This window comes from Bidens hawaiensis, unplaced genomic scaffold (genome assembly GCF_021521415.1).
Source record: "Bidens hawaiensis isolate Kalapana, Puna unplaced genomic scaffold, B.hawaiensis_p1.1 tig00006990_1, whole genome shotgun sequence".
Lineage (NCBI taxonomy): Eukaryota > Viridiplantae > Streptophyta > Magnoliopsida > Asterales > Asteraceae > Bidens > Bidens hawaiensis.
In genome coordinates, this window is record NW_027491479.1 from 518,856 (window position 1) to 663,034 (window position 144,179).

Sequence of the window (144,179 nt, forward strand, 5' to 3'; positions counted from 1 at the left end):
ACAAGTTGGTGCAGAACTAAGGCGAAAAGAAGAGGTCCCAAGGGTCCCCCTGCTGAACCCCAGTGGTGAACCAAATGTGGTCATCCCCCACATATAGCCTGGACGGCTGCCCATATAAAAAGTTTATCCATAAGGAAATAAACGGGCATCGAGCACGAACCTCATTCAGAAGGGCAGTCCTATCCACCAAGTTGAAAGCATTACAAAAATCACCGGTAAGCATAGCCAACAACCCATCAGAATGAAACCTATTTAAAAACCTGTTCGCACTATGAAGCACAGCCTCCGCACCACTAGAGACTCCCACCCCAAACTGAAAGTCATAAAGGTATTTGGCAATTTCCTTTCCAACACCCCTCATAGCCACCTTAGAGATCAACCTCCTCCAAATGACACCTACGGCAATGGGTCTAATCCCATTGTCCGGTTTGAGCAACGGTGTGAGAAGAGCCGACGCAATGAACTCCGCCAAAACCACCGGGCACCTCCCCCCCAAACATAAATTAACCACTGCGGTAATAGATTTTAGCAACCCAACAGCGATCGTCGACCCCTTCCCACAACAGGCATCCAAAATGTGTTGGGCCCTCAATCCATCTCGCCCGCAAGACGTCCCTTTAGGGAAGGATTTAATGCATCCAAGCACACTATCCTCGTCAACAACAAGAGGAGGCTCAGAAAGCAATGAAACAGGCATAATCGGCGGGGACAAGTTGGGATGCTTAGCCGCTAACGCTTTCAAAGTAACATTGCCGAAAGGTGCAACCCCTGAAGAGCACAATACTTTTATCGCGGCGATGAAATGCCCGTCCGCCACTTTTCGTAAACATTGTTTCACATTAGTGCAAACAGCAGAGTCATCGTGCTTAGCGAGAGGCCCATCATGACTCGAGTCCACCCTCAAAGGTTGGGCAAAAAGGGATAAAATAAGTGCATCAAAACCATCCTTACTGTGAAAGCGTTATAAGAACATTTACGAGCCTAGGAACTAGTCGCAAATCGATACGTTAACTCGTGTTCATTCAATACGTTAAGGATTGATACATTATGATGAAGATACGTTACAAAGAAAATCCGGCATGGTAACGTTATATTAGATAAATATGGCACAGATCTCTATGCACATTTACTAGGGAAGGCCTATTTATAGGCAGTCCTTCTCATTCGTTAACATCACTAACGAATGAGGCTTCCCATAGCCAATGACCTCCCATTCGCTAAACATCCTTAGCGAATGGGCATTACTTTAACGAACGAGCCTCCATTCGTTACACAGTAGTAACGAATGAGCTCTTACATTAACGAATATGTCTAGTCTTTAACGAATGAGGCCCATTCGCTAAACATCCTTAGCGAATGTGCCTTTATACATTAATATAAAGACTAAACAACCCCTATCCTATTTGAATAGCTGCGAACACCAAATCCATGCACTTACAGACTCCCCCTTGTCCGTAGCTGTCAAATGCTTTCCAATACTTTAGCATCCAATACTTTATCCTACAATACTTTAGTCTTCAATACTTTAGCGTCGAAAACTTTAGCGACGAATACATTAGCATAGAATACGTTAACGACGAATACGTTAAAGTCGAATACTTTAACCGCTAATACTTTAACTGCATATCATCAGCAGTACATATTTTTGTGAGTTGAGCAGGGAATCATATTGACTAATAACGTCCTAGACTACACTTCAATTTTGACATTATTATGCACGTAACCCAAAGATGATTGCAGATATAATTGTCCACTTTAAACTTTAGACAGATCCGTCCGTAACTTTACGATACATTTTAAGGTTCAATTAAGCAAAAATCTTATATGGAACCCACCTGTCAGACACAATTTCATATCTCTTATACAGTGAATTTCATATGTACGTTTTTCAGTTTTCTTTGAATTGATTAGCTGTGACTCATACAAAAATAATAAAAATAAAATAAAGCAAAAAGTTAAAATTTTCCCTTAAGATCGGTATTACTACACGCAGATAAGGTTCCATTTTAACAAAAATAAAAAGATAAAAATAAGTTGAAGTTGCATAAAATCTTAACTCCCAATTCGGATAATCCCGTATTATCGCGCGGAGAAAGTCCAAGATTTTATACGAAACACCAAGAAAATAAAGCAGAATATCCAAATCTTAACCCTCAGGTTGGACAATCTTATCGCGCAGGAGATGATCCAAGATTTGAATAAAAATAAAGAAAAAATGAAGTTGAATTTCTTTGCAAAATTAAAGATAAGACAAAGCAGAATTTTCTTCAAAAACGAACGCATGCACATACATCAATCTTTAAACTTTTTGTTTACTTAATACGGATATTAAACATGCATCAAGATGTACCACCACTAGATTTGGCAAGCATTTAAGTTTATATCTTTTCAGCACCTATACGATCTGTTAAGCCTATCATACACATCATGCAATTGATCTTACGACACTTTTTAGTCTAGTTTATTCATGTGCTAGGTCCGCTAAGTCAATGTACTATCATTTTCCCTTTTTGCTTCAAAACTCATTTTTTGAGAAGTATTTTTTTTTCAATGTTTTTGGATTTTTCAATATTTGAATGTTTTTGGAGTTTATAGAATTTTTCTGTACAAATGAAAACACAATATTTTTGTATTTTTCTATTTCTCCCCCTAAAAACAGTAAAAATTGAAATAACATAAAAAAATGATCTAACCAAGCTTTTAAATTTATGTGAAAGATTTTAAACCGTTTATACCAAGCAAGTCTTGAAAACGCGTTTTGTCAAAAGCTTTGGTGTAAAGGTCAGCCTTTTGAAAATCCGTATGAATTTTATCAATTGATATTAATTTCTTTTCATAGCAATCACGTATAAAGTGAGAACGGATTTCAATATGTTTTGTTTTTGAATGTTGAACCGGATTTTTGGTGATAGAGATTGCAGCAGAATTATCAATAAAAATAGGAGTAGTAAGAAACTTCAAAACATAATCACACAAATGCTGCTGGATCCAGAGAACCTGTGAACAGCAACTCGAGGCCGCCACATACTCCGCTTCGGCTGTTGAAGTTGAGACCGTTGTCTGCTTCTTACACTGCCAGGAAACAAGCCGGTTTCCTAAGAATTGACATCCCGCCGTTGTCGATTTGAAATTGATCTTGCAAGCTCCATAGTCCGAGTTAATAAAGGTGGTGAGATCGAACTTATCATCTTTGGGGTACCATAACCCGATGTCTGGAGTTCCCCTCAGATATTGTTAGATACGCCTTACTGCCGCCAGGTGAGTCACTCGGGGACTCGATTGATACAAGCGCACAAACAGACAGCAAACATAATGTCCGATCGAGAAGCAGTCAAATACATGAGTGATCCGATCATAGCTCGATATAGGGTCGGATCTACGGTATCCTCCAATTCATCCGGTGATAAATTGTGACCCACGGGAAGAGGAGTAGAGGGAATTTTGCCATCGGATATCTTGAATCGGCTCAAGACATCGTTCACATATTTTGTCTGATGGATAAAGATCCCGGCGTCAGACTGGTGAACTTGCAAACCCAGAAAGAAACTCATTTCTCCCATCGAACTCATCTCGAATTTTGTCTGCATCGTTTTCTCGAATTCTTTGCATAAACTATCGTTTGTCGAACCAAAAATAATATCGTCCACGTGAATTTGGACGAGGAGCAGATCATCACCCATATTCTTGTAAAATAACGTACAATCCACAGTTCCCCTCTTGAATCCACTTTCAATCAGATAGTCAGCCAACGTGCTGTACCAGGCTCTCGGGGCCTAAAGCAAACCATACAGAGCTTTGTTTAAACGGTAAACACGCTTAGGAAAGTCTGGATCCTCGAAGCCAGGAGGCTGTTTCACGTACACTTCTTCATGAATTGCTCCGTTCAAGAATGCTGATTTCACATCCATTTGATAAATTTTGAAGTTTTTGTAGGCTGCATAGGCAAGAAAGATTCGTATAGCCTCCAGTCGTGCCACCGGAGCATACACTTCTGTATAATCTATGCCTTCCTGTTGATTGTAACCAAGAACGACCAATCGCGCCTTATTTCGCACGATAACCCCACGGTCGTCTTTCTTGCACTTAAAAACCCATTTTGTAGGAATCGCCTTTTTAACGCGATCGGGTTTGTCGATTAAGTCCCATACACCCAGTCTAACAAACTGTTGCAGCTCCTCCTGCATAGCTTCAACCCATGATGGTTCCTTGAGTGCCATTGCGACACTTGTCGGTTCTATCTGTGATAGAAAGTAGGTGTATTGTGCGATAATAAGGATACCCGAAGAGTGCAAATCCGCATAAGCACAAACAATCGAATCCTCAGTAGGAGATACATTATGATCAGATTGATCATCACATATGTTAGCCAATTGGGGCCTTGTGCGAACCCCGTCATTCACATCACCAATTATCTGATCCTGTGGATGTTGTGAATGAATCCGTAAAGTAGGATTCACAGGAACAGATACATTATCACCCAAATTGGTGATATTCTCCTCCGCAGTGTCTAAAAAGACAGATGATGAATCATCACTGATTAGAATAGGTTCGGTAGTCTCTTGAGCTTCATCTACCATTACAGATGATGAATCAACAAACTCAGTATCATCGGAAAATTCAGAAACATCGTTTGACGTTTCAGATACATTAGGAGAGTCACTTGCATCAACCAAGGAAAACCTTGGACTTGGAAGACATGGTCCTCCAAATACGATCTAACGAGATCTTCAGGTATGTCATTAACTGTTGATGTAAATGAATTAAATAATCGATCGTAGTCGAACATCCAATCGGGTCCTATACCAGTTGGTGGAGTCGTATAACTTTGACAATCAACGTGATACCATTCCTCCACGCAACCAGAAGAAAGATTGAAAATCCGCTTCTTCGGAGAGTTATAACCCAAGAAATAACCCTCAAAAGCTTTCTCATCGAACTTTCCAACGTCTTTCTTCAACACAGTACATGGACACCCAAATGGTTCCAAATACATTAAGTTCGGCTTACAATTATGTAGAAGCTCGTAACTAGTCTTCTTGAGCTTCTTTACTGTTAGTACGCGATTCAATTTGTAGCAAGCCGTATTCACAGCTTCGTTCCAGAATTGAACAGGTAGCTTTGAATCAGCCAGCATTATACGTGCAGCTTCAATCAGTGTACGGTTCTTTCGTTCAGACACCCCATTCTGTTGAGGAACCTAAGGTGCACTAAATTCTCGATGAATTCCTTTCTGTATACAGAAGAAATCCAATACATTATTCCTAAACTCAGTTCCATTGTCACTACTAATTCGTCTCACTTTCAGTTTGTAAAGTGATTCGATCTTTGTAATAAGGTTCTGAATTAGCACAGGAGTTTGATCTTTCGATCCCATAAATAACACCCACGAGTAATGAGAGAAATCATCCGTCACAACCAAACAATAAAAATCTCCAGCAATGCTAACACGGTTCACTGGACCAAAGAGATCCATATGAAGTCGTTCCAGAGGAGTAACGATATCGTTTAGTGATTTGGTCGGGTGTGATTTCTTCTTTTGTTTCCCCTTCTTGCATGCGACGCAATGATCATTAAATTTGAAGTTCTTGAGGGACATTCCATTCACTAAATCATTTGTCATCAAAAAGTTCATTTTTCTTAAGTGAATGTGTCCCATGCGTCTATGCCAAAGAATAGAATCTTTCTCCGTTGCTTTAGACACGAAGCAAGTAGATGAGGGCGAAACTTTGACATCGTAACTCATGTCAAGTACATAAATATCATTTGATCAAGGTGATCGCATGACAACCATGTCTTCTGGAATTATGTATCCCGGTTGAAGAATAACACATTCCTTGTGGGTGAATATGGTGGTGAACTTCTTATCGCAAATCTGTGAAACACTCAACAGATTGTGATCCACCTTTTCACAATAATTAACCTTTTCAAACGTTATTCTACCGTTTGAAACTTCCCCTTCTTTTGTAATCATTCCTCCTTGATTACAAACAACGCCACATAACCCCCTTGAATATCTTTAATGTTGCTCAGAAGGTCTAGGTTGCCGGTTATATGCCGAGAACATCCGCTATCCAATATCCATTTTTGACTTGATACGGACCTAGATGTACCCTGCACAAACAAGTAAAATGATTAGTCCAAAAAGGCTGCCCAAGCCTCAGTCTTGGGCTCTCCCTTTGAAACTTTTGGAGAACTTAATAATTTAACACACGTGTTCGGTACTTGAGAATAAGTGGCAGTTTTCTTAGTTTTCTTCTTAAGATAACCATCACGGTTTCTTTCCGAGTCTGTGTTTGAACAGATGGGTTGAGCACGATCAACACATGTGTTCAATACATTAAGTGCATCAACCCAAATTACTTTTCTCGGATTGATGTTTGAATACATTATCATAGAATCATCAACTTGATTTTCCTTTGTGTTTGAAAAAGATTTAGTATTGCAAATTGAATAGTCTTTGATATTGTCGATCTTTGCTTTGCATCGTCTTGAAACGTGACCCGGTTCACCACACTTGAAACACAGTCGAGAGTATAAACTTTGTTGTCAAGATGTACCGGTCGGTTGTGATATCAAAGATTTAAGATCATCAGATTTAGGTGTCTCAAAAGTGGCCTTCTTCGATGACTCATGTTTTAAACCCTTCTTCGTTTTGTAAAATTCAAGATTTGTCAAATTCGATGAATTTTCCAAACCTGACGATTTTATGAATTTTATAGGTTTGAAAACATTTGTTTTTTGTTTTTGAACATTACTAGTTTTTGATTGAAAGAATTTCTTCTCAAGTTTAATCATTTTAGTAGTTTCATCTTGAAATACACTTTCAATCAATTCTGGTTTAAGAAGATTCAATGGAACTTCTTTGTCTGAGAACACTTTTGAGAGACCTTTTAATTTAAATACTTTTCCAGTTGAAGTTTTCAGTGGAGGATTAATGAATCGCATTAATTCCTCATCAGACACTGAAAGCTTGTCTGTGGACGTTACATTAACATGTTCCTTTGGAATTACTTCAGGAATATCCTTAGGAACACGTGAATTGTTTGAAGAAACACTTAAGGATTTTACACTATAAACAGCTTTTTCAAAATCTTCTGGTTCACACAGAATGTGATTGTCAATTGAAATGTCCTTATTTTTAACAATCACATCTATTTCAGTCAGCTCCTCCATTGAACCGTCCATTTCATTTTTGGTAAACACCTTTTTGCTTTCAATATTAACTGGTTCACGAGTTGGTTCAAATGAATCAACATTTTTAGGTTTATCAGTAGGCATATTTAAAGAATTTTCTGCCTTAGGAATGCTACTGTAATCCTGATTAAACGGAGGAGGAATTTTGACGTATCCCAAACTTGCTTTTCCTTTCTTTTTATGTGAATGATTAACCTCGATTATTTCATTCAACAGAAAAGAAGAATCACTGAATTTACTAAGTTTATGATTTAATTCCATTTTTTCTTGTTCGAGATTGGAAATGCAAGTTCGGAGACGAAGAATCTCCTTTAAATGTTGATCCACTTCAATAATTTTACAATGAACCTTTGCTTTAAGATCATGATTTCTATCTGATAATTTCTGAATTTTCATATTAGCTTGCTCAAGCAATTTTGTCTTTTGCTTATAGCATTCCTTGATCGTAAAGTAATCATTAGTAAATGTATTGTTTTGAGTTAATGTTGTTTCAAGTTTGGCTTTTAACACAGTACACTCAGAACAATCCACCATTATTGAGGTAGGTTCATTTACATTAATTTGAGGTGTATGACCTACCTCATCAATCTTAGCCATGCAGGCATAAGATTCAGTTTTCTCAAGAGTTGATTCTGGTTGAGATGACAGAGATTGATCACTGTCAGTCTCCGAGTCAGATGAATCACTACTCTCCAATACATTATCGCTACTGGCATCCTCAAAATTCTTCACAGGCTCAACGATAGCAACGTTTGCCTGATTTTCCAATAAACGCTAAGACCAATCAACTCCGTCATTTACCAATAAAACTTGAGTAACAGGAGATTTGTCTTGATCACCAGAGCCAACAGTGTTAAATTGGTCTCATTCGTTACTACAGTTCTAACGAATGAGCCCAGCCTATAAATAGGCCTTCCATAGTGTTATTGCATAGAGATATGTGCCATAACTTATTCGTATACCGTTACCATGCCGGATTAACTCTAGATCCTTAAAGTATTCATCCTCCATGTAATGTATCAATCTTTTAACGTATTGAATGAACATGAGTAAACGTATCGATTTGCGACTAGGTCTTGGCTCGTAATAACGTATTTACATCCAATGAGGATCGATGAACTCGATATTGATCTACGAAACCAAAAACGCACGGAGTTAGTTTCAGTGCGTTTCGGTGAACGAAAACGACCGAACACGAACACGATATGTAAATAATCACTCGTTGAAGCTCATTATCAATTTTGGCATAGGTCCGTTACAATATGTATCTCGTAAGAATATGAACTGTTCTAGCTCTCTATGTGTGTGTTACTTTTATTTCCTCCAGATGAAGACTTTGTAGAAGAACGGTAAGAATTGCGTGAGCCAGAATAATCTTTCCTCGGCTTGTCACACTTTTTGGCAAAGTGGCCAAATTCATTGCAATTATAACACTTGACTTTTAACTTATCAAACCCAACCCTTTTGTTCAACGTGGGAAGATCTTTTCCCGTTCGTTGCATGAATCTTTTAACCTTTCGAACAATCATGGCCATGTTCCACTTTAAATCCATAAGCTCAAGACCATCTGGGTCGATTTGATCGTAGTCCTCATCTGTGAGATCGCTTGTAGCAATCTTACATCCCACCATTTGTTCATATGAAGTCATGAACGCACATACAAAAGCGAACTGTTGTTCAACTTCTTGTAAATTAACCTTTGGTAAGCTTGATGTATGAGCATTTGAGTTGCCAGTTGCACCACTCGCCATGAAACATACATTATGGGGACTGTTTACGTTAGGATCCTCTTGGAATTGAGCAAAGAATGCATTAATAGGCACTGAGCTTGTCGCATTATTTGCTGGTAATGCACCACCATAAAGTAACGGGTTTTGAGTTGACGACTGCTGATTTTGATTTTCTTTCAAAGTAGATTGACATTTAAGATCGAATTCCCTTTCTTCGATCTTGTTAATGAATTATACAGCAGTCAGTTCAGGTTTCTGAAAGAATCCGTTCTCTTTAAGCACAAACAGGAAAGTCGAATAGTCTGTAGGTAAAGCATTCTTCAAAGTATCAATCTTGTCTTGTTCTGTTGGCTCAAGATCAACAGAAGACATCTCAACAATCAAGTGGCTGAAACGGTTGATCATTTCTTTTACAGTTTCATTTTTCATCAGAATAAAGTTTCTGAATTGGAATTTCACTAAAGTCTTCTTGCTTTCGAGAGTATTGCCCAAACTTCTCGTTTTCAAGGTAGTAAACAGTGAAGCACAGACTTTGATCGTACTATATTGATGAAAAATATGTTCCGGTAAAGCCATAGTGAGTGTAGAATATGCTTTCGTCTCACTTTCAAAGTCCTTCAACTCATGTGTCTCATACTCTTTAAAAGGTTTCGGAGTCCAACTCGTGTTGTCATTACCGATCAGTGGTGCAGCATAAACATCATCAAGAAAACGAACACTGCTAGGATGCACGGATCCCAGATGTGCACGGAATCTTGGTTCCCAACGGGCAAAGTCCGATAGTTTCAACAGCTTGGGACATTTATTATGACTGCCTATCTCGTTATCCATCGTCAGCATCTATTGCAATAAGACGTTCTGTGATGCTAATGCATAATAAGATGAATTCTGAGCAGCCATGATAAACCAACTGATAAACTTCAGGGATTAACAAAGTTTACTGTTCACACGAATGAACCAGTAACAAATGGGTTTTAACGAATGGGATATTCGTTAAAACTGAGATACTTTAACGAATGGGATATTCGTTAAAAGTTGATTACTTTAGTGAATGTCTAAGATATTCGTTAACGAATGAAAGTTAACGAGTATGGCTTAACGAATCAGGCTTAACGAAGAAGGTTGAACGAATAAGGTTTGATCTTAGCGAATAAGGTGACGAATGAGATTGAAATTGTAACGAATGAGCGGTTAGGTCTTAGCGAATGAGTGTAACGAATCAGTCTTCATCCTAACGAATAAGACTTCATCTTAACGAATAAGTCTTCAACGATTCAAACTTCCAATTTCAACTTTGAACTCGTCCGAATCTTACTGAAACTACTTAAAACTTATATCAAAACAATCCAATACCAAATCCGAACCTATCTAGCCATGTCCGAAGTCACAAACATTCTTCAATCAGGTTCAATTTAACGAAAAACCAGTCTCTGGTTTTGAACTTCAATTAACTCACAAAATCAATCAATTCATATTCGAAATTGATCAATTGATTACGGTTTTAACTCGATTATGTATCGAAGATCAGCTCCAAGGCTCTGATACCAATTGTAAAAACGTTATAAGAACGTTTACGAGCCTAGGAACTAGTCGCAAATCGATACGTTAACTCGTGTTCATTCAATACATTAAGGATTGATACATTATGATGAAGATACGTTACAAAGAAAATCCGGCATGGTAACATTACATTAGATAAATATGGCACAAATCTCTATGAACATTCACTAGGGAAGGCCTATTTATAGGTAGTCCTTCTCATTCGTTAACATCACTAACGAATGAGGCTTCCCATAGCGAATGACCTCCCATTCGCTAAACATCCTTAGCGAATGGGCATTACTTTAACGAACGATCCTCCATTCGTTACACAGTATTAACGAATGAGCTCTTACATTAACGAATATGTCTAGTCTTTAACGAATGAGGCCCATTCGCTAAACATCCTTAGCGAATGTGCCTTTATACATTAATATAAAGACTAAACAACCCCTATCCTATTCGAACAGCTGCGGACACCAAATCCGTGCACTTACACTTACCACCCCAAGCCATTAGTGCCCGCTGAATACTATAACATTGCAAAGACTTCCTCATACCCGACTTGCGCTCTTGACGAGTAGAAGGTCTGAAAACTCGCAATGTGCACCGCGGTAACAACAAAAGTCTCACCCATGCCTCAACATACCCTGGCATAGCAACCACCTTTTCCAGAGCCGTAGTTAAGGCCTGAGCAAAAGCCATACGACAACTATGAGGGATGCTCTTAACAGTCGTGATAGGAAAAGAGAAAACGCGGTCATGGAGAACCCCATCCACCACTATTCCAAAGGAGCAACATTCCTCATAACATGCGGTTTATCAATCCCCACAATAAACTCATCTACATCTCCCACGCCTTCCTTGAACTTAGCTACCCCATCAACATGATGACACACCCGTCTAAGAGCATTTACACGCATACAAAACCCACATAACCACTGGTCCGAAGCCTTTTAAGCCTCCCCAACCGAAATAAATAAATCATAATCTTTGGAGATGGCGTCCCGAAGTGCTCCTTTCCGCTCATCCGAGGACAAATGAAGTCGTTTGATATGCACAATCAACCGAGAGAACCCCTTGGACCCTGCCCGTCCGTCCGGGCAACAATGAAACCCCCGAAAAGGACACGACCAAACTCCCCCCAAAGGTCAAACAACCACATCCATTGCAGAACCTACACTATTATCTAGGGTCTTAGACATAGCACCCTCATCAACCAATCCACCACGAGAAATGATGCCGAACCGACAACCAAGTACCAAATGGGCCCCTTAAAGCCGGGCTGGAAAACTAGTTGGTTTCCAAACCCCCAATTACAGCTTCAATCACAATGTCTTTAAGCACAAACCCCATAAAACGGTAAAAAAAAACCAAAGGCATTCTGTCGAACACTTGGTGGGCATAACTGAAAGCTCCCCAAAATGTGCACTCGGCTTGCGCAACGACTGAAGTAGTGCCCGGGTTGTATAATGACGAGTCACCAGGAGAGGTGGAGGGGCAGGGGGCAGTGGCGGGTGGTGATGGAGCGGTGGAGGGGCAGGGGCAGTGGCGGGTGGTGGTGGAGGGGCAGGCTGTTTCAAGTCGCAATTTAGAGGCAGGGGGCAGTGGTGGGTGGTGGTGGAGGTGGGAAAGCGGTGGAGGTGGAGCTGTTTAACAATACCAATAAGGAGCTCGCATTGAGGGTCCCGCAAATGTGGGTCAGATTTGCGGTGGAGGGGCAGGCTGTGAATAAAAAGTAAATGGGTCAGATTTGACGACTTTAGTACTTTATAATAACAAGAGATGAGAACTTATCACCTCTTTGACAATAAACTTCAACACGCTACTCGTATGAAAGGCTTTTCAATGGGCATCCATGATTATGGTGAGAGATTTTTAAATTTTATATAATATAGATAGATTACTTAGAATGTAACTAAGACAAGACATATCCTGCAACTGATACATATATGTCTGTTTCAGCTTCAGTTAGCTCCACAGGGCTGGGGACTGTAAGTTTGTTAAGATTTGAGCCAACATAGAAAAACAGTGTAATGAGCCACAATAAAAGTGGCAAAATGGGCTATGATTACAAATACTGTATTGTTTTAAAATGAATCTGTTGTCTTGAATACACACATAATAAAAATGGAAAGCTATGACAATTTTTGTAGTAGCATTTCTCATGTAGGTTCTGATCACAATTAAAAAGTTGACCGTTTTGACTTTTGACCGATTTTCAGCGGGCCCAACCCATCTATTTGGCCACCTCTATCAAAATGGCTAAACAAGCTAACTCTTGTAAAATAGAAAGTAGTAATTACAGTGTATGATATCCAGAGCTGGTTTCAAAAAAGCTAACCTCATCATCATAAAAGTAACACTTGAATAAAACAAGTATTGAAACTGCAACAAAGTAAATAGGTTCATGCTCGCATTAGTAGCAAAAGTTATATAATGAGTAATTTTGATGTAAGAGAAAAAGCATGTAAGCTAAGTTATCTTCAAAGAATATACAATGAAATTTGATGGATTTAATTTTTTTATAATCGTTTCTCAACTCTCTTCATGCATACAAAAGTTATTCACATTCTACATACATACAAAAGTTTGAACATCAAGATTTCATTAACTTATATGTCTCTCTAAAACATCATAAACTTCAATTCTCCATAAACGTATGCCCTTGCATCTCTCATCCTCATGAGTCTCCCATCAACCCGCTCTCGTATTATAAGTTTAATTTCTTCATTTCTCCCAAGCATATGAAACAACACTACACCTAATCTCGGTCAGGTGATGATATGTTTAGCCATTCCTCTACTATATCTGAAGACAGGAAATTATAGCCTGGTGATGGATGGTAATTCTGCGAATTGGCTGATTCGCCCCTTGGTGTTCTAGAAGACTCTGGGCGAACATGCTTTGAAGAATCAGAAGTGGTTGTCTTTAAGGAATCAATTTCTTCTCTTGGTGCAAAACGACCACCAGTACCCCTAGCTCTTTTCATTGCATGTTGATGGCGCGACTCATGAATATACGGCTGTAAAATAGAACCAACATATGATGTTCTTTACCGTTTTTACACAACCAAATTCATCCTTAAATTATAAAGTTATAATTTACCTCACGTTCTTTGATCCAAACCAAATTGATACCATTATAAAATAGGTTGCTTTGACCCGAACCAAATTGATACCTTTTTAAATGACTCGCTTTAATCAGAACAAAATTGACACCTTTTTAGGTGACCCGTTTGATCCAAACTAAATTTATACATTTTTAAGATGACCTATTTTGACCTAGACCAAATTGACACCTTTTTAAAATGACCAAACCCAATTGATACTTTTTAAAATAACCCATTTTAACCCAAACCCATCCTGGCCAGTTACCCGACCCGCCTGCTTTGTCACTCATAATATATAACCAACGATAAGGTGTAAGAAACTTACAATGTTATGCCGAAAAAATCAAGTTGTGGGACCCGATTTAAAATTCCACGGTTGACTGGAAGCATGATTGGTAGTGCTTGCTGCAATGCTGCTGTTGGTTATTTGTATAGAACTATTGCTGCCTTTATATATCTAACCTCAAAAGATGGAGTTCATAATCAGTATTACTGTCACACCCCGACCAAGACAGAAACGTCGGGGCGCAACCGATTGTTCATCGCACACGACACTATTAAGTGACAATATTTAATCAACTCATTTAAATTCATAAAAACACAAAGAGTCACAAAACTTGTTCATACAATAACCGAATTCAAATCATAGTAAATAATATATTGTTCGTTTTGCTAATATCCTAATAGTCTTGATAACGTTTTTTTTCTTCAAGTCCTCGAGTCAACCTAAAGTCAAACCTGTAACATTGCATAAATAGAATTTGTCAACACAAAAGTTGGTGAGCAATTTCATAGTTTTTGAACAATAGATATATAATATGAAATTCCACAACTTGTATACAAAACAATGAATAATAGCAACAATTTAGATAAATGAAATCGTTAATAAGAATACATTAACGATACCTTTCTATAAGGGGTGCCAAATATACTCGGATTTTGTATGAAATCGTTAATAAGAATACATTAATGACACCTTTCTATAAGAGGATGCCAGATATACTCGGATTTTGTGAATCAACCATCCAAAAGCGGTAAACACATTAGCACTTAAGCATATAAGCATATAATACCAAATCGAGCATTTATTTAAGTAAAGTATACAATAAAGTTTGTGGTTTAAGACTCAAGTATAAATCATTTGGATTTGAATAAGTTTGCAATGTCACCTCCAAAATATAAAAGAGTGAAAACGGGGGATGAAAGTACTCACGTTCAAGTAATAAACTTGAAAGATTTGATGATTTGGAGATTAACCGGATCGATGAGTTTAACGAATGAAGCCTAAAGGAGAAGAAGTCTTGTATTAGAAAATTTGTCTTGGAAGTCTTTAAATGGAAATAAATGATAAGAAATGTAAAAAATTTAAAGTTTAAGGTTTAAAATGTAAATATTTAAGAAATTATAATAATAGTCCTTTAAAAATGTAAGTTTGCTCAAAACCAGGTTAAATTATCTAGCCCTTAATTTTACTCAACCTATGTTAAGTAATAAGGTGGGTAAAAATGCAAGAAAGCAAGTCCCTTTATAATATAGATACTAAAACGGGTTTTAACGAGTGTTCGGGCGGTCGGTTCGGGTCTTGGTGATTTGACCAAACCCAAAGTCAACTTTCCCAAAATAATAAATGTATGAGATAACTCAATAAATCTTAAAGAGACTTAACCTAGTATGTAGTTCTATTGTTTTAGAACTAACAACGTCCGTTAAGCGAGTGTTCGGTTTAATCGGTCCAAACTTTGTTATAAGATCAAGTTGGATTCAACATTCCGAGTACTTTGTGAAAATAATTAAAATCAGTTTATAAAGTATTTTTAAAGAAATATATAAGCTTTAATTGTTAAAAACACACTTGTGTGTCTTAAGCGAGTAAACTTGGTTTAGTTCGGTTTGGTTCGGTTTTTATCTTGGAATAAGGTCAAGAATGGTTACCACATGTCCAAACATCATAGAACTTGTAAAATAAGTTATAAATAATAATACCAAAGTTTTACATACAAAAAGTCAACAACAAAGTCTTTAAACGAAAGTTCAGTTTCCGGTTTAGATCTTGTTTCGGGATAAGACCGAGGTTGGATTCTACAAACCCATAACCATGGAACTAATTAAAATGATTTTAGAAACTCAAATCTTACATAAAACATGTTTATACAACTATTTAAACAAACTAGTAAACAAGAGTTCGGCTTCCGGTTTGGAGCTATTTACGGAATAATCGAGGCTAGTCTCTACAAACCCATAACCATGGAACTCAAAATGTAAAATCGAACTAAGATGAGCAGAAGTTAAACAAGTATAACAAGTTAGATGGTTAGATGCGGAAAATATATAATCAAGGACTACTACGAGTCCTCCATGTAGCTTTATCTTATGGGGACACTAACCGACCGAGACCGGAGAAATGCCCGCCGAAGGTACAAAGGGTGCTATTATATATATGTTGTATAACAATCTTCAAGTATTAATAAGTGTTAACAAGTTGATTATAATGTAAGACTATGGTCAGTTTGACTTTGGAAAGTCAAACTACCAAAAAATATGAAGAACACCTTTGAATGCTTGAGAATTAGGAGAGAAAGAGATGAATGAGCAGGGATTAATGAAGGGGATAGGGGTGTATATATAGGATGGGTTGAAAGGGTCAAGCATGGGGTTAAATATCAAGGTTTGCATGCAAAAGAGGGGTCAAGACAAGTCACAAAATAACAACAAAAAAAAGAGATGAAGCTGCTGGTCTGCTGCTGGTTCGCTGCTGGTCGGTTCGTGTCCGGAAGTTCGTTTTTGATGTATTTTGAGCGTTTTAAGTTCGTTTTTGAATCCGTAAAAGGGGTTTTTCAAATTAGACAAGCGGGAATGTTTTAATAACATAAAGTCCAATATTTTATATATTTGAAATGTTCGGGATATAAATTGGGTCGGTTTACAACATAAAAACAAATACAAAATAAATACAATTTGACCCGAAATCAAGGGATATCACAATTAGAAACAATAAAGACACATGACCATATAAATATATAATGTAGTTAACTAATCCATCCAAACAAATATTAAGTATATATCATAAGTAGCTGAAGGAATAGATGGAACATTTAGTGTGCTTTGGTTTACAACATCATGTTTCTCAACAGAGAGGTGGATCCAGGAATTGTCACTACGTGAAGCACAAAATAAATCCTGTAAAAATTGGGGTGGGTAAAAAAAAACAAGGTCGACCAACCATTACGAAGAACCAAAGCGGAATGAACTATTGAGGTGCATGAGAAGTTAAATTTGTTTTTTTACGCATCACCCTTTTAAAGTTAAAATACATATTATATTAATATTAAACAAAACTTTGATAAATTAGCAAAATATGATAAAACAAAGTTTCACTCTTGATACATTTGAATTGTAGTTACGCAAAAGACAAATAATGTAAAGGAAAAAAAACTAGTGGATAATTACATAACTGCCATCGTTTTCTTCTTCAAACAACTTTGATTCGAGTGCTATTTTAACGCCGCTAGCTAAAAAAGAATCTCAAAGAGCACTCTCTCAACTCAACTCAACTCAACTCAACTCAACTCTTTACTTTAATTAGTGACGAAATCAAAATTCTATAACCATGGGTGCAAAAACCTTATACCCTCTAATACTTCTTAATGCCTAATTTGAAATCAATCAACATGGTGAAAACATGAAAGCGACCGTACAACTTTTATGTTTTTCGATGAAAAGAAAGCGGATATGCTTGATTACCCCTAGATGAACTAAAATTATATATTAATAAACTATCAAATAATATAAAATAAAAATCTTAGATGTTTTTTAAAACTTAAATAATTCAATAATGGACAAAAACAAAAAAACAATGAAAATGAGAACTTAATATATTTTAAAATTTCACTTAAATAATTTCATCTTGTTTGTTATAGGTACTACACTAGCTATATTAAGTCATCATCAAGTTTAAAAAATTAAGTAGTATTAATTCAATTAAAATAAATAAAATATTAGTTTTTATATTCCCGAGAGTATCATTTCCCCCTCCTTTCCATTGTATATTTTAAGCAAGCAGGCTTCTTCACTTCCACTCGCCGGCAAAAATTTCCAAATAAATAGTTAATTTCGGACGGTGGGCACATATCGATTGTTGTCTCATCATACACTAGCGTGTAACCACAAACACAGTCCTCCGGCAGATCGACGGTGGGCACCGGCCCACCCTCCCCAAGCCCTAGATCCGCAATCCTCAATTAGAACACAACCAGCCAGTGATTCCCGGTCTAGCGAATAATCCGGAGAAGAGGAACCGAATAAAGATGGCAACATGTTTGTGAAAGACATGCAGTTTATGTAATAATGCAACAGTAAGTTCTACCTGCAACAATAACCAAATAATCTTTTTTATGTGTGCTCAAGTACAACAATATAATCAAACCAGTTACATTAAAAAAATAATAATAAAATAAAATAAATAATAATACTAATAATTGGACCCAGAAATTTTACAAATAATTCAGCGGGTCATGCATATAATGTTATGACTCCAAGATCTGCAAATATAGTTTTTAAAAGATTGGGTTTTGCGATTCAAAAGGGGTAGCGGCGCAACTTGTTGCCCGCTTGCCTTCTGTTTCGATGTAATCCAATAAACAATTTCTAAGTTATCTTATTATTCGTAAGAAGAGAGTATGGTGAAGACGCTGGATATGGGAGATGAATCATCGGAGCAAATTATTTGCATGTAAATCCAGAGAAAACGCACAAGCAATTTATGGAACCAAGGTTGTTTCCATGTCTACAATGGGTGGGTTATTTTAGTCGGAACGTGTTCTTTCATCTGATTTTATATTTCTGGCCTTAAGGTATCAATTATTAAGTTATTTAATGGGTATTTTTTTTTTATTTTTTTTTGGGCTAAATTTTTTATATTATATTTTATGGTTAGAATCTTTATTTTTTATTTTATGATTATATATTTTTATTTTATGTTTAAATTTTATATTGCTTATTTATGGTTCAATTCAATTGCTTTTATATTGCTGAATTTTTTGTTGCTTATTTTATGGTTAAATTTTCTGTTATGGTTAAATTCTTAATTGCTTAAATATGGTTTTTTATTGCTTATTTTATGGTTAAATTTTTTTATTTCTTATATAAAAATTTCATTTGGTATAAAAAGTATAATTTGATTAGATGTAAAAAGTGGTAGATGTGGAAGTTAAGCATTTGTAAGGATGTTTGTATGAATGAAGAGAAATGAGTGGTTTTGAAAAATTAGCAAAAATCTAATGTGACGGGTAACCGAACAAGTTTGTGAGTGGTTTTAACTCTTAATATTGTGAAGTGAACGATATGAACTATAGTCTTTCACACTTTCCATTACCAATAAATATTATAGAAGATATAGAAAGGCTTAAGATGAGATTCTAATTAACTTCCTATGGGCTAATGAAGATAAAATTAAAGAGAATATAAGAGTTAAATGGAGTGAGGTTTGTTGTGATAAAAGTGTGGGTGGATTAGCAGTTAAGTCTCCAAGAACCATGAACATTGCTTTGATCTCCAAATATTTGGACCATGGGGGTGTGTTCACTTGGGAATAGGTGGAATAAGAAGACTAACCCAAGTTTCCATATCTATTGCGCGTTACTACTTTTAGTTACAACGTGTTCTTCCATCAGATTTTGTAATTCTAGCCCTAAGGTTTTAATTATTAAGCTATTTAATGGGTAATTTTTTTTATGTTTTTACTTTTTGACTAAATTTTTTATAATCTGTTTTATGGTTAGATTTTTTATTTTTATTTTATGGTTATATATTTTTTATTCTTTAATTTTTGGTTAAATTTTGTAATGCTTATTTATGATTTTGGTTAATTTTTTTATTGCTTATTTATGGTTATGATTAATTTTTTTATTGCTTATTTATTGTTCAATTTTATTTCTTATTTTATGGTTGAATTTTTTGTTGCTTATTTTGTGGTTAAATTTTTTGTTGCTTAAGGTTTGTTTTTTTTTTGGTTAGATATTTTAATTGCTTATTTATATAAATATTTTCATTTATTATAAAAAGTATAATTTGATTAGATGTAAAAAGCGGTAGATGTGAAAATTAAGCATAAAGGATGTTTGTACGAACAGAGAGAACATGAGCGTTTTTGAAAAAATAGTGGAATGTGAAGTGAGTGGTTTTAACCCTTAACAATGTGAAGTGAAAAATACGGACTCTAGCCTTTCACATTTTCCATTATCATTAAATATTATAGAAGATTTAGAAAATCTTAAGATGAGATTCTAAGTTCCTATAGCCTATAGGCTAATGAAGATTAAACTAAAGGGAAAATATGAGTCAAACGGAATGATGCTTGTTGTGATCAAAGTGTGGGTGGATTAGGAGTTCGGTCTTTAAGAAGCATGGCATTGCTTTGATCTCCAAACATTGATGGAATATATTAAGCAATAAGCTAAATAAGATTTGGCAGATATTAGGATGTATTGGTCATAACTTTTAGAACTTTTATTACTGATTGCAGTCTTTCTGGCTCATTTGTACCATGAGGGTGGGTTCGCTTGGGAATGGGTGGAATAAGAAGAATAAAATACAGTAAACAAGTAGCCATCTTATATATTTTTGAATCCTATAAATCTGTATTTGTCCTTCAAACTGAAGCTAGGAGATCTCCTGAGTTTGTTATACCCTGTGTTTATTCATTTTTGTTAAATTTTAATGTTACGGAAAACCCAAACTGAGACTGGTATTAAACTAGTTATGAGGGATTGTATGTAATGAGAGATAGGGGCCATGAAATCAGAAAGATCTCCCCAATTTAGGGAGCTGCGGGAAAGAAGCAAAGAAGAAAATGAAGCGGCGTGACCATTTTCTAAAAATATGGCAACGCTCGTGCGGGTGTGTGCGGTATCACCCATACCGAGTAAAATCAACCAGGAGATGGGTTCAACACAAACACATGATAATGATGTTTTATAAATGTAGGTTATCAAAGTTGGCCACACATTTCATCTGGGCAGACCTTAATCTTTGTAATCAACAACAATAAATGTTAGCCAGAAACCTAAACCTAGATCATGAGGATTAAGTTAGGAGAATGAAATGGTTATGTCGAATAATAATAGTTTCAAACTTCGTCATTAATGCGGACCACTTTACAAGTACATCATCATATCATAGGACATAGGCCATTCATTCAATCATTCATGACTCACAGACATACCAGTTTCACTGGAGTCATAACTTAAGTTAAAACACTGTTAATAATGTAAACCTTAATCTCATGATCTCTTTCTTTTTTCCAGATATGGAAGCAGAGAGGATATCAAATGAAATCACATCAAACACTGGAATATCTTTTACCTATATTTTTAATGTTATACTTTATCGTCATGGAACCACCATCTCGTCTCCTTTGGAGATCGCCCATTCCTACAGTTCTTCACGTAGTGTTCGTCATCAGCTGGACGTGTCTGCAACACCAATGCATCCCAAATAAATGTGTTACATTTCTACTTTTTAACAATGCCTCAATTCAAAATCCAAATTGACTGGAACTGTTTTCCTTGTTAAATTTAAATTTGAAGAGTTAAAGCATTGAATAACTGTAGTCGGACAAAAAAGATGAGCATGATGATAACAGTTTTTAAAACACAAACCTTGGAAGGAGAGCTGGACAGCATGGAGAGGATGCTGATGCATACAGAGCTCACAGTCATGGCAGGGGACCATGAATCATACAATATATCTGCACCAGTAGCCAAACACAACAATCAATCAAGTATTATACTCACAGATCTTACTTTAATAGTAGATGACTAGTAGCTCAAATGTTTTTTATTCAGAATAGAATCAATCTTGTAAAGCACAACAGAGCATAAACTAGACTAGAGCCTAACTCCCAATACTTGTAAAGATTACGTATGAAAACCTCCAGCACACGTAAAAAAGTTCTTTTTTTTTCAAAGTCAAAACATAAATTTCTCATTTTACTTACTAAATTCAGAACATAATATGTTAGATTTAGACAATCAAGAGTACAGAGTTTATTACATTAAGGTCCTATCCATTTACGCCACATTAACATACACCATTCCCATTTGCATAATGTGAGAATAAATGAAAATGATATGGTAGGTCCTATTAACTTGATACAATGAGAATGTGTATGGAGCCTACATAATAGACCATAAAGCATCCAACATTTTGACACCTTTTAGTTAAACTATTTAGTTACAACTCGGAGTGATATGTGGTCACCAACACCTTCCCCATAATGGCAGGGGACCATCAATCCATGAGTCATATTTTATGCACAAAATCATTCTACAAACCAGATGTTCAAAACCTATAACAATGGACTTCAAGAAAAGAAAATAATCTTCGATAAAAAGAAATCTCAGCCATGTACAGATTTCACTATTAGATCAAAGCTTAGATCCCCAAAATCCAACAATATTTGAATAAATTTGGTTTAACAATAATAGCTAGCAGTTATGGTCACGCATCACATGAAGCGACAACAATTTGGTGAAATATAAACTACTATCTATTATCAAAATACAACAACAAACTATTATATCACAATGTAATTCGTAAATGTCTAAAGTACCATTATGAAAACATGTGTTATGGTATATAGCCCCTCAATTGGAAACCCTAGTTCAATATAATCAGAATTACACCATCTTGTTTATAAAATGCGCACATTAAGAGTGCATAATGCATGCTCAACCTGCATCGCATGATGCAGCGATATAATCGCATCGCGCGATGTGGTTCCATGCTGCACTGCACGCATCATGTGATGCAATCTTATGTCACAACTTATGTAGCTGGCTAGTATTTAAACAAATTGAACCTTGAAATGCAATGAGTCTGCGTTTCTTAAATCTGATTTAACAAATCTGACCATCGATTGAACAATGAGTTTGAGTATTTGAAAAATTAGACTATTTATTGAACAAATCTTGCAAGAGATATTGAGAAAATCTTATATTTTAGTGCTTAAAAGTTCTATAAAAAAAATTTATTTCACGCATTATGCATCTGCTTTTGGGATCAAAGCGCATTGAATGACAACGTGCATTTTAAAACCATGTACACCATCATTTACACACACCTAAGGCATTTACTTTATGCAACAGATTTTGAACCTATATAAAGAAAACGAAAAGCATAATCAGCTGGTCATGAGACATACCTAAACAAATATGACCATTGCTGTAAATGTGCGGATGAAGCGGAGCAGGAGGAACAAAAATAACCTGTCACGCCAACAGAGTAAAACGAACAAATATTATTACTAGCCGCAGTGGTTACAAACACCCCTAAACTCCCACAATAATAATAACAATAAAACTGATAGTCTTCCACTTTTGCAACACCTTCAACGCACACACCATTAATTACATTCACAAATTTTACAATTCCGCTCACCTTAATTAGGGTTGTAAAATAACCGAATTTTCGGCAGGAAGTTCATTCATTAAATAAATGAACGAACATGAATAGGTAATTTTGTTCGATTTACTAAATAAATGAACGCGAACAGAGGTTGTGAGCATTCAGTAATGTGTTCGTCTACATTTGCTTGTTAGTTTTTGTTTGTTAAAGGTTTTTAATACTTTTTAATAGCGTTTGTATTCTTGCCATATAGATTTAAGCAAAATTATTGACGAATAGAGGTCATGTTCATTCAATTGTGTTCACTTGGGTCCGTTCATTTGTTTTCCTGAACCGTTCACGAACAAATTTAGTTCCTTAATGTACGAACATGAACAAGAAGTTTTGTTCGTTTATGTTCATTTACGTTCGTTTGTTTGTTTTTGGTCATTAAAGATTTTTAGAACTTTTTAATGACTTTTTCAAATCTTATCATATAGATTTAAGCAAAATTATTTACGCATAAAGGCCATGCTCGATCAATTGTGTTCATTTGTGTTCGTGAACCGTTCACACGGTTCACAAACACGTTTATTTCCTTAATGAACGAACACGAACACGAACACGAACAAGAAGTTTGGTTCGGCTAGCTGTTTGTGAACCGTTCGTTTGTTCAATAAATACCATCATCATAACTGATACCTGTGGGGCTTCCATAGGGTAATGTTCAGGGAAATCAACTTGCAATTGAAAGGTTTCATTAGCATACAAAGTCCCCGGTGCACCGTTGACCTCAATTACCCATCTACACGCCATATATCACACAAAATCAAAACACTAAACCCTAATTATCACCAAAATGAACCTAACACGGTAAAAAACATAGATTAACATCTCACCGTTGAAGATTATCGGTGACTTTGTGTTTGAATCCAGCAGGTGGATTCACCTGCCACTCCATTAGCTCCTTCTGAAGCCGATTCGTTGCGATCTTGCTTAAAACCTACAATTCAAATAAACCGTCCGTTGATCGGAAATTAAATATCAATTGAGATGAGTGAATCAAATTAGGGATATATACATATACATGATTAGTGATGTATGTATAGGTATAATAATAATAATATACCTTGCGAGAAGAAGCTGAGGGGCTCGTCATGGCTTTGGCTTCCAGAGAGAGAGAGAGAGGTGTGTGTGTGTGTGTGTGTGTGTGTGTGTGTGTGTGTGGAAAGGACTTTAGTGTTTCGGAAAGAGGAAGTTTTACTCTGTGTCCTGATACTATAACTGAAGTATCAAGTGGACCTGTAACTATGGTCTGTGTGCGAGAATGGCACTGTAAGCTTATAACTTTGCGTGTTTAACTGCTTTTTTAGAAGAATAACGATTGAACTCTTAAGCAGATCTCCAACGCTTGGGTTTAGTTGGTGTCCAGATGAGGTGGAATTGGGGCGGACGAGGAAGACACAAGCTTCACCATTGTGGAGGTGAAGTCCATGGACCAAGTTTGTGGCCGCCAACTACCAAGCGGACTTAAATGGGGACCCACCTCACACACACATGCACAAAATAGTGTTATGAGACGGTTTGTGGACGTTGGTTTCAAAGGATAAACTTTATTAGGGAATGGGGATACCAAATATTCGTTTGGTTCGTAGAAATTAAAGGAGTTATAACTAAAAAATATTTTTTAATTTGTTTGGTTCAAAGAATTAATTTGATTAATTAGAAATTAGAATGTGGTTGGATTGTTAATGTACGTGTTCGGTTGAAAAAATATTCAGCATTCATTTTAAGATGTGAGGTAATTCAACCAAAGGGTGATTATGGGGTAGCACCGGCGCGAAAGGTGGGGCAGATCAGGGTTGTTAGTCATAACTCATAGTGATAGTATGATAGATTCAAACCATATATGAAGAAACACTAAGTGACCCCGGGCAGATTACGGATAATCTGGGGGTTAAATAGATGTTTCCCACGAGGGTTAGTTCCGGCGAAGATGGTTATTCTTCAGATGACCTGCAAAACAGACACCGTGAGCTCGTCACTGAGAAGGGGGGTTCCTCCTTGTGACCACCCTCCGGCGTGAGAATCAGACTAGATTGCTCTGAATATAAGTGTATATTAAGAGAAATAGCTAGTGAAGATAAGATACAAGATAATGATACCGTTCCAAGGTGTTGGAGTATTTATAGCCGAAGGTAGGTTTCCAAGCAGGTACAGCCAGCTGTATAATATTCCTTTTCTACCAACTGTGGGCTACGCACGTGCCATGCTTGTGGTTGGTGGGTAGGCAGCGGCTGATAGTGACATGGCCGGCTGTGTACTATTCCTTTTCCGCCGGCTGTGTACTATTCCTTTTCCGCCGGCTGTGTACTATTCCTTTTCCACCAACTGCAGGCTATGTACGTGCCACGACAAGGGTTAGTGAGTAGGCAGCGGCTGATAGTGACATTTTGTACTAGAGCGTGCTCCTCGTACTGTTGTCGGTGAGCTGTCACCCTGTGATTGGTTTATGGGCTGCTTTGGTCAGATCTTGTCTATTTTGTTCATACCTTGGCAGGTATAGTACAAAAGATCTTCCAGAAGCGTACGGACTGGCTCATTTGGGCGGGAGTATTCCCGCCTTGCTCATTCCTTCTTCAGGTGACACTGAATTATTGAGAGTTAGTGCCTTGTGCGTGTAGCCTTGCCATTAGTGCGGGTAGCCTTCCCTGATGGCTTGTATCCGCAACTGCGGGAACAGGCGGGGTACTTCACCATTGGGAGGCTTTTCCTGCGGGAACAGCTGGCGTACTGCGCGTAAGGTCTTCATCTCTGAGCATTGTTGGTCCTGCGGAACCAGTTGGTTCTTGCGCAGACGTCCCTCTTCAAGGTGAGTCTTGCGGGTCCAACTGGGCTCTGCTGGGACCTACCTCTTCAAGTCCCCCCAGTCCAATGTTCTTCTCATGAATTGTTAATAAGTGAGGTGAACTTTTGGACTTAAGCAAGGGGTTTTGGAAAGGCTTTTTAGTTTTAAGGTTTTCCGAGGGGATTCTTCCCGCGATTTTCCTAATGTCACTCGCAGAAATTCCCGACTTTTCTGCCTGATCTTTGGTTGTGATGCGGGTAGGTGTTTAACCCCTTCGCACATCGGGAGCGTTAAGTTTCACTTGTATAGATTCTTCACTAGGTTTTGGTAGTTTCGGACATAGTGATCAGTTATGTTAAACCACCAACTCCGCCTTGAAGTTTCAAACAAGCTAGTTCTCAACTTTCCCGCTATGCGGAGGTGCTATTTCTCTTTCCGCAAGCACGGTCCAGAAGATCCTTCTTGGTTTCAATTCCCTGCAAGTGCTAAGTATGTGAAGGGTTTCGCCTTGACACTGTACCCGCACTCGTCTTATAGTTTCTTTACTTTCAAGGTATTCTTGGCTTCCATTCCCTGCAGGTGCTAGGTATGTGAAGGGTTTCGCCATAACACTGTACCCGCACTTGTCTTACGGTTTCTTGGGCACCAAGGTAAGGGGGTATATTCCCTCTTATTTTTGAATCTTTGAATCTTTTTGAATTTTTTTTTTTTTGAAATTCGAAGAGTTGGTGAAAGGATAAGAACAGTCCAAACTGTTGAAGGGACGTTAGTGTCGTCCGACGGTTTCTTTTGACAGTTTCAGAACGTGCAGGAAGTTATGGCGACGTGACAGTATATGGTCGTTCCAGACGCTTTTTCAGGCACGTGGGCGCGAGTTTTCGGGCGCGTGGGTGCGAAGTTTACGGCGCGCGTCCTGTCAACAGCTGTTGCCAGCTTGCTTTTTCCACGTGTCATAGTTTCATTGCACTTGCGATTTCCTCTCTCTTCCGCATTAAATTCATCGCATTCATTGCGATGAGTATATAAAGGGGGAGAGGGTTCATCTTAATCCACACTTTCATTTCTCTCTTCTTCTTCTAAACGATTTCCGCGAATACTCTAACTTTCCGTCGAGCATTCTCCTGAAATCGTTCTTTACATCTAAAACATGTCTTCTACTCATGATCCAGAAGTCACCGCCGAAGAGTCCGACGTGTATATCGAGAACCCATCGTCCACTTCTGACAAGGACGATAAGAGTACTGCTGGCGAGTGCCAGTGTGCTCTTCCCGTCGACCTCTATCAGTACATCGTCAGGAAGTTCATGCTCGAGCCTTTCGAGCCTGAGTTTCCTGCGTCTCATCAGACGGTGTACGATGCCCCCAAAGGCAAGATAGGGGTATATGCTGCATTCTTCGTTTATGGGAATCTCAGGTTCCCATTGCCGAAGTTTGTATACCGTGTTTTGGAGAGACACGGTGTGCACCTGACGGAGGTACACCCAATGGCGATCGCCAAGATCCGCCATTTTGAATGGGTGTGCCTCATTCTTGGTGTGGAGCCCCATGTCGACCGCCTGATGACCTTCTACTCCTGGAGGTGCATCCAAGGCTGGTACACCTTGGTCACCCGGATCAAGGGTTTGAAGATCTGTGCTACCGAGCGCAGTCTTCGGTCTTGGAAGCGGGAGTTCTTCTACATCTCTGCCCGTGTCGTCCCTATTGCGATGACATTTAAGAACGGGAGAGCACTCCCCAGCCTTCACGCCTCCAACTACCAGGAGGCGGAATGGTTTTCCAAGATCTCCCGGATCCAGACTCCGGTTTACCGCTTTACGGAGTCTGGGATGGTGATGCTCGGCATGAGCCGGGTGTGGAAAGATGCTGAGGCAGAGGCGCCACAGATTCCCATCGTCCTCGAATACGGTTTGAACTCTATCCCTTACGGTATGCTTCATAGTATCCGCTAATTTAAGGTTTTTGTTCTAACCATTTCTTTCTTTTTATTTTCAGAGGGAAACAACTTGCAGTCTCTTCTGCAGCCGCGGGAGAGCGGTGGTCCCGCTCGGTTGGGTACTCGTGCTCTTGACGAGAACGAGTTGCCCATCCTTGAGCAAACGGCGGATCAGTTTGTGGAGGCCTACCCGCCAGGCCACGAAATTCTGAGCGCCACTCGGCCAGGTAAGGGATTATTTAACCCTCGCCCTCTCAATGCTCAAACCTCTGCTGGAATTCCTCTAATTTTGTCATCTTCTGATGAGGAATCCGCAGATGGTCCTTTCTTCGCAAGGAAGAAGGCTGCTGGCGGGAAGGGCAAGGCGAAGGTTGCCTCCACTGCCGATCAGGGGAACTGGTTTGACTCGGAGACTGAAAGCGAGGAGGCGGCGGGGAACCCTGGTGGTGGTGAGACCACTGTTCCGGAGGTTGAGATTGCTGTCACCTCCGGGCAGCCTAGTACGACGACGGTGACCGGCGTGAAGAGGCCAGCTCCATCGGGTTCGTCCCTGCCTATCTGATCCTTCAAGCTCAAGAGAACTCGTAAGTATAAATTTCATTTGCTTTAACTGCATATCTTTCCGCCATTATACTTATATATCTTGTCTTCGTGCAGGCGTGGATGCTACCGCATTCCAGAGTGGAGCGGGGAGGAGCGTTTCTGGACCCATGACGGTAGGTTTGGTCAACCTACCCGAGGCGATGACCCAGGCGGCTACGCCTGTTTGCAGTATTGGTTCAGTTGCTCATCCCGTTGAGGCAACTGTTCCAACTGTAACATCATCCCCGCCGGCTGTCAGTGCCATCTTCACGGAATCCTTCACTGAGCCGGCGGTGGTTTCTTCTGCGGGTTCTTCCGCGGCGACTGCCACGGTTGTGAGTTCACCTCCGGTGAGTTCACCTCCGTTGGTTTCTACCGCGGCGGCCTTCACCATGCCTCCTCCGGCGCCGGCGACCGCGGCCGGTCCTTCAGGTATGTTCGGGGTTGGGGCGTCTAGCCAATCTTTGCCTCCTTCCCGTCTCCTTGACGTTTTGGATGGATATCCCTTAGGTTCAGGTGATGGGTTTGGTGGCTATCGGCCTGTTGTCGACCCTACAGGTGCGTGGGGTTATCTTGGCCTTATATCCCTTTTATCATTTTTTTCTCTAACTGTTTTTTGTTTTATTGTAGTTCGTGATTCCAACGAGGTGTACGCTCCTCGGTGGAGTATCCGCCGGGGAACGACCCTCCGGACTGCTGCGGATTGCGTCGAATGGGCGCGCCACGCCGCCCCAAGCGGTGCGTTGGGGGAGGCAATGGCTAGCTACCAGGAGGGTAGGCTAACCAATGAGCTTAGAATTCTCCTTGCCCGGATGCAGCCGCGCGTCGAGCTGCTTTGTCGTGAAAACGACAAGTTAAAGACGGCGCGTAGCTTGGAAGTGGCTCAGGCGCGGGCTATCCGGGAGGAGAATAAGAGGCTCGCCGCCGTTGCTGCGGAAAAGGAGAAGGCCTTCAAGGCCCTCGAGGTTGAAGTTCAGGCCCGGCTGGAGGCCCGTTCCAAGGCTACCCAAGCTGTTAACGAACAGCTTCGGTTGGCTAAGGAAACTGCACGGAACGCAACTGAGAGGGCCACCAAGGCTGAAGCTGTTACTGAGCCTCTACGCACCGAGAATGAGGAACTTAAAGCCAAACTCGAGAGGCTCCAGCAGGCTCATGATGCCTTGGCCATGGAAGAGGCCAAGAAGCTCCAAGAGATCTTGGACCAGAGGGGCATGCTTGACCACACTGAGAGTAAGCTGAAGGGCGTTGAATAGGCTGCAGCTAAAGATGTGTTGCTTGCCAACCTTACTAAAAACGAAGCCGAACGCGCCCGTGATGAAGCTCAAGCTGCCCTCCGGGAGGCTCTGGTTACCAAGGAATGGCTTCTACGAGAAGCGTTGTCGCAGGTATGTGCAGCTTCATAACTTCTTTACGCTTTTCCTTACACTTAGAAGAGTTTGATATACTTCTGTTTTGTAGGTTTTACGAACACATCTTATGACGATGCCATGAGCGCAGCCCTCAACGCTTCTCATGAGGATGGGGAAAAGGTTGGCTTCCTGCTTGGTCTAGGGTTTGTTGAGAAGGGCATCCCGCCTTCCAACTTCCCTCTATATGACGTAGATACTGAAGCTGCTTATGACCAAGCAGTGAACCAGTATGCTGTTTTCCCGCATCCGGTGGTGGAGAAGGTGAACGAGATTACTGCTGCTGATGATGGGCTAGCTATTCTCAAGGCTTTTCTTGAACCGCCACACTCAACTGATGGTGCGGGTTCAAGTGGGAGTGGTCCTGAAGCTTGAGCCTTTAGATCCCTCTCCACCGTTGGAATAGATTTTTATTTTTGTATAGATTTATATTCTTGTATGCGGGTATGTGCCCGGCCATTCTTGTAATACTTAAATTTTTATGGAATATAAATCTTTTGTTAATGCCTTGCCTTGTAAACCTTATATGTTTTTGCTCATGCATATTCTAGTTTAACTTAGCAATTTCTTAAGTACTTTGGATAAGTTAACCTTTCAACGTGGCAGAGGATAGGTTAAAGTTTTGCTTCTTCTTTCGTGATTGTGCGGGTAAGACCGTCACTTTCACTTAGTAGGATGGCTAAACTTTACCTATATCTGACCTGCGTGGAGATTTTCCTCATCTTTTCCTTAGAAATTTTCTAAGTGTTTTAAATAAGTTAACCTTTCGACGCGCGGTTGTCAATAGGTTAATGTTCAGTTTCCTCTATCATGATTGTGCGGGTAAGACCGTCACTTTCATTTAGTGGGATGACCAAACTTCACCTATAACTGACCTGCGTGAAGGTTTTCCTCATCTTTTCCGTAGAAATTTTTTCCGTTTTTTGTGTTTATGCGGGTTTTACCGCCTTCCACACGCAACGACTTACTTCTTCCCATACTTATTATGCGGTGAATACCGGCATATCAGTGTGGGAAGTTCATAAGTATAAAGGTAAGGCTATCAACACAATGTGATAAAGGAGAATCATTTCCATTAGAAGTGGCTCTAGGCCTTTTCTTTACAAGTTTGGAATTGATCTACATGTAACATTTGCGTAATTGAGCTCCATTCCATGTTCTTGGGATGGGAGTGCCATTGAGCCTTTCGAGCCGGTATGCGCCCTTTCCCAAAACTTCTTTGATAATGTATGGTCCTTCCCAGACCGGGGCCAGCTTTCCTGGGCGCTCTTGGTTCGAAGCCTCGTTGTTACGCAATATGTAGTCTCCTATATTGAAGTTGCAGAGTTTTACCCGCGTGTTGTAGTATTTTTGCATTTATCGCTTGTAGTTTTCTTCACGCGCTCCGACTAAGTCTCTGCGTTCCTAGGTTAACATAAGGTCTAACCGTCTTTCCGCATCATTGTCTTCTGGCTGAATCAAGACCCTTGGTGAGGGTAAACCAATTTCGACCGGGACCATGGCTTCAGTACCATAAGTGAGGCTGAACGGGGTTTCTCCCGTACTGGCCTTTTTCAGCGTTCTGTTTGCCCAAAGGACGTGTGGAACTTCGTCCACCCAACCGGATCTGTGTTCCAAGAGTCTTTTCTTTATGCCGTCGACGATGCTCTTATTTGCTCTTTCCACCTCACCATTACCCTGCGGGTGCGCCACTGAGGTAAAGGTGTGGGTGATTTGAAGTTCTTCCAGCCACTTTTGTAGCTTCTTGTCAGCAAAGTTGGTGCCGTTATCGCTCACCAAAGTCTGTGGAAGTCCAAAACGAAAAATAATAAATTCCCAAATAAAATTTTTAATATATTTTGCGGTTGTTTGGGCTAAGGGTTTTGCTTCTATCCACTTGGTGAAGTAGTCAATGGCTACCACTAGAAACTGAACGTTTCCTGCTGCTGTGGGAAATGGGCCTGTCACATCGATGGCCCACTTCTGAAATGGCCATGAAGAGGTGACTGGAACAAGTTCATTCTTCGGGCGATGCGTGTTGGGTGCGTAGAGTTGGCAAGACCTACACTTTCTGATGTATGCCAGTGCATCCGTATGCATCCCCGGCCAAAAGTATCCCGCGTTGTTTAGCTTAGCTACAACAGCGCGTGGACATGCGTGTACTCCACAGATGCCCTCGTGCACTTCCCTTAGGAGGTAACCAGCATCTTGGTTGTCTACGCATCTTAGGAGTGGGCCAAGAAAGTTACGTCTGTAAAGGATGTCATCGATGAGTTGATAGTTCAGTGCTTTACAACGTATTTTTCTTGCCTGTGTTTTTGACTCTGGTAGTATACCCGCCGCAAGGTAATTTATTATTGGTGTCATCCATGTTTCTGTGCCGGTTTGGATGACACAGATTTCCTTGTGCGGGACTGATGGTGCTCCAAGGAGTTCAATGCGGATGTTCTTTCCCAAGTGGGTGAAGGCTAATGATGCAAGCTTGCTTAACGCATCCGCAGATTTGTTTTCGCTACGCTTGACGTGTATGACTTTACAATCGTTAAAATCGCGCATAAGGGTTTTTGCTTGTGCGAGGTACAGGGCCACTGTGTCGTTCACGGCCGTGTACGTCCCGTTTATTTGGTTGGCTACTAACATGGAATCCACGGGGCTTCCAAGTTCTTCACTCCCATCTTACGCGCAATTCTCAGCCCGGCCAAGAATGCTTCATACTCCGCTTCGTTATTCGTACTTGGAAAATCCAGTCGAATAGCGTAAGTGTATTCTTGGCCTGCTGGGTTGGTTAGTTTCAAGTCTGCGCCTGAACCCTCGTTGCCGGCTGCTCCATCAGTGTAGAGTCGCCAGACATCATCGATGTCCTGTGCTGGGGAGGGTTGAGCCTCCTCCTGGCACTCTTTCTCCCGCGAAGCGGGGACTTCTGCAATAAAGTCGGCCAGGACCTGGCCTTTTATGGCTGGTCTCGGCTTGTACTTTATCGAGTATTCTCCCAATTCTATTGCCCATTTGACTTTGCGTCCCGACAATTCGGGTTTGCCCAGAACGTTTGCAAGTTTGAAGTTGGTGAGAACGGTGATTGGGTGACCTTGGAAATATCGTCTTAGCCTGCGTGAAGCCTGTACAAGTGCTAGGGTAGAGTACCGGGTTTCTACGTCTGTTAGGACACGGTTAACATAGTAGATTGGCATCTGAATGCCTTTTCGCTCTACTAGCAGGACTGCCCCGGTTGCTCTATCTGTGGCGGAGAGGTATAAGATTAATTCCTCCCCCGTTTCTGGTGTTGTGAGCGTTGGGAGTTCGATCAAGCGTGACCGAATTTCCTGAAAAGCTGCTTCCGCTTCTGGTGTCCAGCGGAAGTGCGTTTTCTTTAAACAGTTTCTCAATGTGGACACGAATGGGAACGACCTATCCGCATGGTTTGCCAAAAAGCGGTTAAGTGCAACTAGTCGTCCATTCAGTGTCTGAGCTTGCTTGATGGTAGTAGGTGATTCCATTTTGATAATGGCTTCGACCTTTTCAGGGTTCGCTCTGAAGCCATCTTTAGTAACGATGACTCCTAAGAACTTCCCTTCTTCCATCCCAAAGGAACACTTGCTCGGATTGAGCTTCATGTTTATCTTTCTGAGTGTGTTGAAAGTTTCTTCGATGTCTTTCAACATCGCTTCTGGCTCAGGGCTTTTGACGACCAAGTCATCCATGTAGACTTCCAAGTTCCTCCCAATTTGGGCATGAAACTCTTTGTCCATCAGGCGTTGGTATGTGGACCCTGCATTCTTAAGTCCAAATGGCATTATTTGATAACAAAATGTGCCATCGGGCATCTGAAATGCGGTTTTGTCCTGGTCGTCTATGGCCATGTGGATTTGATGGTACCCCTTATACGCATCAAGGAAGCATTTAAGGCGAAACGGTGCTAACGAATCTACCTTAAGATCAATTTCGGGTAACGGATAACAATCTTTGGGGCATGCTTTGTTTAAGTCTTTGAAATCTTTGCACATGCGCCATTGTTTGTTAGTCTTCGGTACCATAACGGGATTTGCAACCCATGTTTGATATTTGCTAACGCGTACGATGCCCGCGTCAAGGAGTTCCTTGACTTGGGTTCTACACGCGTTAGCTTGTTCCGCCCCCATTACTCTGCGCTTTTGAATGACTGGCGTAAAAGCCGGGTCACACTTGAGCTTATGCTCTGCCTTACTTCGAGGTACACCAGTCATGTCAGCTGGTGTCCACGCGAAGATGTCAGCGTTTTTCTGTAGTAAGCGTTTGAGTAAGGTGCGCGTAGGATCAATGATTGTTGGGCCAATGGTAACAGCCTGGTCAGGGTATTTGCCATTGAGGGCCCATTTTTCTGGTTCGGTGATGGTTGGTTTAGCCATCTTTGGTTTGGGTTTAGATGAGACAGATGCGATGCATACCTGGGGAATACCGGTGATCATCGCTACACCCTCAGCTGTTGGCCATCCCATCATGCCGTGGACTGAAGATACCACGGCATTGAATCTTGCCATCCCGTCTCTCCCGAAGAGAATGTCGTATGTGTGGTGTGGCTTCCTCATCACGACGAAGTCCACGTCTTCTGTGCGGGAGTGTTTCCCGTCCGTGAGAATGACGGGGAAAGATAGGATACCCTGGGGGGTGTTCGTGCTGCCGTCGAACCCTTCCATCAAGGCGTAGACCGTTTCCAGGCGTTCCTTGTCTTCGTCGTCTAGCTTGTCGAAAAACTGCCTGTACATAACCGTTGACGAGGCGCCGTTGTCAGCAAGAGTGCGGGAAGTGATGTAGTGCCCCAGCTGGCTTTTGATGACGATTGGGCCTTCTTTGCTGGGTCCTCCTGGCACTTGCGGGAAGCGCACCTCAGCTTCCTTCCACGCGCATGGTTTTGTCATTCATCTTTTTCTTCCTCTGATGTTACTATGAACCATGTGGATGCTGATGTCAACGGGTTTTCGTCTGTTGCCTTTGTATCGGTTATCATTCCTCCCTCCATTCTTGATTGATGCCACAAGGTGTGTAAGTCTTCCATCCTTGACGAATGTTTCAACAATATCCTTCAAGGATGTACACTCCTTAGTGTTGTGACCCTTTGTCCCGTGGAAGTCACAGGATTTGCTCTGATCCGCATTAGGTCGCTGCCGGATCATTGGAGCTTTTGGCCATGGGAGTTTTTCGGCGGCAAATATCTCCGTGACGCTTTTGGTGAGTGGCGTCCACCGGTGTTTTCGGCTTGATGGGTGCGTGTTATCCCTTCCGCCTACTAGAGGGCGAGAGCTGGATGAGGTGTCAAAGTTTACCCTTGACTGCCAAATACCTAGCTTCCTCTTTTTGTTTTGCCGGGCGGTCCGAACGTTGTTTTCTCTAGTGCTCTGCGTGTAGAGGTGTGTATTCTGGGGAAGATCCCTACCCAGTTGCTTCTCCGTTTCGGCAAAGCGCTTGGCCGCCGTCATGATGGCATCCCATGTGGATGGCATGCCGTCCTTACCCGTCAACGTGCGGATAAGCTCTGGGTATTCGGCGCCCTGGATGAAAGCGGCGCGAACAAGATCTTCGCTTATTGTGCCCAGACTCAGCTTTTTTGAGTTGAAGCGAGTGATGAAGTCTAGTAAGGATTCATCCTCCTCTCTAACGCAGTTGAGGATCGTCCACTGCTCTTCAGTATATTTCCTCTGTTGACTGAAGTGTTGGCTGAACTTGTGTTGAAAGTCCACCCAATCATAGATGTGATGGACCGGTAAACGATCAAACCATGCCCTGGCCGCTCCAACCAGCGTCATCTGGAACATATAACACCACGTGGGTTCCGTCCAGTTGCTGACGGTTGCCCCCGCTATGAATCTGTTCAAGTGATCGTCTGGGTCGGATATACCATCATAAGTGCCGATGTTGGACATCTGTTTGGCGCTCTTCGGGGCGATTGCTTCCGCAATGTCCCTTGCAAATTTGGACGTTCCCGCATTTGCAACAGTTGGTCTAAAGGTTTTGGAGAAGTCACGTGGGTTTCCCCCCGCGTTCCTTTGTTTAAAGGTTTCTCCAAAATTCCTTGGTTGGAAGTATGTTTCCTTGCGCTTCCCTTTCACCCTATGGCGAGGGTTTGCGTCACTGTCGGACTCCTCCCAATCATCGTCCAAGTACTCGCACTCATTGCTCATGTTGAGCTGTTGTCGAGTGCTTCCGAATTCGTCAGCCTGCTGGAGTGAACGTAAGCGTTCATCCAACTCAGCATGGAATTCCTTCTGACGTGCTTCCACCCACGCTTTAACTTGATCAAGTGTTTGGCGGGGGAGCCTCGTCTGTTGTCTTTCCACCTGGGTATCAATGAATCCCGGGGGATGATTATTTACTGCACTTGCCCCGGCTTGGGTAACCGGGGTAGTGTTCGTAAAATTTGTGTACTCGCCGGTGTTCCCCTCAGTAGCTGGGGTTGTGGTTACCGGGGTTTCTTGGTCACTCGCAAGCCTTGGCACCGGAGTAACCTTAACCATCTTTCCAGAGGTTTTGAAAAAACTGAGAAAATTAGTTCTAGCTTTTATGCACGGATGGCGCCAATGAAGAAACACTAAGTGACCCCGGGTAGATTACGGATAATCTGGGGGTTAAATAGATGTTTCCCACGAGGGTTAGTTCCGGCGAAGATGGTTATTCTTCAGATGACCTGCAAAACAGACACCGTGAGCTCGTCACTGAGAAGGGGGGGTTCCTCCTTGTGACCACCCTCCGGCGTGAGAATCAGACTAGATTGCTCTGAATATAAGTGTATATTAAGAGAAATAGCTAGTGAAGATAAGATACAAGATAATGATACCGTTCCAAGGTGTTGGAGTATTTATAGCCGAAGGTAGGTTTCCAAGCAGGTACATCCAGCTGTATAATATTCCTTTTCTACCAACTGTGGGCTACGCACGTGCCATGCTGGTGATTGGTGGGTAGGCAGCGGCTGATAGTGACATGGCCGGCTGTGTACTATTCCTTTTCCACCAACTGCAGGCTATGTACGTGCCACGACAAGGGTTGGTGAGTAGGCAGCGGCTGATAGTGACATTTTGTACTAGAGCGTGCTCCTCGTACTGTTGTCGGTGAGCTGTCACCCTGTGATTGGTTCATGGGCTGCTTTGGTCAGATCTTGTCTATTTTGTCCATACCTTGGCAGGTATAGTACAAAAGATCCTCCAGAAGCGTACGGACTGGCTCATTTGGGCGGGAGTATTACCGCCTTGCTCATTCCTTCTTCAGGTGACACTGAATTATTGAGAGTTAGTGCCTTGTGCGTGTAGCCTTGCCATTAGTGCGGGTAGCCTTTCCTGATGGCTTGTATCCGCAACTGCGGAAACAGGCGGGGTACTTCACCATTGGGAGGCTTTTCCTGCGGGAACAGCTGGCGTACTGCGCGTAAGGTCTTCATCTCTGAGCATGGTTTGTCCTGCGGAACCAGTTGGTCCTTGCGCAGACGTCCCTCTTCAAGGTGAGTCTTGCGGGTCCAACTGGGCTCTGCTGGGACCTACCTCTTCAATATACAAATGCAATTCCATATACAAATTCAAACCAAAGTCACCTTAAATTACTTGGTGCATATTTTGCAAATAACGGATAATTTAGGGACCATAAGGCAAAAGTCACTTTTGTTAAAAGGGGAACTCGTGATTGAGTGTGCAGTCAAAAGGTTGGTCTTGATCGGACGGTCGGAGTGGATCTGATGCAAATAGACTGCGTGCATTCTACGGGGTTATTATTTGCCACGTGTCATTGTCATGGAATACATTATGTTCCATTTTGCCCCTTTTATTCGAGAAGAATCTAGTTGTACCCCAAATATCTCAAAAGCTTCAACAAAGCAAATTATTATTCTTTGTGATTTAATAGTTGTTAAAGCTTTTATTTTCGTGCATAGGCAGAGCATATAACGTAGGGGGGCACCGCCACCATTTACGTCAGCCACCTCCTCTACCCCTTCCAATGTTAGCCAATTACTGCCTCGCCGACATGGTGTTTAACACCCACATCTTTGCGTCCATGTCGATAGCCTACAATGATTGGCCTTAATATAAAAAGACTATTTAGAATTCCATCTTAGAAAATAATAGGCAACAAAAAATTTCCTTTTTAAAAGGCATACTACTTAGACACGTTTATCTTAATGTCCAAGAAAAAATTTCAAAGCAATATGAATGCTCGAGCCTGCGCCTTTCAAAACTTAATCTCAAAACGATTAATGGTAAAAGTAAACCGATAAACTAAACATATCAATATACATTAAAGACCAACCGCTACTAGCGTTTGTCAATTCGTTACAAGAAAAAAAAATGAAATGAAGTAGCCCTCATTTGAACAAAAGAATACAAAGCATCGTATTTGTAAGACATGTCAATTATATTGGAAATTATTGTAAGCCTTAGATAGCCGTGCTAACTACTAATAATAGGAAACCTTAGATAACCAAATTACCATAAAAGTTTATTTCCTTTGTTTTGTATCACAAAAATAGTCATCTAGGTAATAAAAAGTTATGTATTGAGTCCCTAATCTTCACTAATTAAATTATAGTTCCTTTCTTTTCACTTTTGTTACAATTTTCACTCATGATATATGTGAGATCAACCTCATATGTTCTGTTGCATTAGGGGTGTGTTTTTTAACCGTACCCGAATCGAAGCGACCCGAGACCCAAATAACCCAAACCGAATTCACCCGAACCGATTAAACTCCTAACCCGAACCCGAGATAAAATATTCGGGTCGGTATTTGGGTTGAAATACCCAGATTTGGGTTGATCCGAATAACCCGAAGTATAATACATCGATGCATGTATCCCTAATTTTATAGGGTAGTTTAGCGGTGAAGTAGCACATTGACCTTATGTATTCTTGTTCGGTTGTTCTCAATACTCCAATTAATATTGGATCTATTTACATCCCAATGTATTAATGCCAATAAAGCATGCGGAGAATGTATCTTTAATTCAAAAACTTAAATAGTATAATATTTAAACCAATATTTATTAAGCATGTTTCTTCAATCTTTACAGGTATTAATCCACAGGCTAAAACACTCCATCTCATCTAATGCATTTTTGTATGATAAATTTCATGTTTTGCTAAATAATATATGATATTGTTGAATATGGCTGTATATTATGGTTTTATAATGAAACACCCACAAAGTTTTGGTCCAAATTTGACAAGTCTATAAAAATAAATGACCAAAAAAAAATAATTATGCGAAAGGTAATGGGAAAAAGTATGATAAAGAAAAGAAAGTATATTATGTTAAAGGAATAAGTAAGGAAACTTCATCCCACATAGAAGGTGGGAAAGAAATAAAAGCACTTTATAAGGAAGGAATTTTCCATGGTAATGTTCTTATGGGGCTAACCACCCTCACTAGTCCTAGCGAAGGGTGCGAAGCACCTGACGCGCACGGACACGGACACGGATTCGGGCGATGGGCGTAATGTGGCGTTTTGATGGCGCACTTGGCACTTCACACGCTCGCATCACCGCAAGCCGCAGGGCCGCTTTGGTATTTTTAACCTATAGAAGATCGACCAAGAAGTGACAAGATACAAAAGTTCAAAGACTAAAAATAAATATTCTGATTTCCAGACCCATCACGCTACGCGACGGGTATACAGACTAGATCATCGCGCTACGTGTGACATTTGTCAATTTCGGGTTATTTTATACTTGTATTCTTAATGTAAACCCGACCCGTTTTGTATCCCGAACCTTTCGATATTATCAAAATGATGAATTGTATGTTAAATATTTGTTTTATAGTTGTTGGATAAAAAAAACACCCTTTTCGGTTCTTAAAAATCCCCGAAAACGCTCAAAACGAACTCCAGGGACTAAAACTACCAAAATGGAGACTTAAAGGACCCATTTGTAGTTTGTGCTTTCTTGGGTCTATAACCAACCCATTTTCATGAAACACCCTTTATGAAAGATCCATTCAACATATCCTATATATACACACCCATCTTCTTCATTTGTGCTAGCTCATTTCTTCATTTCTCTCTCAAATTCTTGAATTTTAAGGTTGTTCTTCATAAGCTAATCTTTCATTTTAACTAACTTCTCAACACTTAAAGCTTGATGTTACAACATATATATAATATACACTCCTTGTTTACCTTCGGTCTTTCATTTCTCCGGTCTCGACCGGTTGAAATATTGGGCTAGTAAGGCAAGGTTACATGGAGGATTTTGTAGTCATTGTTTATATATTTAACAAATCTAACCATATAACTTGTTATACTTGCTTAACTTTACATATTTTAGTTTATTGTTCATATTTGTCAAGTTCCATGGTATTGGGTATGTGGTGACTAGCCTCGGGATCGGTTTCATCCCGAGTTGAGAACCAAACCAAAAACCGAACTTTTGTTTAAAAGCATTATTGTTAACTTTTTGAATGTAAAACTTGAGTATTATTATTTATAAGTTATTTTACAAGTTCCATGGTATTGGGTATGTGGTGACTAGCCTCGGTTTCATCCCGAGTTGAGAACCGAACCAAAAACCGAACTTTTATTTAAAAGCATTATTGTTAACTTTTTGAATGTAAAACTTGAGTATTATTATTTATAAGTTATTTTACAAGTTCCATGGTAATTGGGTATGTGGTAACCATCCTCGGTCTTATTCCGAGTCAAGGACCGAACCAAAAACCGAACTTTTGTTTAAAAGCTTTATTGTTAACTTTTTGAATGTAAAACTTGAGTATTATTATTTATAAGTTATTTTACAAGTTCCATGGTAATTGGGTATGTGGTAACCATCCTCGGTCTTATTCCGAGTCAAGGACCGAACCAAAAACCAAACTAAACCGAGTTCACTCGCTTAAGACACACAAGTGTGTTTTTAGCCACCAAAACTCATATTTTTCTTCAAGATTATATTTTAAATCAATTTTAGTTAATTTTTAAACATACTTGGCATGTCGGTAACCAACTTGATCTTATAACAAGTTCGAACCGATAAGGTCGTATACTCGCTTAAGGAACGTTAAGGTTCTTCACAATAGAACTACATTCTTGGTTAAGTCTATTTTGATTTTATTGAGTTATCTCATAACATTTATTATTTTGGGAAGTTAACTGTGAGCTTGGTCAATTATCAAGTCTCGAACCGACAAACCCGAACACTCGTTTAAACCTCGTTTTGGTATTCTTATAACCAAGGGTTTTGCAATATCGCATTTTAACCCACATTATTACTTAACATAGGTTGAGTAAAAAAAAAGCAAAAAACTAATGAATAGAATACCGAGACCCGGTTTCGAGTAAACTTATTTTACAAAACTCGTTTCTTTAATTTCTCAAATATTTACATTTTAAATCCTAAACTTTATTTATTTACTTTATTTGTCATGTATTTTATTTTAAACCCTTCCAAGACTACTTACTAACACAAGACCCGTTTAATATAGGTCTTGCCGTTAAACCGATCTCTCCGATTATTCACGACACTATCTTTCAAGTTACTTGTTAATGTGAGTACTTTTTCATTCCCCGTTTTCCATCTTTCGTTTTGTGGGTGGCATTGCATACTTATTCAAATTCAAATGATTTATACTTGAGTCTTAAACCACAACACGTATTGTATATGTTTACTTAAGTAAATGCTCGATTTGGTGTTATATGTTTTACATGATTATGTGCAAATTCTTGAATGCTAAGGCGGGTAGCCTCTTGAATGCTAAGACGGGTAGCCTCATCAAAGTATGATCATACGTTAATTCCGAGTATATATGGTATCCCCATATAGAAAGGTGTCGTCAATGTATTCTTATTGACGATTTCATTATTGTCGTCAATGTATTCTTATTGACGGTTCGTCAATGTATTTTTATTGACGGTTTTATTATCTAAATTGTTGCTATTATTTATTGTTTTCATATACTAGTTGTGGATTTCATACTATATACTTATTGTCTAAAACTATGAAAATTGCTCACCAACCTTCGTGTTGACAAACTCTATTTTATGCAATATTACAGGTTTGATGTTAGCTTGATTGGATTACTTGAAGAAACTTATTATCTTGGCTTTAGGATATTAGAAAATAAAAGAACAAGTTATTTGTTTATCTATCTATTTGGCATTTTGTATGAACAATTGTTGTGTTATTTATGATTATATGGATTTAAATGAGTTGTTTAAATATTGTAACTTTATAGTGTCATTGTGCAATGAGCAATCATGTCGCGCCTCGACGTTTCCGCCTTCATTGGTCGGGGTGTGACACTACGCGATGCAGTTTCCCATGAGTTTAGAAAAAGGGGCGTCGCGCTACATGATGGTCCAGAAGGAAGGGGGTATCTTGCTACACGATGACCCGGTTAAGTAACCGGATCAACCACGTGTCAACACGTGGCAAGACCTTGTGAATTGCGGCATTGCACTACGCGACGGCCCAAGGAAAATGGCGTCGCGCTACGCGACGGTCCCCAAAACTTTGCCTATAAAAGGGGGCTAAGGGTTTGAAGCATTCTCATTCCAAAAACACCTTTCTTTACACACACATAACCTAGGGAAGCGTTCACGACGATCGTGAGGTTTCGAGACTCTGATTTCTCGTAAAACGTGCATGAATTGAAGTTCTGATGCTCCGTCGAATGGTTAAGCGAGTTCGAAACAAGGTTCTAACGGTTTAACTAGAAGTGCTACTTGTACAAGGCTTAGGCAAATCAAAATACCCGCGTAAGGTAGGAATTATGCTTAAGTTATTATTTTATTATTATTTTATATAGCTTAGACCCTAGTCAAGGGTATAGTCTATACCTTGATTAGGTAAGTAAGTGAAATATAAACTTTCATAAGATAAGATTATTGATGAAATGTTACTCTTTATTTTTATAAAGATATTACTTATAAAAGAAGAAACTTGATATATACGTTTCTTTATGATGAAGAAACGTAGCATATAAATGTTTTACAAAAGGAAATGAATATCAAGGTAAAGGTTATGCAAATAGACTTAAGGTCTATAGCTAGATTGTAGATCTAGTTATTTATAGAATGTTATTCTCGTACTATAGGTCCGAGATAAAGATCATACATCGGTTGGTGAGAAATCTTGAAATCAACAAGAGGTGAATACGTCCAAACCTTTTTATAGTGTGAAATGTTTTATGACGTGAATACGTCTATGTATTATATATTTTGAGAAGATATTTACTCTTTGAAATTATGGACTGTTATCCATATGTAAAAGAGTTATGGAAATATTTGCATGAGGGTTGGTTCAAATTCTCTAAAACGTTTTGATACAAGGTAGTACTAAACACTCAGACTAAAATACACATGTGTCTGGATCCTTACATATATGTACTGTAGTGGGCACACTACAGACATACTGACCATGAGGTAAGTGACTGTCTCTAGGGCGAGTGAAGTCCGATTATGTGGTTTGTGCGTATGTTTAGTTCCGATGAGATGGGATTGAGACCCACTGAGTCGTTGAACACTATTGGTGTTGTGTCATTACGAATTGTGAAAATGTTTTATTGAGTCAGCGTATTCACCAGCATATAGCTGACGTATTTTGAAACTGTTTTCAGGTAATCAGGAGTAAGGAATAGTGATGGATATGCCAGTGAAGATAGAAGAACACTAGGCATAGTTTACAGCTGGTGGCTCAGCAAATTTTGTATTGAGGCATATATATATTAAACTTGTTCTTAAACAAGTAATTTTGTAAAATAATCAAGGGTGTTTAAATCCCTTTTGTTATGAAATTAAATATTTTAAATTAACATTTTTCGCTGCAAACTTTGATAAATTGACAAAAGTGGTACCAACTGTGAGTCACACGCCTAGGCCCGAAGGCGGGGCGTGACATATAACGGCTTGGAATATGGTTTTTTAATTTATGATATTGTTAAAGGTGGATTTTTTTTTAATTTGTTAAAACCGAAACCCAACTCGAATTTACCCGAACCGTATAACCCGAAACCCGAACAAACCGAACTTATTTGGGTCGGCTCTTGGGTCAATTTGTTTTGAGCTCAAACCCAAACAACCCGACTCAAACAACCCGAAACCCGAATAAATAACCCGAAGAACACCCCTATGTTGCATGATGATTGGTATTCGAGAAATCGTGAAACTAGTTGTTTTTTAGTATATTACGCATATATTTGGAAGTAACATGATATTGTGGTTGCATATCCAATTTAATCATTTATCGTTATATATCATATCAAAAGTGTAACACCCTATTAAATCTCAAATCAATCATAAATAATGAGCGCTAAAAAGATGTATGAAAGAAGAGCTCAATAAAAAAATGACCTTATGTATCACTAATACATCTTACGGGTATGGCTATGGATGAAAGAAGAGCTCAATAACTAAACATACTTGAGTAGACTCACCTAATGAGTAACTTCCTAGGAAGTTCTTTTTACGGTAATAAAGGCAAAGTCTTGATACCCTAGTAAAAAAAATATGTAATATTGATTGGTATGAACAATCGGATGTTAGCCTAGGACTGTCACTTTTACCCGAAACCCGAAACTTAACCCGAGAAAACCCGTACCCGTACCTGAACTACCCGACCCGAGAGAACCCGAACCCGAGAAAGGGCTAACCCGAACCCGAACCAAAGTAATTCGGGTTGGTTTTTGGGTCCAAATTTTTTGTTTCGGGTCAACCCGAAAAACCCAAATAAACTTTTATTTTTAAAACCATATATATTCTTATGTGTTATAGGCTAAACTTTAGCCGCTAACGTTATCAAAATTTAGTTTGAATAGATTGTTGTCATTCCACCTATTATGAATCGATTGTTTATTGTTTATTAATGTTTCAATTTATGAATAAAAGTAACTATAATTCAACACCTAATCACGACATACTGAAGATGATTATGACGGTCTAGTTTTTTATGATTGAACTTCGTTAAATTTTACTGTTTTTAGGATGCTTTATTGGTTTTTTTACATTACGAGTAAAGAAGAACATGTAACATTTAAATTTAGCAATGTAGTTTTTTTTCGACAAAATGGCAAAAGACGTCATTTACGTTTGACCTGATTTTCATTAGACGTCCTTTAATGAAAGAAATAGCAAAAGGCATAACTCATGTTTCAAATTTGTTTCACGTTACGTCCTTTGTCACTAACCTAGTTAATTTTTTTTGTTAAATCTGGTCATGTGCCTTGCACATGAGGGCAGTGTGGTCATTTTACCCCTTTAAGGACTGTTTGTGTAATTAAACTATACATTTGACCTTTTGAAAAAATACATTTATTTTTCAATAAAATAAAATATATATAAAGTGGGTTATCTTCATCATCACCATCCCCTCCCCAGATTCATCACCAGTCACCACCATTCAACCCATCACCACCAAAACCGGTTTTCCGGCGAGGGGTCCCATAAGCCCCACATCATCCTCCAGCCGTCCATCAATTCTCCTCCACCATATTGATCGGTTTTCCGGTCACCATCGTCCTCTACTTTCCGCTATACCGTCTCACTGGAAAAACGAAGTAGCTGAAATATAAAAAAGGCTTTGGATGTTCACCACCACATCTTCACCATCGCCGTCCTCACCTGCCACCCACTCCACCACTGTCCACCACCAACGCATCCACTTTAAGTAACCACTGCCAGATTTGTAACTTGACCCGAGAACCCAAATTCACCAAACCACAAAACCTAATTAACCTACAACAACAATTCAACATAATCGAAGCAACCACTTGCACACCACACCACCAAACAACCATAATAACACCATCGCACTTAATATCTAAAATTAGTGTTCTAAATAGCTTATTAGGTATGAAATTAGGGTTTCCGACGGACAATAACCACATCGCCGTTAAGATCTAAAATAAGGGTTTCCGGCGGAACACTAAGCGAGGTCTTGGTACACTTACCGTCCCTTTATTCATTTGGTCACTAGTCCGATTGGACTTCTAATCATCGTCTAATGCTTCAATCACCACCAATCGCTACAAAGAGAGCTTCTTTTGGTCGCCGGAAAACGAGAAGGCTTGTACCCTCTACTGTCGTCGCAAACAAGCAACCTCGTGATGCCCAAACCATGTTAGTATACACCGGTTTTGTGGCTGCCCTGATGGTGGTGATGTTAGTAACGGTGGCAGGTGGAGGTCATGGTGGCTAGGAGAGAGAGAGATGAGAGAAAGAGATGGGGATAAAGAGTGTGTAATTGTTCTATATAATTTATAAAATGTGAAGTTACAAATATGCCCTCATGTGCTTTGCACATGGCCAGATTTAACGAAAAAATTTAACTGGTTTAGTGACAAAGGACGTAACGTGAAACAAATTTGAAACATGAGTTATGCCTTTTGCTATTTCTTTCATTAAAGGACGTCTAATGAAAATCAGGTCAAACGTAAATGACGTCTTTTGCCATTTTTTCTTTTTTTTCCCTAGTATACTCAAAACCCGATTAACCCAACCTGAAAAACCCGAAACCGAAGAAACTGTGAGAGATTTGGGTTGGGTTTCAGGTCTGGATTTAAAATTTGGAAACCCGAAGAACTCGACCCAAAAAACCAGAAACCCGAAAAACTAACCCGAAGAATACCCCCTAGATGTTACAAATGGTATAAGGCACGCTCGTTTTCCGTTCGGGATTGTGGGCACAACCTCTTCAAGGACGATGAGTCACCCAAGGTATTTGAAACACCTTAGTTGAACACATCCCTAGTCAAGATTTTGGGGACAAGCTTCATTGAAGATTGTAAGTCCATAAGGGGGTGTTTGCTAACACTCGAGAAAATCTTATATCGTTAAAGGATATGAGAGATACTCAACCTCATAAAAAATATCTTAACTCAAAGAACTAACCCGTTTTGGGCTCGTCAGTTATGGATGATAGTAGAACTCCATAAATAAACATTTTTCGGTGTTTGTAATCCACGGATTGGTGACCTTAGGAGAAGTCTGCATCTAGTAACCAAACATAAAGTCTCAAGCTTTTAGTAGGCAAAGTAGTCAATATTGAGTATAATGAGGGGCGGATGTTACAAAACGCCATTTTAAAATTTCATTTTACACAAAACTTTACAAGTGTGCAACCTTTTCGGTATGCATCAACAATAAAACATACATTTTTAATTGATTTTAACAATATAGCGTAGCGTTGGTAGCCTATCGTGCTTGTTTGTTATGCACGCTTTTCCAATAAACAAATAACGTTGGGGAGAAGAGCGTAAATACCCATGAAGAGGTAGGTCCCAGTAGAGCCCAGTTGGACCCGCAAGACTCGCCTCAAAGAGGGACGTCTGCGCAGTTGAACCCGCAAGACTCACCTTCAACAGGGACGTCTGCGCAAAGGCTAAACTCGCAAGACTCACCTTGAAGAGACGTCTGAGCAGAAACCAACTGGATCCGCAGGACCCACCATGCTCAGAGACGTGACGTCCTTACGCGCAGTACGCAAGCTGTTCTCGCAGGAAAAGCCTCCCAATGGTCGACGTACTCCGCCTGTTCCCGCAGCAACGGATACTAGCCATCAGGGAAGGCTACCCGCGCAACAAGGCTACACGCAGAAGGCACTTAACTCTTAAATAATTCAGTAATGTCACCTGAAGGAGTGAGCAAGCCGGGAACACTCCCGCACAAAGCCGGGAACACTCCCGCACAAATGAGCCAGTCCGTACGATACTGGAGGATCTTTTGTACTGTACCTGACGAGGTATGGACAAAAGATCTGACCAAAGATACGACAGCTCACTGACAACAGTATGACGAGTAGCACGCTCTTGTACTGTATGTCACTATCAGCCACTGCCTACTCACCAACCTGTCGGAGGACGTGCATAGCCTGCAGTTGGTGGAACAGGAATAGTACACAGCCGGCCTGGTCACTATCAGCCGCTGCCTACCCACCAACCACCAGCATGGCACGTGCATAGCCCACAGTTGGCATAACAGGAATACTATTCAGCCGGCTGTACCTGCTTGGAAACCTACCTTCGGCTATAAATACTCAAACACCTTGAAATGGTATGGACACATCACATTACATTACATTACCTTATCACATCTTATCTTTTCTAGCAATCTATTAATATACACTTATATTCAAGAGCAATCTAGTCTGATTCTCACGCCGGAGGGTGGTCACAAGGAGGTACCCCCCCCCTTCTAAGTGACGAGCTCACGGTGTCTGTTTTGCAGGTCACCAGAAGAACCATCTTTGCCGGACATAACCCCTCGTGGGAAACATCTATTTAACCCCCAGATTATCTGTAATCTGCCCGGGGTCGATTAGTGTTTCTTCATTGGCGCCATCCGTGCATAAAAGCTAGAACTAATTCTCAGTTTTTTCAAAACCTCCGAAAAGATGGTTAACGTTACTCCGGTCCCAAGGCCAGGGAGTAACCAAGAAACCCCGGTAACCACAACCCCAGCTACTGGGGGGAACACCGGCGAATACACACATTTTACGAACACTACCCCGGTTACCCAAGCCGGGGCAAGTGCAGTAAATTTTACGAACACTACCCCGGTTACCTGAGCCGGGGCAAGTGCAGTAAACAATCCTCCCCTGGGATTCATTGATACCCAGGTGGAAAGACAACAGACGAGGCCCCCCGCCAAACACTTGAACAAGTTAAAGCGTGGGCGGAAAAACGTCAAAGGGAATTCCAAGCTGAGTTGGATGAACGCTTACGTTCACTCCAACAGGCTGACGAATTCGGAAGCACTCGACAACAGCTCAACATGAGCAATGAGTGCGAGTACTTGGACGATGATTCGGAGGAATCCGACACCGACGTAAACCCTCGCCATAAGGCGAAAGGGAAGCGTAAGGAAACGGACTTCCAACCAAGAAGGAATTTTGGAGAAACCTTCAAACCAAAAAACGCGGGTGGAAACCCACGTGATTTCTCTAAAACCTTCAGACCAACCGCTGCAAATGCGGGAACCTCCAAGTTTGCAAGGGACATTGCGGAAGCAATCGCCCCAAGAAGTGCCAAACAGATGTCCAACATCGGCACCTATGATGGTATATCCGACCCAGACGATCATTTGAACAGATTCATAGCGGGGGCAATCGTCAGCAACTGGACGGAACCCACGTGGTGTTATATGTTCTAGATGACGTTGGTTGGAGCAGCTAGAGCGTGGTTTGACCGTTTACCGGTCCACCACATCTATGATTGGGCAGACTTCCAACAGAAGTTTAGCCAACACTTCAGCCAACAAAAAAGTATACCGAAGAGCAATGGACAATCCTCAATTGCCTTCGAGAGGAAGATGAATCTTTGCTAGACTTCATCACTCACTTCAACTCAAAGAAGCTAAGTCTGGGTAATATTAGCGAAGATCTTGTTCGCGCTGCTTTCATCCAGGGCACAAAAGACCCAGAGCTCATCCGCACCTTAATGGGTAAACATGGCATGCCATCCACATGGGATGCCATCATGACAGCAGCTAAACGCTTCGCGGAAACGGAAAAGCAACTGGGTAGAGATCTTCCCCAGAGCACAAATCTCTACACCCAGAAAACAAGAGAAAACAATGTCCTTACCGCCCGACTAAGCAAAAAGAGGAAGCTAGGCATTTGGCAATCAAGGGTAAACTTTGACACCTCATCCGGCTCGCACCCTCGGTTAGGCGGAAAGGATAACATGCCGTCGTCAAACTGGAACTCCAGATGGACGCCACTCACCAAAAGCGTCACCGAGATATTCGACACCGAGAGACTCCCATGGCCAAAGGCTCCAATAATCCGAGAGGCCTCCAAATTCTGTGACTTCCACAGGACAAGAGGCCACAACACCGACGAATGCATAGACTTGAAAGACATCATCGAGACATTCGTCAGAGATGGAGAACTCGCACACCTCGTGGCGTAAAGGATGCTGAGCAGGCCAACGCGTGTAGAACCCCAGTTGGGAAAAACACGAAACTACAGCTTCAATGTCGGAGACTAAATACTGCGTAAACAACGAGATTCCGAACCAAGTGCATATCGGCTCGAAAGGCTCGATGACACTCCCAAGAACATGGAAGGGAGCTCAATTACACAGTTGCATGTAGATCAATTCCAAACTTGTAAAAGAAAAGGCCCAGAGCCACTTCTAATGGAAATGATTCTCCTTATCACATTGACGCTGATGATCTTACATTTATACTTAATGAACTTTCCACACTGATATGCCGGTCTTCACCGCATACATAAGTGGGAAAACAAGTCGTTGCATGTGGAAGGCGGCAAAACCCGCATAAACACAGAACGACAAATTTCTAAAGAAAATATAAGGAAAGCCTTCACGCAGGTCAGTCATAGGTAAAGTTGGGTCATCCCACTAAATGAAATTGCCGGTCCTACCCGCACAAATCATGATAGAGGAAACCGAACTAACCTATTGACAACCGCGCGTCGAACGGTTAATTATTCAAAACACTGATGCCGGTTTTCACCGCATAAATAAGTGTGAAGAAAAGTCGTTGCGTGTGGAAGGCGGCAAAACCCGCATAAACACAAAAAACGGCAACAATTTCTAAGGAAAAGATGAGGAAAACCTTCACGCAGGTCAGTCATAGGTAAAGTTTGGTCATCCTACTAAATGCAAGTGACGGTCTTACCCGCACAATCATGATAGAGGAAACGGAACATTAACCTATTGACAACCGCGCGTCGAAAGGTTAACTTATTCAGAACACTTAGAAAATCTCTTTAAGGAATAAATGAGGAAAACCTCCACGCAGGTCAGATAGAGGTAAAGTTTAGCCATCCTACTAAGTGAAAGTGACGGTCTTACCCGCACAATCACGAAAGAGGAAGCAAAACTTTATCCTATTATCTGCCACGTTGAAAGGTTAACTTATCCAAAGTACTTAAGAAATTGCTAAGTTAAACTAAAGTATGCACAAGCGAATCATATATTGTTTATGCGGCAAAACAAGTGCCAAATTAAACTATAATATGCATGAGCAAGTCGTATAATGTTTATAAAGCAAGAGTGACGGTCCTACCCGCACAAAAGATTTACATTCCATAAAAATTCAAGTATTACAAGAATGGCCAGGTATCTACCCGCCTACAAGAGTAAATCTATACAAAAACAAACATATCCTAACAGTGGGAAGGGATCTAAAGGTTCAAGCTTCAGGACCACTCCCTCCAAACCCACTTGTACCCGCACCATCAGTTGGCTGTGGCGGTTCAAGGAAGGTTTTGAGAATGGTTAACCCATCATCAGCAGCAGCAACTTCGTTCACCTTCTCCACCACTGGATGCGGGAAGGCAGCATACTGGTTCACTGCTTGGTCATAAGCATATAAAGGGAAGTTGGAAGGCGGGATGCCCTTCTCAACGAACCCTAGACCAAGCAGGAAGCCAGCCTTTTCCCCATCCTCATGAGAAGCGTTGAGGCTGCGCTCATGGCATCGTCATATGATGTGTCCGTGAAGACCTGATGCACAACCTACAGAACAAAAATACAAGTATCAAAACCTTTTCTAAGTATAAAGAAAAGCGTGAAGACATTATGAAGCTAAGCTTACCTGCGACAACGCTTCTCGTAGAAGCCATTCCTTGGTAACCAGAGCCTCCTGGAGGGCAGCTTGAGCTTGGTTACGGGCGCGTTCGGCTTCACTTTTGTTAAGGTTGGCAAGCAACACTTCCTTAGCAGCAGCCTCTTCAACGCCCTTTAGCTTACGCTCAGTATGGTCAAGCATACCCCTCTGGTCCAAGATTTCTTGAAGCTTCCTGGCGTCTTCCATGGCCAAGGCGTCATGAGCCTGCTGGAGCCTCTCTAATTTGGCTTTGAGCTCCTCATTCTCGGTGCGTAGAGGCTCAGCAACAGCTTCAGCCCTGGTGGCCCTTTCAGTTGTGTTCCGAGCGGTTTCCTTAGCTAACCGAAGCTGTTCGTTAACAGCTTGGGCAGCCTTGGAACGGGCCTCGAGACGGGCCTGAACTTCAACCTCAAGGGCCTTGAAGGCCTTCTCCTTCTCCGCAGCAACGACGGAGAGCCTCCTGTTCTCCTCCCGGACAGCCCGCGCTTGAGCTACTTCTTGGATACGAGCTGCTTTTAACTTGTCGTTTTCACGACAAGGCAGCTCGACGCGCGGCTGCATCCGGGCAAGGAGAATTCGAAGCTCGTTTGTCAGCCTACCCTCCTGGTAGCTTGACATAGCTTCTCCCAGTGACTCGACGCAGTCCACAGTCGTCCGAATGGAGGTTCCCCGGCGGATGTTCCACCGCGGAACAAACACCTCATTCGAATCCGACACTGCAAAAACAAAAAGCAGTTAGGAAAAGATGATAAAAAAAACATAACAGGCCAAAATAACCCTACGCACCTGTAGGGTCGACAACAGGCCTGTAGCCGCCAAACTCATCACCCGAACCTAACGGATATCCATCCAAGAGGTCAGGCAGATGGGAAGGAGGCAGAGATTGGCTAGACGCCGCAACCCGGACATACCTGAAGGACCGGCCGTAGTCGTCGGCGCCGGAGGAGGCATGGCGGAGGCCGCCGTGGTAGAGACCAACGGAGATGAACTCACCGGAGGTGAACTCACAACCGCGGTCGTTGCTGCGGAAGAGACCACAGAAAAACTCACCGCCGGCTCAGTGAAAGAATCAGTGAATATGGCACTGACAACCGGCGGAGACGTCGTCACAGTTGGAGCAGTTGCCTCAACCGAGTGAGCAACTGAACCAACTGAAGCAGGCGCAGCCGCCTGGGTCATCGCCTCAGGTAGGTTGACCAAACCTACCATCATGGGTCCGGAGGTGCTCCTCCCCGCTCCACCCTGGAATGCGGTAGCATCCACGCCTACATGAAGACAAGATATATAAGTATAATGGCGGAAAGATATGAAGTTAAAAGTAAAGGAAGTTTGTACTTACGAGTCCTCTTGAGCTTGAAGGTACGAACATGCGGGGACGAACCCGATGGAACCGGCCTCTTTACGCCGGTCACCATCGCTGTACTGGGCTGCCCGGAGGTGACAGCCGTCTCAACCTCCGGAGCAGTGATCTCAACACCACCAGGGTTCCCCGCCACCTCCTCGCTTTCGGTCTCTAAGTCAGACCGATTCACCGGATCGGCAGTGGAGGCAACATTCGCCTTCCCCTTCCCGCCAGCAGCCTTCTTCTTCCTCACGAAGAATGGACCATCTGCGGATTCCTCATCAGAAGATGACAAGATTAGAGGAATTCCAGCAGAGGTTTGAGCATTGACAGGTCGAGGGTTAAACAACTCCTTACCTGGCCGCGTGGCGCTTAGAATCGGGTGGCCCGGCGGGTAGACCTCCACGAACCGATCCGCCGTTTGCTCAAGGATGGGCAACTCGTTCTCATCTAGAGCATGAGTACCCATCCGACCGGGACCATCACTCTCCCGCGGCTGCAGGAGAGACTGCAAGTCGTTTCCCTCTGAAAAAAAAAAGAAAAAACGGTTAGAACAAAAACCCTAAATTAACGGATAATATGAAGCATACCGTAAGGGACAGAGTTCAAACCGTATTCGAGGACGATGGGAATCTGTGACGCCTCCTTCCACCCCCGGCTCATCCCGAGCATCACCATCCCGGACTCCGCAAAGCGGTAAACCGGAGACTGGATCCGGGAAACCTTGGAGAACCATTCCGCCTCCTGGTAGTTGGAGGCGTGAAGGTTCGGGAGAGCTCTCCCGTTCTTGAACGTCATCGCTATGGGGACGACGCGAGTGGAGATATAGAAGAACTCCCGCTTCCAAGATCGAAGACTGCGCTCGGTAGCGCAGATCTTCAAACCCTTGATCCGATTGACCAAGGTATACCACCCCTGGATGCACCTCCAGGAATAGAAGGTCATCAGGCGGTCAACATGGGGCTCCACACCCAGAATGAGACACACCCACTCGAAATGGCGGATCTTGGCGATCGCCATTGGGTGTACCTTAGTCAGATGCACACCGTCTCTCCAGAACACGGTATACGAACTTCGTCAATGGGAACCTGAGATTCCCATAGACGAAGAATGCAGCGTACACCCCTATCTTGCCCTTGGGGGCATCGTACACCGTCTGATGAGGTGCAGGAAACTCAGGCTCGAAAGGCTCGAGCATGAACTTCCTGACGACGTACTGATAGAGGTCGACCGGAAGAGCACACTGGCACTCGCCAGCACTACTCTTGTCATCCTTGTCCGACGTGGACGACGGATTCTCGAGGTATACATCGGACTCCTCGACGGTAACCTCAGGATCATGAGAAGACATGTTTTGGATGTAAAGAAGAACGATTTCAGGAGAATGCTCGACAGAAAAGTTAGAGTATTAGCCGGAAATCGCTTAGAAGAATAAGAGAGGTGAAACTGTGAGTTGAGATGCAACCTCTCCTCCCTTTATATACTCATCGCAATGAATGTGATGAATTTAATGCGGAAGAGAGAGGAAAACACTGGTGCAATGAAACTATGACACGTGGAAAAAGCAAGCTGGCAACAGCTGTTGACAGGACGCGTGCCGTAAACTTCGCGGCCACGCGCCCGAAAACTCGCGTCCACGCGCCTGAAAAAGCGTCTGGAATGACCATATACTGTCACGTCGCCATAACTTCCTGCACGTCCTGACACTGCCAGAAGAAACCGTCGGACGACGTTTCAACAGTTTGGACTGTTCTTATCCTTTCACCAACTCTTCGAATTTCAAAAAGATTCAAAAAGATTCAAAAGTAAGCGGGACTATACCCCTTACCTTGGCAACCAAGTAACTATAAGACAGGTGCGAGTACAGTGTTAAGGCAAAACCCTTCACATACTTAGCACCTGCAGGGAATTGAAGCCAAGAATACCTCGGCGACCAAGTAACTATAAGACAGGTGCGGGTACAGTGTCAAGGCAAAACCCTTCACATACTTAGCACCCGCAGGGAATTGAAGCTAGAAATACCTTGGAAGTAAAGTAACTATAAGACGAGTGCGGGTACAGTGTCAAGGCGAAACCCTTCACATACCTAGCACTCCGCAGGGAATTGAAACCAAAAAGGATCTTATGGGCCATGCTTGCGGAAACGGAAATAACATCCCCGCATAACGGGAACGTCGAGAACTAGATTGTTTGAAGCTCCAAGATGGAATTGGTTGTTTTAACATAATTGATCACTATGTTCAAAACTACCAAAACCTCATGGAGAATCTATACAAGTGGAACTCAACGCTCCTGACTTGCGAGGAGGTTACAGACCTACCCGCATCATACCCAAAGATCAAGCAGAAAAGTCGGGAATTTCTGCACGTGACATTAGGACTTCCGCGGGAAGAATCCCCATGGAAAACCTTAAAACTAAACCCTTTTCAAAACCCTTTGCTTAAGTCCAAAAGTTCACCTCACTTATTAACAATTCATGAGAAGAACATTGGACTGGGGGGACTTGAAGAGGTAGGTCCCAGTAGAGCCCAGTTGGACCCGCAAGACTCACCTCAAAGAGGGACGTCTGCGCAGTTGAACCCGCAATACTCACCTTCAACAGGGACGTCTGCGCAAAGGCTAAACTCGCAAGACTCACCTTGAAGAGACGTCTGCGCAGAAACCAACTGGATCCGCAGGACCCACCATGCTCAGAGACGTGACGTCCTTACGCGCAGTACGCAAGCTGTTCCCGCAGAAAAAGCCTCCCAATGGTCGACGTACTCCGCCTGTTCCCGCAGCAACGGATACTAGCCATCAGGGAAGGCTACCCGCGCAGCAAGGCTACACGCACAAGGCACTTAACTCTTAAATAATTCAGTAATGTCACCTGAAGGAGTGAGCAAGCCGGGAACACTCCCGCACAAAGCCGGGAACACTCCCGCACAAATGAGCCAGTCCGTACGATACTGGAGGATCTTTTGTACTGTACCTGACGAGGTATGGACAAAAGATCTGACCAAAGATACGACAGCTCACTGACAACAGTATGACGAGCAGCACGCTCTTGTACTGTATGTCACTATCAGCCGCTGCCTACTCACCAACCTGTCGGAGGACGTGCATAGCCTGCAGTTTGTGGAACAGGAATAGTACACAGCCGGCCTGGTCACTATCAGCCGCTGCCTACCCACCAACCACCAGCATGGCACGTGCATAGCCCACAGTTGGCATAACAGGAATACTATTCAGCCGGCTGTACCTGCTTGGAAACCTACCTTCGGCTATAAATACTCCAACACCTTAAAATGGTATGGACACATCACATTACATTACATTACCTTATCACATCTTATCTTTTCTAGCAATCTCTTAATATACACTTATATTCAAGAGCAATCTAGTCTGATTCTCACGCCGGAGGGTGGTCACAAGGAGGTACCCCCCCTTCTAAGTGACGAGCTCACGGTGTCTGTTTTGCAGGTCACCAGAAGAACCATCTTTGCCGGATATAACCCCTCGTGGGAAACATCTATTTAACCCCCAGATTATCTGTAATCTGCCCGGGGTCAATTAGTGTTTCTTTAAACCACTAAACTAGGGCTTGTATGTTGTCTTAATACAGACAACTGCTAAAGAGCTTAGTTGTCTTTTCTTGACAGTTTTTTCTTTCATATAACCTGTGATACATTTGAGTCGTTGTGCTACCAAGGATGAATTATTATTATTATTATTATTATTATTATTATTATTATTATTATTATTATTATTATTATTATTATTATTATTTTCTCAATTCAATTGCTTCATTTGCTATTTTTTGTTTCCCAGGCTGTGTATATTTTGTGCCTTAGTGGTAACTATAAATTTTTTCATTTACAATTGGTTGAACTTTTAATGGTGTGAATTGAGTAGGCGGTTGAAAGACCCACCTCTGAATAAAGTTTAGATTGGGAGGTCTTAAAGGAAAACCTCGCTTAGCTTATCAGTCCCTGTATTATTCAACTCATCTGTCCACTTATCTTGTCCAAAGCAGAAGGAATTTTTCAATCCTTTGTTTCGAAGGTAATCCGTCAGTCTCTAGACTGGAAAAAGATAGAGTTTGTTTTTACTAAAAAAAAGTTAACTTTAAAATAAATCATTAATGAGCAAATTCATTAGACAAACCGTAGTGGGGTGACAAATGTGAACATTTTGGGCAATATTTGGTGGCAACACCCCCTCCCACTGGGCGATATGGCGACAAGGTGGGGAGGGGGACATGGACTTGTCGCCTGGATGTTGTTTGGAAATCTTATTATTTTATTATTATGTGTGATATATGTGTGTGTGTGTGTGTGTGTGTGTGTGTGTGTTTGGGCTACAACACCACTAAAATAAAAATCGTCCATCTACTGACGTGACGCCACGTGTCGAAAATCACCCCCATTTTGTAGCACTCTACTACACATAGCCTTGCAACTAATCATTCAATAATAAATGTAACTTTTTATCTAATAATAAATGTATTTGATTTCCATCTTATCAATATGTTACATCACGTTATATTCACATGAAATAAACACGTATCTAATTACGGCATGATATCACCATCATATCGAAATATCTTATAATTTATCACACGTAATATACATATATCTAATTACAATATTATCATCACATCGTAACATCTAAGATACTAGTTTTTAACCCGTGTATTACACGGGGTTTGTCAAATGATAAAGATAAATAAGGCCGTGATTCTCAAAATACCTATGAATTAATTTAATGTAGACATAATGGAAAAAACAAACAGGGTTAACGAAAAATACTAAAATAGCATGATTTTGAAAACACCAGGTATTGATTTGCAAGAAATTTAAAAAAAGGTAATAAAGTTGTGTAGTTTGTCAAACCTTAGGTTTGAAAATGACAATGGATTCAATAATGGATATAATCCACACTATGTTATAACCCATTTGACAAAATGGTTTTGACCCATGAATAGTTAGAATGAATGAGATGAGATATTAGAAATTAGATGAGATGTAGGCTTGACACCTAAGCTTCAACATTTTCTTTTATTAGTATTGTAAGATAAGATGTAAGATTGTAAGATGTAAGATAAGATGTTCACATGATTGTGGGTAACAATGTAAAAATAAGAGATTTTTATGTTTCTATAGTTACGTGATTATACAATTACGATATTTTATTCTCCCATGGATTTGATTGAGTCGAGCAACAAATTGTTCACAGGCTTCGAGCTCTTACACCTATATCGGGTTTTATGCAATCACAATTTCTATTTAACTCATTAAGAGAAGATTAATTGCACCAGGATTGAAACAAAAAGTATCTTCTACCGGACAAGCCATCAATAATAGTCGCCCGTGATTCTGGCTCTATAATGACAATCATCTATACACATCAAAATTAAGCATAAATTATAACCTTTTTTTGGTTATTTCCTTTCAAGTATTGTGACCTTTTTTCTTCTCATTTTGAAACTCAACAATATCTCTTTGGTCTTAAAGGGTCAGGATGCTAATATTCTTCCATTTAATGGTCTACTAAATATTCCTTATAATATTAATATTAAATAAATAATAAACAAATTCTATCCAATTATGATAAACACAAAAAAAGAAAAAAAAAATTGTAAACCACAAACTTCAGCAACTTTAATTTATGCATAGACCAAATCACAATCACCAAACAGGTTACAAAGACCTAAAGTTCATCATCATCATCCATTACAAAACAAAAATTCAAACAAGTTGCTGAAACATCATCATAAACATATCTAAGCAGTTGCAGCAGCTGCGGAATGCTTGACGATGCAGGCATGGAGATCATCTTTCTTAGCACCCACAACCTTGTCAATCACTTCACCATTCTTGAAGAACAAGAAAGTCGGCATTGCTTCAATCGAATACTCCTGAGCAACACTCTGTAGACAAACAAACAAACACCAATCGGTTCATCATTCCCAAGTTCAAAAGATCCAAATTTAAAACATTACCACCATTAAGATTTTAAGGGTGCAAACAGCTAGGCCGTTAGTTACTCATGATTGGCTCGTTAAACCCAAATAATCAAGCTAAGCTTAATCAAGCTCAAGCCTAAAAAGCGCGAGCTTCACTTGTCAAGCTCAAGTCGGCTCCTGAGGTTATTATTTATATAGTTGTTATTTAATATGTTTTAAATATTTAATGTTTCAAATATATAATTTATAAGAATAATTATTATATATAAAACTATGAAAAACAAGTAAATAATAGTATATGTTATGTTATATCTAAAAGATATAATTAAAACATATAAAAAAATAAGTATAAATATAACTAAAATAATAATATTAATAAATAATAAATGAGCCGTGTCTGTGTGGAACTCAAGCAAAAAAGCTATTAACGAGCCGAGCTTGGGTTTTAACCATAGAGTTCAAAACGAGCCAAACTCGAGCCTAGACAACTCTGGCTCGACTCGGCTCATTTACACCCGTAAACGACATAAACATCAATGAATTTCAGACATTTACCTCCACTTCATCAATGTCCACTTTGAGAAAGGCAACATGCGGCATCTTCTTGGCGAAATCAGCAAGGATCGGTGCAATCACACGGCACGGACCGCACCACGACGCCGTGAAATCCACCACCACCTGTCAATCAATGCATTCAAAATCAATCACATAACATAAAAAACCCTAATTGGTCCATCAAATAGCAAATTTGACAAAAACCCGAAAAGGGTATGTCATAATTCAATCGATAGGATAAATCAATTATACGAAAATAAATCCAAATAAATAATAATAATATAATTTTAGGGATGTAGTTATACCAATTTCTGAGTACTCTTGTGCTTCTCAAGCTGCTCTTTCCACTGATCAGGGTTGTGGACTCCAAACACAATTCCTTCATCGGCCATTTTCCCCAAATTGATCTTCCAAAAAAACCCTAATTTCAATTTCAAGCTCACAAATGTGATTTGTGTTGTGTATGAAGATGGTGAAGCACACAGGCCCTCAATTTATAGGGCCACGCTCATTCATCGGTGAATATGTTTACGTAAATGCCCTTTAATTTGTAGATTATTACGGAAATGCCATTTAAATGTGAAACGCGTAATTTGTAAACGTCTATTCTAGAATATCTTTTTATTTAATATTCGGGTGCTTGTGTTTTCTTTTTCTAATCTTTTTTGGGTTTTAAATTGTTGGAGTCACCTTTATGTTGGTGTTATTTTTGTTACTAATCAAGTTAGGAAAAGATGGTTTTTGTTAGTTTAAGCTGGTCATAATGTTTAATTTTGATCTTGATTAGTCAATATTTTAAAGTTAACAAAGCTTTTATTTGATATAGCTGACGATATATGTTTGTAACCGAACTAATCTTAAAATGATTATGGTTAGTGGTAACCTTTGTGTTGAGCGTATAGTCGAAGGAAAATATGATTGGAATGATGGGCAATGCGGTTGCGTCATTGAAGGAAGGAGACAGGAGTGATAATTTTCACAATGACTTTTCAGTGTGGTTATAACTAACCCTTTATTTGGACTTGGGGCCAACACCGATCTTGATGAAATGGACGATTTAGTCGAACCAACGTTGTTCTCAATGCTAAATTGTTTTTTGTTCAGACGAGCGTTGTTTGGAAAATTAAGTGGTATAGAGATATGCAAAATTGACAAATTAAGTATTCATCAATGGTTTATCGTCTAAAAAACTGAGATTTGATACCCTAATCGACAATTGATATGAAAAGTTATTGGAAGTCCTTATTAATCTACCTAATTAGGGGATTGATAAATGTGAAAAACAATGTAAACATAGAAATATCCCTAACCTAATTAGGTAATGATTTACGAAGGAGCAAATCACTCATAAGTTCACCCCACAATTATAAGAAGAGAAAATATCAAGGAATGTATCATATTTTAAGTTATTTGGATCAAACTTTATGTTGATTAATATATCGTATTAATTTTTTTTATTATATTTAGTTTAGAGTAAATTATTGTTTTCATCCCCATGGGTCGCAGGCAGTGACGAAGCTTGAGAAAAATTATCGTGGGGGGAAGGGGGGTGTGGTTATGGATCCAAAAATTTTTGGGTTAGCGGTTCGGTTTGAGTCGGGTCAAAGTCAAATAATATAAAAATTTTCGACTCAGTGGTTCGGGTCGAGTCATGATATACCTATTACCTAATAAAAAAGCAACAGCACGATTCGGTTAAATTACAATATAATTAAGTAATTCTGAGTTCATACAAGCAGGCTCTGAGTTCATACAAATCGAGTTCTAAGCTCAAAAAAGCAACAGTACTATTAGTGGCGCAGGTTAGTTGATTCGAACCTAATTTCGTAATTGTAACCCAATTCGACTCTGAGTTCATACAAAATCGACCATATTTTAACCCAATTTAACTCTAATTTCAACCCAAATTAAGTATTACCGGTTACGAAGGTCGGGCTCTGGTATTCTGGTCGGTGTTGGTGGCGAGAAGAGGTGGTACTTCGGCTGGGGGCTGGGCGCTGGCGGCTGTGGACAATGGCTGCAGGCTGCAGCTATTGCCGTTTCACCTTTTGACGGACGTTTGGAATGCCGCTGGAGTTTGGAGACCTGTGCGTAGGCGCGAAGGCATAACCCTAATTCAAACCGTCATTTGTTATTTGATATATTTTATTGATTTAACAACTTTAACATATTTACAATACAAACCCTTAAAGTTTGGGATTTCTTTTAAAAAAAGTAAATTATAATAATAAACAGACTTTATATAAAATAAAATCAAATGTCGGGTTTTTATAAAATAAAATCAGTGAGAACCGGGATTATTCCTGACCTCTGTTATAAATTTTTCTGGATCCGCCACTGCACGTGAAAAGAAAATTGACCGATAATTTCGTCAAAACCCTAGGTGACGGAAACAGTATTTGATTTTATATCTAGTTAAATTTTCTATGTTGAACGAAAATTATGAATAAAAGTTAAAATCGTATATGGTTTTGACTTTGATACGTGTGAACACATTTTAGCATCCAACCGACTAAGGTTACACGTTTGGTTCTAGAGAATCAAGAACAAATCCATAAAGACGTACAAGTTCAAACTAGTCGAGACAGATAAAATTTGGTTTTTTTAATTACGAAAACCGGTTTTTTTAATAACCGGTTCGTTAACCGGTTTTGGCTCTAAAACGTGTAACCGAAATACGAACCGGCGGTTTGTAAACCGGTCAAACCGGTTTTTAAAAAACCGGTTTTCGTAAAAACCGGTTTCTGGTTTAAACCGGCAAACCGGTTCCTGGACCGGTTTTTTTGACCATCTCTAGTTGATACTGTCAAACTGTTCCTGCCAAATTCGCATCAGCTCGCGATCGCAACCTAAGGTTTTTTTATCCACGAGTTTTTTTTTTGTCCATCAATTCTAGAGGAATTCGCGTCAGGTCACGGTCACAACGCGCATATGTTTTTGGTTTTCGCCACGGTCTTTTTTATGTCGTAAAATACGGGATTTTTTTACCGTTGATACTGTCAAATTGTTCCTGCCAAATTCGCGTCAGCTAGCGATCGCAACCTAAGGTTTTTTACCCATGAGTTTTTTTTGTCCATCAATTCTAGACGAATTAGCGTCAGGTCACGGCCACAACGCGCATATGTTTTTAGTTTTCGCCACAGTCTTTTTTATGCCCCAAAAATACGAGATTTTTTTACCGTTGATACAGTCAAATTATTCCTACCAAATTCGCGTTAGCTCGCGATTGCAGCCTAAGGTTTTTTTACCCAACAAGTTTTTTTTGTCCATCAATTCTAGACGAATTCGCGTCAGGTCACGGCCACAACGTGCATATGTTTTTGGTTTTCGCCACGATCTTTTTTATGTAAACGTTGTCTCACGTGGTTTGTCGGCCTTTTTATTTGTTTTTTGATTTTAAATTCGTGTCGATTCGCTGCCGTAAAATACGGGATTTTTTACCGTTGATACTGTCAAATTGTTCCTGCCAATTTCGCGTCAGCTCGCGATCGCAACTTAAGGTTTTTTACCCACGAGTTTTTTTTGTCCATCAATTCTAGAGGAATTCGCGTCAGGTCACGGCCACAACGCGCATATGTTTTTGATTTTCACCACGGTCTTTTTTATGTCGTAAAATACGGGATTTTTTTTGTGACATCTGCCCCGATCCGACCCGACCCAGGTACCCGTTTCTCTGACCCGATCTCTTTCTTTTATGATTTAATATTTATTTATACTTATATTTTACTTTTAATAATAATAATAATAATATATTTTCCTTCCCGCCTCTTTCTCTCTCTTTCTTTCCGCCGTCCCGTCCCTCTTCCTTCTCTCTTTCCGCCTTCTTTTCCCTCTTGTCGCCGTCCCGCCCTTACGCCTTGTTTCCCTCTTTTTCTTCTAACTCTTTGCTTGTCCTTTGTTCCTTCCCGCCTAAGGTTGTCTGCGCAGCTCCACGCGCCAGACTCCCTTACAAGGAATCCTGCGTGAAGACCACCTGTTACAGCGATACGCGAGACGAACTCTTCTCGCAGCGCGCTAAGAAATGTGATTCTTCCCACGGCGCGCTTAGAAATGTAGTTCTTTCCGCGACGCGTTAAGGTTGGTTCTGTCTGCCTTCGCGCTCGCGCTCTCTTGACCTTCTGTGTCAGCCTTCTCGCGCTAAACCCTTTGAGTTTTCTTCTGTTTAATCTAGCCATTTGCTTTTGTGTTGTCTTATCTTTTGAGCTGTTGACCTAATCTGCTTTATGTCTGAAAAGTTACTTTCAGCGCAGCATGCGCACCAACCCCATTGGTTGGCAGATAAAGTGACTGACATAATCTTTTGAGTATCTGCTTTTGCCATGCTTGACCAGCAACTTTATCTGTCCTCTCCCATGCCTTTTTCTGAATCCTGTCAGCCTTTCTCTTTTTCCCTGCTACCATATCTTTTGATATCTTTACTTTTCAGAACTTTTTACTGTTGATATCTTTTCTTTTACTTTTGGAGATCTTTTCTAGGGTTTGTGTCCCCTAGGGTTTGCCTATATATAGTACTATTTTCTTAACACTTCACACACTACACTTATTATCTCTTCCTCCCTTTTTGCTCTCTGCCGTTGTTCTTCAGCCGCCTCCCTCCTCTCTTGCCTCCGTTTTCTCCTCTCCTCTGCCCTGTTTTCCGGTAATATATTATATATAATAGTTTACTTATTAATTATGCTAACTTATAATCAAGACTTAAAACAAATCATTAAAACAATAATCTTATTTATAGGTTAACTTGTGCTTGTTTAAAGTTGGTTCTTGCTTTATCTTACACCGCATCGTTTATCAAGTGAGTAATCTCGTACCTAATCCCTTTTTGCTTTTAATGTTTTGGGATGTTCATGTGTTCATACAAACTTAGAGTCTTAAACTTGTTTATGAGCTTTAGTCGCGCAGTATCCCATGTGTTGAGGACGTTTACTTGGCTGTTTATTTGTATGTGTGTATCATTAACCGCTTTGTTCGGCCTATTCCGCAGTTTTCATGGATCCATTAGATGAACACGGGAGACCTATCGTTTACGGTTTTCTTTGTTTACACTTGCACAGATGTTTTCTCGTTTTTGTGCTCAATTGGGAGCACGGATTGAACTATGAACTATGAGCTATGATCTATCTAGGCTTGATCACAATCTGATTGCACCCTTGTTAAACACCAGACATACACGTGTTGCGCGCAGATTTATTGTTATCTATGTATTGTATTAAACTTGATTTCTCACCAACACGCAAGTGTTTGACGTTTATTTTAACACATGTTCAGGTTTGCAGTAGCCGTTTTGGAGCTTGTGGACACATAGGACGTTTTTACTTTTGGACCTAGATTAAAATGTATCAAGACAAGTTATTGCTGTTCGAATATTTTGATTTATAATATATTGATTTATGTTGATTTATATTATGTGTTTGCTTTGCGCGTGCGCGAATGAATGTATTTATTAAATATTGACACCCAATAGTGTCACGAGTAATGAAACAATATGTGGCGCCCCGATGTATAATCCGCCTTTGGTCGGGGTGTTACATTTTTTACCGTTGATACTGTCAAATTGTTCCTGCCAAATTCGCGTTAGCTAGCGATCGCAACCTAAGGTTTTTTACCCACGAGTTTTTTTTTGTCCATCAATTCTAGACGAATTCGCGTCAGGTCACGGCCATAACGCGTATATGTTTTTGGTTTTCGCCACAATCTTTTTTATGCGTAAAATACGGGATTTTTTTACCGTTGATACCGTCAAATCGTTCCTGCCAAATTCGCGTCAGCTCGCGATCGCAGCCTAAGGTTTTTTTACCCACGAGTTTTTTTTTGTCCAACAATTCTAGACTAATTCGTGTCAGGTCACGACCACAACGTGCATATGTTTTTGGTTTTCGCCACGGTCTTTTTTATGTAAATATGCTAATTTGATGTATTTTGAGTGTTGATGAATTAACTTATTGCTTTAATTTCGGTGTCATAACCTGATACCATCCGAACTCGTGTCGGTTCACCACCACAACACATGGTTCTCTGCGTACGATTTAGTGCCGACAACTTCAATTCTGACTGAATTTGCGTTAGTTCGCAAACACAACGTGCATGTTTTTTTATCACTTTTTTTGTCCCTCGATTCCAGAATCAACGAATTTGTATCAGTTCGCAACTACAACGCTCGTGTTTTTTTGTTCGCCACATTTTTAATATATTTAAAATATGTTAAATTGTTGTATTTTGATGTGGACGTATTTATGTTTTGCTTTATTTTTGGGCTTTGTAACTAGATACCAACCAAAGTGTTAACGGTTCATAACCGCAACGCATGTTTTGTTTTGTTATGTTAATTTGTTGGTTTTTTGCGTTAACAAAGTTAAATTTTTAATTTTTTTTTGGGTGGGGCGGGGGGTTATTACTGGTTTCGTAACCCGACAACGATCGAATTCACCTCGACTCATAGACACATTGCACGATTTGATAAGTTTTACGAGTACGACTGTCAATACATCAACCCGGCGCAACGCGCCGGGAATCTTCCTAGTTTTTATAACAATTAACATCCTTTTTTTTTCCTTTTCATTTTGTCTAACATTATGTTATTCCGCCGCCTAAAAAACTATTTCTAAAACGTAACTTTAAGGGCGGTAGGGGGAACTCAGGTTCCCTTTCCGGGTAGACTTTTACGAGGAGGTACATCACCGTCAGATATGCAGGTACCCACCGAAACATGGTTAATCAGATTATAATAGCTGAGGATAGGGGGGGGTAGGCTGTACACCGCCACCCGACCGCCCGTTGACGGATGCTTATCACAGGTTCCTTTGATTTGCCATGTGTCAACGAGCGATTATATCTTCGCTGGGTACAGGTGGCGAGTGCCCCTATTTATACTTCAATTAATTATAGTTTAATTTAATATAACAAAAATTACTTACCAACTATTGTTAAACTGGTATACTTTAATCATTTGAAAGTATTGAATCATGATTAAAATCTTCCTTTGTACTATGCGTATAAGTTATAGCTAGGTGTTTCCCATGCGTGTTGCGCAGGGAACTCGCAAAGGTAGATCCAAAACTCCACCAATTCTTAAAGAACAATGGCACAACAAAAGTACTTTTGCGTCTTCGGTCTATGTATCAACAACAGTATACAATTTGCTAGCTAAGTTGTTACCATACACTAATTACAACCTGCAGTAACACTCTGCAATGCAATCAAGGAAATGAATCCTGCAGTATGGCCCATTAAGTTGGAAAAAATGAACCATATCCCCCCAAATTTCACCCCCGCAAATCTACATCAATATATTTTAAATCTTTTAGTTTCCTCCTTTTCATTTAAAAGAAGATAACGGACATATATATAACTATAATTTAATACCAGCAAGAATCTTTGTGCATTTGGGTAAACTAATGATGATTCTTTACTTAAAACGATAGAGTTACGTAACCAAGGTAAGAAGCAAATTACCAAATTAGCGTAACCAAGGTAAGAAGCAAATTACCAAATTAGCATTATCTTAAAGCCACTCATAGCCAATACTAAATACATTAAAGACATCAATTAATTAAGAATAATATACTTGCTAAGTACCTAAATTACAGTGACCTTTTGCAACAACCAATCATCGCTATCCAAAATCTCTGCTACAGCAACTATATAACATCATGTGCATATAACCGAACGATAAACAAAACCGAGAAATCTGATTTTAAATTAGACAATTTTGAACCCTAATTTGGCTTCCTCTTTTAAGTCTTTACATGTGTCGAAACCCATGGCTGGTTGCGCAAATGGCGTGTGCAGAAGGCCCACAAAAATTAGCACATCAATCGTCGGAGGACATGAACTCTAATCGATGAAATTGCAAAACCAAATCAAAAGGCTGAATCGCCGGAAGAGATGAACTCCCATCTTAATTCATCTGATGATTCTTTTATTTCTCACCTCTTTTTACTTCTATAGATTATCGGTGCCCACGCACACGTTATTCTCTGAAGCACGTAGAAAGCAAAAAAAAAAAAAAAACCTTTGAAATTACAATCTTGCCAACTGCTGTGAAATTACCAACACGTCCCTGGTACAGTAGAATGCTAATGTGCTACAGCACCACCGCCCCTTTGCTTTAATATATAGCTAGGTGTCCCCATGGCGCGTTGCGCTGCTTTGTACTCTAGTCAACCAGTTTTAGTTATGCATAATTTATTTTGAATTCGAGGGATCTATATTAGCATGATTAAACAGCTTACCCTTATACTTCATGCGCATCAACCCGCTTTAGTTTATCAAACTCTTGGCTTGTTTTCCCTTCATGGTAAATGCTGATTATAAAATCAAAGTATCCTAAATCTACATCTAAAATCAGGGTGTACCTCAACTTACGCATGTCATAAAGTTCCGTATAATTACATAAAGTAATAAGTATGCTCGTTTTCACATGAAACTTACAGTCGGACAACATATTTTGTTTTCCCTTCAGCATCTTCTCCCAAAGGAGCTCTACAAACCAAGAATAAACCACATGATGTTTATTTTCAAAACCATATAGTAAATTTTAAGTTGCTAATGCTATAAATTTGATTTCACAAAGGTGTTAACAAACTTGCCTTGTAATGAGGCATGACGCAACACGGAGTCCCAATAATTTGATTTCTAGAACATATAATTTGATTACAGTGACTCTTACTTCAACCCTTCATAAAATTCTAACACCACAAAATTTAATAACACTTTCGTAATGCACATATACAAAGAAAAAGGATTTTGATTTCATTATATGAAAGCCGAAAGCCAGGGCTGGTACTCACTTCCACTTGAAAGGTATTCTCCACAAACACTCCATAGATCTAATTACAAATCTATGGTTGGATTGGTCAATGATTATAATCTGGCAATTTACAAGTGGGATCTTACAATTTCTTCAGCTTTTACAGGTATTCCTTCTGCAATGAAGATATTGAGCTATCTGATTTATTGCACGGATCAGCCGCCTATATCAAGTATCATCGTCGAAGCTACGTTCAGTCTCGGATCGTTTCAAGTGCAGATTGATCCTATCCATGAACACTATTAAATGATATATAAAAATGTTCATACAAAAAAAAACCTAGATTAGAAGTCTATCATTAAGATTTAAGGGGGCTTCACATCATCTGTTTGAAGAACATTTAACCAAAGATTAACACACTTTTAGGCTTTATCATAAAGCATATCTCAGTTTTACTAATATTCGCTAGTTCAAACAGAAGTCAGTAATATCTAAGCTCGGAATCAATTTTTACTCAAAGAACAACAAAATAATATTAATAAAGGCTTACAGCTACTCGTCATAATTGATTACCGAGACAACAGATCCCGTCGCTTATTCTTATCCAAGGGTAACGTTGGCGGCAAGGTGTGACATCTTTGACCTCTTCCGTGGAAAGCTTAATTCCGGTTTCGTCTTAAAACCCTATTATTTCTACGCACACCGATTACTTTAATAAGAAAATTAGGGGTGTCAATGCATGAAGCACTTACTTGGAGATTGTTGGTTGTCTGAACATGAATCAGAACCACGTGAGTTCATCTTCTACCTCATGGTCCTTCTTCGACGGCCACGGAGGTGATGTCGTCTGACCGGAATTTCATTGTGAACCTTCATCCAGGTTTTGGCGTGGTGTTCAGAGTTGGAGCCGAGCTATGCTTTGAAAACAACCAAAATGTATTTTATTCAAATATGAAGGGAAATAGGGACTAGCATTTGTTATTTGATACCGGTACTGCAATTCGTATCGATTTGGTACCGTCGGTATCGAATCGGTACCAAAGTTTTGAGTTTCGAGATCGGTACGGTACCGGCATTTCCCGAATTTTTACCTTCAATACCGGTAGATACCGTACCGGTATCAAACCGAATATTTCGGTACCGGTATCAGTACCAAGATTCGGCGATTTTCGGGGTTGGTATTTTCGTACCGGTACAGTACCGAACTCATCCCTAGACCAAAGATTCGCAACTTAAAACTCCACTGTAGCAGTTAGTTTTTCTTTAATATATAGTATATAATAATTATCTGATCTAAATATATAACAACTTCAATGTGTATTTAAGTTGTCTCTTGACTAATTAACTTAGTGCAAAGTTGTACACAATTGTAGTGTCTTCCAAAAGAAATTAAGAGTTGTACACAATAGTATCATGTTATAGTGCGAAGCCTGGGCTTAGTCACAGGGGTGACTGAAATCACGGACTTAAAAATTTCCGGTTGGCGATTCGGTTCGTGTCAGTGATTCGATTCGGGTCGGGTCAGATGTTCTTTGCTTTCAAAACCGCTAGGTCGGTTCATTAAAATTACATGATCGAGCTCGTCGTAAAGGAATGCGTTATTGACATCCATTTGTGTCAACGCCACCGTTTACTTACCACAACAGCTAATAATGCTCGAACAATTGTTAGCTTGGTCGCGGGGCTTAACGTATCTTCAAAGTTAACACCATATGTTTTGGTCAAAAAATACACAAGGATAATCTAGTAACCAAACTTTGAATGTAAGGTAGGATGTTTGAGTATGTAATCAAAATAATAAGTGAATGGTACGAGCGACACAACGATTTAGCAAGGAAAAACCGTTGATCCTTAGAGGATCTCCATCAAAAAACCTCGGGAGGATCTTGGGACCGTTACTGATTGTATATATTTGTCTTAATGATGTTATAACAGCCTCCAACGTCTCTAATCTTCAATGTTTGACCAAGTCTTTAGCTGAGCATTAATTACCAGTCGTTGCCTGCAAGACCAATCCAAAGGTGAAAGGATAATGACGATTATTAATGATACTGTCTTCTGTCTGTGATCCTGATGCACTGTGAGGATTCTGCTTGTAAGGATCCTTGAAATTTCTACACACAACACCATATTCCTGTGAAAAACCACGAGCTACAAGTCTTGCTTTGAATCGCTCCACAAACCCATCTGGTTTCTGTTTCAATTTATGAACCCATTTACAACTCATCGGTTTAACAACACCGGGCTTTGGAACTAATTCCCATGTTTCATTTTAGTTTAGAGGATCTATCTCTTCCTCCATTGCTTGCCACCATTCTTTTTTTACCCGAGCTCCTTCAAACGAACTTGGTTCTGCCCAAACATCCTCAACAATGGCTACATTAGCAAATTTAGCATTAGGTTTACGTACCCATTGTGATCGCTTTATAGTCGGTTCTGATTGCTCATTCACTTCACCTTCTGCATTAGTTTGAACTTAACAATTTTGACTCAAATCCTTCTCTTCATCTTGTATTTAATCATCATCAGTGAAGTCAAAACTATCTTGGAGTTTTTGAGATCTTCCTTGAGTTGATCACTATCTGACATCACTTTCTTTTCAGGCGACCACCACGAAGACTGCTCATCAAAGATTACAATTCTTGAAACATAAATCTTGCCACAACAACGCTAACCTTTCCTTTGTGAATCATACCCTACAAACACAAATTGAAAAGCCTTCTTGTCCATCTTATGAAGAAGGTAATTCGGTATAAACGAATAACAAATACAACTGAAAACACGAAAATAACTCACGTTCCGTTTAGAACCTGCTAGTTTTTCATAGGGAGAAACATAATTTGAGCGTTTGAGATGGTAGTCTATTAATTATATACCCAACTGTATTCGTCGCCTCCGCTAGAAATCAGCCTGACATATTTTTATAAGCTTTTCGACACCTCTCCAACATGCATGTTCTTACGTTCTAAAATGCCATTTTGCTATGGCGTATTAGGGCACGTTAATGGCCTCTTAATTAGCTTATTTCACAAGTAATTTGCTGAAATCACTTGCCAAATATTCACCCATGTTGTTTGATCGCAAGCAATAAACTTTGCAACCGTCATCACTTCAGCATCAATTTTGAATTCTTTGAACCTAGAGAACACCTCTGATTTGTCACACCCCAACCTAAGGCGAAAATGTCGAGGCGTGATCCGATTGCTCACAGCTCGAAGATATTATCATAATATAAATGTGACAATATCTAATTAATTATTTTATTTCAATTATACATACAATATCTAAATACAATAAACAACTTAAATATACAATTATAAGCTCAAAATAAAGGTTAACTTGATTATATCCTAAGGTCTTGTCTACATGTCCAAACTTCAATCTTCAATACAAGCAACCTGCATATGCGTATAAAATGGAGTTTTGTCAACATAAAGTTGAGTGAGAATATCACCAGTTTTGACACAACAATTTAAATAAGCATGACGTGATAAGTGCGGTAAATATAATCAAACCATAAACAAGTATGTATACCGTTGCCAAGCGAATCGAGCGTTGGTCACCAGCATGAACACCCACTATATGATTGATTGAATAGTAATCTCAATATACGATTGATTGAATGGTAACACAAGTAAGCAAGTAGCACGTATGTTTGATTAAATCACTCACAATAACACGTATGCATTTGTTTGAATATATATATATATATATAGTATCAAATACGAATACGTACGCATATGTCCCCAAAACGTTTAGAAAAGTTGTAAAATAGGGGAATGATAAACTCACCTTAAGCGATTACTAAATGCGATTAAACGAGCTAACGAATAAGCGAGTTGTCCAACTACATGCAAACGATATATATAATTCATAATTTGAGATTTTAGGATATGATAATATAAATAAAAACGAACTCGTGGCCGCTAGAATCAATCCAAACGGAAGATTTACTCGTTTAAGTAACTAAATACGATATTAATGACCAAATCAATGAAATAAGTTGTAGATTTCGTGCATGATGAGTAATTTATGAATACGGACTTGTATTTTAGTTATAATTCTTTTCTTGGACCTTAATTTACTCGATTTATGCCAAATATAAGCGATTTGGATGCTAAAAACAAATTAGGAAATAAAATAAGCTATTTAATGAGAAAATCTAGTACAATAACTAACAAAATTTGGCTTGGACACCAAAAAAACGAAATTGACCAGCTATAACATTTCTTGAAGTTTAAGTTTCGTTAATTTAATCGAAAATAGGTTTCTAAGGATTATTTGGCATGATTGAAAGTTATGGAATTATAAAATAAGTTAAACCAAGTTAAATACAAGTTTTAATCAGTTCAAAAAATCCAAATTACATTCTCGAATTAGTTTAAATAAATATGAAAAATCCGAGATGCTACATGATTTCTCTTTCATAAAATAATACAGCCAACAAATCTTGTATAATCACCAATAAAGATAACCATAAACTTCACACCTTGCATTGGTAGATGTAGACTGAGAGAACATCTGAATGAACGAGCTCGAGCGATTCGATTGCCCGGTGATCAGATTTCTTGAATGGTTGTTATTTGGCCTTGCCAAATTGGCACCCTAAACATACAATAATATTTTTCACGTTTTATTTGCGCAACCCAACAACTAGCTCTTTATTTTCCATGAGACCCAATTTGCCAAGACCTACATGGCCCAAACTTGGTGCCACATATCCGCCTTTTGCTTCCCCTTTGTATTCTCTACGTAAACAGATTATGCATTAAGAACATACATAGTCTCTGTCTTACGTCCTTGTAGAATCGGTACCAATGGTGTCTCAAATTCTTTAAATACCTTCACATCCTTAGGCCCAAATAAGACATAGTACCCATCATCAGTCAGTTGTGGTACAAATATCAAATTTTTCTTTACCCCCGGCAAATGGTAAACTTCTTTTTAGAGCCAACTCTCTTTTGTTGCTTCCCGTAAAAAACGCATCATCCCTGGTATGGGCAATGGGGTGTTTAGAATTGTCAGCAATCACCACTACCCTGTTGCCACCACACATGGACAAATGTTGCATCTGTTCCTTGTCTTTGGAAAGATGATTTAAGGCACCCGAGTCGACAATCCATTCATATAAACGGTTCTCGGAAGTTGATGTGAACGCTACAACATCTTCTGTTTGAGCTACATAGGCTTCCATATCCCGGCCATCTTCATTTTCAACAGTGGCTGCATTCCCTTCGTCATTTTGCTCTACCCGGCAACTCCTTGCAAAATGACCCTTTTGCCCACATTTGATAACATTTAAACTAAGACTTCTTTATGTTATATTGTTGTTTACGATCGGCTTCTCCTCTATCCTAACCAACTGTCTTCTTCTCACCATGATTATGATACTTATTCTTGTAACCATACCGGTTTGCACCTCTTTGATTGTTGCCTGACTTGGATTTGCTTTTGCCTCTTTCAACATACAGAGATTCATCTTCTGTATTTGTTGTTGATGTAGAGCTAATCAAAAGACCACTCAATTGCTTGGCTAGGGCTTCTTGGCTTTCCAAGAGATTCTCTAATTCACCCGATGACGGTTGGGTTGGCTTGCCTTGTACCGCGACTACGAAGTTCCTGTATTCAACCCTCAACCCATGAATAATGATGTGTTTCATTCGAGCATCATCAATCAAAGATTGCTGGTCAAGTTTAGCTATCTCCCTACTAAGAGTCTTGACCCGGTGAAAATATTGTGCAATCGATAGGTCTTTTTTTGAAATTGACAGCAATTCGTTCTCTAACAATTGGAGATGAGCATCAATTTCTTGGACAGAACTTCTGCTAGCGTCTCCCATGCAACTTTCGGGCTCATAGCGTTCTTGATATGATCAAAGATTTTTTCCTCTACCATTGTCTTGAGAAAAAATATAGCTTTGCCAGCTTTGACTCGCCATTTTATAGCTCCATCTGTCGTTTCACAAGGGGGGGGGGGGGGTTGAGCAGATCACTTCCTTGTACCACTTCCCAAAGATCGTAGCCAAGGTCTTGTAATTCTGGTTATTTAGTTTCTTCATGCCACCAATTAGTTGCAGGTCTGACATTTTGAATGGAGACTCTAATACCACTTGATAACCAAAGTGGATTGAATTAAAGAGTTGGTTTTGAGGTAACTTCCATAATAGGGAAGGAGTGAACTCGAGAGAAGAGAAAGTTATATGCTTAACACACGCGGTAGCAAACACACAAATTATGAAGAAGATGAATTGAGAACTAATTTATTTTGTTGTTGTTTATTCAATGTAAACAGAATGCATAAACTGAACGATTTAAAAGGAAAAAAGCTAAAGATCAGGACCCACCAGCATTCTAATTCTTGGTTAATAGGTAAACTATGACCAACTGCCTCCAATATACTTAGAGAATAAAAACAATTACAATAAAACCAAAATAGTGATAATAATAAAAATAAAGAAATCACATGCAGATAACTCAAAATTAGAGATTGCAACTTTAACAGTTTATATATGATGGAAACTTCACAAAAAAATCAACCAATCGACTGATCTTGCTGGATTTGATCACACCATGATCGTATTACAAGATTCCACCACTTGTTTAATCACCACCTAAAGTGATTATTTGTCTTCTGCTTCAACAAGACTGATTTCTTACTCACCAATTGCTATCCCACCAGTCTCCTCTTCTCGATTCACTCAATAAAAACTCTTTACCACAGTTAATTTATTAACTTATGTTGAAATCGCTACTTGAATTCTTTTTTTTCCTCTTTATAAGCTGCTTGTCACGGAGTTATATTCTCAGACTCTATGTGACGCCCAAAGTCAGCCAATCGGTTCGCTTCTGATTAGGGTCTGTTGGTTTCTTCATGCCTTGGACTCATCAGGCGAGCGGAAACAATTTGTTACCAGTAGTGTATTCATCATGTAAGCATGACTAAGCGTGTACACCCCCTTTCCCACTGAGGTTGTACCCGGTGAAGTCCGAGACAAGTGTGACATTTGAGCCAAAACCAGGTACACCTCAGTACATATTTACCGGTTTAACAAATAAACGCTTATTACGTAACGATCGAACAATTAATCGAACGGGTCTGGTTATGACCCAGATATCCGGGGGGGGCATCTATAAGTGATATACGTTTAATATAAGCCAATATATTAATATTATGGACTTAGTTCGATAGCAAATCAGTTAAACGAAAACATGCTCGTTTAACTACCTGCTATAGATTTAAACGCGAAAGATAGTTACAAACCAAGCATTGTATCACCCTTTAAGCCAAAAAAGACTTACCAAACACTTATTTGACATGTTTTAAGTGATCCGTGAAAATACTTTTGATTTTTACAAACGTATAGTATGTTTTTATAAATTTACACAAAAATAGCCGAAAGTCACTCATTTTCGCACTGTTTGAGGAACCCGATATATTTTTCGCGCCAAAAACAGAACCCGAAATAAATTTGGATTGGCTTTTCACGTACGGGCTTGTAAAATTAGTTGTTTGGGCCAAAATGGGCCCAAATGTATTCCGTACGTAAAAGGGGTAAACCCCCCCCCCCCCCCACTTGGTTTTCCTTTTTTTTATACATACTTTGAAAGATATTTCACATCCAAAAAAATTCCAGAAACTGAGTTGTTGCATCTGCTTTCAAACCAAGATCATAAACTCTAAGGTATTTGCATCACTTTTGGTCATTTTTAACTTGTTTAATCAAGTTTAATACCATATAAACATAGCATGATTACCAAAAATCATTCCTAACCATGTAAAAATCCTAAAAATGGTCCATATGCATGTTTTGATCATAGACATGGTTAGGAACCTGGTTTGATAGTTTTTTTTTGCCATAAACACGGATTAGAGGGTTTAAACAGCGTTTTTACGGTTCAAAAGTTCGGTTTAATACCCTAACCGAAACCCTAGGTTAAGGGGTTGTTTTGTTGATGAAACTTTCTTGGTTTGTGATATAGGACTTGTATCTAGCCTTTATAGATGCACAAGAGCTTGAAAACTTGATTAGAAAGGCCAAAACGAACCAAAACCGCTAAGGTAATGCCGAATCACTCGTTTACGGACTGTTTAGGTTAAGGTTGTTATGTGCATATTTTTAGGTCTTGAAATTTTTCAGGGACATCAGGGACCATATCATTGAGTCCCTGTTAAAATTTAGTAATTTTTCGACCATCCGAGAATATTTGGCACATTTATTACCGAATTGGGACGTTTATTTGGGAAAAATAGTTAACATGCTTGAAAAATTATTAAATTTTGTGGGGAACTCAGATTTGTAATATTTTGATCACATATGAAATTTGGAATCATTTGGAAAAGTTTACATGTGTTTTGCGCATATACGTTCATATGAGTTTTTATAGCCGAATCTGGCCCGAAAAGAATATTGAACAAGGTTGTTACATTCTGGAACTGATACAGATGATTTTGGGATATAATTTGAGAATCCATGAATTTTTTTTGAATTTTTGAAAATCATTCAGGATAAATGGACGATTTTCAAGCTAAATATAGCAGGTAAAATGAATTTTTATAAATTAATAAACCAGTAAATAATTCCAGAAATATTTTTATAAAAATCTACATATTTTTAAGTGGATAAATTTTCATAATTTAATGATTAACTGTTAATTAATTATGCTAATTTGAAAATTAAACAAATTCAATTTTAATAAAAACCGGCAAGTTCGTGAATAACGAACCTGCGGGAATATCAAAACACCAAGAGTGTTCAAAATTCATAATTTTGGATTAATTAAGTAAAAGCGAACTTTTTTATGAAAAACCCGGACACTTTGGATAAATTGTGCTCGTTTTCCTTCAAAACAAGCTGAATAAACGGTAACGAGCCCCGTAGCGAATCCGGAACCCCAATGTGTGATATTTCTTTATAACTTAATCATTTTATCGATCAACACATTTACCCAAGCTTACTTCCCCGTAACTGTTTTCTAAACGCATAAGCGAACAACTTGGCCCAGTTGAGAAAACGGGAAAACTGAGCCAAGTTCGGTTTTTAATATTAGACATTGAACAACATCACAACCTAAACCTATTGACACTTTCTGGGCGTTCCAGCTATACCCAGATTAGATATACAGCCCAGTTTAGTATTGAGATTATAATAATATTAATTTATTAATATTATTATAATATTGATTATTGGAACTAGTGATAGCGAATCAAGCAAACCATGAGCTGATTCAGTACTGATTATCTACTAAACAGTGAGTTTCATGACCCCACTCTTTAAACAGTTTTACGAACTTTTGGGGTGGAAAGCATGTTTGATTACGTATACATATTTGAAACTTGTAATGATGTGAATTATCTAAGTGCTAACACACGAAAGTCCCCATGATCACAGTGATTAACTTCGAGCCGGTGGCTTGTGAATAGTACTATTGGTTTGACAAACCCAAATGGAGTCGGCCTGGTTTCCGTGTCACATAGCGCCGTTTACACATGACCATACTTATACAAACTGGCTATGTAGTGTTAGACATAGCTACCGGGGCATGTTGTGGGCAGAAGGGGAGCCACAATGGTTCATTGGGCGTGGGAAATGGATGCACGCAGCACAGACAGTCAAGGCTTCACTGTAGCTTAGTATAATTACATCATTTACATACATATATACTTATATCATAATTACAAGTGTTACTCGTGATTACTCATAACTGTTTTCTCGAAACGCGTGAAACTCACCAACTCTAGTAGTTGACCCGTTTTAAACTGCTTTTAGGTATACCAAAGTTGGAATAATTTGGTGACTAGCTACGTGAAACAAGGTGTGGTTGATGCTATGTGAATAGAAGCAAAGATGCTAGTAGTAATATTAATTAGTTTAACGAACTAGTTCTGTTTGTATCGCCTAGAATGTAAAACGATAATAGAACAATGTAATGTAATATATTGTAAATTAGTTTGTAATGTTTCTTTATAAACAATGTGGTTGATACCAGAGGTGTCTGTTACATTCCCGTTTTACGCTTCCGCATTATGCTAGTTGGGGTGTGACAACAAGCCAACAAACCCAAGCATTACAACACAAATCAAGAATCTCGATCTTCAAATATTTGGTTCATGACACTCTCTCACCATCATAACAATGCACGTCCATGTGCATCACATGTCGTCCTATACAGATGTGCAAGACTTAGACGATGTGATCTTCCCCTATGCCATGCATGTCTGAAGGGAAAGCTCGCCATCCCATATTAGCTCGCAAGTCGAAGCTATGCGCTTTGAGAATGATTCACTCTAATAAATGGGACGCCTGGTAGTTCAGCAAAAATGTGAGTTAACCGTGTCGGTTAATTATGCCTTCGGATTATGTGACGTTGACTTTCTCCAAGTTAGCAGGCTTCATAACAGGTTACGGCTCTGCTACACCGTAAAACTTTCAACACAAACACGGTTCCTTCACTGACATTGGACTCGAGGCGGCGCTCACGATCCCATAATTGCGGCGTACAAAAACCATTTGATCTTCTCCCACCACCATTGCATAACTCATCCTTGACATTTTGAAGCTCTTTTTGGTTGAGTGCACACGTTCCAACGTATCCGAGGTTCAACCTGATCTGATACCACTAGTCAAGAATCTATTTTCTCAGACTCCGTGTAGCGCCCGAAGGCCAGCCAATCGGTCCGCTTATGATTAGGGTTTGCTGGTTTCGTTGGCCTTGGGCTTATCAGGCGAGCGGCAACAGCTCGCTACCAACGATGCATTCGTCGTGCAAGCATGACTAGGTATGTACGTCTCCTTTCCCGCTGAGGCCATGCCCGATTAAGTTCAGAACGAACCAACAAATCCAAGCATTACAACACAAATCAAGCATCCTGACCTTCAAATATATGGTCCGTGACATACTGCCAAAAATAACAACCTCTTTTTTCCTTTTTTTTTCTCTAATGTTCTTGAAGGAAATAATATATATAATTTTTCTTGTCATCTTGTGTCACACAAGATCTCGATTAGTTCTTTTCAGGTTTGTATCTGCTTCCTCGTGATCTTGTTCCTCAAATCTTCATGCTCGATATTCTTTACCATTGTTCTTCATTGATAGCCTAGCCCCACTTTGATATCAATTGTTAAAAATCAGGCCACAAACTCAAACGCAAAACACACATCTGAACAACTCGTATGACTCTTTTCAGCATTATTACAAAAAAATGATAACTACACAAAATACAATGGCCGCACACCTCTGTTTATACTAACCTTAACTTGTTTCCTACTCCAACTTAAATTCCTAATACTCAAAACACATACTAAAATAAACTTTATACTTTATCTCTAATTCTAACAATTATCTTCAAACTCTTTATTTGATTCACCCCATGTGTTTCTCGGTTGTTCATACTTAACCTTCGCCTCTATATGTGAAATGAAGATCATATCTTTGACGAACTGCATCAGTACATAAGTGGCGCTTTATTTATTTTGAGAAGGAAACTAGTAGTTTTAAAGGTTATATTCACTAGTTATGTATTTATCAGTTAGGTAAAGAGATTTTGAGCAGAGCGTTTCGTATAATTTCAAGCTCTAGCCGAACCAAGTCGAATTCGGTCAGTTTGTACTCTATTGAGAGGTCAGGAATATCCCCAACTAATTATCTTTTATTTAAACGAATATTTACATGTAAAAATGAAATATTCTGTTTATGAAAATGAGAGGTGGAAATTGGAACTTGTTTAAAACCAAGAGCCCAGTATGATAACCTTCTTAATTATGGGCCTGAACTGGGTCTAAGAAGCCCAAAATGGTCATGTGTAAACAATTAGTTTGGACCTATACGGTCGCAGCTCGCACCAAACTGGTATTATCAACTTGATTTTTAGATCAATTGAGGTTCGGGCTGGGTTGGGTCAACTAGAATCATTTTGTGACTTGTCTTATATTAAGTCTACATATTTTAAGTGCTCTACTACAAACATTATTATTTATAATAATATGCAGCAAAAAGTTACCTGCTTTATTCTAGTTACCAAGTACTTCAACAAGACTAAACATATAAACAAGGAAACAAAGAAACAAGATTAAACCAAAAGGACAGTAAAAATTAAAAATAAATAAATAAATCATGATTTAACAATAACAACTTTGCAGCTTAAACCAAAATATAAAAATATTAAAAGAATAATATTTTTCAGCATGTGTATGTATTACAAAAGATTAAACATCCAAACCAAACATAAAAAATAATAAACGAAAATTAAACACTAATAATTTTCTGGCAAGTAATTAGAAAGACCAAAAAAGAAAAATAACATGAAGAAGACAAGTAGTTACATGCAGGATGCTTGGGATGGACTTTACATTTTACGCACATAAAATAGTGGTTCATTGAAAAATGAATGCGGTGTTATAGGGCTAGGGTGCTCGTGATATCCCTCAACCGGTGAAGTGCAATTTTATGTATTGTATACATCAAAACTTTAACACTGCATTCTCGGGTTTAAAATACAAAGAAAAGAAATGATAAGACTGGATAGGGGAAGAAATGAAAAGAAATTATATATTTAAAAGACATTCTCGAGTTAAAATAAAAAAAATAGAAAAGAAAGTATTAATTACATTCTTGAGTTAGATAGGAAGGAAAAAATAGGGAAAAAAATTGTAACTTTACAATTATGTCCTCATTATTAAGTTAGATAGGAAGGAAAATATAGGGTAAATTAGTAATATTGTACATGGCTGTAAACTTTCTTTCCGAATCAGGCCATATTTGACTGGAAAGTTTTGGAGGAAAAAAGCCATAACTTTTCTTTCCATTCTCTTTATTTTCCTTTAATGAAAAAACTCAAGAATGAGAAAAAAAAATTTTCTTATCTTTTCTTTTACAAACCCTTAAATAAAAAACTCGCAGAGTAAGATCCTTCATCTTCATATAACAAAACTCATTTTTAATATGCTAAACAAAATTTTTGGGTTACCCATGAATTTTTCTTTTAAATTTGTCACTCGGAGAAGAATAAAACCAGAAATCGTAAGTTGTTGGATTGGTAAGGCATTGAATTATGGTGTTGGATGTCTTATATTCAAATCTTGCCTTCACGTAAATTAGTTTTTGATTTTTATTTTCTATTATCTTTTTTTCATTCTTTAATTAACTTGCATAATTAACTAACCATTTAACTGCACAAGTTATAATATATGGGTCTTATTTTTCGTTTAGTGTCCGACGCAATGCTGGCTTGGGCATCACACAATTCCAAAAAAAAAACAAAGACAACGAACCAAACACGTTTCGATACTCTTTCGTTGGGTGTTATCACGAGAAAGAAAGTTCTTCGCCTAGTTATTATTTAGTTTTGAACTTTGATTTATTTTAGTTGAGTTTCGAATAAGTCTCTAGATTGATATTATAAAATTCCAATATAAGTTTTCGTTGCGGTTAATAAAGTTATGTTTTAAGAAAAGAATCGTGTAAATCCAACGATAAATAACAAATTAGGGTTCTAGTTTGCAATTATAAAATTCCTATATAAGTTTTCGTTACGGTTAATAAAGTTATGTGTTAAGAAAAGAATCGTGTATAAATCTAACGATAAATAACTAGTTGGGGTTCTAGTTTGCAATTATAAAATTCCTATATAAGGTTTTGTTGCGGTTAATAAAGTTATGTTTTAAGAAAAGAATCGTGTAAATCTAACGATAAATAACTAGTTAGGGTTCCAGTTTGCAATTATAAAATTCCTAGAAATAAGTTTTCGTTGTGGTTGATAAAGTTATATTTTAAGAAAAAAATCTTGTAAATCCAACGATAAATAACTAACACCCTAATGATAAATAACTTAATTTATAACATCAAAACGATCAAAATCAATACAAAATACAACTTCAAAAGCAAAATACACAAGAATAATGTAGAGTTACAACACCACCCTTCATGTGATAAATAGATATTAAAAAGCATTTTCTTGGCTGATCGATCATGACATAAATAATAATCATCACACTTTAGGCATGTCTCCACCTCTCCTTTTAAAAGCAAAAAAGAAAAAAATCTCGACTAGAATGACACACCATGCACGCTTTGCTTTCCCCTTTTAACATACATAGTACCTTCCACTTTCAAACATTCCCATTTGATTGAGACAACAAAGGTTGCACAATCGACGACCTTGGCAGATCGTTGTCGGCATTCAGTTGCGGCTTCTCTAGCAACATAAACTTCCTCTCTTCGCTCTTTCCCCACAACACCATGTACAATCCGGTTATAATCAACACTGCCCCAATAATCCTGCACCGTCAATATTTCATATCACTTTTCATTCGTGTTTTTTCTTATATGGCACATATATAGAGAGACGAGTTTTTTTCATTAAAACTAGACGAATACCATTAATATTAACATACCCTCCCAAGTAGAACTCTTCGCCTAGAGCAACCGAAGCCATGAGAGCAACAACAAGAGTCTGGACCGGTTGATACAAGGCTACGAAAACCGGACCGCCTTTTTGTATGCACCATATTTGTACCGCAAAGGCTATCCCTGATGCGACTACTCCCTGCACTCAAAAGATGTAAATTTAACCACCCGTATACGTATATGAAGTAATTTTTTATAGGGGTAAAAATCGGGTTGGTAAAATTTGGGGCTAGGATTTGAGTCGGGTCAGAAATTGAACCTTTCTTAAAAATTATCTAGTAGAAGAATTATTAGCATGAACAAGCAAAAATAAACAAGATATATAATCAAGTAAAAGAAAAGAAAAAAAACTTTAAAAACCAAGTATATAAATATTTTGAATATTGTAAGGTTGTAATATTTAATTTTTATGTCTATTACTCTCCTACCTGGGTGGCTGCACTCTCCTACCTGGGTGGCTGCGCTTTGTTGATACTTGATAGTTCAAAAAGTAATAATAATAATAATAATAATAAAAAATTAGAGATCCACTTACAGCGTAAAACACGCTAAAGAGCTCGGAGCCGGTATGAATGAGCCAAGCATTGAGGTCTCGCTCCATAAACGCTGCTAATACAATAAACTGCAGTATTCCAAAGAAACACTGGTATGATGTGAAGGAAAGACGTGCAGGGTACTTTTTCAACACGGGGGCCTGCAAGACAAGCCACCCTGACCATGACAAACAATGGCCGATCAAGTACAAGCACCCAAGTGTCCAGCTCTTTCCATTGGCATCTCCCAATGACTTCAACACTGGAGACATCTCCCTGATACTGTTTAGAGACGGTGACGGGCTGTATATTGTTGGTCCCTTGTATAGAGTGATTACTGACGCTCCCGAGATGCAAAATAGGGTTCCGAAGACTTTTGATAAGCCGTCTTTTCTGTCCAGTCTCACTTTCTCTATCCTGAGATTATGAAATGTTAAACTATGTGTACTGGTTTAACTAAAAAATAAAAACGTGACTGCCAAGTTAGTGTCATGCCACATAGCCATCGAGGCTTTGATTAGTAACTTTTCCATACAAAAACTTGTAATGGTTTAACTTAAAATACAATTATTATTTGATTTTTTTTTAAATTTTTTTATATTGAAATGTGGGCTTATGGATGAGATTGGGAGCTTGCCGGAGGATCGCTGCCATGAGAAAGGTTATGGCGGGGACGGAGTTTTGTATGGCGGAGGCAAACGTTGGCGAAGTGTTGTCTAGACCCAACAAGTAGAAACCTTGGTTTGCAGTGATCCTGTAGAAGAATTAGACACAGAAAGTTAAAAGTTATTGCAAAAACTTGAATGGAATAAGCTTTCATGTCACGATGTGAGAACACACAAACAAAATTAACAATTAATTCAAATTTTAAATTTCAAAGTAAGATTGATATAATATAATGATGTAATTCATCTCTTTTAAACTAAATAACTAAAAAGAAGAAAACTCTTTTGATTGATCCTTTACATATATATAATATAGTATGTTACCATAAACATATACTATATATAAATATCTAGGTTGCATTTAGGTTATACTATATATGTACACAAAATTAGAAATGGTTTGTGAACACAATAGTTTAATGGTTTTATTTATATAAAAGTTATATAATTTAAAATATTATATATTGATAAAAAAGTTAAGCCATTGGGATTTAAATCTCGGAATAATATATGTTTATTATTTCTTGAAGCAGCCAAACGCCTTCCTGCCCAACTACGCTTTATGCAGGCGGATTATTTTCGTATAGTTTAATAATAAGTAATTATTACGATTTAATTACACATAAAAATCATTTTCTAGCTTTTATCTCATTTATATTTAGGGACTTATTTATATTTAATAGTCTTGAAATCATACTTGCAACATCCACTAGCTTTGTCTAGTGATAAAGGTGTATGACTTTCAACCAAATGATTGTGGGTTCTAGTCTTATTTGATGTATTAAGATAAAATAAGGTGAAAAAAAGTTAGTTGTTTAAAAAAAAAGGAATCATACCCGACGATTGCAAGGAGGAAGAACTGGATCAGAAAATTAAGATTAATCGGTGGGCGCTCCTTCCTGATCATTAAAACATAATTTCAATTTAATTCAGATCATACGACTTGAAAATATTATTCGTTAAGAAAATTAAAGGCACCAACTTTTCAAGAAAATAAGCGAATGGGACGAGGAGGATGAAGGCAAGGATGTTGCGGTAAACGGGGAAAACAATCTTAGAGATGCCCATATTAAGGGCAGCTCTAGATACGACATGAAAACCAGCATAACCAAACTGTAACGCTAGCATGGCCAGGTGCAATTGCACCCTCTCCGGAAACCATCCAAGAATTTTTTGCGTGGCGGTGACGCCACCAATTCCACCGCCAACATCCGCCATTGATCGAGTATTGAGTTATGTAAAACACTACAAGAGGGGAAGGGAGCAAGTGATGGTGATCGAGTGAAGAGAGTAGGGTGTTAAGGGGAGTTATATAGTGTATGGACCAAAGCCTATGTCCTTGTTGGAACAACACATGTGGGTCCATAAGCTAAGCATGCACACTGAAATTATTAAATCGACCAGATATTAACAATTTATAAAATTAGTTATTATAAGCTATGGTGTATAGTTGTATACTTTGCTTGTAGAGTTAATGAGTATATTATAGAATTCTGTCATAATCATAGTTGAGAAATACCACCATTTGGTCCATTTCATTATCAAATCAGTTTTGAGTTTGTAACTTTGAAAGTAGCATAAGCTTTTGTACATCTACTTAACGGCGGAGATTTGTATTAATTTAACTGATTACGTCGTCAAGAGATAACAACGTGATTAATTGGTTTTAGTTATGATATATCAGACAGTTATGTAACTCTATAATCGTATCCCCATCTCTCCCAAACTCCCACCATGTATATAAGACCATGCGTAGTGGGGCGCCCCCCCCCAACACCAATGCGCTCCCAAAGCGTCGGAAACACCCGCCCCCGGGACAGTTTGGAAAGAGGGGGGGGGGGGAAGCTCTACCCACAAAGCGTCAGAAGTGGGAAAATGGTAGAAGTTGATTGGTTGTTGGTTTATTTGTTTTTTTAATAAAACAATAATAATAATAATAATAATAATAATAATAATAATAATAATAATAAGTTAATGATTGGAAGAGACTCTAATCACTACACCCCTTTTTGTCAAAGAATAATAATAAGTTAATGATTGGAAGAGACTCTAACCACTACACCCCTTTTTGTCATAGAGCCCCTATAATGACGTAGCGTCACATGACATAAAACGTTCATATAGAGACTTCATCCACTACAAACGGGGCTAACAACTTGCACAACCTATAAATATGTGATTCACACGTTTTTTTTTCTTGTTCAAAACTAGCTTTGTAATAAATGCTCCATATATATTATGTTAAGCTTTTTAATATTAGGTTGAATCCATAACATAAACAAAAGCTCTTAATTCTGAAATAAATAATTTCCACATTAATTGAAAAAATTATCATTCTCAAAAATAAAGTTTTTATTTAAAATGGCATGTGTTTCTTTCAACTTATAAAGAAGTTGATCAAACTTCAACACTCCACAAGTTAAGGAAAGAACACATCTTCGACTTTGCTCATCAGAAAAGTAGGTGATGAATCAAGCATAGTCAAGCACACTACTCAGTACATTAAGGATAATAATTATAATTAGTTTAACCAATTCTCAGTATCATAATAAATTATCTTGCCAAATCAGTTGTGTTACTACATTATCTAGACATCTTAACCACTATGATTTGGTCCATGAGAGTAGTCGTTAGTGTGTATATTAGCTATAAAACCAACGACCTAAACGATTATTCCCTCACAACATGGCAAACGTATGTGATTGTTTCTTAGTATAGATTACATTTATTATCATCAAATCAAATCAATTTAAATCTATATATAAGCTAGGCCAACAAGTTCCCTATTTGATGATGACAAAATACTTATTATACAAAATATTGAACATACAAGAATAGACTTCACAAATGATTACACTCTTTAAACCCTGTTGTCTTGGACTTAAGCTTGAAAAGTATTGTTTGATTAATCAACATATTTCACAATTTCTTTACATTTACAGTAAACAATTTTTTATTGTGTATAAATAACACTAAACGGACTTTATATGGAGGGCAGCTGCTTCCTTTACTGTGTATTTGTACGTTACCAAGTTTAAACACGATACTTATATATTAACCATTAATTCAAATTTTTGTACTTGAATAGACAAAGGTTGTTAAAAATGTTATTAAGTGTTTGATTAAAAAAAGGGGAAGAAGAAATTTGGCTGCTTATTGGGCTGATCCTCCCTACCACAGGGATGTGCAACGGTTCAGAACCGCAAAAACCAAACCGGAACCGGAACTATTAAATGCTAAATATAAGAACCAAAACAGGACCATATTTTAAAAGTTTCGGTTTGGTTCGGAACCGAGATAAACGGTTCTTGCCAGAATCGGTTTTCAATTAAAATTCTAAATATGAAATATTAGAAGGTGCAAGAAACAAACAACAACCCATAAAATAAAGCATTATCATATCAACATTTTATATTTTAATGAAGGGGATTAAGAATAGATTAGAATGGCTCAAAATAGATCATCGTTTATGATATTGTAAGGGATTAAATGTAACCGGGAAAGTGAGAACGTGGATGGTCGCTTGTACATGAAAGTATGAAAAGCCTACTAAATAAATAGGATTTTAAATATAATCTTCAAAGTTTAAACCTAACCCAATTCTAACGGTTCAATAACTGGAACCGTCAATTCTAACCGAAATCAAACCGGGAACCGTTTTCACCCAAATTTAAGAACTGGAACTAGACATGAAATATAATAATGCGGGTCGGATCTGGCGGTTCCGGTTCCCCGGTTCTCACGGTTCGGAACCGCGAATTGCTCACTCCTACTAAGCTAGCTAGTAGGCGAATTGCTCACTCCTACTAAGCTAGCTAGTAGGCTGAAATAGTGAAGTTATTCCAAATAGTCATATCTTTAGGTTTACAAATTTAACCTTTTTAACAGCTAATTTGGATCACTGGTTTACTCGTCTATCTCTATTCTCCAAGTACCAAAGGCCACCTTTAGCCTTTATGAGGAAATCCATCATAGATGAGAAATCTTATGGCCAACCTGAAACTCTCTTTTTTTTTGTTTACATGTGAGACTTGAATTCAAGACCTCTTCATTTTTAAATTGAAATATTTTAGTGTCTCACCTTAACCATCTTACATAACTTGACCGTATTATTATATTATATTATATTGTGTGTGTGTATGTTTTAAACAGTACTTTTGTAATTGTATTAACAAAGTCAAAAACATTGTACATGGATAGATTTTGAGTAGAAAATGCATATATGAATAAAGAGTTGGAAGATAGAAAGAGTGTAATTAGTAGCACTTTAAAAAAGGGGAAGTAATGAGGTGAGGTAGGCATGCTACTAATGTTAATGATGAAAGCATAGCGCACGAGGGGGTGGAGCCAATCCAGCCGGAGGTGTGGTGTTCCCATGCGTCTTCCACCACCACCAACACCCGTCCTTGATATCTGGTCAAACCAAGACCCACAAAACCACCAGTTTTTATTTTACTAATTCTTTCCATTAATAAGAAAATGAAGTTATTTTTAAGGATCACAGCTCATGAATCATGATACCCTCATAATTATGTAAATGGGCCAAGTAAATATTGCTCATCTAGGGTTAAAACAAGAAATTTTATATTGGGTAATACCATTCTCAATGCAATCACGGGTACGAATGAACTTCACATAGATCGACAGTTGTGCTAGAGGAGTGTTCGACGATTGGCGTTTTGGGGGGGGGGGGGGGGGGAACCATTAACCCAACCAATTGAATTATGCTATCTTTTTCTATCATTTATAACCTCTTTTGTCTCGAAAAGGATATGACACATATCACTTAGAACCTTTGCATACCCTTTACCAACGTTCACCTTTCCCCAATTTCCCGTCTTCAAACAGGTTCGGGAACCTGTGAATTCCCATCTTGGGTTAGTTGCGACGTTGATCTCGTTTTTTCTTAACCCGTTCTCTCATCTGGGAGGCGGCCTGGCTAACCTTATTATATATATATATACACACACACTTACCGGGCACTTAAATTATATATACGCACATATACGAAAGAAGGATAACTTAAAACTTCTTATTTTGAAAAGTCGAGACAATAATCGTTTTAAACTCTTGATTTGTAAGCAACTTTTGCAGGTATTTTGATCAATAACTGCACTAGAATATAAATACGGAAATTCTGCACACACCAAGGAGTTTTTCTAGAAAACCCCTTAATACGCCACGTATAGACGCATTGGTGGGTTTTCTAGAAAAACCCATCAAACTTTCTTATTATGTTTTTTTTCCTTACTTTTCTTTTCTTTTCTTTTCATTGTTTTTTATATAAATATATAAAATAAATAAGTTGTTTTTTTTATTTAATATTAATAAATAATTGCTACTAGCAGTCAGCTCGTGTTGTAAGAGCTCGTTTTGTAAGAGTTCGGTCAAAACAAATAACACATAGATACACCAAAACAAGTATTATATACAAAACACGTACAAATAACACATAGATACACCATCAGTCAGTCGTATGGGCCGTTGGGCCCGTCGAACGAATGCACAATATGCATGCAGGTCAAGTAGGCGTGGAGGGATAGATGCGATAGACAAGGCGTCCAGTAGGTCTCCGTGACATAACGAGATCGCAAGCTGTGTGACGTACGGGTCACCCATCAAAGATCCTTGTGTCTGCCTGTGGTAATACCCGGCAAAATAGTCTGCAAACCCCCTAGCGAGGTTGCAGGCCGTGCCGGTCAGCATACACCTAAAAAAATAGGTCGCGGAGGCTGCAGTGCTCCACGCCTTGACTACGGCCCGAAATAGACGTCGCAATCAGTCTATGTAGATACTTGTATAACATAACATAACATAACATAATACAATACGCATTAGGAACGTACCTGTGTAGCGGGTTCCTAATGGCGGAGACCTTGGCCTTCGTGGCCCTATCTCCGAATGGCTCATCATTGATGGCGCTCCACCAGCCCCGCAAGTCGTTGTCCGGCAGATGGTGTATGCTCTCCGGCTCATCGTTGATGGCGCTCCACCAACCCTGCAAGTCGTCGTCTGGCAGATGGTGTATGCCCTCCATGTAAATCGGAAGGCATACATCTGCCTCCGTCTATAGGCCGAGAGCCACGGCGAACTGCTTCATGGAGAGGTCGATATCCTGCCCAAACATGCGGAAATAAATCTCTCAGCGTGTCGTATCTGCACCTGCCAACCTCATTCGAATCTCCTCCGTACCCAACGCACACGGGCTAATATAATATAATATAATATAATATAATATAATATAATATAATATAATATAATATAATATAATATAATATAATATAATATAATATAATATAATATAATATAATATAATACCTAACGCGTATCGTGGAGTAAACCTCCAGTGTCAACTCCCGGCGCTGATAGGGCATACTGAAGTATAGCCTCCATGGTGTATCCTCTCCGACGTACTCGCCCCCCCCCTGCGTCATAGTCCTCTAAAAACGACTAACATATAACCGTGTTGTAAAACGGGGTCATCTGTCGGAGGCGCCAATACCAGACAACAGGGTCGGTACCCTCCTAAAACTGTAAGTGTGGGTAACGACCAATGTGTCGTCACCCTCTATCGGGTCCGAAGTGGGTCTTCATCTTTTATTGGAATACATCAGTCGTTAACTATGTATCCCTCCAGCCGACAAGCAAACGACAACATTGTAAATGTAAACAAATGGTGGTCGCATGAAACTCCGCCGTCACGCATCTTGTGTATCAAATGATACTCATTTACAAGTAAACCAGGAGCCTTAATTGACACCCTATTTAGTAGCTTTTTTAACCAGGCGGCTGTCGATGTTTTTCCATGACCTTCGAACGGGAGTCTTCAAACGTTCCACCGATTTCTTTCATCTGAGAGTTAACCATTTTAAGGACATGCCTCGAAATGGTGTCGAGCGAATTGCTGGTTCCATTGAGGTACCTTTTCAAATTGGCGAGCTGGCTCTCAACTCGGTTTGTTGTGTGCTCGCCGTAGTTTCGTCGTTCGTCAATCCAGCAAGCTACAAAGTTGTGTTTATATGGATCCAACCAGTTGTGACGATTGTATTTCCAGACCTTTGACAAAATAAAGGGAAATGTTAATAAGATGTCTATCTATACTATTAAAAACTGTCAACTGATATGAAAGACTCACTTTCTCTTTCGTATTGTCGTAAATGACGTTCCATCTCCATGCAATGATAGTCGAACTTTGCATCGTCAGAGACTAATATAGGACCTTCCACCAGTATGCGAAGTCCATCCCGATATCTGTTCTATAAAGACTCTTAAATTTTTTTTCAACTCCGCGTACCCCTCCTTAAGGACAACGCGATCGTGGTTGTGTGTCTCGTTTACCACTTCAAGCCTCCAACATGCACCTCTCGAGTCGTACCTGCCTAGGAGTATAAACTGACAACATTTTTAATACTGCTGGTACGCCTGATCGTGGCCTTTAGTTTCAACTCCCCTCCACGATTGCATGCAAGGTCCATACCGTTTTTCTTGACTGTTGGACCATAGTAACACACCCATGCTCCCGTCCTCTCTTTTTGGCCCATTCCTCCAACTCATTGCAGGACTCAAAAATCTGTAACAGTTAAGCTATTTTTTAAATAATGTACAAAAAATAATAATAACTTAAACAAAATATACGGTGTCTTACATTATTTGCTTTATACGAAACTGTCGCCTCGCATATGTAGTCATCATCGTAATCATCTTCGTCATTTAGGTTTCCCCCAGCATCCTCACCATCGTCATTTAAGTTTACCCCAACATCATGATGATCCTCATCATGCTCGTTTCCCCCATGGTACGAACACTAGGTTCCGTAAAACGGGTCCTTTACTATTGGTATCTGGTACGAAGAAGAAGATTGACCTCCATAATCTGACCCGACAACAGGTAACTGGTACGACGGTTGACTATCGTAAACAACTGGTAACTGGCCTCCATTATCCGACATGAAATACTCTTAACATATATTTAGATAAAAATCAAACAAAAGTAGTAGTAGTAGTAATAATAATAACAATAATTATAAAAATAATATTTTAATAATAATCACCATATAATAATAATAATAATATAATTATAATAATTAGATTTTAATAATAATAATAATAATAATATTAATATAATAATAATACAATAATAATAATAATAACAACAATAATATTTTAATAATAACAATAATAATATTTAATACTAATAATAATATAATAAAAATATTAACAATAACGGTAATAGTAGCATATATTAATTAAAAATCAAACTAACGACTTTATATCAAATAAATATATATAACAAAACCTGGTTTAAATTTGGTAAGCCCGGCGAGCTAAGGTGACCGTAAAACTGTTCAGGCTGAATATAATAACCGACGTGCTCCTAACAAAATGTAATGTAACATATCTTGGTTAAAAAAGCAACTAACGACTTCGTGTATATATAACGAAACCTGGTTCAAATTTAGTAAACCTGACGAGCTAGGCTGACCGCAAGGTTGTTCAGGCTGAATATCATAGCCGACATACTCCTAACAAAACATAATGTAACACGTTGTTAAAAAATAATATGTCATACTAAATAAATATAAAACTAAACCTGGTACAAGTCTATTAACCTCGACGAGCTAGGCTGATTGTTAACGGCGTAACCCGGCTCCTCCTCGTTCGAGTCTGGAAATAAATTGTTGGACCACGACATTGTGTATATATATTATCCGATCAAAAAATGTGTTGTGTGTATGTGTATTTCATGAGCAGGTCGTTGAGCGTATGTATATCTAATAATAAAAAGAAAGGAGGGAGGGGGAGTCGAGCTCCAATAATTCAAATGGGCTTAATACGCCTCGTATAGATCTATACGGTGTAACACCCCGACCGATGGCGGATTATACATCGGGGCGCCACGTATTGTTTCATTACTCGTGACACTATTTGGGTGTCAATATTTAATAAATACATTTACCGCGCACGCGCAACACAATTTGTAAAGTAACATAAATCATAACATAAATCAAAATACTCAAATAACATAAACTTGTCTTGTTACATTTTAAACTAGGTCCAAAAGAAAAGAAAACATCCTATGTGTCCTCAAGCTTCCAGAAACAGCTACAGCAAACCTGAACATGTGTTAAAATAAAACGTCAACACTTGCGTGTCGGTGAGAAATCAAGTTTAATACATATAAATAGATAACAATATCTGCGCGCATCATGTGTATAACTGGTGTTCAACAAGGGTGTAATCAGATTGTGATCAAACCTAATAGATCATAGCTCATAGTTCAACCCGTGCTCCCAATTGAGCACAAAAACAAGAAAACAGTGCAAGTGTAAACAAAAGAGAAATCATAAACGATAGTTCTCCCGTGTTCATCTAATGGATCCATGAAAACTGCGGAATAGGCCGACAAGACGGTTAATGATCCACACATACAAATAAACAGCCAAGTCTACGTCCATAACACATGGGGTTTTGCGCGACAAAAGTTTATAAACAAGCTTAAGACTCAAGTTTGTACGAACACATGAACATCCCAAAACATTAAAAATAAAAAGGGATTAGGTACGAGATTACTCACCTGAAAAAGGTGCGTTGAAAGCTAAAGCAAGAACCAACTTTTAAACAAGCACAAGTTAACCTATAAATAAGAGTTTATTGGTTTAACGATTTGTTTTATGCCTAGAATATATGTTAGCATAGCAATATGTATCTTTAACAAATTATTATATATTATATTTTACCGGAAATCTGGGCAGGACAAGGGAAAAGACGAAGGCAGAGAGAGGAGGCGTCTGAGGAACAACGGCAGAGGGCAAGGAGAAGAGAGCAGAGAAGAGTTTAAGTGTTTGTGTGTGTAGTGTTAATAAACAAGAAAATAGTATTATATATAGGGAAACCCTAGGGAACACAATCCCTTAAAAAGAGGAAAAGATCTCATCAAATCAAGCAAAAGATATTAAAAAGCATAAGAAAACAAAAGCAAAAGATATCAAAAGACAAAAGATTTCAAAAGCAAAAGATACCCAAAAGATATGGCAGCAGGGGAACAGGAAAAAGGGCTGACAGGTTACAGAATAAAGCATGGGAGGAGTCAGATAAAGCACTGTTCAAGGCATGCAAAAGAAGATTTCAAAAGATTATGTCAGTCACTTTTTCTGTCAACCAATAGGATTGGTGCGCATGCTGCGCCGAAAGTGGCTTTTCGGACAGATGTCGGAACTGACCTACAGTGCTCAAACCAAAGATAAGATATTTCAAAAGTATACAGGCTGACCTAAACAGAAGAAAAGACTTTAGGTCTAGCGCGAGAAGATTCGAGCGCACGCGCGAGGGCGAAGGCAGACAGAACAAATCTTAGCGCGTCGCGGGAAAAACTACCGTTCTTAGCGCGCTGCGAGAAGAACTATAATCCTTAGCGCGCCGCGGGAAGAACTACCATTCTTAGCGCGCCGCGGGAAGAACTACCATTCTTAGCGCGCCGCGGGAAGAACTACCATTCTTAGCGCGCCGCGGGAAGAACTGTCATTCTTAGCGCGCTGTGGGAACAGTTCGCCTCGCGTATCGCTGGAACAGATGGTCTTCGCGCAGGCTTCCGTGTAAGGAGTCTGGCGCGTGGAGCTGCGCAGACATCCTTAGGCGGGAAGAACCAAAGGACAAGCAAAGAGTTAAGAGAAAAGGAGGTTCAAGGCGAAAAAGGTTAAGCAGAAGGGGGGGCGGGACGGCGACGAGAGAGAAAGGAGTGGGACGGCGACAAGAGAGAAAGGAGCGGAACGGCGACAAGAGAGAAGAAGGGCGGGACGGCGGAAAGGAAATTATTATTAGGTAATATAAAAATACATATAATTTATTTAATGTTAAATTTACAAAGATTAATAATCAAATTTTAAATCATAAAGAGAATCGGATTCGAAAACGGGTACCTGGGTCGGGTCGGATCGGGCAGTTGTCACATACGGGGCATATATAGTACGAGGTGACAACCTAGAATTGCTTTTTGCAGTCCTAGGTTGTACAACCCCTAACACGCCACGTATAGATCTATACGCGGCATACTAGGAGGTGCTTGAAGTGTCCCCAACACAACCCTATAAGTATGTACTCAACGATGATGAAGATAGACATTTAATTTGTTTTTTTTTAATGTATATGTTTGTTTGTTGATTGCTTAAAAAATGTTAATATTGGTACTAAATTATGTTTCTTTATTGTTTTTTAAAGAAAATTATATTCTTAAAATTGTTTTTTCAAATTCCTCATTTGTGATCTAGTGGTAAGAGGCTTAGTTTCTCTAACGGAGACTCAAGTTGGAATCCCACTTGTGTCACATTTGGGTGGATATTGGCAATGAAGAATTTGAGCTAGGCCTTGTGCAAAGGTTGTCAGTTCGAACCCTGAGCTCACCCGGGTTTTCGTCCCACCGTGTATTATGCCAGAGAGTTCTGCTCTTGTGGTGGCACAATGACTGCCAAGTGGCAGTCGGCGGAATTGTTTCCCAGGGGAACGCCCAAGCTAAACTCTGAAACCAGCGTGGGTTCGGTTAAGACAACATAGTCTGCCAGAGTGTGGTATCGGGACTTTCCAAATTTAGAAAGTGCGGGAGCCTAAATACAAGAAAGTCGCTGTTTTAAAAAAAAATTATTGATTTCAAACACGAGTTCCACACAAGCTTCAATCAATAACTTTGGCGAAATATAACTACGCAATTTGACTATACAACGATGGTGAAGGGCAGATGTTTTTTTTCTTTTACGACTATACAACGATGGTGAAGGGCAGATGTTTTTTTTCTTTTACGATTATGTTTGTAAGAATAATTCATTTAAAATTGTTAGATATTATTTTTATTATTTAATTTGATTTTCTCTAATAAGTTTTGTTTATTAGCTTTCCTAAAATTCTAATTGCATTGAACAACGATGAAGAGTACACAGACACATTTTCCCGCTATACGTTTATGATTACTACTATACATAAACTATAAATTTGGGGCGGTAAGTGTCCTATTGGGTCATTTGGCGGCACCGTATTAGTCCACGAATTTGGTGTTTTTTTTTTAAGTTACCATAATGAGTCTAAAGGAAAATGGTCAAATGTTAAATTTTTTTGTTTTAGTTCCGGTACCATAACTAAGTTGACGGAAATCGACCAAATTCGAGTAGACTCAATACCTATGACTGACAACGCTCGGGTTTTACCAACGCACAAGTTTATCGTTCGACAACACTTGTATTTTACACCGCGCAGGTTTGCTGACCAAATAAACATCGTTTTAAATATTTTGTTTTTTTATATATTTTTACATATTAATTTGACGAATTAAATTTTTGGGCTTTAACGCTCAAACTTTACCAACGATTTCTCTACCTAACGAACGTAACCGATACTGACCGAATTCGCATCGATCATCATCCAACGCTCGGGTTTTACCAACGCCTGAGTTTCAACGCTGGAGTTTTGTCAGCTCCCCCGGCGCAACGCTATAACTTTGATGCCGCAAGTGCCCTATTGGGCCACTTTGTGACACCGTATTAGTCCACGAATTTGGTGTTTTTTTAAGTTACTATAATGAGTCTAAAGGAAAACGGTCAAATGTTAATTTTTTTTGTTTTAGTTCCGGTACCATAACTAAGTTGACGAAACCTACCAAATTCTAGTAGACTCAACGCATATGACTGATAACGCTCGGGTTATATCAACGCACAAGTTTATCGTTCGACAACACTTGCATTTTACATCGCGCGGGTTTGCTGACCAAATAAACATCGTTTTAAATATTTTATTTTTTTATATATTTTTATATGTTAATTTGATGAATTATATTTTTGGGCTTTAACGCTCAAAGTTTATGATGTGTGGGTGAAATAATGTGTGTTAAGTAAGTTATATCGTGTATTTTATGAGTTTATATGTCTTGGACACAATTACTTTGAGTGGTTTTACGTTTATAGGTGAGCGAAGCTTAAAGGAGATTAAAGGAGTTAAATTGGCGCATATGAGATGGAGTGGAAATGGATATTTTATTGCATGGAATGATAGAGAATTTGAAGACGAAGACGTGGCCGAAAACGGTGCTTAAAACGGAGCTATAATGAAGAAGTTATGGGCAAAACAGTACAGGGGGGCTGCCACCGTAAAGCAGAGTCTGATGACCGTAGGCTACGGTCCCACCGTAGCTTACGGTGGGGGAGACCGTAGGCTACGGTGGGATGAATGGTCGGGCCATACTCAAGCCTTTTTGTTAGATTTGATCAGGCCATACTCAAACCTTTAATCGCTTGATCTTAGTGGGAAACACCTTCGGGTTTTGTTTGTTTAGCTAAGCCTGTGTAAGGACTGGGATGAATGGTCGGGCCATACTCAAGCCTTTTTGTTAGATTTGATCACCAAAAGAATTTTTTTTTTAAAATATGAATAGACTATTGAACAAAATAGTTTGGGATGTGCCGGTAGGCTCAGCCTTTACGAATGAAAGGACAGTCTGGTTGTTAACCTAATTGAACCTTTAATCGCTTGATCTTAGTGGGAAACACCTTCGGGTTTTGTTTGTTTAGCTAAGCCTGTGTAAGGACTGGGATGAAAGGTCGGGCTATACTCAAGCCTTTTTGTTAGATTTGATCACCAAAAGAAATTTTTTTAAAAATATGAATAGACTATTGAACGATGCTTGGATAGGCTTAACGTTAGAGTATGCTAGATGGCTTGTGATATAAACATAACGAAAATACTTCTAGTTTAAGTGGTTAACGCTTCATAGGTGTATGGTTTTATAACCTTAAATACTGTATTGATGGGATGCTCTAGGGTTCGGAGACCATGGGTCTTTATGCGGTATATCATCTGGGTATTCATATCTCCTAAGTGGATTTATGAATATTAAAAGAGCTCAAAGAGCAAACCTGTAGTTTATCTGCCAAATATAAGTCATTAAACATGATCATTATGTGCTTTTAAAGAACAATTACACTACTAACTTGATCATCCGCGCTGTTAGTCATATGGGGTCCCCGTGCTCGCGTCTCATTACCATTAAGAAACGGACCACACGGGACACATCATATGTAAGCCCTACAGATGAATTCGTGCATACTCACCTATGGTGATGGACTTTGGGGTGTTGCTTGATAACGGGGGTATACCATGTAGTGGGGGCTATTTGCTAGTTTGTTACATAATTGTACCTTAATCGTATCTAATGGCCATTCTGGTAGACTTTGATGCTTAAGTTTAGGTTTTGGTTTGATAAAATATTCATGATTGTTTTAGCTATTACATATGGGCTTAAAATGGTACACACGGTGGTGCATAGTTTTGATCATCTAGCTCTAAGATTTAAGTCAATTTGGGGTGGTCTGGCTCGGTAAAACCATAATGAAGCATGGTAAGGCGGCTTTAGGGCTTTGATGTGCGGGTTCCATTTAATCAGATAAACTAATGAAATTGTCACGCCTTATTTGTCCCGGTAAGTATTAGGGCATGGTTTTAAGTGGATAGCAATATCGACAATCGCGGTTATTGTGTTATTTGCTAATAATAAAAAAAAAATTGAGTATCTAGTAAAAACAGTTTCTGGTTCTGATTCCATTGTAAATCTTTTTCGGGATGAAAAAGGATAAGTGTGGGACTGTGATGTGTGGTAATGTGTCTTAAGTAAGTTATATCGTGTATTTTATAAGTTTATATGTCTTGGACACGATTACTTTGAGTGGTTTTACGTTTATAGGTGAGCGGAGCTTAAAGGAGCTAAATTGGTGCATATGAGATGGGGTGGAAATGAATATTTTATTTCATGGAATGATAGAGAATTTGAAGACGAAGACGTGGCCGAAAACGGTGCGTAAAACGGAGATATAACGAAGAAGTTATGGGCAAAACAGTACAAGGGGGCTGCCACCGTAAAGCAGAGTCTGATGACCGTAGGCTGCGGTCCCACTGGGCGGAAAAATGCGATTTTTAGGTTTTTGTTGCATATTTAAGCCCGGTTCAACCCTAGGACGGCCTATCCTTCATACCCTAGCCCCCTTGGACGATTTTGGGCCATTCTCCACCATCTTAACACCTCCCAATCACCATAATCATCCATGCCATCATCCATTCAAGAATCAAAGAGGCCATTCAAGATGCATATGCTAGGCTAATTTGCTCGTGACCATCTCTGGATGTAGGGTTAAGTTGTTCATTGGATTTGTGGTACTTTAAACCTTAACTCTTGGATTTTGTTTGTATGCTTGAAAATGTTCTTGGGTAGTCAATGATATTTGAAGTTTATCAGTTAATGATTTTGGTCATCAACAATTAGGATTGAGTTCTTAGTGTCATTGGCCTAGTTATCTTTAACCATAGAACTAATGTTTCATCATTACCTAAGATTTACAATCAATTAGATTATTGTTTAGCTGTGTCAATCAATTGGATTAAGTTCTAACGATCAACATAGTCAAACATCTAGTCTCTTGGTTTATTGATTCAAACAAATGTTATAATTCAATAGGTTTAATCATTTATATAATTTACTTCACAACCTGAAACCTGGAGATTTGTTACCCTTTTCATAATTGTTTACAAATCAACTTAATAGTGATTCGTTTAACCAAATCTTATAAACTACTTGACATCGTTTGTCTGCTTAACATAATTATTATTAAGTATTGAACTTGATTAGCACTTTCCACTGATTCCCTGTGGATTCGACACCTTACTTGCCATAGCTAGTGAAGGTAATTTACAAATATTTTTGATTGACCTATCGACATCGATCACTTTACCAACGATTTCTCTACCTAACGAACGTAACCGATACTGACCGAATTCGCATCGATCATCATCCAACGCTCGGGTTTTACCAACGCCTGAATTTCAACGCTGGAATTTTGTTAACTCCCCCAACGCAATGCGCCGAATAGAAGAACTAGTTAATAAATAAATTTCATTTTCGTATTATGAACGATTTTTACATGTGTTTAGATCTAATGAGGTGTAGGTAATTGATTCAAACTACCCAATAACATGGGGCAAGGTATTTTTTTTTTAATTTTATGTTTATGTTTGTTAGGTAATTGATTAAAAGATTGTTAACATTATTTTTGTTATTTAATTTATTTTTTTTAATAACTTTCATTTGTTAGCATTTTAATTTAAAAATTCTAAATACACTCAAAGACAATGTAAAGAAGATATAGTAACAACTTTCGCGCATGTTCGGATCGATAACTTCGGCTAGCTATAGTTGCACACTTCGACTGCACGACAACATTGAAGAGTATATATATATATATATTTCATTTTTCATTTTAAGTTTAGCCAAATAAGTACCTTTTTAGTATCATAAATGACTTTCTTACTTATTTGAATCGGTAACTTCAGTAGAATATAAACATACATTTTGGTGGGATCCTTTTTAATGATTAAAAAAACATCAACGATGATGAAGAATATAGAATTAAGTTTTTTTTACATTTATATTTAGTGAATATACTACTTTATATACTTTATTTTCTATTAATATAAGCATATTTACGTATAAATATGTATAACATATTTTGTATGATAACGTAACATACATGTTCCCCAATGAATCGCACGGGGAAAACTTTCTAGTTACCATTTAAAAACAATTCACATCCAAACATCACATAAATAAATTTTTATTGGATTCAATTATGAATTTTGACAGTATTAATACGTACTACACATGTTATGCATATTTTCTTGGGAAAATTCTCAAAATAGCTTTTTTTAGAGAGAATTCTCAAAGTATCCCTTTTTTTCTTAGAATTATTTAAAAGTTGAACTTGACAGATTTTAAGAAAAGCAAATTATTATGGGGTAGCAGGCCAAATCTTAAAAGGGAGGGAGCAGGTAAGATTTGAGAAAATATTGAAGGTAAAGCTCAAATTTTTTGAAATATTGAAGGAAAAGTTCAAATCTTTTCTAAACTTCTTTTTCTCAAAAAACAGTCTCCCAAAAATGTTTTTTTATGTTTCCTACCTGGGCAGTTCATATTTTCAAATTCTTGGAAAAACATATTTTTTACAATTATACCCCTGAATCACCACCACCACCTTGAATCACCACCATCACCGAAGCCGTCGCCCCCACCTCATCACCACCACCGTCACTACCACCATAGCCACCTCCACCACCATTGTAACCCATCACCGCTGCACCATAGCCCCGTCGGCCCCACCCCATCACCACCACCGTCACTACCACCATAGCCACCTTCACCACCGCTGCACCATAGCCGCTGTCGCCCCCACCCCATCACCACCACCGTGGTAGTGACGGTGGTGGTGATGGGGTGGGGGCGACGGCGACGGTGATGGTTCAAGGTGGTGGTGGTGGTTCAGGGGTATAATTGTAAAAAACATATTTTTCTATGAACTGGCCTGGTAGAAAACATAAAAAAAATAGTCTTGGGAGGCTGTTTTTTGAGAAAAAAAAGTTTAGAAAAGATTTGAACTTTTCCTTTAATATTTCAAAAAATTTAAATTTTACTTTCAATATTTTCTCAAATCTTACCTGCTTCCTCTCTTTCTTTTAAGATTTGGCCTGCTACCCCGTAATAATTTTCTTTTCCTAAAGTCTCTCTAAATTTAAATTCTAAATAATTCTAAAGAAAAAAAGACTATTTTGATAATTTTTCCTCTTTTCTTTCAAACAAACATATATGATATTTCAAATCAACGATTTTGAAACTTTTTATGCATTTAGTCTCCATAAAGGAGAAAAGAGAATAAAAAACCATGCTTTGTCCCCCAAATCATGACAAGTACTAGACTGTAATTAAACTATTCAATATGCTTTTTAGTAAAACCAACGGGAATAAAAGTTTTACTGACTGTTAAAAAAGTTATACCATATCAAACTGATCAGGTATTTTAAAGTGTTAGTAGAAATCACTAGCATACTCGGGCGATAGAATATGGACTAGCGATTAATCATGATTAATATAATTAATCGGGATTAACCGGATTAAAATTTATATGCAATTTTTCAAATACATACACGGACACACACATACTAAATTTTAGATATTATTTTTTTTTCAATTTTGATCGTTTTTGATCAAATAGCGATTAATTTGCACCTAAGCAGGAATTTTATAATCATAACATTATATTATGTGTTTAGCTACTAGAACGTGTTTTAACAAATTGATAGGTTGGGTCCTTAACCTTTATTAAATACATTTTAACGGACAAAACTAACAGCGATCCATCCAAAGAATGTAATTATGTATTACAAGCCCCTTAGTTTAAGAACATCCAATGTAACCAATAAAGATTAAGCACCTAACTTATGAATGAGTATATACATAAAGGATGAAATATGTAATTTACTCTTTTGATCTATTTACACAACAACTCAAACTTACGGCGTGTTCGTTTCACAGAATTCGTGAGAATTTAAAGGAATTGGAATTATGAGATGGCGTGTTCGCTTCGTTGGAATTGGAATCTTAATTTCCTTTTGATGCGTTCGGTTGTCAAGGAATTGAAATTGGAACTGGAATTCAATTTCTTCAAATTCCTTTAAATAAAGGGATTGTAAATTCTTCCAAAATGTGGAGGATTTCAAGTTAATTCGTTGGAATCCTTTCTCATTTTTTTAGCGAGAACAACGAATAAAATATTTTGGTTTTTTTTACTTTTTTTTGTTTTCGATTTATATTTTGAGTTATGAATTTTTTATTATTATTTTTGAATATTTTTTTGAGGGGTTTTTTATCTTAATAGAAAACTCCTAAAAAATTCAAAAAATAAAAAAATAAAAAAAATCATAACACAAAATATAAATAAAAAAACAAAAAATCTAAAAAAACTAAAATGTTTCCGCCGTTATCCTCGTTAAAAAAAACTCGATTCCAATTCATTTGTCAAACGAACACACCAAAAATGGAATTGGATTTCAATTCTTTCAAATTCCAATTCCTATTGGAATGTTCAGATTCTAAATCCAATTCCTTCAAATTCCAAATCATATCCAAATTCCAATTTTAATTTCATTCCATTCTATGAAACGAACGCGCCCTTAGTCTCTAAGTAGGTTGCCCTTTTAACAATTCCATATTAAACATAATACTTTTGAGCATCATCTCTCATTAATCTTAGTTTCATTTTGAAGACGCATGGTCTGATTCGTTACGAAACTCGCAAATAGTAGAATACAAACTCAGTAAACAATAATTATGTTAATAATAATAACTACACATAATTATTTGTGTCCAATTTTAGTGGGAATTTATATTTACTAATTTTTCCTAACAAATAATAAACAGAAGTGGGAAGGGAGAGAAACAAAAGGTGGTTACATAACTACCTTGTGTATTAGCATAAATTTATTACCAGGTTCTCAATCTCAATATAATATATTATTCATTCTTCTACGAATAACACACTCTCGTTATAACGTCCGAAGGGTTATAGTCCATAGATATCATATATCAATGGTTGTGGTTAAAGGAAACATTTTACAACCATGAAATTTTTAATTTTGACGATGAAAGGGGAGCACCAAGGAGTAAAACTAGATCTTTCTATCATTGTTGACTTTTTGAGTTTTTTCAAACTCTCAATTTATTTAAATGCAGGTAACTTGTTTATACGATACTAAGTTATTAACCCGTGTACGACACAGGTGAAAATATAGAAATCAACAACTAAACACATTATTTAAGATGACAAAAGTTTTAGTTATATGTTTTTTGGAAGGATTGTTTAATATACTCGCAATTCAAACTTGTATGTAAACAAAATACTTAAAAATATAAAGCTACAGAAAAAAAGTCATAGTAAATTGCTTGGAAACATAATCTAAAACTTTAAAAATTGCAAATTCGTAAACTATTAAATATTTTCAGTAAAATCATATTTTTTGTTTTGTTTGTAACTTTGCCTTGCTTATTTAAAATAAGCATTTTAATATCACATCTACTATTCATTATTGATAAACCTATATATATAGTAGAAAATGAATAAAAACTGGATCTCTCAAATATATTCCAACTCTTGCTAGAGACTGCCTTTGAAATTTGTTAATGGTTATTGAAAGCCAAATTGAAACCAGATCTGTCTTCTCTTCAACTTAAATGGAAGTTTCTTATCTAAAGGCGTTAGACCACTACGAGTAATATAAGTACGATAACCAATATTAGTACATGAAATTACTTTGACTTTGATAGCACGCCTACCCAAATGAATAACTTGAAGTTTAGTTCCGTTGCATATGTCATTCTTTTGATCAATATTCCTTAGTAACATAATTGGCACACTTAGTTTAAAAACCAATCTATGGTTAGGTATTCTAGACATTTTTAAACAGTTTAGAAAATTTAATAACTATAAAGCTGGATCGAAATCATCACTAACACTATCAGAACTTAGGTACTCGATTTCTTCACCATGAAATAACACCAAAATTCGGTCATTAGTGCCTCTAGAACTCAACCGACACACACTCAACTTCAAATATAGGTGGAGGGTACCATCCATCTCTCGTTGTCAACCCTTTAACTTGTTGGGTCTTTAAAATACAATTTACAAATCAATAAATAATAATAAAAATAATTTTCTAAGATTTACAAGAAATGTATAATGATCCTGCTCATGGAAGCAATGCATTCAAGATAACGAACCATATAAATCACAAACAATTACAGTTATATCATCCATCTTTCCACCTGCACAAAACACTCAGGTCATCATGGCACGTTGACTACAAATTATAAACTTCTTAAATTCAAAATTAAAAATCATTTAAATATCGTTAGTCACGTATGCTATTTCAAAATACCTTTTTTTTAAATAAATATGATCATAAAGTATTGTGTTATTTCAAAATTTAATGATGTAAATAAGTAATTACCCTATTTCCAGCTTCAATTAGATATGGGGAATCAAAGTAGATGTCAACTGATTGGTTGTAAGCAAGATCAGCCAATACCTTTCATAGTCCAAAACGTTGTCCAACAACCTGTGTGAATCAATACTTGGAACTTGCATTTGTGGCATTGTGCGTATATATGAGTAGCAAAAGAAGGCATAATTGGGCTATCCTTGTCCATACCAAGATCGCCATTCAACTCAATAAAAAACGGACACAAATGAATCCCAACGCAAAAACCTTAGACATGAAAGAATGTACCTCACCTCCAAATCTTGTAGATATACATTTTCGTCAGTCATTGCTCTGAGACATTGCCATGTAGCTGGCATATTTCATCATACTGAGCTTAATCTTCTAACCAATCACCTGATGCAAATGTAAATCCTATTTATGCCCATAAAGCCTAAACTGCAACAAATTATCCTAAACCAAGGAGCAACTCAACAAATTTAAATTTGTTTATGTTTATTCATTTATGTTCATTTACGTTTGTTTATGTTCGTTTAAGTTTTAATAAATACATACGTAGTTATATTTATGAAAATATAAACATAAAAAGGGCTCTTTTAAATTGTGATGTAGTAGACTTTTTCATTTGTGTTCATTAATGCTAACTTATGTTTGTTTGTTTCGTTTATGTTTAGTCAATTACTTCATTTGTGTTTGTTTATTCTTGTTTGGGTTTGTTTGTTTATGTTCATTTTACGTTTGTGAATATTCGTTTAGATCTTAAACGAATTGACAAATAAGTGAACATGAAAAAAAGAAATTGTTTGCTTGAATTACAGAATGCGAAGTCAAGAATTTTTAACTTTGAATCTCATCACCTGCCATTTGACCTTCAAAACTCAAACATACACTTCTGTCAATTTCAGGGAATCAAGAGTAGTTTCTATATTGAATCTCCGCTCCAACTTAAATAAAAAAACAGCTAATTATGAAAAATTACCAAAATTCCCCTTTAACCTCTCAAAAGTCAAATGAAGGATCGGAACCTTACAACTCATTTGAGAAATTTTCAAGCATTATTTTAACACCTCCACCGACCATATCCAAATTTGCATTTTGAAGTCGGCTTTTAACAAAAACAACTTCATCTCCTTCCTCCCCATGCATTTGCTGGTATACAGAGAGGAATTTAAATAATCATTATTTAAAGAACTAATATAATACTTTGTTAAGACTACAGATGAAAACAAAAAAACCTCACCATTATGAAATACATTCATGATTTGTTTACCTTCCGTTCATTTTTGTATACGATAAGGCTACCTAATTCAGCCTTCTCTGATTTACCAAACGTGAAAATCAGTTGTTTCTCCTTCACCATGTCATAAGAGGATTTTAATGCAAATCTTAATGAGCTTATATGAATAAAAAGTAAAATATAGCCTAAATGGTTACCCGTATATGAAGTCTTACCACAAGAAGTGATTGTTTCATTATGCTTAGTTTGTCATATGGCTTCCAACTGTGGAGAAAGTTGTATGTTGGAGGTCACAAATTGGTAAATTCAGTTAGGTATACAACAATACCCGGTAAATAATAATAATAATAATAATAACAACAACAACAATAGGAATAATAATAACCTATTAATCATATAAATCTCTAATCATTGAATCATCTTTTGAATCAAGTAGTGGATTTGGCCCCAAATTTATTAAAAACAATATTCTTTTAAATAAATTTAGCAATGAAAAAAATGAGTAAAGCAACTGAGCCCAAACTTAAATTTCATATGCATAAACCCACATAAACAAACTCGTCACCAATCAAACTAAAAGACTTCAACAAACTCAGCAAAAACTCAAAATAATTAAAATCAGTAACCATAACTGAGCCCTAATAAACTTCACATCAATGACACACACGTATAAACAAACTTATCAACAATCAAATTAAATGTTGTTAATTATGTTAGGTTTCAAAAGTATGTTAATTAGACAAAATTAATTCAAAGCACTTACCTTAAGGTTGAAATATTAACTGAGACATGACTAAATATATTAAATATAAGTTCAGTATTCAATATAGGCGTAAATTAATCTTTCATTAAAAAAGATGTTGATCATTCTATTATAGCATAAGTACATTTATTTTTGGAAATGACATATTTCAAGCATTTCCTATTAAATTAATAAAGACAACCCGAATATTTGGCACTTCCTATTTGAGAATTTATGTTTCAAATTTTAAGATACAAATACTCGTTTTTGGAAAGTCAAAATCAAGCCATTACTATTTACCAAAAATCAAGCACTCTTTTTTTTAAAATCATATTTAAAATCAAATTAAAACCAATCATTCATTTCTAAAATCAAATCACAACTAAAAACAATGAATATAATTTAAAATCAAATTTAAACTCAAATGTAATTCGGCTTACCCGACATTTGTATTCATGCACATAATTCAGTTGCAGAACCATATAACAGGTTCCAATTCATGCTATGATATGAACAAAAAACTGACAACCGGAAACACAAATTCAAAAAAAAAAATTTTGTGAGATTCGTTGTTTGAAAACAAAACTGAATTGTATAGATTAAAACCTAAATAGATTGATACAATAAATCGTGTAAAAACATAAACAGATTCATAAAGTATGAAGATGTAAAACAATAAATCGGTTCAAATTGATAGTAACAATAAGCAAATAATGAGAGTAATAATAAATCAATTTATGGTATTAATCAATTATATAACTGTTCGATGATTAAAACCATAAATCGATTAAAAACATAAATCGTTTAAAGCCCTAATTTAATTAAACATAAATCGATTAAGACATTGACTATCCAACAATACCTTCACTAATCACCAATTCGAACCAAAAAGCATACCTTCATTAATCGATTGGATTAAGAAGACGCTTGATTGAAAGAGAAATGGAGCCTGTGATGGGGGTGAAAGAATATGATTTTGGTTAGGTGTTGTTTATCATGAATAGGGTATGGGGTTAAAATAAAAAACAAACGGGCCCATCCAAAACATTAAAAACATTTTAATTTTGAATTATTTAAATTACAAGAAAACCTTAGAATGCATAGTATATATGGAAACTATAAGAGTTGGGCAATGAAAAGAAAACAAGTGTACAAAAATCTTATTGATTTAATAGTATAGGTAGACTGACCCGTGTACTACACGGGTGGAAATATAAAAATCATCAATTAAACATATATAATTTCAAACGACAATATATTTTTTATTTGTTTGTTGGGATGGAAACATGATTTATAAATGCAAGTCATTCAAACAGAAACATAAATTTGAAAGATATAGACTTATAAAAGATTACACTACACATTAGAAAGCTTATAAAGAACTTTTAAATGACATTCAATATATATTGCCGCTACTCACAAATCAAGTTTCAAGAAAAGTTTGAAACTAATATTTAGTTTTATAATGCAAATAAGAAAGGGAAAACAGTAAGTTATAATGTGGTTGAATAATTTTGAAAAGAAAAAAGATCAAAAGAAATATACATGTTGTATATAATCCAACCTCCTTGTCTAGTTCCTTAATTTTTGAAATAATAAACCAAGATTTTTAATTTTTGACTATGTCCTAATATTCTCTGATGTTGCTTGATTGTTGACATATTAGAAGGCATTTAACTATATACCAATAATTAAAAAATTAATATACTATGTAATAAAGTGTTTAATTTTTACTTAAAGTTTGTCTATAAAATTCCATCTAGATTGAAGAACATTAACTAATTATAGTTGAAAGACGTGTAGCTTTCTTAGTTGTTTATTTAATGTCTTGAACCTGATAAAAGAAAAAGACATCAAATAATTTCTATGAGTTAAGTTAATGAAATTAGACACACATAAAAAGAAATATACAACCTACCTGTTGGGATTAATCCGTTTGAAAATTTTCTGTTGATTGAAGGACATTTAAAAATTAAAGTTAAATAGATAGAAATCCATGTTGTCCTTTTTTTCATTTATTCAAAATTACAAAGTAATATATAGTTAATAGACATAAATGCAAATTAAGTTTCAAAATGATATTGGTGATTTTCAAATTTATTTTTGAATTATTATATTATCAAGAAATTAATCAAATGAACCAATAGAAAAGAGGCAAGACATGTTTTAATATATATATAGATATAGATGCCTTGAACCTGGTAAAAGAAAAAGACAACAAATAATTTCTATGAGTTAAGTTAATGAAATTAGACACACATAAAAAGAAATATATAACCCACTTGTTGAGATTAATCCGTTTGAAAAATTTCTGTTGATTAAAAGACATTTAAAAATTAAAGTTAAATATATAGAAATCCATGTTATACTTTCTTTTCATTTATTCAAAATTACAAAGTAATATATGGTTAATAGACATAAATGCAAATTAGGTTTAAAAATGAATTCAAATTATAAAGTAACATATGGTTAATAGACATAAATGCAAATTAAGTTTCAAAATGATATTGGTGATTTTTAAATTTATTTTTGAATTATTATATTATCAAGAAATTCTAATAATGCTTTTATTTATGGAAATTAATCAAATGGACCAATAGAAAAGGAGCAAAACATATTTTTTAATAGATATATATAGATTAAATTTTCTTTTATTAAAATTATATAATAAAATCAAGCATTTTATTCTTTTTAAATTAAGTATAATTTTGTATACTTTTATTTGTTATTTTTTTTAGCAGGAACCGACTTAAAAAACATTGCTATGTTGTGTGCAATTATGTAGAAATTGAATAAGTTAAAGAAAATAAATTTATAGCATAGATATTAACTCAAAAATGAATTAGAGAAACTTGATTTTTGTTTTTCTATTTTAGTAAGAATGATTATTTTGTACGAAAAAGTCTTCGGGGAAAAAAAATCGCAAATAACTAAAAAGATTTACCAAAAAAAAGTCAAATAATAGAATGTAGACTTTATAAAACAACAATTGATCATCCTTTTGTAAATTTGTTTAAGACCTTTGAAAAACTTGAGCCGACTTGTTTTATATATTTTACACGAATAAATATTTTATTCGATACACAAACACTCTTTGATAAAGCATAAGGAATCATCCTCCTTTTGGTAAAGTCTACCTTATCTGTGGTAATGTTTTGCTATTGTACATTCCATTCTAATTTTAATAAAGGTATAATAATAGTTTTATAACACAGAGAAAAAAATGGATCGGTAATAAATTACTTATTTTTCTATCCTATATAACCTTCAGTATCATCCATCATATTTTACAATCGATAAATATGAGATTTCAGTTTAAAAAATTAACTTGATATGTTTAATGTTTAAAAACTTCTTTTCCTCTTTATTTCAACAGGAACAGTCAATAATTTTTAATTTATTTATGTTCATGTCATTTCAAATTATTAAATTACTAGCTTTAGAGCCTGTGTAACACACGAGATTATCCAAATAATAAAGTTTCATCAAAAGTCAAAACCGCTTCTGGCATAACCAGTTTTGAAACTGGGCAGCTAATATGCATGCTGTGTTGACAAAATGAATATATTTCATTTGTGATTTTAGAAATGCAAGTTAAAATTCTTTTTTTGTTTCTTATTTTTTTGTTGTCTTTTCCTAAATCTTAAAAAAATGAAAATACGATGATCCTATCTACTGTATGGAAGCGCTGCTCAAGAAGTCAATAGCATATGATTTAACATTCTGCGTGAGTGTAAAGATGTTGCAAATATGTTTACCAGGTACATGATGTTATATTATTATAATTCATTTTTTCTAAACATTCCTAACCTTGTATTTTTGTTGTTATTTTTAATCTTTAAGTTATAAAGTTTAATTTCTTTTAAACTCAAGTTCTGAAAAACAATATTTTTTTGACGTATTTAGGATACTTGGTGCATATCTAAAGGTCCACCCCAAGGCAAAAAAGTGAACAGAAGGTACCTAACTAGGGCTATAAACGAGTCGAGCCGAGCTAGGCCCAACTTGAGCCGGCCCGGATCAATTTTAATTAACGACGTGTGACATTGAGCTCAGCCTGATCATTTGTGTTAAAAGGAAAAGAAATTAGGTATGCAGAATTGGTAAGAAGTTAGAAATATAATATTCAGCCTCTTATTCAAATACTAACAGGGCTTACTGTTTTTAATTTCCCAGTTTGGATATATTTAAGTTGATATGTGTTTATCACTGGATTTAGATGTATCTAAATTAACAAAAAACAGGAACCAAAAATAATCTCTTTGGTTCATTTTTGTTCTGTTTATCTTGTGCGTGTGTGTATTGGTAGGACCTGCAACTATGTTATGCCCAAATCAGTGCAGGGGCATTTTAGGCTAATATGTGTAGGGACAAAATGACAAATCGCACAAAGTCTGACTTTGAGTTGATGCATGAAACAAGTTTGCAGATTTGCCTCTTCAGCTTTGTTAACGAATTAAGGGCAATTTGGTAAAATATGTGTAAATATATTAACTGTAGCAGTAAATGTGCACATAATGAAGGTTTTGATTTTCATTTCATTGTGGGGTCATTAGTCATTTCAGTTTGCTATCTACAAGGTCACCAAAAATAGAATCGATTTGTTGGTTTTGAGATTAATACTCACATGGCAGTTTAGGTGGCTTGTAAACATGCCTACTGTGGTTTGTGAATTTGATGGATTTTGCATTGAGGGTATTTTGGCTGTTTCTGTGGTATTGAAACAATGTTTAAAACAACTTTTCAATCGAATTGTAGACGACCCTCTGGTGTAACAAATAATGTAGTCCACTCACATCATAAAAATGTTATGTAGAAGTACCCATATTACACCCAGCACAGCATGGTCTAATTAACAATTGCGTCTCTCTTGTTACAGGCTACTCAATCTAACATCAAATTTCTACATAAACACATTTTTGACATCAGCTCAACACCCATGGAAATAAGTTGAGAAAATTGGAAACCTTATGCATAGACACGGGACGTATCTTACTGTTTGTTCTTTCATGTAAGATCTATTATGCGAATGAAGGTTTTGGTGTTTGTAAATGAAATTGATGTCATGAACAAAGCAAAAGGTTTCTGTTTTAACTTTTAACGGAGATGAGAAGTTTCATCATGTGATTATAATGATCCGGGGCGAGGTGGAGTATGTTAAACAAATCCCATGTACGAGAAGAAAGCAACGAATTACACTACTAAATGATATTCGTTTTTTAAATATAAATCGATAAAGGGTTAGTTCTGCAAAACTAGCGAAAATCATTTATGCTAAAGAAATCTTTTTAACAATATGCCAATTTTGACTTTCTCTGGGTTGATGTTGGTTTCAAGCAAGAGTTGACTTTTATGGTCAAAATGGACCAAAAGATATAACCTGGTTGTTTGAGGTTTAGTCAACAAGCGGCTAGGGCGGTGACGACACACAAATCCATGGTGACACAGGCTTTTCAAGAACATTGCCGCATTGTTTTGGTTTTGATATTTATTTATCCACTTTTAATATTGTATACATAAAGTTATAAACTTTAGCCAAATGTATTTTATTTCGTTTATTATTTTGGCATTGCTTTTCGCGTACCCGTCGCGAGGCGTGGGTCATGCATTAACATATAGTGGACTACGGTGCAATCACGAACCGTACCGATGCCTTCGAATTCCCGTCACGTCTCTCCGCCACAACCAAACTTATACCAACCGAATCTCTATTGTGTCCCCACCGCAACGCGTGGGCACTCATACTAGTTACATTTTAACATATAAACAGTTTAGTAAATTAACTGAAAAAATAAATTGATATATTTAAAGCATATATTTATAATTTATAAGAATATTTATTTTTATAAAAAAGTATAGTATATATAATAAAATAGAGTTTAAATAAAAGTGAAAATTTTAATCATTTTATAGATTAATATAAATGGAATGTAAAAGAAAAGCGAATAATTATTAATATATGACATAATTATTAGTTTGGAGGAAAAAAAATTATGAGATTTAACCACAAATTGACACGTGTCCACAATTATTTTACTTTATTAGAATAGGTAGATATTAACCGTATAAAAACTTAGTACGTACATTTTGTCGCCTTTCACAAAAAAATGTAAATTTTGTAATGTTCAGACTTGGCCCGGACATTAATCTGGACGCCTTACCGGGTCAATGGTCGGACCGACCTGGGATGACGTCATAAATAATTTAAATATATATGTATATAGGGGAGGGATATTTTGAGAACCTTGTTGAGTTTTAAAAACTTAAAAAGTTCATTCTTAACCACACATTTAATTAAATAGATTAAATTATGTGGCTAAGATTAGATGCAATTAAAAAATTAAGTAGGAGATAGAATAAAGATGTATAGTGATTACACTAATTTAAACGTCAGTTACACCTATGTAAAAAGTTGACCCGGCGCGTAAAAAATTCTGTAATTTTTTTTTTGCGTACATGTAACCTACATATATTTCATATATGTAAAAAAATTGTTACGTTAAGTTCTTTCGAATTCTTAAAACTCAAAGTGGTTCTCAATAGAAATCTTCCATATATATATATATATATATATATATATATATATATATATATATATATATATATATATATATATATATATATATATATCAAATACAAATGAAATTAGCGTGCTAATTATAAGAATCAAGTAGAGTAACTATATATACAAGTAGAATAATTATGTAATTACTCTATGATGTAATACATAATTACTCTACTTGTATATATAATTACTCTACTTGATTCTCACAATTAGTACGTTAATTTCATTTGTACGTTAACTTTCCTTTATGTGTGTGTATAGGGGAGAGTTATCCTAAAAACAAGTAGTTTCCTAAAAAGGCTAGAAATAAATCATAGTCATTGGATCATGTTAATTATTGATTGAGATTTAAAATTAACAAAAACCAACATAGTTTCCTAGAATTACTCTTCCACCATTATAATCGTCATAGTTTCCTAAAATTGTTCTTTCATCATAATTTGTAATGTCACATGTCAAAAATTTATTGGTTTTATCATCCTTAGAAAACTTCTTATTTTTATTTGAATCATTTTCTCCCTCTATATATATATATATATATATATATAGGAGAGAGATATTTTGTGAACCATGTTGAGTTTTAAGAACTTAAGAACTTCATTCTATGTCACACATTTAATTAAATGGATTGGAATATATTGTTGAGATTAAATCTGGAAAAAAAGTCAAAGTAGGAGAGAGAATAAAGATGTAACTGATTACACTAAATTTTACGTCCGTTACGCATGTGTAAAAAGTCGACTCGGTGAGTAAAAAATTCTGTAATTTTTTTACGTGTATGTAACTTACATATATTACGTGTGTGGAAAAAAATTCGAAAAAAAAATCATTACACTGAGTTCTTTCGAGTTCTTAAAACTAAAAGGGGTTCTTAATTGAAATCTCCCCTATATATAAATAGGCTAAGTATAAAATAAAAACTCACTTGAGTTGTGAAAACTCTAGAAACCCATTCTCAACCACATGTTTTTAATTAATGTTTAAATCTTGTGGTCCACAATTAAAGTGAATAAAAAATGTAAATATAAATCGTTACACTGAGTTCTTTCGAGTTCTTAAAACTCAAAGGGTTTCTCATTTGAAATCTCCTATATATATATATATACTAGATTTTATCCCCCATATTACGGGGGTTGTTTAACATTATTCGTTTTTAATATTTATATATCTATATATTTGGATTTTAATTTTATTTATTGTAAGAAAGTTAATAATTAATATACTTGAGGTTTGATTATAAAATGGTTTTACAAATAAATGATATGTTATAATCCAGTTTAAAAGTTATCTGGGTTTGGTGATACTTATTACCCGTTTATTTTCTTTATTATAAAATTGTTTCTTAATTATAAATAATATATTTTTTTAAATAAAATAGGATATTAATTTTTAGTATATCTCTATTTTATAGGATTTTCATATCAAATATTTGATGAGATTAATTTTTAATATAATGAGATGTTATAACCCGTTTAAGAGCTATCTGAGTTTGGTGAGACATTTACCCGTGAATTCGGGTCAAATTGCGTGAGAAGTCTTTATTTACAAATAAAGCAATCTGATGACTTGAGAAAATGGTTGTTTTACATTTTTTGTTTTTTAATATTTATTTTTTGGATTTTAATTTTCTTTATTGTAAGAAAGTTAATAATATAATTAGGTTTGATGATGAAAGGGTTTCATAAATAAATGATATGTTATAACCCGTTTAAAAGGTATCTGGATTTTGTGACCCATGACCCGCTTATGTTTTTAACTATAAAATTGTTTATTAATTATAAATAATATCTTTTTCTTTTTAAATTGAATATTAAATTTTAGTATATTCCTTTTTTATAGGATTTTCATATCAAATAATTGTAAGATTAATTTTTAATTTAATGAGATGTTATAACCCGTTTAAGAGCTATCTGGTTTTGCTAAGACCCATACCCATGAATTTGGGTTAAATTAATGAGAGATCTCTATTTAAAAATCAAGCAATCTGGTGGCTTCCATAAAAGGGGGGAACGACTATATCGACACGTAGGATTTTAGGGTTTTCATTTATATATATATATATATATATATATATATATATATATATATATATATATACGTGTGTGTAATTTATATACAAATAAAAAATAATAATAACCAAAAATAATAATAATTACAAACTTTAATGTTTATTTATGTTTTATACATTGATTTTTAAATATATATGATTTATATTTGATTAATAAATACATCAATGAAGCTTGATTGTTGGCAAATGGGTTAATTAATAAAGCTTTTATCTTGGAAATGACTCAAGTTTAAATCCCGGCATGCAAATTTCATTTTGGATTTAATAAAAAATAGGTTTTATTGGTTAACCCGTCAGGATACCGGGTCCGGGCCGGCCGCCACCCGCAAAACCTGGCCGGGTTTTTAAAAACGACCCAAACACCCGGACCAGGCCTCAGTCGGACAGGTCCGCCAGGGTTTCGAACCACTGAAATTTTGTCAAAATATCTTACAAGTATCCGATGGGGAGTCAAAGTGAAGGCCGTCGAATCAAAAGTGATACATATATTGACTGGGACACTAATTGGTATGGAATTCTTTAGTGTTGATACTAATTTGATTGGCGCTTTTGTAAGGCTGTCAAGTATACTTGTATCATAAAAATGTAATCAATATTGTAAAACTTTCGAGTAGGCGGCCGAGTACTCCCCGCCTAGATCGAGTACTTCCCGCCTCGGCCGAGTACTCCGTATGTATTTTCCGAGTAATCCCCGACTACACCCGAGTACTCGTGACTCCCTAGTCGACCGCCTAGGACCGCCTAATGACTTTTACAACCATGAATGTAATGTTAACCAATAACTTGAAACATTTGAACATTTACTTGTAAAACTTCTTGCTCGAAGTGTAGTGCTTCCTAGATAGGGTTTACCCTTGTACTTTTCATTTGAGTTAATAGTACAAAGTAGAGGTGGCAATATGAATGAGTTGGATTGGATTTGGGTGATTGGTTATGATGGGTTTGGGTAAGAATGGGTATGTGTCAGGATGAAATTTTAAAATAGAGGGTTAGGATGGGTATGGGTCAAGATGGGTAAAGTTCCATCTTGACCCAAGTAAAGGTTAAAATTTATAGGGTTTCAAAAATCCTTCAAAAAAATATTCAAAAAATTCAATAAAAAATTAATAACTCAAAATATAAATTAAAAACGCAAAATGTAAAATAACTAAAATGTCATCGTCGTTGTCCTCGATTCATAAAAAAAAACTCGGTTTTGTCTCGGTTTAGGCTCGTTTTTTTTTTCGATTCATTTTTACTTTTTTTTCGTTTTGGTATCTATTCGGTTTCAATGTTTTCGGTTTTTGTTCGGTTTCTCGGTTTCATTCGGTTTAGGATGTATATAGGTCAAGATGGCTTGAATGATTTCCTTTTATGTTATGAAGTACTTGTGACTTCTTGTGCTTTTGTATGAACGGCCTATGAATTTATCTTGAATGCGTGTTGGTTATGATAAATAGTTGTGTGAGGGTAAAGCGTCGCCTTAGGAGTTAGCGTTATTATATAAAACAAGGTTCCTCGGGAAGGTGAGATGAGACTTGGCACATTGAGGGCCTCATGGACAAGTTACCTTAATAGCTAAAACACATGATCACCACTCGATGACTACAAGTCAGGAGTAAGAAGGATAACCCAGAAAGCAAAGGCGATTCAATAAAGTGTGTAAATATAAGAAGTTTTCCTTTTAAAGAAATAAGCTAGGTTTCGGGGACGAAACCTCTTTAAGGAGGGAAGACTTGTAACATCCCGAAATTTCTAAAGTAATGTTTAATATATTATTTTGTCGGGTGAAATAAACGAGTTAGTGGAACGATAATAATAACAGCAAATATGAAGACTTAGTAGGATAATTAGATAGGATTAGATTGGGACCAAAAGGAAATATGGGCCTTCGGCCCATGGGCTTAAGAGAGTATAAATACCCCCTTAAACCCCAATCCTTTCCATTCCATCCATTTATCCATCCTAATCTCTACACACCCAAAACACACACGACCCGAACCAAGATCCAAAGGCGAGGACCCGAGCTTGTTGGTGCTAGATCGTCGTGACGAACCAAAGCAACAAGACCAGCTCGTGTTCGTAGTTCGAATCATTTACGGTACGTTTATATCGAGAACTTGTTCGTTTAGGTTTGGATTAGTATAGAAATGATAGATCTGTGTTTGTATGGTAAAAACGAATCCAACAAAGCTAAACTTACTGAAAATGGTTATGATTTGATGGGTTAATCGATTGATAAAAGAACCGGTAACCTATATGCCTAAATCGCACCCTTTAAACATCGATGTTAGGTCGATTTGATGGTTGGGGTTTGTAGGCGCTGGTCAGACGATTCCGTGGATACCTAAATCGAGTTATTTGGTTAAGAAACGAAGAATTTAAGAACGAACAGTAGCTGCAGCCGACAACTTCGCCTGCAAGCTAAGTTCGCCTGATGAACTTCGTCTGCAAAGCTAAGTTTTCCTGATGACAACTTCGCCTGCAAGCTAAGTTCGCCTAATGACAACTTCGCCTAAAAGCTAAGTTCGCCTAATGACAACTTCGCCTAAAGCTAAGTTCGCCTGATGACAACTTCGCCTAAAGCTAAGTTCGCCTAAGGTTTAACTTCGCATAGAGTCAAGTTCGATTAGAAAATAAATTAAAAAGATAAGTAAAAGTAATCTAATACTAGGCCACCAGATTAAATCAGGCGAGGATTGATACGTGTAACTTATACAGTCAGCCGAGCTCAGTTAAAGAAGGGATTTACAACTATCGGAGGAAGAAGCAGAGTTCAGGTGAGTTTCTAGCCCCATTTCCTTGTTATGTTTTCGGGGCTGTGTGCATACTCGATGTGAAGTGTGAATACACTTACCTTAAGTGGTAAGTGTATGCCATAGATGTTATACGAGGTATATATTTTACAATGCTTGTCGGTACGTGAACGATCTTCGGATATTGCATGTATCGCCAAGGATAGTAAATTCTAAGTGGTTGATAGTGTGTATGAATGTTATGATGTGACTTGTTTATTACGTAAATACTGAACTGATATGAAGTGTGATATAGGCAGGTAGAGGTAGAGTGTGTTAGAAGTGGCAAGAGTCTAGTAAGGGTGTTAGTGGCATAATGTGAGCGCGTGATAGGGAAAGCCTGTACGTGCCATCGTTATTATGTGTGTATGATTGTTGATGTGACTTGCTTATTATGTAAATGACATGTAGCGTGTTGTAGATAAGTAGAGGTAGAGCGTGTTAGAAGTGGCAAGAGTCTAGTAAGAGTGCTAGTGGCATAACGATAGTACGTGGTAGGGTAAGCCTATACGTGCCTTCGTTATTAAAGTGGCAAAGTGGCATAACGTTTTACGTTATTAAAGTGGCAAAGTGGCATAACGTTATACGTTATTAAAGTGGCAAAGTGGCATAACGTTATACGTTATTAAAGTGGCAAGGTGGCAAAGTGGTAGGCGTAAATAAGAGGCTAAGTGGTAATGTAAGCAGGTTAGATAGTGGACTACGTGTCTGCGGATACGTATATGATGCATGTAGTGGTTGTATGATAAGTTACTTGATTAACTAGAACTCACTCAGCGTAGCTGACTTTTAGTATGCACGCAGGTGATCAGACCAAAGAACTAGCATGAGGATGGCACATGGCATGGATTGAACGGCTGGCATCTTAAGATGGAAGAAAAGATGTTTTAAATATAATGATTTGTTTTATAGTATCAAAGAAGATATTGAATGTTTTGTATCGAATGCTTCAAGTAAACGTTTCCGCGGAATTTTTAATTAACTCTGATTGCAAGAACTGTGTTTATGAGTAAATCCGACGTTAAAGTAGGGCTACCGGGTTCGGGGCCTTACAAGTTGGTATCAGAGCATAAGTTCGAGAGATTTAAGCATCCTACATGCTTAGACTCGAACAGAGAATGAGATTTAAAATGAGAAAGAAAGAAGATGCCAGTTCAAGATAGCCATGTGTCACTCAAGCAAGCTCAGTAAAGGTAAAGTGTATGGTAAATGGTGTATGTTAATGTTGGCTTATTTGCTAAATGAAGAATGAGTGCAGGTTAGGGATAGGATTAATTGGACTTAACTGATTAACTGTTTAAGAGTATAAACAAGCACAAGTGAAATCATGAAGGGAAGTATGTAGAACCTGAGGAGTAACACAAATAGTTAATTACACTTGATCAACGTCATTAACTACTTACTTTACAAATCATGTGCTAAATAATTCCTAGAGTGATGACGTTTGTGTTTTCCCTTTTAGAATACTAATGGCTGGAGCTGGAGAAATTGTTGGAACTGGAGGTCGCACTGGACGTCGTGGCAGGCCTCGTCTTGTCCGGCAACCCTCGGTAGAAGAAGCTTCCAACACCGAAGATGAAGGAAGCGCAGCTGGAGGAGACCAGAACAACAACGAAGAGGTTCAGCTTTGCCCTGCAGTTCAAGCAGCCATTGTTCAAGCTGTAGTTGTTGCTGTGAAGAACCTGAATCCCGAAAGATCTGCTGGAAGCCGTGAACGAACTGCTGAAGGGGCGGGTGGTGATGGTATGAAGGATGGGGAAGGAGAAAGAGAGGCCTCGAGTGAGGATAAGTCTGTGAAAGTCGATGACAGGAAAAGAGGCCAAGATGGGTGCAACTATAAGTCCTTCAAAGGATGCGACCCGCCAAAGCTGACTGGGTTGGGAGACGCAATCGCTACTCTCCAGTGGATAACCACTATGGACAAGATTATCCGCATTAGCGAATGCCGTCCCGACCAAGCTGTGGGTTATGCTACTCAGTCATTTGAGGAAGAAGCTATGTACTGGTGGGAAACTGTGGAACAAAAGAAGACCCGAGAGGAGATTAAGGCCATGAGGTGGGATGACCTTAAGGAGTTAGTGATGAAAAGGTTCTGTGCTGATGCTGAGGTTGAGAGGGCCGAGATGAAATTTCTGAAGCTGAAGGCGGACAAGATGACACATCGTGAGTACACCACTGAATTCAACCGCATGTCTTGGCTGGTTCCTTACATGGTGAACACCGAGGCGAAACGGATCAAGTGCTACGTTAGAGGACTTCCCCAGAAGGTCCGCATGTTAGTCAGGGCCAACAAACCTGTTACCTTTGAGTCTGCGGTCGAGTTGGCGGAGATGGTCTATGTTGATCTGGCGGCGGATGATGTGGAAGTGGAAGATGAGGAAGAAGGGAAAGGAACTAAAAGAGCTAGGGATGTGGTGGAGCGTGCAGGGAGAAAGACACAGAAGATGGCAGGAAAGGAAGCATGTAAGGTGTGCGGGAAGATGCACTTGGGGGAATGCAAGGCTGGTCCAAATCAGTGCTACCGATGTGGGAGGAAGGGGCACATCTCCCGTGAATGCACCGAGGACCAGAAGTGTTACAAGTGTGGTAAGTCAGGTCACATAGCTAGGGAGTGTGGAAAAGCCGTGGCAGTGGGGGAAGGAAGAGGAGACGCGTGAAAGGATGGTCTATTAGCTGCTGAGGAGGTTGCAAGAGAATAAGTGGCATGTCACAGTTGTTTTATGTTTAGTAGTTAAAGAGTGTTTTATGTTACAGTTGAACCTATGTTTGTTTAGCAAGCTTGAATGATTTCCTTTTATGTTATGAAGTACTTGTGACTTCTTGTGCTTTTGTATGAACGACCTATGAATTTATCTTGAATGCGTGTTGGTTATGATAAATAGTTGTGTGAGGGTAAAGCGTAGCCTTAGGAGTTAGCGTTATTATATAAAACAAGGTTCCTCGGGAAGGTGAGATGAGACTTGGCACATTAAGGGCCTCATGGACAAGCTACCTTAATAGCTAAAACACATGATCACCATTCGATGACTACAAGTCAGGAGTAAGAAGGATAACCCAGAAAGCAAAGGCGATTCAATAAAGTGTGTAAATATAAGAAGTTTTCCTTTTAAAGAAATAAGCTAGGTTTCGGGGACGAAACCTCTTTAAGGAGGGAAGACTTGTAACATCCCGAAATTTCTAAAGTAATATTTAATATATTATTTTATCGGGTGAAATAAACGAGTTAGTGGAACGATAATAATAACAGCAAATATGAAGACTTAGTAGGATAATTAGATGTGATTAGATAGGGACCAAAAGGAAATATGGGCCTTCGGCCCATGGGCTTAAGAGAGTATAAATACCCCCTTAAACCCCAATCCTTTCCATTCCATCCATTTATCCATCCTAATCTCTACACACCCAAAACACACACGACCCGAACCAAGATCCAAAGGCGATGACCCGAGCTTGTTGGTGCTAGATCATCGTGACGAACCAAAGCAACAAGACCAGCTCGTGTTCGTAGTTCGAATCATTTACAGTACGTTTATATCGAGAACTTGTTCGTTTAGGTTTGGATTAGTATAGAAATGATAGATCTGTGTTTGTATGGTAAAAACGAATCCAACAAAGCTAAACTTACTGAAATGGTTATGATTTGATGGGTTAATCGATTGATAAAAGAACCCGTAACCTATATGCCTAAATCGCACCCTTTAAACATCGATGTTAGGTCGATTTGATGGTTGGGGTTTGTAGGCGCTGGTCAGACGATTCCGTGGATACCTAAATCGAGTTATTTGGTTAAGAAACGGGGATTTAAGAACGAACAGTAGCTGCAGCCAACAACTTCGCCTGCAAGCTAAGTTCGCCTGATGAACTTCGCCTGCAAAGCTAAGTTTTCCTGATGACAACTTCGCCTGCAAGCTAAGTTCGCCTGATGACAACTTCGCCTAAAAGCTAAGTTCGCCTGATGACAACTTCGCCTAAAGCTAAGTTCGCCTGATGACAACTTCGCCTAAAGCTAAGTTCGCCTAAGGTTTAACTTCGCATAGAGTCAAGTTCGATTAGAAAATAAATTAAAAAGATAAGTAAAAGTAATCTAATACTAGGCCACCAGATTAAATCAGGCGAGGATTGATACGTGTAACTTATACAGTCAGCCGAGCTCAGTTAAAGAAGGGATTTACAACTATCGGAGGAAGAAGCAGAGTTCAGGTGAGTTTCTAGCCCCATTTCCTTGTTATGTTTTCGGGGCTGTGTGCATACTCGATGTGAAGTGTGAATACACTTACCTTAAGTGGTAAGTGTATGCCATAGATGTTATACGAGGTATATATTTTACAATGCTTGTCGGTACGTGAACGATCTTCGGATATTGCATGTATCGCCAAGGATAGTAAATTCTAAGTGGTTGATAGTGTGTATGAATGTTATGATGTGACTTGTTTATTACGTAAATACTGAACTGATATGAAGTGTGATATAGGCAGGTAGAGGTAGAGTGTGTTAGAAGTGGCAAGAGTCTAGTAAGGGTGTTAGTGGCATAATGTGAGCGCGTGATAAGGAAAGCCTGTACGTGCCATCGTTATTATGTGTGTATGATTGTTGATGTGACTTGCTTATTATGTAAATGACATGAAGCGTGTTGTAGATAAGTAGAGGTAGAGCGTGTTAGAAGTGGCAAGAGTCTAGTAAGAGTGCTAGTGGCATAACGATAGTACGTGGTAGGGTAAGCCTATACGTGCCTTCGTTATTAAAGTGGCAAAGTGGCATAACGTTTTACGTTATTAAAGTGGCAAAGTGGCATAACGTTATACGTTATTAAAGTGGCAAGGTGGCAAAGTGGTAGGCGTAAATAAGAGGCTAAGTGGTAATGTAAGCAGGTTAGATAGTGGACTACGTGTCTGCGGATACGTATATGATGCATGTAGTGGTTGTATGATAAGTTGCTTGATTAACTAGAACTCACTCAGCGTAGCTGACTTTTAGTATGCACGCAGGTGATCAGACCAAAGAACTAGCATGAGGATGGCACATGGCATGGATTGAACGGCTGGCATCTTAAGATGGAAGAAAAGATGTTTTAAATATAATGATTTGTTTTATAGTATCAAAGAAGATATTGAATGTTTTGTATCGAATGCTTCAAGTAAACGTTTCCGCGGAAGTTTTAATTAACTCTGATTGCAAGAACTGTGTTTATGAGTAAATCCGACGTTAAAGTAGGGCTACCGGGTTCGGGACCTTACAGATTTCTTGCACACGAAATACTTCAACCTAAAAGTAAGATACACACCATTTAGAAAATTGTCCATGTTAATTGGGTGACACAAAATCTCCAAATTTTGATAACTCAAAGTGGCAATGGATTTCGGCCTTCCACTTAGCTCCACCCATATCAAGCATAAGATGATTATTAAGGATAGAAAAGTGAATCCCGATTAATTTAACTAAACCCAATTAATTCCTAATTGATCACTAGTCTCCACTTCACCGACCGATTAGTGACTACATGTTATTACACACTTGTAACGCTACAACCCGGCCTTCTTACATATTGGTCAACTAGTCAGCATGTCATATTATCTTACCATCAATTCTTTTCACAAATTCATTTAACTAACAACGATTCTAAGGGGGGTAGTTAAACTTCTTCTAATACATTTTCATTAGTCATCGTTTATAGCTCGTAAAGTTGTGTTTTCCAAAGACAATTCAACTAAGTTATAACACATATAATCATAATTAAATCATAGAAATCAACTTTAGAAAAAGTCAAGCAAGCAATCGGTTTTGTTATTACGGTTCGATCGATTATTATAGTTATGGTTTGATTATTCAATTTTCATGCTCACTCCTAGTTAGTATATCCATCTAGGTCTTCTTTAAGAATGAATGTGGATATAAAAAAAAAAAAAAACTTAGTCAATGCTCCATGTTTTTTTTATACGAGGGGAAAAAAAAGAAGGAAAACTCTGCTAATTTTCTCTCTAAGCAAGCTTAGTCATAATCGTGTTTATAAAACCCTAATTTAATCATTGAAGTTAAATTAAAAATAAATATTCAAAAGCACAAGTCAAGCCTACTCATTAAACCCTAACAAAACATTCTTAATGAAGTTAGAGGATTAGTGTGGGTTCAAACTAATGATAAATCTTAATTACTTATGCATGGTAAGAATATTTCAGAAACCTTAAGGAAGTCCTTTGAATTTAACCTATAAATCATTTTCTAGGATCAAACGTAAACCAATCAAAATAAATTAAGAACACTTTATGGGATGTTTGTTAAGGAACCAAATGACGGTGTTTCCACTAATATCTTTTGATTAATTTTCCACTCAAATCAAGTTTTAAGTAATCACACTTTGCTTTAAGAGACATGTTGTCCCATGCCCATTCACACCATCATAATTCTTCCCTGTCACAAAGACTAATCTTTCTTTACTAATTTATATAATTATATTGATAAACGCTAGATTGTGCAACTCATGACATCATGGAATCAATATTTCAGGGTTCTCTTTATTTAGGTTTGTCATCAAACATTGATGAATAAACAAAATTAAACCTTAAACCTTAAAAAAAAAATATTCTCTTATTCTGCAACGATGAGAAAGAAAATGGTGTAAAAACCACATATAAAAGAAAACACTCTCGTCCTACATTAGAGAAAATTATGTTAAAGCCGCCTAGGCGTTAACCCACTGCCACATCATCATTTTTGGGCGCCAAGCATCATTACGTATGAAGAATTTGAGGGCGCCAAAGTAGTGATTGCCCTCCAGGCACCATTGTAGTAACGGAGCAAGGGCTCCAAAATCCAAATTATGAGACAAGTGCAAATTTAACCAATCAACATATCAATCACATTTTTATTAAAAAATTAAAAAAAATAATTGTTTTTTGGTTAAGCCATTATACCAATTTAAGAGCTTAGTTAATTAATCCTCTTCCGCATACGTGACAATGACGTAGTAGTATATAATTTTTTTTGTTAGCTTACCCCTTTCCACTGCACTTGATCTCAACAAAATAGTAATACCAGCATAGGGATGAGCTCAGTACCGTACCGGTATCAAAAATCTCGATCCCGAAAATCGCAAATTTTTGGTATCGGTATTTAAGGTAAAATTCGGGAAATACCAGTGCCGTACCGTACCGGTCCCGAAAACTCAAAACCTTGGTACCAATTCGGTAACGACGGTACCGAACCGGTACCAATCGGTACCATACCGATTTTCGCTCATCCCTATACCAGCACACACTTTTAGATGTTTTTTATTTTAAAATAAATTTAACAAATCTATCTATTCTAATAAAAAACTATCACTTTTGCCACTTGTCAATCTTATAGCTCTTCTCAATTTTTTTCAACCAGTTTTAATATATGGTCACTTTTAAGCCATTTCAATAAATGAATTCAATATTTTTATTAAATGCAAATCTTAACTGATTCATTTGTTAACATTAATGGTGAAATAAGAAAATAAGGAAATATAAAAATTGAAGTTACAGGTCTGTTAGAATAAAATTTTAAAGTCACGGGTAATTGCAAATAAAGAAAATAAAGGTGCATCATTGTCGAAAAATTTGGATTTGTATGGTAAAATACAAATTGTTTTTAAACTGGAATTCGAGCAACAATGCACAATTTTTTTTATATAAGATTGGTTTTAAAATTTAATGATTTTCTCATATGCATTTGAACTCAAGAAAATGTGTATTTTCTTAATTTTCTCCAAACATTTTGTATAAATATTGCAAACATGGAGAACACCTATTATATATATATCTTGGTGTTTGAAGTTGAAGATTATAACTATAATCCATATGCATAACGGTTTACTATATGAGCTATCTTGTCATTTTGTAAGGGTACATATGAAATTAATCCTTTATTTGTATGATTTTTTTGTGTAGTATAAAATGTTTTAGCAATAAGATAAATATTTATTTTTCAATATTTTCTTTCATAACTCGTACAAAAATGCTTCATAAACATATATTTTATGACTTGATTTATACCTTTTTTATACATTTAAATATAGTTAATTTAATATATCTTATAAGACAAATTACTTAATAAAGAGCATTCAAAATTTTAAACCAAAAAATCTGCTTTAATCACATTCCACTATTTTCACTTTTCAAAATCATTTAGGATATTGAAACATAGAATATCGTTTTCATTAGTTAGTTACATAATTTCAATATTAAATTAACTTATTAATTTTATTTTTATACACATATATAACGAATTGGGTTTACATTAGTGTTACATGTTGGTTAGTACATAATTAAATTGTTTATTTTGGTTTATATTCAAAATAATAAAGCTATATATAGAATTAAAAAAAAATACATTCATAACATATTATTAAAATATGTTACGAAAATTCATTAAGATTCACATTTATTATAATGTAACTTAATAGAAATATTTATTATTTTTATTTTTATTTTTTATTATTTGTAACTTAATCATGTTCCTCATTACATTTTAAGGAATATTCTATTTTTATATTAATTTTAAAAAATAGTTAATCCAGTTAAAAGTCATTTACCATGCTTCCAAAAAATCCGAATCTTTGCTTCTTTTTTATTTTCTATAAGTTGTTAATATATATATATCTAACTATCTATATAATTACCTACCACTAAATGCCTCAGGTTGCTCCCCACCCTCTCTCGTGCCACTAGATTGCTCCATTTCAAAATGATGGTCTCTCGTTAATTTAGGTTTTTTAAAGAAAATTCGCGGGTCAAAAATGGGTATGAGTTGGATCCTCCAAAACCCTATATCAAATAACCCGTTTCTTTCACCATGGTTTTCATCTAAACCTTCAGAGACTGCTTCAATTCATCCATATTCTATCGTCATCGTCTCTTTAACCTACTAACCCTAGCTGCATCTCCGATCTCTGATTTTTGAAGCTTCTGTCCTTGCAAAAGCAATCGACTGCTGATTTGGCATTCGATTGAGAAGTCTCTAAAGGTTTTATACCAATAAATTCATTCATAATCATAATCATAGCATTATTATTCCCTCTGACGCAAGGCATCGTGATTGACTCCCAAAACCTATATAAACTCACAACAGCGGCGATTTTAGGTATTTATGAACGATCCGTTCAATTTCTTCTGTTTTAGTGCAATTAATTCATTCATGTATTTGTTATACCAGTGACGTCACTTTCAATTTTGTTTATATTATTATTATGTGATGATCAGTTTTGATTTGTTTGATTTCAGTTACGTCTAGATCGGGATCAGAAGGTTCACGCGATTGAGTTAGTTGAGCAATTGCATTGGTGAGTACGATTAATTTGTTATTAGCTAGGGTTTAATTTGTTTTGAGCCTTCAATTGGATTGTGTTGTTGAACACTGAAGTGCTTGCTCATGAAGGGAATAGTGGTGTCCTACTACTTCTTAATGTTGTGGACTTAATAGGTTAGCTACTCATTTACTAATTTACTTCAATCATTACCTGATTCATTTATGGAACCAAAATAATTTTGTGAATTGTTATTAGAATCAAGAATTTGTTAAGGATACTGTATGATTTTGTTAAGGATATTAGTAATTTATGTAACCCTAAATATTTTATCAATGAAAATGATAATTTTTTTGCTATTTTATTTTTTGTAAGTCGTCACCATTGATATGTTTTCGAGTTCATTGTCAAGATTCCCTTCTAATGTTAACCTTGTATTTCTTATGCATTTTGATAAAATGAACCAACAGAAGGTTGAAAAGTTAACTCAAAACGGTTTGTAACTTTGAAGAAGTTGCTTATAGTATTTTTGAAATGTTAAAAAATATAACTTTAATTAACACTTAACATTTTTTATTATGCTCTATTAGTTTGTAAAGCGAATGCCGATACCTTACCATCATAACGAAACGAACTGATACCTGCTATATACTGAATTATTTGCTTGAAGCAAATGAACTTAAAAAACAAGAACAAGTTTTTATTCTTTGAAGACTTTGAACGATTCTGTTACGACACTGTTGTTGACCAGTCTCAGATCCCGTACTTGCATTACCCGAAGCCAAAAACATTCAATAGGTAATTTTTTTACAAAAAACAATCTTAGCCGTTTTTTAAGACGCGTGACATAATTAGTTTCTGAAATAAAATTGTTTACTTGATTTTCCAGCTCAGAATGTGCTGGGAATCCGGTTCGTTTATTTGCAATTGTGTTGAGCAAAGATCGGGAAGTGGATGGTTTTAGACTTTGTTAAATAGTCATATGAATGTGAGCTCAAATGGTGAGATTTTTGGGCCAAAAAGTTGGAGGGATAATTCTTCAACGATCATTAAAACACTTGATAAAGTTTATAATTTAGATTCGTTTACGAGTTCTTCCAAGAACGAGTGTTCAGCTGCAAAAATGGATGCTTAATCAGGTACCTGTCTTAGATTTCTTTAATTCTTTTAAGGTTCTTATAACCAATTTTTTGTTATTCTAAAACTATAATTTAAACAGTGAACCAATCATCTCATCGATTCATTGGCTGTACCGGATCTAAGAATTGGATGACGCCCTTAAAAAGTCTTACATTATTTTATAGTATTTCAATTAATCATATTAAAATATTATATTTACATGGATATAAATATTTATCATTTTCAAAGGCCTTGATGAATATATAACCAGTCAGTGGTATGTTTATCCTAGTCTGTATATCATTTTTAAGTTAGTAGAATGGTTAGTTCTGTTGTAGTTAAATCCTGGCAATGACGATATGCTCACTCATTTTTGAACTTATGCAGACAACGATGTTGTTGGTTATTTCAATAAACAAGTTAGACATTATTTAGTGTCTTTGTAATATATACATGTATAAAATATTGCTTCAAACATCTGTTTTTCTGTTTATTATATAAACTTGGTTCTTTCAAGAAGGGTATGCATTTATCTTGTAATAATTAATCAAATTATAGTGGTAAGTAATGCCATTATTTGAAGATCAAATAACATTGCAAGTATTGCTTTGAAGGTGTTTGAACACGGACCCGATGGATCTAGAAGTTATCTGGCGGGCCTCCAAGAGTCTCGGTCGCCGTCTGTTTCATTATTATTCGTACTATCATTATTGCTGAATACATACAAAAGTGCAGCGTTATTATTATTAACTCTATTTAACGATTTCATTGATCCATACAGATTTTTGCAGGTGCATTCCCCGAAAATTATGAACCACCATCTACAGATTCTACTTTGAAGCCAGTGATGAATTCCCATATGTACAAGTAAATTTCAAACCGAGATAAGGTTTATGAATATTTATTAAAAATGAAACATAAATACACAGTTGCATATCTTATACGTACTCTAGGATGACATTAACTTGTGTGACTATAATGTCGAAGAATGAGTCAATGATTTCGTGGTTGCAGCTTTGGCACAACTGTCTGCCATTTTATAATTAGTTAACTTAAAATATTTATTAAACTTTAACTCGTATTATCACACAAACATTACATGCACAAATAATGTTATATGGACCATGGGGACAGATTTCAGATATCAGTATGAAGAGTCATGGTTTTGGAATATAGATAAGTTTATTGACTTATTCATTATGTCAATAAAGTTCTATCAATGCCTCCCATGTCTGTTTATTAAAATTTTATAATAATATAGTTTTGTAATAATATTTAACGCATTATTAAGAAAAATAAAAATAAAAGTGGTCTTAAAACGATTTTTGAGTTTTGACTACATATGCATACGTATGGTCGGGTTAATGCGCTCTATTCAACACTGTCTATATACACTGATGCTGAACATGCTGAGACTGACACAGTGACACGTGGTCGTTTATACTATTAACAAACAAAGATAAGTGAACACACTCATTTTATTAACAAACGAAAATGAAGAAAAGAGCCCGCCTGTTTAATTGTTTGTGTTCGATCAATTGCTCGGTTAAAGTTCAAATGAACGGACATGAATATGCTTTGTTCGTGTTCATTCGGTTCGTTTACATGCCTACCGCTTACTGTTACTATTGAAAATTTGTTCACATATGGAATATATGATATATAAAGATTTTTGTTTCTTCCCTTTTCTGTTAAACAGGGCTGTAAACGGACCAAACATTCAGCGAATAGTTCGTGAACTTTTAGGCGAGTAGGTCGTTTACGTTCTAATAGCAATTATTAGTGGCAGAGGCCGTGAAAAGGTACTTTAAAGTCGTTAGTTTTACCATTAACTTCTATAAACATTTCAGTTGTTATATCATATATGTAACATTTTGCTATATATTTTGCAGGTAAACGTCTGAGTGTGTCGACACAAGGGGAATGGTATGAAGCTTCTATTTCACAGAAAATAATTTCTCCAAACTTTTTGTTTATGTAGTTTGGATATTCCATCACTGGCTACGGATGTATTTATATAATAATAATTCAATATTTGATTTATGATGCAAATACAATGTTGTTCTTTTTGTTTATGATCGGTTTCCAAACATGCTCTCTGTGGATGTCACTTGGTATGTATGTACTGGATTTTTTTACAATTTTTTTATCATCTTCTGCCTAATAAATTTGACGCCTGTTTTAGGTTCATTTGTGTGGTTTTGCATCTGGGTTGCTATTTGAAATACATAAAGAGAAGAGTTTTATTTTGTTATTTTAAACATGGTTCGGAATTCTATAGTGTTATGAAAGAAGTTGATGTTTTTAAAATATGTTTAGAATTTCATGTAACCGTCGTGATGATGATTTATATAAGTGTGATTCTGAATAGCGTCGCGGATGCTCTAATTCCAACTTTAGTTTTCTTCAAATCTAAGCATGAGCATGTTCGTGTTTGTTTATATTCGTTCATTTAAAATCTAACAACGAACGTAAACAAACATAATTGAACAAAGGTAAAAAAAACCATAAATTAACATATATGAACAAACTTAAACAAACACAAACAAACATAAACGGATATAAATGAACACACTTAAATAAACCTAAACAAATTAATATAAAATATTAAATAGATAATTCATTCAATGATATATCAAAAATGAACATAAACGAACGTAATTACTAATGAACGAACACAAATAAATATAAATAGAATAAAATTGGTCCAAATATATAAATTCTAAATGAATATAACAACAAACTTACTTACAATAAATTAAATTAAAATTCAAAAAAAAATATTTATATTAATTGAAATAGCAAATCTAAAACAATCCCCGTAATACGGGGGCTAAAAGCTAGTATGTGTGTGTGTGTATACATATATATATATAAGGAGAGGATCAAGAGAAAACTCACATTTAGAGAGAAAACTTAAAAACTCCTAAAGAATTATTTGTAATTAAGAAAAAAAATATTTTCAAAATTCTGTTTTAGCCATTATTCTTATATTTTCTTATATTTCACTTGAAAAATATAAAAAAAAAAACCGCTGTAATGCACATACGTATTACTGTGCGATACCGTTGTATTACACATGTGTATTACTATGTATTTTTGAGTTTAATAGTGTTTTATTGCATATATTCAATATTTGTGTATTGTATATGTGTAGTAGTGTTGTATTATATGGGAAAAAAAATAATAATAAAATAAAAGTCGATGTGGTGCACATGTGCGTTAATGTTGTATTACACATACGTACTAATATGTATTCGATGCGTGTATTAATCTTATATTGCATATATACAATAGTGTGTATCAAATATGTGCAATAGTGTTGTATTCTATGCAATACAAACGCTTTTGCATATATGCAATGCACACTATTACACATGCGCACTATACCGACCAGGTTACAGACAAGGGTTTTTTTTTGAACCAATAACAATATATAAGAATAATGGAAAAAAAAGAAACTTCAAAAAAAAATTTAAAAATAGTTTTTTAGAAGTTTTTAGGAGTTTTTAAGTTTTCGGAGTTTTCACTAGAACCCACCCCTATATATATATATATATATATATATATATATATATCGATTAATTAAATATTTCAACAATTTCTCATAATATTAACCAATAACAAGGGATTGGTATTCAAATTTAAGCATTTCTAATATAATATTTCAACTATAAGAATAACTACCTTCACTTTATGCAACTTTAAATCTTATAATGTTCTGCTAACTCGTTGTTATTTGAACATGACTTTAAGATTAGTATGTTTTTGTCATTTTCCTGGTAATTACATTTCACATGAAATGAAACAAATCATTTTGTTATAGTTTTTCGGTTTTATATGTTGCTAGATTATACAATTGTTAATTGTAAAATATAAAATCAACTAAAAATTTGTCATACAAAAATATTAATGCTGACAAATCTATCATAAATTCTAAAGATTATAAGGATAATTATATCAACAACGTTCAGGTAATCTGATTTTTGGGATAATCATGTTTTTTTATAAATATGTGCAGATGATCTCAAATAACATCGTATTAATTGATTAAAAGACATGATATTTTATGTGCATGAATATTTTTTTTGTTAGTTTCATAGATACATTATCATTTATATAGGGTTGGTATGTACTTGAAGAACCTTATTTGTCACACAGAAGAGTTATAAACAGACCTATATGTTACCTTATCAAGAGTTACAAGCAGACATGAACTAAAGATTTTGATTTTTGATAAACAATGTATACCGACCACTACAATCACAAATGTAGTGTACAAGGAAGGTTTTACTTATTTGTAACATATTTGTGTAATCTTAATTATGTAATTTTAATGTAAATTGTAATTGTTTTAACAATATATGATCATTTTATTGGCTGTATTTCACTTAATGATTAAAGTTTTAAATTTTCATCAAGACCCGTGTAATACATGGGCCTCAAACTAGTCTAATATATTTTGTGTGATGTATTCTTACATGGTGAAGCCGCCATTCCATGAGATTTTATAGGAAGTGCCCTTTTAAAATGAAGTGGCCAATTAAACAAGCTATTCAAGATCGAGATTTCTATCAAATATTGTTTTTTGTCTCCGCCGTAAGATAGGACCATACAATATGAACATTTCTTTCACACGTGTCGGGACGTATAACAAGAACTAGTTATATGAAAGTTCCAAAATGATTTCAAATGTATCTAGCTAATTCTTTAGATGGGAAACGTAAGATCTTATGCTCCAGCGTCATGATCGTACTTTCGATAGCCATAACTTAATTGTTTTACAATTTTAGAGGCTGTACGGCTCATGTTTTGAAATAATCCTATCTATAATCAAACATATATTATATATATTACAAGATATAGTATGGACTCATGCTCGAACCAAAGTCAATGGGGTTTCCTACCGTGATAGTTTTTTCATTGATGATGTTCCTGGTTGAGTCAGGTCTGAATTGTTAAATCGATATGGACTGTTGATATCTCGTCTCATGAATGTTCACTCGTGTATTGTGTGTAATTCCAAACGCTGTTAATAAAAATGTATCACAAGATATGGGTGCTCAATCGGCTCCCCAAAATATTTTCTTACCAGTGTCTTTACTATAACTTTTTTTGTTACGAGTCTTTCTGAAATGGGATCTCAGTCGTCCATACTGATTTTGACACTTCAGGTTTGACTCATCCAGAAACACCATCAAAGAGGAAACTTATCATTGTAGAAAAACTTTTTTAAGTTAGGTTTCGAACTTGAGATTTCAAGAATCCCAAGCCTTAACGATCACCTCAATGTATTGGACCAAAAAAACCAACTGCTTATTATAACTTAGTGATTCTTAATTTTACTAATAACTAAAATCGACACACTAAACTTTTTTTTTCTCAATTTCATAAAGGTGTTTCCTTTTCAAAATATGACAACTCTTTTTCCCTTTTGGATGATTTTAATAACTAAAGTTGTTTTAGAAAAAGAGTGTGAAATAATGAGCATGTGTTTGTAATTTGCTTGTTTATAATAACTAATTAATTAATATATTTATAGTTTTCTATTTAGAGTAATGCACAATTTGTTATTAGAAAGTTTAAAGAAAAACCTAAATCATATCATTAATAGTCGTGTTCATATGTAAGTATGTCAACCTTAAACGCCCCTATTAGAAATATCATAAAAAGTTTGGTCCAGTTCATTTCTATTTACCGGATTTTATTCACATGTAATCCAAATTATTATACGGTATATTATACTTAATTTCTATAGCTGCACTAACATATATACTATGTTATCTTTTAAGAAATACTGACACAATTTAATTAGATGATATGGTCCTCAAATGGAGGATTTAAGATAGGTACGTAGAAGTGTATAACATAGTTGGCTAATCATATTCAAATTATGCAACTTATATCTATTTCCATTAAGATGACGGTGATACTACTAGTGATGGATAAGTGTAATGGTGAGAGTAATATATCGATGTTATATTATACATCCAATTCGTCTTATTTCTCCATATTCAAGAAACTAATATTTATTTATTATTTTTTCTTATTATTTTTTCTCACAATAAATATGTGGAATGAATATTTGTACCATATTTTAGGGAATCGGATGCAGAGCAAAATATGATAAAAACCCTTAAATTTTTCCTTAAATTATATGGTTTGAGATTATATAGAGAGGTTTAATGTGAATGCTTAAGTGTTATCAATCTTTTTACTGACAATACTGAGTTTTATTAGAAAGATGGATTTCTAAAATTGTAAACAAAAGATAATTTTCTTGTAAATAAAACTTTTAATTAATCTTAAGAATTAAACTTACAATGATGTAGATTATACATGAAGCAAATGATTTTGGTTTTGCAGGAGGGATCCATATTCACTCCTTGGTCTCCTACTAACTTAATCCCTGGCATTCATTACCGACGAAGCCCTACATATTTACTCCTGTGTGTATTGTCTCCACTAATTACAATTGCATATGTAACTATTTTAGATAAAATTTCACATAATCATAACTAAGCTCTTTCAAGTGTTTCATTAAAGGCACTTGAGGCTTGGTTACCAATTTCAATTAAAATCTAACAATCGATGTTTTTTAGGCTCTCATGGCTTCGGAGCAACAATCTTCAACCTTAACTTGGCCATTTTGCTCAATGTTTAACCCAACATGTGGCAAACTAAGTTTTTCCCGAGTATTTTATTTCCCCAAATGCGAATGACCAGAAAAACAAAATTTTGAACCGTAAGAAACATGCTAACCACTAAAAAATCAAAATCCCTTTAAGTGAATGCTTAATATTTTGGTGTAACTGGATTAACTTATTGACAAATGTAAATCATAATATTTATTAAACAAATCAGAGGTACGGGGTGCACACTTTTTTAAGTTTATGATACTCATCGTTGTTAGAATCTCACTTGCTCTTAGGGGCAAAGACCCTAAGCAATGTGGGATCGAAGGAGGCAACACTATTAGCTATCCCTCAATTTCAACAAACAAAGAAACGGGGGTTCCTCATCAACCCCTGGCGGGTCCAATAAAAATTTATCAGAAATAGAATCCGAAATTTCACATATGAAATTCGGTGTCAAAATTAGGCACATTTTATTACAACTAGAAATTTCAAAATGAATAATGTTGAAGACAGTTTCTAACCCTAATTTTGCAACTGTTTCACGACTCTTAGATAATATAGGCAGTGGCGAAGCTTGGAGGAGTTCGTCGGGAGGGGGGGGGAGGCTCAAAATGTATTAAAAAAAATCATAAACGAGGGATCCGGGCTCAAATTTTCAGTCAAAAACGGGTAAATTTACACTATATATACAAATTTTCGGATGAAAAAACGATCAATTTACACTGCTATGCAAAAAAATAGGGGGGCCGGGGCCACCCCGGGCCTTAAGGAAGCTTTGCCCCTTAATATAGGCGTTATATCTACTATGTATACGTGAGTTACTGAGTTTATCAAGAATGGCACATTAAGGGCTCAAACATATCTTAGTACGAAAATTTAACAAACAAAAGGTGTGTCAATGTGAACATGTTTTGGTGGATTTGTCAAAAGTTAAACGACACTAACATTGTCTCACTAACTATCGTGGCTCTAAGTGAGACGGCAATGAAATTCAAGTAGAGAGTGAGAACCCAACATATGTTGACAACCCTATGCTATTGACTTGAGTACTCGACCTTCATGCTTTTGACCATCTAATCGAACTACACATATCCATGGGCATTATGACTTGTCATATAAAAACGAATATGAGTCAGGTTTATGGAAGTGAAATGGACTCCACTAGCACTTCTTGAAAGACAAGACATGCACCATCGGTCCCTAAACCATGGGGCATGCCGTGGTCAAGTGAGCCAATTAATCTGCCCAAGACTGACCATGATGGACCCACAATGCTCTAAATATCTTCCGATGAAGATTCATAGTTGGTCACTTTCAAAAGTTCACATGCATGCGCATATGATGTAAGTAGAAGACAAACTACATGCTTGGCACTAAATAGGACAATCTTAATCAATATATCAACATAAATACATCATGCATGCTCACGGCATTCACTGACAACAACTGTTGTTATCAACCAATTGTTTTTATGAGAAAACATGTATGGCGAATTATGGTACGAGGAAAAAGAATCTAAAAGGGAAAAGTAAGGGCCATGGTGATGGTCTATGTGGGTAAATAATTTCAAACCGACAAAAGGTAAATGGCAGCTTTGAATTTGTCAAAGGAGATCATATAATGATCTTAAAAGAGAAAACATCAATAGTTGCATCTATAATGTGAAACTTGATTTCTACTTCTACCTTACTTTGACAGAAAACCAAAATCGTGTATTATCTACATGGCCGCCTCCGAAAATTTAAATACTTCGGTTGTGTCAAAATAAATAGGCTCATAGGCCTTAACGAATAACGAAAAATATAAGATTATTTTTATAAACGACGATTAATATTATAACAATAAACATAACAAAAATATAGTATTAATGTAATACCTTAATTTTCAAAACCATAAAATTTAATGCTTATACGAGCTATAATACTGAATTTATGAGAATAAATATGGTTATTTTAATATAAACTTAGTTCTTTTAAACTGTTTAATGTATTAAAGAAATGGTATGTTGTTGAATCAAAAGTTATTAAGTTAAGGATGAAGTATAACTAGAACAAAACTAAAAGGAATGAGTATGTAAATAATACATCTAATTATGAAATAAAGAGCAGGGCCTATTTTTGTCATTCCTTAAAGCTTGATTTTGTAATCATCTTCATTCCTACCTGCTGTCAACTTTCCGGTATATTTTTCCGATAAGCCTAATTTTCCAGCAAGCTTTAAACACCATTATTTACGACTAAATCGATCAATTGAGGGTGTTGTCTTTCACACACACACACACACACACACACACATATATATAGGGGTGGGATGCAGTGAAAACTTTTCTTAAAGAGAAAATTTAAAAACTCCTAAAAACTATTTTTAACTTTAAAAAAAATTTTTTTTTTGAATTTTCTGTTTTTTCCATTATTCTTACATTTTGTTATTGGTTCCAAAAAAAAATTTGTCGGTAACCTCGTCGGTGTAATGCACATGTGTAATGGTGTGCATTGGATGTATGCAAAAGTGTTTGTATTGCATAGTATACAACACTATTGCACATGTTTGTTACACACTATTGTATATATGCAATATAAGATTAATACGCACATCGATTACACATTAGTACGTATGTGTGATACAACATTAACGTACATGTGCACTACATCGACTTTTATTTTATTATTTTTTTTCCATATAATACAACAGTACTATACATATAGAATACAAAAATATTGAATATATACAACTAAACACTATTGAACTTAAAAATACATAGTAATACACATGTGTAATACAACGGTTTCGCACAGTAATACGTATGCGCATTACAGCGGGTTTTTTTTTAATTTTTTTTTATTTTTTTCGAGTGAATGGGACCAAAATATAAAAATAATAGCAAAAACGGAAATTTGAAAATATTTTTTTATATTTAATTAAAAAAAATTCTTTAGGAGTTTTTAAGTTTTCTCCCTAAAGATAAGTTTTCACTTGATCCTCTCCCTATCTATAAACGAAAACCCCAAAATCCTACGTGTCGTGATGTGGTCTCTCCCACTTTTATGGAAGCCACCAAATTGCTTGATTTTTAAATGGAGGCATCTCATTGATTTAACCTAAATTTGTAAGGCCCCGTTACCGGTAGCCCTACTTTCGTGTTGGATTTACTCATAAACGCAGTTCTAAATATCAGAGTTAATTAAAACATTCGCGGAATATAAAAGCTTTCATAAAACATTTCATAACAAAACACGTCTTGTCTTAAAACATCATTTTGTCTTTCAAAATAAACGAAACATTAAACTTAAACGTCTTGAGTCTTCCGATGCCAGCCTCTTATTCAGTGCCACGTGTCTCCTCAAGCGAGCTGCCTCATCCTACTCACCTGCGTGCATACTAAAAGTCAGCTACGCTGAGTGAGTTCTAGTTAATCATACACTATACAAAACACATAAACTTATATTCTTTCATTCATACTTTCATACTTTCTTTTGTATTAACTTACTTTCATATCTTACGTTATAAAGAGCATTACGTCCTACATTCCTCGAGTATTATTAGGGCTCGGTACCCTCCTTCCTCGAGTATTATTAGGGCTCGGTACCCTCCTTCCTCGAGTATTATTAGGGCTCGGTACCCTCTTTCCTCGAGTATTATTAGGGCTCGGTACCCTCTTTCCTCGAATATTAGTAGGGTTCGGTTCCCTAGTTCTCGAATATTAGTAGGGTTCGATTCCCTCTTCGTTACCATACAACCATACATCATACCTCGAGTATTATTAGGGCTCGGTACCCTTTTCGTAACCATACAACCATACAACCATCATTTCCTTCTTTTATTAACTTTATCACTTTCATACACATAAGCATACATATCATACTTATCTTATACATAGCGTTACAACCTGACAGTACGTGCAATATCCGAAGATCGTTCACGTACCATCAAGCAATCATTCATACATTTCACATTATCCACATAAGGCATACACTTATCTCTTAGGATAAGCGTATTAACAAACATATTGAGTATGCACACAGCCCCGAAAACATAACACATAAATGGGGCTAGAAACTCACCTGAATCCTGTTACGCTATCCGTTAATAGTTATTCCTTTATTGAGCTGTGCACGGCTAACTGTATAATATTTACACGTATCAATTAACTACCACTACTCATGTTGTATTTCTATCTTTATACGACCCACAACGAACGGGGGTCCGGGGGCAGCGCCCCTGGCAGCGGGGTCTAGGGGCGGTAGCCCCTAGCAGGGTCCAAGGGGCAGAGCCCCTGGCTGGGGTCGAGCTGCCAGGTCAGCTTGGAAAAATTTTATTTTCATTAACTGTCTTAACACATTTTCCATTAGGTTTTTAATTTATTTTCTAAGCGAACTTAACTTTAGGCGAAGTTAAACCTTAAGCGAACTTAGCTTTAGGCGAAGTTATCAGTTAGGCGAACTTGGCCTTAGGCGAAGTTATCAGTTAGGCGAACTTGGCCGTAGGCGAAGTTATCAATTAGGCGAACTTGGCCTTAGGCGAAGTTATCAATTAGGCGAACTTGGCCTTATGCGAAGTTATCAATTAGGCGAACTTGGCCGTAGGCGAAGTTAAGCTTTGAAGGCGAAGTTATGCTTTGAAGGCGAAGTTAAGCTTTTGCAGGCGAAGTTGTGGTTTTGCAGGCGAAGTTGCCCAGTTCAGCTACGGGTTTAGTTTTTATCAAGCATTTTGGCGATTTTAATACCCTTGTTATGGTTCGACATCACCCACTACGTTCCCTAACCGTTTTCGGTCGTATATATATCCCGTATATACTATAAAGCTTGGACCTTTAAGGTAAAAACGTTCAATACTACGTAAACTTTAAAGGTCAAGAACATACCTTTTATACGTTCGGTGTGGTCGCGGTTTGCTTGGTTATCTCGTATATTGAAGATCTAATAATGGTCGGCTTGATTCTTGGTCTCGGATGTCTCTCTCCCTCTCGGCCGAATATGGTGTAGTGTATGTGTGTGTTTTTGAGTGTGTAGAGATTATGATGGAAATGAAATGAGGGTTTAGGGTTTTAGGTTGGTTTAGGGGATATTTATATCCCTTAAAGCCCATGGACCTAAGGCCCATTCTCATTTAACCCATCTTAATTAATCTAAGTCCATGATCCGTTCTTTACTCGACATTAATTAATTAATAACGCGAAATCACTAAACGTAACTTTCTTTATTTAACATTATAGATTTTAGGATGTTACAAAATTCGTGGGTATGGGTCTTACCGAAGCCAGATAGCTCTTAAACGAGTTATAACATCTCATTAAATTAAAAATTAATCTTACCAATTATTTGATATGAAACTCCTATAAAATAGGGATATACTAAAATTTAATTAATATCCAATTTAAAAAGAAAAAGATATTTTTATAATTAATAAATAATTTTATAGTAAAAAACATAAGCGGGTCATGGGTCACCAAATACAGATAGCTTTTAAACGGATTATAACATATCATTTTTTTTGGAACCCTTTCATCATCAAACCCTAAGTATATTATTAACTTTCTTATAATAAAGAAAATTAAAATCCAAAAAATAAATTTTAAAAAAAATATATAAAAAAATCATTTTCTCAAGCCATCAGATTGCTTTATTTGTAGATGAAGGCTTCTCACGTATTTAACCCAAATTCACAGGTAAAGGTCTCACCAAACCCAGATAAGTATATTAATTATTAACTTTCTTACAATAAATAAAATTAAAATCCAAATATATATATATATATATATATATATAAATATTAAAAACGAATAACGTAAAGCACCCCCCGTAATACGGGGAATAAAATCTAGTATATATATATATATAGGGGTGGAATCCAATGAAAACTCATATTATAGAGAAAACTTAAAAACCCATACAATCACCTTAAAACATGAAAAAAAAAACACAAAAAATGTGTATATAAAAAAAATGGAGGTGGGTTTTTTAATAGCCTGGGGCATTTTCAGGATTATAATAAAATAGAAAAAACAAAACCGTACGTCTGATTCAAACTTCATCATTCAGCCCCCCTTTCCCTCACACGCGACCTCTGCGACGGAAAATTAGGGTTTCGAGTAGAGCAAATCGACGGCAGAATCAGGCATCAAACTGAGGTTAAACAACAGTTAAGCAAGCACGACAGCTAACCTAACATGTTATCTCCATTATTTAGCCGTATATCGCATGTATTACCGAAGTTTTTGTTGAGCAAATACAGTCGATTAGGCTCAATACAATCGACGATTTAGTCCGATTTGCATATAAAACGTCAATTAGGCACATTACAAGTACCGATCGCGTGCATAACCTGACGATTAGATGCATAAGTGATGACAGCCGTTAATCGATGCTCGATTTCGCATAAATAGTAAATTAGTGCACATACGCAGAACAAGTTAAACATAGGAATGATTATCACGCGCGATTGCACCTGTCTGGATGCATATACATTAGACGTGTAATCGATGCTCGATTTCGAATAAATAGTAAACTAGCGCACATAAGCAGAACAATTTAAACATACGAATGATTTTACAATTATAATGCACATGTGTATTACACTATAAATTAGGCACGTTGACATGCATATTTGACTTTGTTGATTAGTACACGCGATTGCACTTGTCTGGATGCATATACATTAGATGTGTCAACCGAACAGAATATTGTCACTACATGGTTGAATATACAATTATAATGCACACGTGTAATACATTATATATTTGTTGTGATGTTAAATATAAACGCAAATGTTGAGTACCACACATATGCAACACATGGACCGCGCGTTTTGATGCATACGTGCTATATACACGCCAACATACGGTTATATATGTAAATGATTTCATATGTTGAGTATCTCACGTATGCGTTAGGGCATATACATGCCTGTTTATAAAACACATACGCAACCGCATGCCGTTTAAGGTTATAAAATGCTATGTAAAAATTACATGAAACATAAACAAATGACTATTGTTTTTTCATAATTTAGGTAATCAAAACAAAAAAAAGGAAGATGAAATCAAGAAGAACTGGTTCGTTAAATGCTTAATGACAACAAAAATAATACTACTGCAGTTATGTATCATGACAATAACGTTTAAGTTTCAGGAAAAGGCAAGCGAAAACGTGACACATACGACCCGTCGAAGCCAATACCGGTCCCAATAATGGATGACAAAGAGCAACCGGCCCAAAAAGCCAAAAGAATAAGATTCGTATACCGACTACAGAGTAACGGTGAGATGGCGAAGGACGACAGTGGCACCGGTAAGTTATGTAATACTTATATTGCACATGTGACCAAACATAACAGTGTTGCTGTTATGTTGAAACAGCAGGTGATAAATCACGTGGGAATAAAAGGAAGCAGGGGAAGCCACGAAATGACGAGGATGTTAACGAAGGTAAACATATCACGTCACGTCTTATAAAAAAATAACAAGCCTGTGCATTACATAAGGGCATTACAGTTATATACATATGCTATGTACGTGTATTACAGTATATCGCGTATCTGTACAAGTATCATCAGTATAAATGAAAAACATGTTGTATGTATGCAATACAAAAAATTATGAAAACCGTGTACTACATGTGTCTGCGGATACGATGTAATACGTATACGCATTACGCACGCATTACACTATTCGTGGATATGATGTAAACGTACCCACATTACGCGTGTATTACACGCACGTATCGCGGATGCATTATTCTTACATGCGCTGTTGTTGTATAGTGTATGTATTTTTTTTACACATGTTACAATTGTTTATGGTGTGTTTACAGCCGTTCAACGCACGCGTGTGGTACATACATAAACGTGTATGTATAATCACAGCGACACATATATATGTATAAAATGTTTTGCCGGAATATGCAGGTAGGAAAACGCGCAGAAAGGAAAATAAGCATGGTGGGAAACAGGGAATGACATCGGACGACGATCCGAATGCTAACACAGGTAAAATATAACATACACGCACATCACGTACGTGTACAGTAGTGATAATATACTCGTTTTACTGAACTCTGCAGTACGTAGAATGCGCGGGCAGGAAGAGAAGCAGATTGCAAAATAGGGGACAACGACATCGAGAGCGTCAGATGTCAGCGTAGGTAAATATAACACAATTATGTAGTATTATGATATCGCATTATCATAAAGGAAACGATATTGAATGCAGCTCCAGCATATGTCAATATCACAAGTAGATCGGCGCGCACGCCCAAATCAAAGCATTTAACGTTGGCAGATGACAAAAGCACTGGAGGCAAGGATGCTGAAGCAACTGGTACGGGTTTAATAAAAAATTATTTATATTTTTTCGTCACATACATGTACTGTTGGCATTTTAATACACACACCGATGATGTGTTATACGTATGCACATCGGTATCGTATCACAAACGCCTCACGTAAAACGTGTTAACATGACGCAATGCATGTACAAACCGGTAATGTATACGCAATGCATGCGTGTAACACGAAATATATTATCAGTGCATCATGTGTGTTGGATGTCTGGTGGGCTACACTGTATACTACATAATATGTTACACATACGTATTACGTGATATTGTACAAAAAAACGTCATTACATGAAGTTTCGACAGGTATAAAGAAAACAAGGAGATCAACGCGCACGCCTAAGCCGAGACGTCCAACGTTGGCACGTGACATAAACATTGCGGGCGAGGTTGCTGAAACAACTGGTACGAGTCGAATACACGATGCCTAATATATATTGTTTTTTAATTACTTACACGTATTACCGACATCGTAATACGCATAACGATATCACGGTAATGAATAATAACACAGTAACGTATGTGTGATACACATATGTAATACAAAAGATATTATCAGCGCATCATGTGTGTTGTATGTCTTAACGTATTTCACATGTGTAATACATAACGCGTTACACGTATGTATTACTGTTGTATTGCACGTTTGCGCAGACCTCATGTATTACATACGTGCGTTGATGATGTATTAAAGCAGGTACAAAAGAAAACGCATTGGGTGGCAACACAACAGTGAAAGCAGTTACATGGCACGTGTTACGGACCCGGTTGTCTCCGCATTAGTTATTCAAAGGCATCACGAGACTATCAAAAAAATAGCGTGCAGCTGTTAGAGAGTTAGGATTTGGAAAGTTGTTGCATTTCAGGGTAGACGGAATTCCTTCTGCGCTTGGGTATTTTGTGGTCGACAGTTTCAATCAAGACAGTATGGAGATTGAGCTGAGGGACAAACAGATAAAGATAGACGAAAACACGATCCATCAGCTTTTTGGCGTACCAAACACCGGCATACAGCTGTCGTCGTTGGAGTCTACCAAGAAATACATCGTTATACAGAACAAGTGGAAGAGTAGATACCCTGGAAAATACGTCGCACCGGCTAAACTACTGGAAAGAATGGAGGTAGAGCGCGATGATGTCGGTATTATGTTCAAGCTTGATTTCCTAGCTTTGTTTATGAGCGCGAT

General features: G+C 37.1%; 4 protein-coding genes and 1 long non-coding RNA gene across 5 annotated transcripts; 1 reads left to right on the forward strand and 4 right to left on the reverse strand.

The window, feature by feature from the left end:
• Positions 1-20,656: 20,656 nt before the first annotated feature.
• On the reverse strand, positions 20,657-24,165 carry LOC143634088 (putative ubiquitin-conjugating enzyme E2 18). Its single transcript, XM_077102259.1, has 6 exons — positions 24,086-24,165; positions 23,856-23,959; positions 23,659-23,761; positions 22,775-22,838; positions 21,231-21,319; positions 20,657-21,044 (listed from the first exon to the last, which is right to left on the reverse strand). Exons 1-6 carry the CDS (start codon positions 24,113-24,115, stop codon positions 20,949-20,951), a joined length of 486 nt encoding a protein of 161 aa, XP_076958374.1. The 5' UTR covers positions 24,116-24,165; the 3' UTR covers positions 20,657-20,948.
• Positions 21,034-21,610, forward strand: LOC143634089 (uncharacterized). The gene is made up of 3 exons (XR_013153795.1): positions 21,034-21,159; positions 21,215-21,352; positions 21,386-21,610. It is a non-coding gene; the product is annotated as an uncharacterized LOC143634089 (long non-coding RNA).
• A 34,011-nt stretch (positions 24,166-58,176) lies between the features above and the next one.
• LOC143634090 (thioredoxin H-type 1-like) lies at positions 58,177-59,572 on the reverse strand. The gene is made up of 3 exons (XM_077102260.1): positions 59,367-59,572; positions 59,062-59,184; positions 58,177-58,470 (listed from the first exon to the last, which is right to left on the reverse strand). The coding sequence occupies exons 1-3, from the start codon at positions 59,451-59,453 to the stop codon at positions 58,324-58,326; spliced, it is 357 nt and encodes a 118-aa protein (XP_076958375.1). The 5' UTR covers positions 59,454-59,572; the 3' UTR covers positions 58,177-58,323.
• A 13,117-nt stretch (positions 59,573-72,689) lies between these two features.
• On the reverse strand, positions 72,690-73,647 carry LOC143634067 (uncharacterized). The gene is made up of 2 exons (XM_077102247.1): positions 73,171-73,647; positions 72,690-73,082 (listed from the first exon to the last, which is right to left on the reverse strand). The coding sequence occupies exons 1-2, from the start codon at positions 73,645-73,647 to the stop codon at positions 72,690-72,692; spliced, it is 870 nt and encodes a 289-aa protein (XP_076958362.1).
• Positions 73,648-81,641: 7,994 nt separating this feature from the next.
• On the reverse strand, positions 81,642-84,664 carry LOC143634091 (protein WALLS ARE THIN 1-like). Its single transcript, XM_077102261.1, has 6 exons — positions 84,391-84,664; positions 84,245-84,307; positions 83,381-83,497; positions 82,746-83,160; positions 82,198-82,349; positions 81,642-82,081 (listed from the first exon to the last, which is right to left on the reverse strand). The coding sequence occupies exons 1-6, from the start codon at positions 84,624-84,626 to the stop codon at positions 81,913-81,915; spliced, it is 1,152 nt and encodes a 383-aa protein (XP_076958376.1). The 5' UTR covers positions 84,627-84,664; the 3' UTR covers positions 81,642-81,912.
• Positions 84,665-144,179: the final 59,515 nt, after the last annotated feature.

Bases quoted from the DNA above. Each gene is read 5' to 3' on its own strand.
- LOC143634088 (XM_077102259.1), bottom strand. From the start codon at position 24,115: ATGACGAGCCCCTCAGCTTCTTCTCGCAAG. The intron at 23,960-24,085 runs GTATATTATTAT...TTTGAATTGTAG, and splicing joins CCTCAGCTTCTTCTCGCAAG to GTTTTAAGCAAGATCGCAAC. The intron at 23,762-23,855 runs GTGAGATGTTAA...TATGGCGTGTAG, and splicing joins GTCACCGATAATCTTCAACG to ATGGGTAATTGAGGTCAACG.
- LOC143634090 (XM_077102260.1), bottom strand. From the start codon at position 59,453: ATGGCCGATGAAGGAATTGTGTTTGGAGTCCACAACCCTGATCAGTGG. The intron at 59,185-59,366 runs GTATAACTACAT...ATTGATTGACAG, and splicing joins ACAAGAGTACTCAGAAATTG to GTGGTGGTGGATTTCACGGC. The intron at 58,471-59,061 runs GTAAATGTCTGA...GTTTGTCTACAG, and splicing joins TGGACATTGATGAAGTGGAG to AGTGTTGCTCAGGAGTATTC.
- LOC143634067 (XM_077102247.1), bottom strand. From the start codon at position 73,647: ATGGGAGACGCTAGCAGAAGTTCTGTCCAAGAAATTGATGCTCATCTC. The intron at 73,083-73,170 runs GTTGGTTAGGAT...TGTGGGCAAAAG, and splicing joins ATCATGGTGAGAAGAAGACA to GGTCATTTTGCAAGGAGTTG.
- LOC143634091 (XM_077102261.1), bottom strand. From the start codon at position 84,626: ATGGCGGATGTTGGCGGTGGAATTGGTGGCGTCACCGCCACGCAAAAA. The intron at 83,161-83,380 runs GCAAGCTCCCAA...TCATAATCTCAG, and splicing joins CTCATGGCAGCGATCCTCCG to GATAGAGAAAGTGAGACTGG. The intron at 82,350-82,745 runs GTAAGTGGATCT...TTTTGAGTGCAG, and splicing joins TCTTTAGCGTGTTTTACGCT to GGAGTAGTCGCATCAGGGAT.